This window comes from Gopherus flavomarginatus, chromosome 6, assembly GCF_025201925.1.
Source record: "Gopherus flavomarginatus isolate rGopFla2 chromosome 6, rGopFla2.mat.asm, whole genome shotgun sequence".
Lineage (NCBI taxonomy): Eukaryota > Metazoa > Chordata > Testudines > Testudinidae > Gopherus > Gopherus flavomarginatus.
This window is the reverse complement of record NC_066622.1, coordinates 88707909-88852087: the sequence shown is the minus strand read 5'-3', so window position 1 is coordinate 88852087 and position 144179 is coordinate 88707909.

Sequence of the window (144179 nt, the reverse complement as noted above, 5' to 3'; positions counted from 1 at the left end):
TGCCACGCACCGATGAGCTATTGGAGAAGTTGGGACGTGCCCAGTTCATCTCTACAATAGACTTAACCAAGGGGTACTGGCAAGTACCGCTAGATGAACCTGCCAAGGAGAGGTCAGCATTCGTCACCCATGCGGGGGTGTATGAATTCAATGTCCTTCCTTTCGGCCTTCGAAATGCACCCGCCACCTTCCAGAGGCTGGTAGATGGTCTACTAGCTGGACTGGGAGAATTTGCAGTTGCCTACCTCGATGATGTGGCCATTTTTTCAGACTCCTGGCCCGAACACCTACTACACCTGGAAAAGGTCTTTGAGCGCATCAGGCAGGCCGGACTAACTGTTAAGGCCAAAAAGTGTCAAATAGGCCAAAACAGAGTGACTTACCTGGGGCACCAGGTGGGTCGAGAAACCATAAACCCCCTACAGGCCAAGGTGGATGCTATCCAGAAGTGGCCTGTCCCAAAGTCACAGAAACAGGTCCAATCCTTCTTAGGCTTGGCCGGATACTGCAGGTGATTTGTACCACACTACAGCCAAATCGCTGCCCCACTGACCGACCTGACCAAAAAGACCCAGCCAAATGCAGTTAAGTGGACTGATGAGTGTCAAAAGGCCTTTACCCAACTTAAGGCAACGCTCATGTCTGACCCTGTGCTCAGGGCCCCGGACTTTGACAAGCCATTCCTAGTAACCACGGATGCATCTGAGCGTGGTATAGGAGCAGTGCTCATGCAGGAAGCAACAGATCACAACTTCCATCCTGTCGTGTTTCTCAGCAAGAAACTGTCTGAGAGGGAAAGTCACTGGTCAGTCAGTGAAAAGGAATGCTATGCCATTGTGTACGCCCTGGAAAAGCTACGCCCATATGTTTGGGGACGGCGGTTCCAACTACAAACTGACCATGCTGCACTAAAGTGGCTTCATACTGCCAAGGGGAACAACAAAAAACTTCTTCGTTGGAGTTTAGCTCTCCAAGATTTTGATTTTGAAATTCAGCACATCACAGGAGCTTCTAACAAAGTTGCTGATGCACTCTCCCGTCAGAGTTTCCCAGAATTCAGTAGTTAAAAAGTATTCTTAAAATGTAGAAGTCTGTTAGTTATATACTTAGGGGTATATGTAAAGGTGCATGTGTTGTATTAATCTGTTTATTTTCAAGTTCTAGAAGGAAATCGCCGCCAGTGAGCTTCCCCACTGTCTGCAATTTGGGGGGCGTGTCATAAACAGATAGCTAAGGGTTAATGTCTCTTTCACCTGAAGCACCTGACCAGAGGACCAATCAGGAAACCGGATTTTTTCAACTCTGGGTGGAGGGAAGTTTGTGTCTAAGTCTTTGTTTTCCGTCTGCCTGCTTTCTCTGAGCTTTGGAGAAGTAGTTGTGCTTTCTAATCTTCTGTTTCTAAGTGTAAGGACAAAGAGATCAGATAGTAAGTTATATGGTTTCTTTTCTTTGGTATTTGCATGAATATATGTGCTGGAGTGCTTTGATTTGTATTCTTTTTGAATAAGGCTGTTTATTCAATATTCTTTTAAGCAATTGACCCTGTATTTCGTCACCTTAATACAGAGAGACCATTTGTATGTATTTTTCCTTTCTTTTTTATATAAAGCTTTCTTTTAAGACCTGTTGAAGTTTTCTTTACTGGGAAATTTCAGGGAAATTGAGTCTGTACTCACCAGGGAATTGGTGGGAGGAAGAAATCAGAGGGGAGATCTGTGTGTGTTGGATTTGCTAGCCTGATTTTGCATTCCCTCTGGGTGAAGAGGAAAGTACTTTTGTTTCCAGGACTGGGAACAGAGAGGGGGAGTCACTCTGTGTAGTTTCACAGAGCTTGTGTCTGTGTATCTCTCCAGGAGCACCTGGAGGGGGGAAGGGAAAAAGGATTATTTCCCTTTGTGGTGAGACTCAAGGGATTTGGGTCTTGGGGTCCCCAGGGAAGGTTTTTCAGGGGGACCAGAGTGCCCCAAAACACTCTAATTTTTTGGGTGGTGGCAGCAAGTACCAGGTCCAAGCTGGTAACTAAGCTTGGAGGTTTTCATGCTAATCCCCATATTTTGGACACTAAGGTCCAAATCTGGCTTGCCCTAAGGAATTTGTTACTCGCATTTCAATTTTATTTAGTTACTAGCTCAGAAATATTTAATTACTGTTTAATTATAAGAGCAGTCCTCTTGCTAGGATCTGCTCATTTTAGGAACCCCTTAGCCTCCACTGCTAGCTGTCTATTATTAAGGCTTTGACACTGTAATCTAATCCATGCAGAAACAGTCCTATTGATTTCAGTGAGGGGTCATGCAGGCAGGCCACGTGGGCTCAGCGTGCATGGATCAGATTGTAGGAATGATTACTTAAGGCCTGGTCTAATGCTTGTTTGAAGTCCACAGAAAGATTCCTATTAGGATGACACACACATGCTTGGTCAGTGAGTTTAACAGCAGTAATGTAATGATTTCAAGAATCTTGCCCTCAGCCGAAGGTTCTGTAAGGGGGCGGTCCTAGCAGTCTTTATAGAACCTGCTGCTCCTATCCAACCTCCTCGGCTCTGTTCCATCCACAACCACAACTCCTACTTTTTTTTTTCTCCCATCTCCTGTTCCCTCTGCTCCTACCTGTCTCCTCCCCACCCTGGCTCCTACACCTACACCCATGCCCTGATCCTGAAAACTCTTATGCATATGTATAACTCTGTTCACTTGACTTGTCCTACTGAGACATTTGCAGAATCAAGGTCTTGATTCTTCCTTACAAATCAGTTTCTGTCTATCCCTAATCATTTTTGTTCCATTTCTCTGAACTCTTTCTAGTTATTTACTCCTTTCTAGTAATGAGGAAGTCAGACCTGGGCAATTTTTCAGAGTCAAGCGGACAGATGCTATCCCAGATCTCTGTGTGATGTCATGCTACTGCCTATAAGAGGTCAGAATCATATTGGCCACTTTTGCTGCCAAATTACATTACAAACTCATGTCTACTGCTCTGTCACCATTCTGTTTTACCACTACTACTATGGCTGAGTGAAAATCAGAATTTCCATCCTGTGGGAAATTCTGGTATTTCAACATTTGTTTGTGTCCCAAACTGGGATAGAAGGTCAAAAATACCAAATTTTCCCACAACAAGAAGTTCTGGAAAATTTTGATTTGGAAATGTAATATTTTGTTTTTGACATTTTTGATCAAAATGCAACTTTGACATACCAAAATCACAATGTTTCATTTTGAGTCAGCTCAGCACTAAACTAAAGCTGCATCTGCCTATGATGCCTTGGTGAATCACAGGAGTTGCAGTTTGGATGCCTCCTGCCCCATTCATCATTATAGGCCAAGCTCCCTGGTTGCTATACGTTTGCTGTGATGCATCCACAGTCACGGTCAGCCTGGTCAGAGAGGAAACAGCAATGCATCATGGAAGATGTAGCCTGGCCAAGAAGCCCAGCTTATAGGAGGAAAGGGGGGTGGGGGGAAGAGACATGAACTACACTTTCCATGAGGTACCACAGAAACATAGGCAGATGTGATTCAAAGTCAAAATGACTCAAAAAAACCAAAACATTTCAATTCATTTGAACATGTAGAAAACTGGATTTTGTGGAAATTCCATTTTCTATGGAAATCATTTTGATGGGAAAATCCTGATGTCTCTAATTTTCACTTTCCCGGATTTCTTTCTCCTACTGAATGTTTTTTATGTTTTGGATGATCTTTCCCAGCATTTGTCTACATTTTACCAGGTTGAATATGATCCTTTATTTCTGATCTCACTGGTGTTTTCCAACATCTTCCATTTTAAAAGTTGTATAAAATCTCTCAAGATGTGTGTGATGGTCTCCTTCAGATAATTCTTGAAAGTGTTTAAGTAAAGACTGTCCTCAGAAATTGCTGTGATACCCCCACTGGATACTATCATTCACTTTAGTATTTTGGTATGTCTTATTACTAAAGGTATTATCCTGCACTGTAATTATTATTATTTGCATTCCAGTAGTGCCTATGAACCCCAGTCAGGGACCAGGACCCCACTGTGCTAAGCGCTACACAGATCCAACAAAAGACAATCTGTGATAGGGTGTTTACCGCACACTTGCCCTGAACGTGAGAAGGGGGCTAATTAACCCAACAGGCCACAGCTGTTGGCTAAGTAATCTCCTGAGTGAGGGGGCCCAGCTGAGGGAGAATGAGCTGGGCTGGATTTATAAAGCCAGGAAACTGGAAGCAGAGTGGGCTGTTGGGAAAGTCTTCATTCCCCCCCTGGGACAAGGGAGGTGTTTTAGGGCTATAGCAATAGGAGCCTACAGTCTCTCCCTGGAAAGAGGGAGTGGTAAAGTTGGCAAACCGGGGTGGGGATTGCCAGATGGTAAGGAAAGGACTCAGGGAAATGCAGTAATGTCTAGGAGCGAACAGACCTTGACTTCTGGCTAGAAGGTCCCTGAGCTGGAACGTGGAGTAGAGGTTGGGCCCAGGTTCCCCTGCCAGTCACTGAGGGAGTGGCACCATGATGGGAGGACTGCCCAAGATTGATGGAGGAACCTTTTGGTACCCCAGAAAGGGAAAATGTGAATAATGATCTGGCCGGGGGGCTGTCACAAAGCGGCGGCAGCGGCAGCTCATGGAGTGAGAGAAGGGCTACAGAGTGTGAGAGATTAAGTGCTGCCATGAGAAGGGACGTTGACATCACAAAGCTAATTCCCAGAATAGCCATCCTAGATGTGAGTAGAGCACCCATCACATGGTCCATGCCCCTCAAAGAACTTACAATCTAAACAGACAAGACAGATGAAAGGGGTGGAAGAGGATAAGAGGAATGATGCTGAGGTGAAGACTGAAGGGATGGGAAATGTGAAGCGGAGGGTTGAAACCAACAGCCAATCAGTACTGGGAAGAGAACGTCAAGTCAAAAACAAACTGTTTTCTGAATGTCCAAGGGTCACTGCTTTGGTTCTGTCATAACATTTTTTCCCAGATTTGGACCTTAGCGTCCAAAATATGCATGAAAACCTTCAAGCTTAGTTACCAGCTTGGACCTGGTATCGCTGCCACCAGCTAAGAATTATACAGAGCCTCGCTCACTGTGGTCTCCCCAAAATCTTCCCTGGGGGACCCCAAGACTCAGATTCCTTGAGTCTCACAACAAAGGGGAATAAACCATTTCCCTTGCCCCTCCTCCCCTCCAGGTGTTCCCTCCCTGGGTTCCTGGAGAGAGATACAGAAGCAAGCTCCGTGAATCTAAACAGAGGGATTTCACCCTCCCTGTTTCAAATCCTTGAAACACAAGCACCGAGAGAGCTAACCTCTCTCCCCCCTCACCCAGAGGGTATGCAAAGTCAGGTTTAGTAAATCTAACACAGAGATTTTCCCCCTGACTTCTTCCTCCCACCAATTCCCTGGTGAGCTGCAGACTCAATTCCCTGGAGTCCCCACTAAAGAAAAACTCCAACAGGTCTTAAAAAGAAAGCTTTATATAAAAAGAGTGAAAAAGGACATAATATATAGTCTCTGTATTAAGGTGACAATATACAGGGTCAATTGCTTAAAGGGAAAAAATGAATAAACAGCCTTATCCAAAAAGAATACAATTTAAAACACTCCAGCAACTACACACATGTAAATACAAAAGAAAAACAATATAAACCTATTGTCTTACTATCCTTATACTTACAACTTGGAAACAGAAGATTAGAAAGCCCGGAGATAGAAAAATCACTCTCAGAGCCGAGAGGGTCATACCCAAGACAAAGGGCAAAGAACTCACACCCAAAAACTTCCATCCACCCAGATTTGAAAAAGTCTTGTTTCCCGATTGGTCCTCTGGTCAGGTGTTTGGTTCCCTCTGTTAACCCTTTACAGGTAAAAGAACATTAACCCTTAGCTATCTGTTTATGACAGGCTCCTTCTGCAGCTGCCAGCCAGGGATACTAGTTGGCAGCTCTTTTACAGAGCTGAGAGCACAGGTGTGTACTTTGTGTGATTCACCCCCCTCCATGACACTTGCCCTTTTTGTGGCACGAGGGAGGCCCTTGTGCACATTTACATAGAGTCTACCAGGTTGCAGCCCCTTTTATGTCTTCTCCAGAACCTTCTCCATAGGTTTTTCCCTCCTCACCCCACCTGTGACCCCACAAAGATATGAGACCGCATCCTCAACCTCCTCCTGGCATTGGCTATCCCCTATACTAGGAGGAGGATGCTGGATGTGTACGGTCCTTCAACCAATGTCTGTTGTGTACATAGCCAAACTGATTTGAATCAATTTTCAATGAAGGTTTCATAAGACACGCTATCCAATGCTTTACTAAAATCCAATTATATTTAATTTGCAACAATTCTGGTGGTGAAATGAATGAACACCAATAATGCAGACCATGTTTCTTCCAATATCTCTTTTTTCCAAGCACCTTGAAGTGGCATGAGTGCAAAGAATGAGTTACTGGTTGAGGTTTCTGCTTCAGCTAATCCTGTGTTTGGGTTTGATAAATGTAATGGTGCTGAGATATTGGTCATTATTATTTGTTTAGTTACCAGCAGCCTGAAAAATAGCTTCATGAACCAAATCTTAACTGTGCTAAAATTATCGATGAGGAGGGGATTATTGCTTTTTAAAACTATATTATAGCAGCAATTTTTTTACTTTTTTTTTAAATTAGCAGATGTAAGTTCAGCCATGAAGCTGGGCTGCAAAAAAAAAAAAAATTCCTCCTTGACAACCAATGCCCAGTTATCTCCCCCTTTCCTCTCTCTGCCTGAGTGGGAGGCCAGGTACAATGGATTTTAGTCAGTATTTAATTCTGTTGAGAACCCGGTTGGGGACAACAATGTGAGATGTGAAGTTGCTGCACATTTTCCACCTGGGCACGCTGTGCTTAATGGTAAGATCTGAACTTTAAGAGTTTCTAATTAAGATCTAAAATCAGATATAATGCTTAGGAATATTAAGGAGATGCTCAGCTGGAATAAGCAAGGCAAGCAGAAAGCTTTCTAAGAAATCCTCAAGACTGAGTGGCTTTTGGTGAAAACTGAAGCTTGCTCATTTTGCTGTAGAGTAGATCTAAATAGGTCAGATTCATAATTGATAGTGCGTCTATGCTCACTGAAGCTCCTTTTTCAGCTAGATTTAAGGCCCTTGCTATTAGGGATGTAGCAGCTACTGCTAACTCTGTTTATCATGTTCCAATCTGAGATCTGCAGGGCCTCATGAAGCTCCTCCCTGGAGCTCATTTTATACATTTTTACCAAGTATTGTCTCAATGTGACTCCAAATCAGATTGGCTGTTCATTCAAGAGAGTGGTGTTTCCATCAATTTTCAATTAATAGCACTCTTCACTCCTTGTACTGAGGATAGGCTTGCTAGCTAGTCTCACACAGTGGAAATTTGCAGTAGCGTGTCATGATGGAGAAAATGAGTGCTTGCCAAAATACTTTCTGGCTTCCAAATGCATTACCATCTCAGGCACATGCTGATCTGGTCCTCCTCCCTCTCATAGACTCATAGACTTTAAGGTCAGAAGGGACCATTGTGATCATCTAGTCTGACCTCCTGCACAATGCAGGCCACACAAACTCACCCATCCACTTCTATAACAAACCCCTAACCTATGTCTGAGTTACTGAAGTCCTCAGATTGTGGTTTGAAGACCTCAAGCTGCAGAGAATCCTCCAGCAAGTGACCCATGCTGCAGAGGAAGGTGAAAAACCTCCAGGGCTTCTCCTTAGCAGATTTAAAGGTTATGCCTTGAATTCTAGAGCAGTGGTTCTCAACCAGAAGTCAGGGGCCCCTGGGGCCATGAGCAGGTTTCAGAGGGGACCACCAAGCAGGACCAGCATTTGGGCCCCAGTGAGTCTGAGTAGAAAGTTGAAGCCCCACCGCGTGGGACTGAAGCCCAGGGCCCTGAGTCCTGCTACCCAAGTGTAAGTCTGAGTAATGTAGCTTGGGGAGGGGCTGTGGAATGGGTACCGGCAATTGCCCTGCATGCTACCCCCTGATGCCAGTCCTGGCTTTTATATGCAGAAAACCAGTTATTGTGGCACAGGTGGGACATGGAGACTTTAGAGCATGTTGGGGGCAGGGGGGAGGCTCAGAAAGAAAAAGGTTGAGAACCCCTGTTATAGAGGATATGATGTGTGGGGGCTTTTATATGCTTAGTTCTATAATGTTGGAAGAGAGAGAGGAATGTGCATGCTCTCAAGAGCTAGCTGCTTTGAAATGGGTGATTATGGCTGTGTGGCAAGGAATATGATCTCACTGTGGGGCTCTACAGAGGAGATGTGTTCATGGAACTAATGTTACTTTGGTAAGTAACCCTTTGGTATCATACCTTTCATAACAAGGAATAACCTAACTTTTAGTTCCAAAGTTTCCTACATTCAACACAAGTTTGGTGTCTCCTCACTAATAGCTGCAAATTATTTACCAAAAAAAACAACGTTGGTTATTTACACTAAAGGAAGCAAGCCCATATCAGTTTAATTTTCCAATGTGAGTAATTCTGTGTTCCCCTCATTTTGGGTCTTTGTCACATGCTGCATTCCTGATTTGGACCTTGGCAGGTGGGAATGTGTGCTTTGTATTAGCTGTCTCCTATGTATTTTGTTAATAGCTCGCTATTGTCCTAATATGTTGTTTAAAAAGCATGCAAATAGAGAACCAATTTTTGATTGAACAGGTGTCTGGTATGAGAATTTTAATACTAAACAATTAAGCATAATTAAAGGTGGTTGTTCCCATTTTAGGAATAGTAGGCATTTTAGTGATTTAAATATACTCTGAAAATAATTACTTTGTTGTTTGTTTTTCTAGTGTGTGTTGGTGTTATGGGAGTGATAATAGGCTGCCTCATTATAGGACTTAACACTTTCCATTATGGAAAATATACTGGCCTTTCTTTGAGAAGTTCTATGCTTCCATAGTTTGCAGCTGTCCAGGAGGCACTGAGATACCTTTTGCTGTCCCCTTGAAAAACAATTTGTATCTCTAAATATATACTGTGTGTATTGGGGGACGGAAGGGAAATACAGGGTAATTTTTTTTAAGTGCCTAGGTGACCTAAACCTCCTGTCTTAAATCTCACTGAAAGTCAATGGGATAATGCTTCCAAATCACTTCAGTGTTTTGGGAATATTACCTATAATTTTGTGGAAAGGGAATGATGAAGAGAATTTGAGCAATTGCAAGCAGGGGAATGGTTAAAGGAAAACACGTAACCCTGCTCTGTGGCATGAGGATGTTACAACCAGTAATCTCTGGAATGTAAGGGAAGTTCAGTCTGTTCCTCACATGTCTCAGGCCCTGGCTGTGCTGCAGGAGTGCTGCAGGTCAGACACTTGCTCTGGCAGTGGCCTCTAGGTGGCAGGACCCTTCCTTCTTCCCAGCATCACCTCTACCCTGTCAAGGTTACAATCCCCCTCCAGTCTGGCCTGCAAGGTGCATTGGCTGGGGGCATCTTTCTACGCTGGGCCTACTGCACAGGGTCCCCCTCGCTCTCCCCAGCTGCTCACCGAATGTGGCTCTGGACTTCTCCAGCCTCAGCTCCAATTCCACTCTGCCTCCAGCTCCCTGGGCTGCTGTTCTGATTGCTACAGGTCTGCTTTGTGGGCTGCTTCTGTGACTCTGCTCCCAGCACAGACCTACTTCCTGAGCTGCTTTTCTGGATCTGGTACAGCTCTTCTCCCCAGCTCAGCTTGGGGCCCCTGCTTTCTCCTTAGCTTGGCCCTACTCTCTCTCACCCAGCTAGTTCCAGCTCACACAGAGGATGGGACCAACCTGACTCTCTGATTAGCCTGCTCGTCCTGTCAATCAGGCTGACCTAGAGCATTGGCCTCTTCCCAGAGGAATCAGGGGGCCTGGGGCAAAGCAATGTCGGGGGCCCCTTCCATAAAAAAATTTGCAATAGTATACAATATTATATTCTTGTGGGGGCCCCTGTGGAGCCCGGGGCAAATTGTGCCACTTGCTCCCTCCACGGGTGGCCCTGGGGAAAAATAACCTTCCGCATCTGAGCACAAACCCAGTTTTGAGAGAGCTTCTTTACAAGGTATCAGCATCAGCTAGTGCTAAAAGGCACTAAAGCTCATTAAAAAGGTTGGACAAATATTTTCCGTCAAAACTTTTCATGGATCGAAAACTAGGGTGTTTTTTTAAAAAGCAGAAAAAAATCACGGACAATGTCTGCTTTCCTTCAAAATTTATTGTGTTTTTTTTTAATTGAAAAGCTGAAATTAGTCTGCCAAAACCTGAATATGGTTTGAGGTTTCAGAAGTGTGTGGCCAAATATTTGCTGCCTGCTGTGTTTGATTGTTCAAAGAAACAATAAAAACATTCTGCTTAAAAAAATCCAAAACTTTTGAACCACCTCAGCTTGTGACCAAATGCCTGAGCCCATCCAGTCAGAGATTTTTCCAGGTTTCTGATACTCTGCTGGCTTCCTTGACTCATATCTGTCTCCATAACTTTGGGTTCATTTAGGTTAGAACATAAGAACAGCCATACTGAGTCAAACCAAAGGTCCATTCAGCCCAGTATCCTGTCTACCGACAATGGCCAATGCCAAGTGCCCCAGAGGGAGTGAACCTAACAGGTAATGATCAAGTGATCTTTCTCCTGCCATCCATCTCCACCCTCTGACAAACAGAGGCTAGAGACACCATTACTTACCTATCCTGGCTAATAGCCATAAATGGACTTAACCTCCATGCATTTATCTGTTTCCTAGAGACTGGCTCCATGGGGTCCCTCACAAACTGGAGATGGTTACTGTGGGTTTGTCTTTAATATAACTTGTTTGTCTTTAGTACATACTCTACGAACTGAGCATTTGAGCTTGATCCAGAATCTGGGATGATCCTATGTTGTGAAAACTGAAATGCTCAAAATAGCACATGCATATGAATGGAAACTGGGTGCTAAAATTAAATTAACCCAGGGGTTCTCAAACTGAGGGTTGGGACCCCTCAGGGGGTCACGAGGTTATTACTGGGGGTCGCGAGCTGTCAGCCTCCACCTCAAACCCCGCTTTGCCTCCAGCATTTATAATAGTGTTAAATAAATTAAAAACACTTTTTTATATATGAGGGGGGTCACACTCAGAAGTTTGCTATGTGAAAGGGGTTACCAGTATAAAAATTTGAGAATCACTGAATTAACCCCTCTGAAGTCTCAGGGAATTCAGGAATTGGTAGGGTTGGGAAGGAGGTAGGTGGTGTAGGATATTGGTCTTCTCATGTGATCCCACCCCCAGTGGCTAATTTTAAATGAAGCTACCCTCCCCTAACATGAATCTACCTATAGCACTGAAATTAAATATAGACTATAGTTTGGCATTTGAGAAGTGAAAGGGATAGTAGCCCTAATGGAAAAGCTAACAGCTTGGCTCTTCTGCAAGCCTCAAACTTCTGAATAAGCTTTAGAGTAGGGAAGGCTGTGCCTCCCAAACAGCCTGGTCCTGCCCCCTATCCGACCCCTACCCATTTCCTGCCCCCCAACTGCCCACCGCCCCCTCAGAATTCCCAACCCATCCTGCTCCTTGTCCCTTCACTGTCCCCCAGAAACCCCCCGAACTACCACCCTGGGCCCCCCCGGTTCCCTGACTGCCCCAACCCCTATCTACCACCCCCCACTGAGTCCTGACAGACCCCCGGAATGCCCACAATCCAACCCACCTGTTCCCTGTCCCCTGACCGCCCCCCCAACCTCTGCCCCCTCCCTGTCCCCTGAATGTCCCCGGGACTCCCTGCCCCTTATCCAACCCCTCCAGCCCCTTACCCCTGGCTCCTCTCTCACCCAGAGCCTCAGCGCATCCAGGAGCATCCCTGGACAGCTGCAGAGTGGCTTCGGCAGGGCTTGAGGTCCTTCCTGCTCAGAGCCGTGTGGTAAGGGGGCGGGGCTGCAAGCACTAGGCTGAGTGGAGGGAGCTCAGGCACCTCTGGAGCTCACAGCCCTGCCCCCTTACCACACGGCTCTGAGCGGGGAGGAGCTCAGGCCCCTCTGGAGCCATGCTGCAGCTGTTCAGGGACGCTCCTGGATGCGCTGAGGCTCTGAGAGAGGGGTGGAGGTGGGGTTAGGTGGGGGCCAGGGAGGGAGCCTCAGCCATTCTTGTGGGGGCCTCTGAGGAGCCTGGGGCAAATTGCCCCACTTGGGCAGCCCTGATTGTTCGTGGGGACTGTCAATCTCAGGGTCCTGACTTCCCATTGACCCTTCCCCTTCTTTTGGTGCTGGGAACTAGCCAACCAAAACACCCCACTGAGTTTTAGTAAGGGAATCTTACACAATGGTAGAGTGATCATCAAGATTGTCCTTTGCTTTTTTAGAACTGGGGTGTGTGTTTGACTACATCTGTTGAGGTGGACAATCAGCTGTCTCACTTCCTGTTGCTTGGACATGAGAAGGGGCAAAGTTCTTGCCCCCGTAGGCATGCACATTTTAAACTGTATTATTTTTTATTTATGGATTAAGTGCAGTAGGATAAGCAGAGCTGTCAGAGAATGGCTTCTGTAATTAACACAATTTTGCAAGAGCTGGCAGCTCCCACCACCTTTCAGCCAGGGCAAACTTGGATCACAGCTGGAGCGAGCCCGCTAATTAAATCTTGTTGGGGGAGAAGGGAGCAGCCAAGCTGTTTACACTCATGGGTTCCTGTAAAAGGCCTCATAATTAATGAGGGGAGGGTCAAAAAATCTTGAATCCTGTCAATTTTGTCTCCATTCTGCAGTAAGTTTCACACTGCAGAGCATGCAATTTTTCCTTTCACAAACTCTTCAGTGCCTAAGTCTTCATTCTATACTCCTATGAAAGGCTGGGAGGATTTTTGGCTCTGATCCTCTTACTCTCTCACAGGGTAAAACTTGGATTTTTCTTTTGCAGGAGCAATCTTAATTCTGGCATTTCCTAATGTTTGAGTGCTTGACTGTGCAACGTTAAAATTCCTTGAACAAAGGTTTTTGGGGCTTTTTTTTTTTTAAGCAAATATGTGGAGCAAAATCCATCATGTGGAGGCATATTGATACTCACATGCTTTATCAGCAGGGCTGGAACCTTCAAGTACACTGCACAGACCTCCGTCACGTGAGTTAAAGGTGTAACAGATAGAGTATGCTGTAATCTTGTATATGGGCCAGAAATAGAGAAGGAAAGGAGATGCATTTTGCCAGTGATTTTTATAGATGTGTGAGAGAGGTTCACAGTTCTGGGAACCTCAGCAAACTGTCTCACAGGTTTTCCTCCTCCCTACACTTCAGAATATCCACCAAATCAGTTCTGCTGTTTCTGAGAATAAGGCTAGGGAAAATATGTAATTTTTCCCATGTTAAATTCTGGTGACTTTTTTCTTTCAGAAAGTCAAATGCCCCTATGCTTTGGAGCAGGGACGTGAAACTTGGCAGGGATGGCTATTTTATAAGCCTTTGAAAAACTCCACTCATGGCCTGAATATTAGCAATAAGAATAAGGGAGTGTGTGGTTGTGGGTTTTTTTTCCTTTTTTCATCTCTCCTACTGCCCAGCTGCATTAGCTCATAAAATAACTCCAAGTCTTGAATTCCTCCACTTGTTAATACCGGTGGTGATTCTGAGAGACTGATATTTCTGGAAGTATATCTAGCTATGTGACCTTTGATGCTGTCTCCCTTCTTGTCCTCCCCAAACTTCCTGGAACTTGTTTGAAGATTGCAAAGTTTAGATGTGCCCAGAATATAACCATGCATTCAGACATTCATGAATTTGGGGAAAGTTTGCATCCTATCTTGCTGTGAACTTTGTGGTTCATAGCCCATCTCTTCTTTGAAGGTAGATCTGCCTTTAGTCCACATACCTATGTGAATAAATAAGGCATCACTTTTCCATGCTCTACATGCAAGTTTCACCTGCTAACCAGAATCCCATCCTGATTCTATGTTTGCAGTCCTGTCAGCACTAAAATTAATGGCAGAAATTGAATTCACTAACTGCTCTGCTCTGCTCCCTACTTGGAAAGTCTCACTATCGCTTGACTTCCTGGTCTGGGTGGGAAAATGCAAGGCCACAAAGCTTTGGATGCAAATGATTGCATAAAGAGTTCCAGCAAGGCATAGGTGGCTGAGGATGTATGTATGCAAAAATAAGACGACTTCACATCTGGAAGAGGGCCCTTCTGGTATAGGCCCACGAACACTAGCACTACCTCTGCGACCAATCAAACATCATACAATCACTAACAATAGTGGGTTCTTTTTGCTAGATTCATTGCTATTTGTTTAGTAGTGCATTAACAAAAGGATGGATGAAGAGGTGGTCATAGGGGGAACTTTGCTAGCTACCGTCAGATATGCTATGTCTAGACTATTACAACAGGATGTGATGAGTCTGCCTACCTGCATGCCTACAACTGAGATTTTTCTCTGTATGCTTATGAAGGAATGAGTGGGGTTTGACAGGACCAAGAGGGCTCCAAGAGGAGCCCCTCCTACAGAGAACAGTATAAGCATTAATGGGAATGTAGCATTTCCTTTTATTACATCATTCAGTACAGTCCCTTACCTTTTAGTCACCTGTAGGACCATCTCTCCTAGGACTGCTATGTTGTGATTTACTCGGAATTGGCTTCCTTTCTATATCACACCCTGCTTACACTATTCCCTTTATAAAATAAATCAAGAAGCAAAAAAAGTTCCCACACGCGTAAGGGTCTATAAATGCAGCGCACTAGATCTTAGTGTTAATACAGCATGTGGAGTCACTACTGCAGCTTTCTTCCAGTCCTTTGACATTTATGCAAGTAACAGGCAGTCACAGAACCGAGTACTGTGCAGTATACGTGGTTTGATCCTATTGTGACCCACTCAGAAGACTGTGAACTGGATGATTCTCTGTTTCTTTTCTTCTGACTTAACTTTTAGAAGCAAGGCTATCCAGATGATTAATGTCCTGAAGCAGGAGTTTAAAGAAAAAGAGGATTAATCTTTAATTAGACCAAGAAAATAACTGAGCTGAATAAAAGGAGAGTGGAGAGAATCCAGGAAAGCAGAAGTTAGAACACAGACATCACAAGAAGTGTCTGAATGCTCCAATTGCCAAGATAACAAGCTTGTTGAAATGAGATGTCACCTTTCTGGAATTCAGACATATTGACTGAGAAAAAGCCTCTGTGCTTCTTGCTGACCCTGTACAGAAGGACCACGAGATCTAGGCCAAGATATGAATTGCTCAGCTTTTGTCTTCGTTAACTGACAGTAACATTCTGAGGATATATCCTGTCTTAGCAGCTGTACTGGCAGTTTCATAGAGAGAACAAGTGCAGAAATGCATGGTACAATGAGTGACAAGTTGGAAAGAATAAATCAGTCTGGCTTTGTTCAGCACCCCTGCGATGCAAAGGGTACAAGAACTTTGGAGGGATCAGTGACTTTTTGTCTGGGTCTGGGAAGCCTTTTTTTATGTCAGCTTGGGAAAGAATTGCTTTAGCCAAGCAGGAAGAGAAGAGACTCCAACCTATCTGTGACAGGGTTCCCGGGGGTGTAACCTGAACTGCGGGACTTCTGATCCCTCTGTCCCATCAACTTGGAGTATTCCTCTCGCTCTGTGATATTGTTGCTATGGTACAAACCTCTAACAGGTGCAGCACTTTACATAGACATTCACAGGCAGGGACACACTGAACTCCATGAATGCTTTCCCCAGCTGCTCATGAACCAACAATAGAGAGACTTCAGCCAATTCTGCCCCAGCTCCTAGTCTTGCACCCTACAGCTGTACTATCTTGTGCTGGTCAGAAGCCTGACCCATGTAAGTTCATTACCCAGGCTGCCCCTCCCTCAATATGAAGAGGACACACACTAGTCTTTGTAAACTGAGCTGAGATTTCCCAAGCACTTCAGCCAAAACATACTGTTTTAGGTAAAATATAAAACAGATTTATTAACTACAGAAAGATAAATTTTAAGTGATTATAAGTAGCAAGTGTAGAGATCAGAGTTTGTTACTTAAGAAACAAAAATAAACTTGCAGTCTGAGTTCTAGAAACTAAATAAGATTTGAATTAAGCAGTGTCTGACCCTGACAGCTGGTATTTCCTTAACACACAGGCTGTGACTCTTTTCTAGCCTGGGACCACCCTCCTCAGTTTAAAGTCTTTGTCCTTCAGATGTGTTTCCAAGTGTTGAGTTGTTGGAGAGTCAGGCCAAGTCATGATATCATTTCCCTCTTTTATGGCTTCGTCCAGTTTGCTGGAAAGATCTTTTGATGTGGGGATCAGGCAGCCTCCATTGTCTATGTATTTTCTCTGAGAAGTCTTTAGGGATGGCCCTTCGGAGTGGATTCCCTTTAATGGGCCATCAGCACATCTGGCTACTTCATTATTGTACCTGAATGGCTGATTGTGGGGGTTCCCAACCTCACAACATATTTCAATAACACACAGCAAAATCTCATAACTTCACATACAATTCAACAGGATATTAGTGTTCAACAGATTGAGACTTTTAAAATACCTCACAACAGATCATTATATGACCGGGGTGAGTATGGGGGTTCCACAGTTTGAGGTAGAGAGTGCCACACTGTCCTACTGTGGCCAGCATTGAGCTGCTCTCCGTAAGAGCCAATCTTTGCTGCTGTTCTCCCGCTCCTGCAACCCCTGCACACTATTTACAGCTCCGGTTGGACAGAGACTCAAGAACGTTAGCAGGTAGTTTTCAAAGCCTTTTACACGGGCTTTAACCCCTCAGTTCCTGCTGACTGTGCAATAGGAGCCATACAGCTAAATCCTTAACTTGACAATCTTAACATGTCAGGGCAAGTTAATTTCCAGGTGTGGGTTCCTGTAGGATTATCCCAGCTCAGAGCAGGGTCAAACTTTGGCAGCGTGTTGATCACCTTGACCTTGTCTCCACTGAGCCTTTTTTTTTTGAACTGTTTTACTATTGTAGTTTAGTTGCTGTTCCAATGATGGTAGCAATGCTGGAGCGAAAGCGTTATGCAATCAGTGGAATTGTAGTGGTAGTACTGCAATGGTAAGAGATTTTCAGGAAAATCTCAGTGTAGACACAGCCACAGCAATTTCACAGTAAAGTGCTGGACCAACAGATCCTGGCCTTGTCTCTGTTTTTGTTTAAAGGAACTTCCTCACCACACCCACACTTTTTTGCCTGTTCACCATAATTACTCAGCTAGATACATTATGTAGAAGGGCCTCTCTGAGTGATTGCTCTGCACCCACAGGGGGAGAGAGTCCACATTTAAACCGCATTGTTCCCTCTCTGTTTGCATATGTAGAAATGAGAGTGTGCATCTACATTATGTTTTTCCCTTAGAAACCCTGCAGGATTTTCCATCAGATTGTCAGAAGTTCAGTTGATTTGTCCCAATCTCTCCTTGAATGCCCTAAATGTGAGAGGATTTTCCAGCCATAGCCTCCCCATATTTTATCCCTGCCTCTTCTGATAAGCTATAGTCCCCTCTTTTAAGCACAAGTGTTTTATCTGGGTCTGTACTATAAAATACTCCACCATAAAACAAATTGAATTAATTATAGCCAGCATCCTAATTTCACTTCCATTGCCTTGAATACAATGACATTTTAATAAAATGACTGCAACAAATATATTAAAAGGGTCTCAACGTTTTACATTCTGTATTAATTTTACAGCAATTGAGAATGGGTCTTGTGATACAGGAGGGCCAGGGAGCAGTGGGAGAGTGGTAGAGAGAAGGTACTATATAATCAAACAGGATCTGTTGTACTGCTTAGTGCCAATATGGGGGGAAGTAGTAGAACAGCTCTTGCTGTCATAGACGTATGCAAGGGCCATATTAGAATTAGCTCATAGTCATTTGTTTGGGGGACATTTAGGAGCAGATAACACCCAGGATAGAGTCCTAAGGAGGTACTACTAGCTGGGAGTATGGGCAGAAGTCCAGCGCTATGGCACCTACTGCCAAGTGCCAGCTGCATAGCCCCCGACCTCAGTTAAGGGCCCTGTTGCCCTTGCCTGCCCTTAAAGTCCCTTTTGAAAGGGTAGCCATGGCTCTAGTGGGCCCACTAGGAAGAACGGCCTGGGGCCACCAAAGCATACTAGTCATCTTGTACTACGCTACACAGTACCCCGAAGCCATTCCTTTAACTTCCCTGAGACCAATATGCCAGCACTCCCAGAATCCACCAAAGCTGTGGTCTGGATGCTGTTCATCTTTACCAGCCTGGTGTACTCATGTGGGGCCGTCATAACTCCCACCAGGCTGATTAGGCCACATTGGTCCCTAGCATTCCCTAGATTGCATTGCATGGGCTCCTCCCTGTTGGGGCACTGGGCTGCTATATGCCCCAACTCCCCACACACTTTGGTTTGCTGTTATGAAAGGGAGGCTCCCTCCCCCAGTGTCTAAGGACCAAGGGTAACCCTACCCAAGGGGGAAGAGGGTAAGAAACCCACAGGAGTGTGGAGTAAACCCACTCCTCCCCCACTTCCCTCCTCTACCACCTTCCCGGGCCACTAGTGGGGCCCTTGGTGCCCCAAGAGAAGGGGCAAGAGGTGGCATCTAAACCCCACGCCAAGAAAAGCATGGGACCCACCATACCAACATTGGCCATTTTGTCACAGTCTTCTATTTTAAAAAAATATTTTATGAATTAATTTAGCCACCCTCTGATTTCATTCCATTTTCCAGTCACCTTATGAATCAAGTGCTTTCTTTTTTCTCCTCCAAATTCAATACGTTTCTATTGCTTTCAATGTTATTCCTTACATATGAGTTTGGACTGAGGTGAAAGAGCTGCCCAGCAAAGCTGTATTTGAAAGGAGAGTGGCGGAGTTCAACTTCCTCAGAGGAGCCTAGAAGGTTTCCAACACCAGAGGAGATGAGGATGATCCCTAGTCATATGATCAAAATACTCCACCATAAGGCCCAGCTTTTCCTGTGGGCTTTGTACTCTGGTAGGGCTGAAGGATGTACAAGTAGTCACACAGGGAAGGAGAAAGGAAACATTGAAATAACCATAACAATGAGAAATATAATGAAAACACAAAGTCCAGCCATGCAAACAATGGTGGGTATCTGAGTGGGAGATGAGAATTCTGTTGGTAATCTCAGTTTGAGCCTTATTTTGTACAAGTGCCTCCACTGGACACTTTGTGAACACCTGGAGAGAACAGTGTTTTTTAACACGGGCAGCTAGAATTTTCCAGGGTTGCTGCACAATTAGCTGCTTGATTTTTCTCTATCAAGTTGTTAGAGTGGTACAGGACAAAGCAGTATGCACACATAAATAAATAAATTAAATAAATTAAACAAACACATGATGCTGCGGTTGTGTAGTGGTTACAATGTGTGGGACAGTTTGACATGGCATTTGGCACTACATAAACCAATCTCCAGTGTCTATTAATCTAATTCCTGCGATGGTTTTCATGTTCATTTCTCAGCCATTCCTAGCAATGCCAGTGCCAGTGTGCTTTGGTTATGGTCTTTGACAGTTTTTTCTAACTTTAGGCCACAGACATGCATGCTCTTCATATGCAGTATATATTTAACTTTATACTCTTAACAGCCAGTGATAACATAAAGCTCTACCAAAATGTAATTTGGAGTCCATGGCTTTATCTGTAAGATGGGCAGTTAATAGCAATTAATGCTCTGTCATATTTCCCCTCTCCGCTGATCTTTTTTTCCTTTTCTGTCGTGAGTGGATTAACTTGAGCCCCCACTGAGTGAACAGGATTGTTCTTCCCCCAAAAGTCTGCTCTTCTACCAATACTAAAATCTCCCCTGACCTTTGCCATCATGCCACTAGCTATCAAGTGGCTAGTTACATTTGTTTCTTTTCCATTGTAATGGTTGGGGACACCGGGGGAGTCCAGGTGGATAATTCCCTGTTCTGTTTTTTAAAAAAATCTTTCAGTATGTACACTTGTGTCCAGTTAGAATTTCCAACTATACAAGAAGTTAAGACCTTAGGTAACTTCTGTGTGACCTGGAGAGATTTCTGCCACAAAATGACTTCCAGGATGAATGGCAGAGGCTCTGCTTATGTCAGAAGAATAATCTCTTTAGAGAGGAGGCTATGCTGGTTTGTAGCAAAGGGCTAAACTCAGACCTACTGTAAACTGGGATAATGTGACTGTACTGTGTAGCTGCACCTGAATGTACAAGGTTAGAATTTGGCCCATTATGTCTTTGTGTGAGGAATGCAAATGACATAGATGATTTCACTGGTGCTTCATAGCTCTGAATACTTTAATTAATGGAGTATTTGAACATAAATTTCCTGATTGGAATGCCTCTTTTAAGATTCTTGTCTCTTTGGCTTGCTAGAGAATTGTATGCATTTTGACTTATATATACAGTAAGTAAAGTTTGGTCTCATTCAGTGACCAGTTTAACTTGCCAAAGTGTGTTGCTTTGTGATGTGTTGGGTCCTGCAATCTTGTTTAAAATATAAGTGAACTATAGCAAGATTATACAGTATCTATTTCAGAGGATTCTTTCCACATCTCTGTTGTCAGGTAATTAACAGAATCTGCACAGAATGTATTTATTAACTAAAGTCAATCACGTCATTCTACAGGGAGTAAATTGTTTGCCACAGGCAACAGGGAAAAATTCCTTCCTGTCTATGACGTTGTACACAGTTCTCTAAGATATCAGGTGTTGGCCAGTGTCCGAGTTAGAATATTGGGCTTGATGTTCAAATGGTCCAGTCTGGTATGGCAATTTGACTCAAGTTACAGGCTGCAACCATGGTCACTGAAGGGGCTATCGTGAGAATGCTCAGTCAGGGCAAACTTCAAAGAATAGGGCAGCAGATCCCCAAAATTGATGGTTTATTCATATAATCAGATTTACTAAGCCAGTGACAAAACACTTTCTATAATACCTAACTGGTAACTAAGAAGCCCAAAATACAGTTCCCTTTAAGCAATTTTGCCTTTGGCTCCCACCCAGACAGCCAAGTCTATATAGTGAAGGTTATTTAAAACCTTATTGATCATATACCTGTATAAAGTTCTACCAGTCCCAAGAGTTTGGGCACGTTATCCACCAGGTCAATGAATACTTCAGATCTTACCCAAATACACGTTTACTGCCAGTTCTTATTAACCAAATCTAAGATTTATTTTTTAAAAAAGAATGAGTTACTATAATTAAATTACCATTACACATTCAGATATGAATACAGTTCTTAGGTCAGTTTCATAGCAGAGATGGTGAGACTGCTGATTTGTAAAACTCCTTCCAAAATCAGTACAATATGCTATAGCCTATTAGGCAATACATGTGTAAAGTTTGTTCAAATTCTTCCATGAGAATTTTCAGGGATAATCTAGGGTAGACCTGGAGACCTCAGTCTTATGACTTGAACTTACCCTGACAAAGTTTAAGCAGATCTGAGGCAGTAAGGATATAGTTCCTTTATAATCCCAAAGTCCCTTTATAGTTGAAGTTCAGCTGATAAACCCCTTGGCATGAAGAATAGGTGATATACATTGTTGCTTTCAAGTAGATCTCTATTTCCTAGGCATACACCAATAACTAGTTGCATTGATTGATTCACATGGTTCATAGGTACTTTACTACAAACTTCAAAGAGAAATAAAGACAATGATATTATTACACCACAACTTTCATCTAAATGTTAATGTCCCCTTTTGATTTCTGAATCAATAGAATATAATAATGAAACATTTACAGACAGGAACTGAAGTTTAGCATCTATAAGATAATCAGATCACTGTTGAACTTCTAATAAGATATAGGTAAACACAGACAAATACAATTAGTATCTACTTCTGATTCTCTAACAATACAAGTTTACATTTCAAGAGCTCTAGTCTATTTATCATATCTTTGTTAGCGATCTACAAGGAATAACCCTGTTTACTATTTCAGTGCTTTTCTAATATGTCCTTAAAGGTAGGGGTGTGTGTGTGTTTTTTTAAGTTCAACCAGACTGCAGATTGCTTAACCCTTGCTGGCTCAGCATCACACAGACACTGTAAACACTTCCCACCTGTGAAAGACACTCACTGATTTGTCATTGGATTTCTATGCCCAGCTGGATTCAGTGCTGGCTGACTTTAGGTATCACTTACCAGTCACTTGTGAAATACAATGTTATTAGAAATTAGTCCTAAAATAATTAGTATATTTAGAGCTCTTCATATTCTGAGATTTCAAACAATTTATTTAAGGTGAGTATATAATTATGCCCATTTCTTAGATAAAGAAATGGAGAAGAACAGAGATGAAGTGATGTCCAAGGTCACATGGAAAGTTAGTAGCAGAGCTTGGAATAAAACTCAGGTCTTTTGACTCCGTTATGACCCTTGCTTACTGGAGTGTAGAACACTGCAAACTTGTCACCATCTTTTTTCAAATTATAGGGAAGGATTTTTTGACGAGTGGCAAGAAAGCAGATAGGAAATAGCAGGTTTTAAGACCATTTGACCTGAAGCCAGATTTCTTAGAGAGAAAAGTAAATGCTTTGTTGTATCTGTTGTGTCAGTTGAAGGCTTTATTGCAGTATTTGAATTGGGGGTATTCACCACATAGAAGACATGCAGTGTTTCATAACAAGATGCCTGACTAATGCTAAAGCATATCAGATTGACACAGAAAACTTCCATTTCCAATGCTCTCAAATAACACTGGTCTACAATTTTTGAGAAGTCGTCTGCTTCAGAGATAAAATGTGCTATTTATTATGTATTTTGATGTGCTGAATTCAAATATGACAATTGAAACAACTGATTGGCTACTGTTTCTAAGATATTTAAGTTTTTACATTTTATGTCTATGCATATTGTGTAGATAGTAGAGTTTTAATCACAAATTGTAAACCTAGGTCTTTTCATGTGTTTATGATTGCTTTACATGATAATATTTCACCTGTCCTGTTTATGTAACACTTTAAAAATCAGCAAAAGGGTTCTATAAATAAAATTTATTATGAAACAAAAGGCAAAAAACTGTTATGTACATAGTTTAGTCCTATTCAGTGTCTACTCGGCGCTCCTTGGCTTGTCTCTTGTATTCATTAAATGGAGCATCTCTTGTCACTGTCCAGCAATAGTCTGCAAGCATTGATGGGCTCCATTTGCCCTGATAGCCTGCCAGGAGATTCCACTGCTGTAGTCTGGAGCCCAACAGTTCTGCCTTACTCTTGGGTAGTTCCAAATCCCTGACAAGGTCATTCAGTTCACCTTGTGTTATGAGGTGTGGTTCAGAGGAGGAGGATGGGAGAAAATGTGGGTCCTGTGACATTGATGGTTCAGGACCAGAAGTTTCATCCTCTTCCTCTTCCTCGTCTGACTCAAGTGAGAATGATTGTGGTGCATCAGGAACCGGCAGTCCTTCTCCGTGGGGTACTAGGCATATAGCTGATGGAATGTATCAAAGTTTGAATCAGGACTCACAATTTGTCACTCTGTTTATTAGCGCAGCGCTCCACCAATAACATTCAGAATATGTGAGTGGCCATGCAAGGCCCAAACAGTCTTATTTATACAGATAAAAGAGCGGGAATTAGACAAAGGGACAAAGAAATCAAAACAGTAAAACTTCACCTGGGGCACAGCATGCATATCCTATTTCCTTACTAACTGTTATCGATCTAAGGCTAATGCTTCACCAATTGCCCTTAAACGGTGCAATTGTTCTATGTTAATGTCTGTATTCCTGACACCTGGTTGCAACATTCCAACAACTTTGCTTAGAGGTACAGACAACATTTCTTTAATCCTTTCTATTTTTACTATATAATTCATTCTACTTTCACAATCCCTCCTTTTGGTCAGGCGTACGCCATGACCAACCCTTACTGAGTTCCACAAATTAACTGTTCCTTATCTTTTAGTTCATCAGCGATATTTAAAATTATCATATTAGCACTCTGTTTTGGGGCAGTCATCTGGGTGACACAATTCTGGATACAACAGGAGATTAACTGAAAGCATACAAAAATCACTAAGATTCCAAACAGGATAGTTAGGGCTCCCTGAAACAACCAGTTTCCTATGCCAGAGAAATTGAACAGGTTTCTTAGACACTTCCATAAATAACTCAGCTTTTCATGAGGAAGATATGCGATTTGTTCTAAGTGGCTAGCGTGATCTATTACCTCATTGGTATTGTCAGGTATAAACACACAACATTGTTTTCCAGTGAGAGCACAGGTCCCCCCTTTGGCCACCAGCACTATGTCCAATGCCTGACGGTTCTGGAGGGCCACCTGTCCGATTGCCCCTGTTTCTTTGGCCAGGGCTCTTAAACTTTTTCTGTTTTTATTTGCCATTATTTTAACTACTGATTGTAACCTTAGGTGCCTTTTTGCCTGGTGTATTGCTCCCCCAAGTGGGATAAAGGAACTGCCAATAGCCTCTTCCCAGGTGTCATTACTGTTCCATATTATGTTAAATGGACAAGTTCCTCCAGTGAGGTCTGGGGAATTGAGTGGGATAGCCAGGACAGGAACACCAGTTTGAGTGGGCTGGGATGTGGCTGCAGACCCAGCATTTACAAATAATAAGGGTCTGAGCTATCTACACTTGCTGCTGGATAAAAGAATTGCCATTGTGGACTCCCCAGACCTTAAGACACCAGCAACCGAAGAACAGGCACCACCAGAGGCACATGTTGGAGGCAGGGCCCTTCTGGTTCTGACAACCTCAACTGAGGGAACTGCAGTTACAGTTTTATGTCCACCAGGCAGCAGGCGCTAGGCTCACTACTGCTTTTTCTTGGGCCTTGCTTTATGTAGTCATCTGCTTCTGGCAACCCTTACGAGAGCGTAGATTGTAAGGTATTGCAGGCTGTTCCTCTATGTCTTCTGGAGTCAAAAAATTGACTCTGCATGGTCCTGAGGTGGTGGTTGGTTCACTGGGGGTGGTGCATTCTTACACTGCGAAGCATGTATCCACTCTGAGTTGCCAGACAGTTTAACAGCCGTCCCTTGACTCTGGCTATAACAATGGCCTTCACACCTTATTTTTTCCTGATGCATACATTCCTCATTCACACAAATAGATTGAGAATACAAACAGTAGTATTTTATATCGAACAAAAAAACATTGCAAATTAAACCTTGCTAAGTTTTACAATTGATAACTAAGACAATGTACATTGAGACCCAGGCCTTTAATGTTTCTCTAATTTACTTAACATAGACACAATAGAGAATCCTGTCTCTTACTACCTAAATCTTAAAACAAAGAGTTAGAGGGGGCCCAATTTGTAATGCATACGGGAAAACAGAATCTTATAGTCCCAGGGGGTCATTTCTTTCTGCTATTTAAAAAAAGTGGCGAGCAGGATGAAATCAAATTATACTTTAATTCTTATGGGACATTATAAAATCCTGCTCCTACATATCCCCCTTTTGACACTATGATTATTAATCGCCAGTGTCACTTCTTATTTAGTTCATGTAATAGAAAATACTGGGAGGTGATTTGGGCCTGTGGCTTTAGCTTTGCACACATTTGTTTTATCCACCAGAACATTTTAAACATTTTAATTACACACATACAATTTGAAACCAAAAACACAATTAGGGATAGTAACATTAGTATGCCAGTAGTTGTGGGAAACCATCCAGAAAATATGTTATACCAATGGTAAACGGTTATGTTTTTCTGTAGTGGCAATTCTTAACATGTCCCCATTTGTGTGTATAATATGAATGGTCCAGTTTTCCACATTTTTTTTTTTTTTTGGAACTATGTTACCTTTTTACCTTTTAACAGATGATTGGTAACTGTTTGCCATTTAATGCCAAGCTTGATAGAGAACTTAGCTAAATCAGTTCTTACAGTAAGCTGAGACTTTCTTTTGTTGTTGTTGTTGTTGTGGCAAATAGTAAATGTGAGTATTGGTAAACACAGTACTTATATTATATTTACATTTGTTTTCTGATGGGTTGCTAACACTTTTTAAACACTTTTTTTTAAGAATTAACACATACACATAGCCCATTATACAGTACTTTGGATTATCTGAAAGACAAAAATAACATTTTTCTACCCCTTTTGGGGTGGCATTGATTATTACTTAAAAGATTTCTTTTTTTTACAAATACCCTTGCTGATTGCAGGCAAAACAGAGGAATTACCCCCATATTTTCTTGTGTTTTTTTTTTTTATAGGCAGGCCAGGTTTTAATGGCTTTTACTTTTTAAGGGTTATGCGGAAATTATTTCACTGTTTAGTTATTAAATTTATGAGGTGGTGTACCTTAAGTTTTTTTTTTTATATAGCAGACCAAGTTTGTAATGTTTTTCCGGCTATGTTAAGCTTTAAGTTTATTTACAGGTAATAGCTGAGAAGCATCATTACCATATTACTTTAAAGGATTTTTTTAAAAATCATACACACTACAAGTTGTTACAGGGGTACTTACTAACATTAAAGTTATTTTAATGTTTAATATTAACAGTAACAGTAGCATTAAATTTATTAAAGGTATTTTGTTATACCATGCCTTTTATGTAGGCAATTTGTTTGTTTGCTGACCAGGTATGTTTTTTATTTGCAGCTTTTTTTGTGCTGGCAGTTTTTACCTTTTTTTATTAGTTAGGTAATTTGCATCAGCACAGGCTAGGCTTTTGGATTTAAAGCCATCAGCAGAGCTCAGAGACTCTCTGTCTTAACATACAGGGATCTGAAAAAGAAAACACAGCCTATTGCGGCTCTTTTTGGAGCCCTAATAGGATTTTAATTTAGCAGCACGTTTTATTTGCATTTTTTTTTACCCCTTTCTACAATATAGGCACATGTCCGAGGGAAAATGCACATTTCTTCCATACTGTAACTTTTTAAAAACATTAGCCATATCAATTTTTACATAAGGTGTAACTGTTTTTTTTGTTCTTACAGAGTTTTTATGTATTCTTATTAAAGTGACAGTTTGATTACACAGAGCCATTTTAAGGCTCAGGGTTTTTAACATTGCTTCTTTTTGTTTTGTGCACCTTACCTCTGCTGTTGCTTCAGAGGGTCACTGTTAATTTTTTATTCTTTCATTACAGCTTTTATCTGCTATTGTTACAAAACAAACAAACAAACAAAAAGACTTTAGAATCTTTTCCTATTTTTCTGATTTTGACTGCCCTATTGCAGCCATGACTTGGTCTTTATTTAAAAACATTTTAATTTTTGTAAACAACCAAGTTACCCCTTAAGGGTTAAATGCTAAATCCCAAAGCCAAACAACACTAATTACCTGTGTCTTGCAAAAAGGTCTGTCAGTTTTGCAACTTTGAATTAAAGAGTCAAATGAATTTGTAGTGGCATTAAAAACAAAAACAAAATCAATTTATCTTACCCCTACAAAACAGGAATTTTACAAACCAGATATGCTGGTTTAGATTCTTAGAACTTTACATATTTTCACAGACAAATAGATACATACTTTTTTTTCCTTAACATTTCTTTACACTGCTTTGTTTTTACATAGCTGTATATATATTTGGATCATTTACAGGCATTCTTCTGGAAAAGGGCCCATTTTTCCTTCAGAATGTCTGCAAAGAAACCAAGAATTTTCTTTTTAACATGGTCCTTTTTAACATTTTTTACAAAGTTTAACTGCTTAATTTTTTTCAGCCTCTGTAGAGTTAACTTTTCACTCTTTTCCCTTAAATCACTTGTTTATGTCCCAAAATGACATCTTTATTACCTTAGATTTTACCATTTTAAGTATTGTTCCAGGGGTTCATGCCTGCACTTACTGCTTTTCTTACTCCTGACACTATTTTTTTAGGGCTTTCAACCTGTTTCTTTATCTGTTGCTTGCCTGCTTGTCTGGGCCCGATCCTGCTTTTTCCAATGAACCGTTTGTGAGTGATATTGTGGTCATTTTACAATTTAGAAAGAAATGTTCAAGGAAAGGGACCAGGAAGGGTGGGGGCTAGTTGAGGAGCCCACCCTCTTTGCTGAATTGGTAGTGGAACACTAAAGAATCAGTTTTTAAGGCAGACAACAAAGGGGAACAGAACAAGGGGCTTTTTGGTCATTTTTATAATGAGATGGGAGTATGAAGGGGGTTGGATCGATCCGGGGTTTGGAGAACAGGGTAAAGAGGAGCGCTCGGTTTAGTGGTGGGAGAGGAGGCTTTTAATAAAGCTTTTAACTTATTATTTGAATAATTGAGAGAGGTCAGTTTTGATTTTGTCCAACTATGATTTGCCTCTTGCCACCACTGCATGAAACAATTAACCTCTCCTTTAGCCAATTTAGTTTTAGGTTGGCCGAGTTTGTCCTTTAAGACGTCCACTCAGTCTTTGTTCCAAGATTTTAACAGTGGCCACTGAGTTTTGGGATCCCCCTGAGTTAGCCTAGACCATTTTTCCAGAAATTTACCGGAGTCTGGACCCTTTTTACAGGAGTCCGTACCCATCCTAAATACATAAAATGAGCCGGCATTCATTTAGGGAACGGTCCCGACTTAGACGTCTGGTTACCAGTACAGGAGGACTTTCACACACCAATCACACAAGCAGCGATGCCTGCTGCAACACACGAAAGGAACCGACAGGCTACTGCCTCAATTGCCCTTGCTTTCACACCAGGGGTTTTACCCAAAGTGCGGTGCGGCTGCAATTGTGCAGATTCCATTCACTCAGACCACAGGGACAGGAACCCCTTGGTTGGCCGATCCCCAGACAGAGACGGCACCCAGACTGAAACACTCCACAAGAGGACAGATAGACACAGAGACAGGACAGTCCTCAGTCCGGACAAAACACAGAAATAATTACCTGACCAGATTTCTGATGTCAGATCCTGGGATCCCTACCAGAACACAGTGGGAACCAACAGGTTCGATGGCGTAGACTTCACTGTGGTTGTGCGCCTTTCCGCCCTAGTGGAGGACCGCTCAGGCCAAATGCCCAAGTGCCGGCTGCCACGGTCATCCTACAAAAACAGTCAGGAATTACACAGCCCCAGTGAAGATGGTTGCCATCTAGGTGGAACCCCCAAATTATCAAAGTTTGAATCAGGACTCACAATTTGTCAGACCACTCTGTTTATTAGCGCAGCGCTCCACCAATAACATTCAGAATATGTGAGAGGCCATGCAAGGCCCAAACAGTCTTATTTATACAGATAAAAGAGCGGGAATTAGGCAAAGGGACAAAGAAATCAAAACAGTAAAACTTCACCTGGGGCACAGCATGCATATCCTATTTCCTTACTAACTGTTATCGATCTAAGGCTAATGCTTCACCAATTGCCCTTAAACGGTGCAATTGTTCTATGTTAATGTCTGTATTCCTAACACCTGGTTGCAACATTCCAACAACTTTGCTTAGAGGTACAGACAACATTTCTTTAATCCTTTCTGTTTTTACTATATAATTCATTCTACTTTCACAATTGTTTGGATAATGCACAGTCCACTTTTTCTTCTTTGACACACCTTTCCCAACTGGAGGCACCATGCAGAAGTAACAATTGCTGGTATGATCTGTTGGCTCTCTCCAAATCATTGGCACTGCAAAAGGCATAGAATTCCTTTTCCTGTTCAACCACTGGCCAAGATTTGTTGCACAAGTGTTGCAGCATATGTGTGGGGCCCACCTCTTGTCCTGATCTCCAATTTTGCAGCCAAAATAAAGGTGATAGGCTTTCTTAACCATAGTGGTTATACTGCGCTTTTGTGATGCAAAAGGCACTTCACCACAAACATAGCAGAAGTTATCTGCACTGTTCACACAAGTACGAGGCATCTCTGCTCACTTTGGCTAAACAGAAATGTGTCCCTTTGCAAAATCAAACACTGACAAATAAGAGAGCACGACACTGTATGATTTCTAGAGCTGATATAGGGCAATTTGTTCAGCAGAGTGATGTAAGCTTCAATATGATTGCATCATCCATGACTTCTAGGAATAACAGATGCAATTCCTATCATGTATGACACAATACCAGCTTCAGATTGCATCATTCATTGTTTTGCCAAAAAAGCAAGTACTGTCCAAACCCAATCATAGATTTATTCACAGATCCAGTCAAGGATGTATTTTAGTCATTTCTGGTTTAAATTGAGATCCCTTCACTTTATAACTCACTTATCCTCCGCCATTCCCAAGTCAAGGGTCGTATATAGTGACCCAATAGCATATCTTGAAAACTAGAGCCAGTCAACAATTTTAAGCATCATTTTCGTTCTCAGTGACCCAGAATTAGTAAAGTTGGACTACATTTATTTCAGAAGCATTTTGTCTGTAGAGCAGTGTAATCCCCTTAAGAGCAACACATGCATTGAAGACCAGGCCTTCCATATCCCCTTTCAGTAATAACTCCTGATTTATGAGTCTCCCATGGAAGTGTGGGTGTGGAGGGGAGGGGAGATTCAGAACTGACTAGAGTTGAGCATCCAATTGAGTAAGGAGGTCAGGGCATCAATTCAAGAATTAATCACACAAGTGCTCTGAATAACTAGCAATATCAATTTGCTTTCCTCACGAGTTGTCTATTTTTATTCTTCTGACCCTTTTGACTCCATTATCCAGCCCTGCTGAGAGGAGGGGTACAGCATGTAATAATTTGCCTTTGGTTGCTTACTTGGGTGGCTAGAGATATGGATGGGACTGGCACTCTTCCAGTCCTGGGGAACATCTATGACAATATTATTAGCTGCTGCAGCTGCTGCATTAGTGGGACTGAGTCAAAGCTGAGAGCAGCTCAGTAATTCTGCCCAGCCCCAGCAAGCGAAGAGGAGGAGGACCCAAGGATCTGGTAGAGCAGCTATGTGAGTGTCTGGCAGTGGAGCTCATCAGTACTGTAATATGTTATTGCACAATAAGGGTATGTAGAATATCACTTTAGTGACATATAGACTGCTTTAATATGTTAAGTTTGTGTTCTGTGACTTCACTTAGCATGAAACAGTTTTCACAATCATTGTCTGGTATTTTGACTGTAGGTTTAATACATTTCCATTGTAGGTTACACTTGACAGGCAGAGTGCCTTTGTGCCACCAGGATGGAGATCTCCTACTGATAATGCTATTGTAGACACTCACCTTCTCCCTCTCTAGCAGATGGTGCTATGGAGAAAAAGGGGTTATTGCTTTCTGGTGGGAGGACATTTGCTGGAATGTTTCAGAGCTTTAGTTGACTGTTCAGAAGAGATAGTGAACCCCTTATTGTGCTGTATGCTTAAAAACAAGACACAAAGCCCAATAAATTCTGGCATTCTGGTCCAACCCAGATGATTTACACATTGACACTCCCTTCAGTATCTGAATAATTGAAACAGTTACCAAGCTGGTAGTACGTCCATTCTCCATGGCACATCCAGACTTTTGGGGCCTTTACTTAGGAGAACACACTTCTGGAAACTTCCATTTGACCTTTCACTAGCCCAAGTTCCTTGGTAAACATGTGGAATTATGCAGCTTCCACTTTCCAATCTGGGCTACATTAACAATTCTCTGAGTAATCCTGCAGCTTTGGGAGATCACCTCATCTTTCTTGTCCTCTGATCATCTCAAACAGGATTAGGGAAGACTGTGGAGAGGTGACATTTAAAAAACTGCCTCATAAATGAAGGTCTGTACAGAAAGCCATTCTCAGTTGATCGGATTTCATTTCCTGCCTTTTGGGTGCAAGAGTAGGGAGTGGAGTGGAGGTAATGGTGTTGGTGAATACTTAAAAATGAAGCACAGTTTGTGTGGAGATCAGTTGTTGTTAAACAAAAAAGGGCAGTAGGACTTGATTGACCGCTTCTAATATCTTACAAGCCTCAGAGGTTATTCACTTTGTATTGGTTGCTAAGACATCGCCTCTGAGCTGAGCAGGGATTTTTTTCTTTTTGTTTTAGGGTACTTATTTATTATCTAAGTAACAAAGCTTGTGCTAACAGCTTATATACAATGACTCTAGCAGTGTCGTAAGGGCTATTGATTACTCTGCTCTTGTATGTGTTAATGTGGCAAGGAGTTCATTTTGGGCAGCGCATACCCATGCGTTTGCATATTTTCTTCCTTGAAGTTCTGCTTATTTAACTGTGGTCAAGTCAATGTGATTTTTCAGGAGAATGGAGATAATATACTAGTGAAGTCCTTTTCTTCAGCTAATAATTATACCTGAGGATATCTGCAGTGCTCTCACCATCATAGCAGAAGCTAGACATTGGCAAGGGTTTATTCACACACACATTTTGTACCAACTTAACTAAGGTGGTAGCAAAACTGTTTTAGCTAAAATGGTTCAACCCCCATTGGTCTGGACACAGTTATACTGTATAGAGGTGTGTGATAGAGTGTCTACCTTATGCAGGTGAACAAAGTGTTAACAGGCATATGAGTGCTTACTTGGCCCACCTTGCTGCACCTGGATGATATGGCAGGCTTGATTTGTTATAAGACCCAGCTAGGCTTTCATAAAAGAAGGAAGTAAAAGCTATGGGGGAGGGCACAGAAGGGGGACAGAAAAACCCAGAAGAGGAGGTAGGGAGTTCTCCTTCTCTGGGAAGGACCTGAGGGAGGTTGATTGCAGAAAGCCATAGGGATGGAATTAATTCCTGCGGTAGGGCCTGATAAGGGAGGAAAGAGGGACAGTTCTGACAGGTCGGCGGTCCAGCAGAGAAAGGAGGAGCTGGGAGGGCCTAGGGAGAAGCCTGGAAACCAGAGGAGAGGCTGTGTTCAGCCCAGGCTGCACTGAAGCAGTACAAGGGGCTCAGAGTTAGAAAGTGAGCCAGGGAAACACCAGCACATCTAAAGAATCAGTTCTAGCTGCTTAATACAGGGTCCCTGGGCCAGAGGCTAGAGCAGAGGGTGAGCCTAAGTTCATCAGCATAAGCTTTCTGTGTAAAAAGCGGGGGTAGGGGGGGAGTAGCTTTACAGTATCTAGTGTTCATATTGGCTGCATTTCCTCGTAGAACTGGCCTACAAGTATGAACCCAAAGTAATCACTGTCCAAGATTTTTTAAGGTAAACATAGAGCTTGCTGTCACTGAGGTCAGTGGCAAAACTCCCAGTTGCTTCAGGGGGAACAGAATAGGGCCCATTGAAAGTGGTTCTTTGTAAAAGACCCATGATTGCATTTGTTTTGAAATCTACCCATGTTCGTGTGTTATCCAAACTAATTACACGTTAGTGTTTCCTGAGCATTTGGAAAAATGTTTATCATATTCTTGAGATGCGCCGCCCTGCTGACAATAGTTAGATTCAGATACACACTAACTTTAATGAAAGCTGGTTGTGTTTTGTTACCTCTTCCAAGAAAACAACTATAGCACCTGGTGGGAGCAGGATCAAGCCCTATGCTTCCTATAAACATCTTGGCAAGCCTAACTACTTTGTATGTGGAGGCTAGTTCTACATTGATGTGTATAGAGGTGCAGCAGGAAAAAAAAGGATTTTGCCTGGATAACAGACCATGGAGAAATGTTTGATGAATGTAGGGTCACCAATGAGCACAGATTAATCAGATATATAAATACCTCAAGTCTACTGTGAAGCATGAGGCTGAAGCTAATAATCTTTGAACCACCTGAGAAATGAAGAGGTCTCTGTGTAACATCAATCTATAAGAGACACTTGTAATTACAGAGGAATCTTCTAAAGCATGTTGATAAGGACCCAATTAGCACATAAAGTGAACAATTAAATTAAAGATCTATACTACATACAGGAAATAAACGTATTACTTATAAACAAATATATTTTTATAAAAGAGTAACAAAGTTAGTTAATGAATTTGACCTGTAATAATAACACTTTGCACTTTGATGACTCTGCTCATTAGTGGAAAGTAGCTAACTCTAGCAGTGTTTCTGGCCAGGATGCTGTGCCACAAGCATAAGCCACAGAGTATGGGGTTCCTTTGCAAATTGCAGTGCAGGTGCATGGCCCCTCTAGCAGCCCCCTAACATTGCTCCAAGCTTTACAGAGTTCTTTCAGTCCCTCCTCCTGTAGCAAATCAGGCTCCTGGTCCTTAATCATCTTTATTGCCAATCTCTGAATTGAGTTTATCAGCAATGGGATATTCATGTGTACGGGGAGACTTTGGCAAACCAGTAAAGTGGCTGAAACCACTATGGCTTATTGTTAAAGGCAGCCTAGTCAGCAATCTGTAAATTGGCCATTCAGCAGTCTCAACTTGACCAAGGCAGGAGAGGAGGGAGTTTTGGTGCCTCAGAAAGGGCAGCTTGACCCCGCGTCCTTCCTGATAAGAATTGTGTCAAAGTTATAGTCACTCAGGCTAGTAGCAAACTCCCTCCACAAAGCAGTTCCTCCTCTGCTCCCTCCTTGGCTCCACCTGCAGCAGGCTTTTCAACAGCAGCAGTAAACCATCCAGGGGAGGCCCCATAAGTGGTAGAAAAGGTGGGGCCTTGCACTCCCTTCTGGGGATCGAAGCTGATACATGCATTTTAAAAGAGCAAGATATGCCCCAGGAATGTCTATTGGGGTCTCAAGTCTGCAAACCCTGGAAAACTCCACACCTGGTTAATCAATATTCAGACGGAGCCTCTTGCTTGCCCATTGGAACTGCTTGCTTAACAAGTTTTCTTTAAGGGACATGACATTCTATTACTAATGTATAAATAAGGGGAAAAGTTTGAGGTAGTTGAACTCTTTTTGGACTCTCCTTCTGGATACATCTCGCAGTCCCCACCAGCAAACGGAAGATTTGGCAACTGGAAGCCTGCCGCTGTGTCACTCGAGAGCCACACTCAGCTTTGGTAATTATCAAAGGTTGGAGGTGTTTTATTAACCTGTTGCAGACGTGTGTAAGTGCTTGAGACTAAGTAAAGTTTAGCTTTAAGTAAAAGCATTTTTGTGTTGTCCTGTTTGTGCCAACCATCTATCTGGCAGACGGCTGTGTCTCCCCTGAGTATTTCCTGACACCACCTCGCACAGAGTAAAAGTTAGCAAGAGCTTTGGGTTGAAAGAACCCTTGGAAACACATGAAATGGGAAGGCTCTATGATTGCTGCTGTCCTGGATGCAAGCCACAGTCCCATCCGAATGGAAGAGGTTAAAATATTCAATATTTTCAAATCTGACAAAACTTGGAAAAAAAATAAGCAGCAAGTCTTTAAATATCTGTCTATGTCTACACTGCAGTTAGGTACTCCTGGCTGGCCTGTTCCAGCTTACGGGGCTTGGGCTAAGAGGCTGTTTGATTGAAGTGTAGATGTTTGGGCTTGGGCTGGGCTCTAGGACTCTGCGAAGTGGTAGTGTCCCAGAGTTTGGGATGCAGCCTGAGTTTGAACATCTATACTGCAATTAAATATCCCCTTAGCCCAAGTTAGCTGGCACGGCCCCCTCTTAAGGTGTCTAATTACAGTGTAGACATAACTTTACTGGTGCATCCAATGCTCTGCTGTGGGAGTTCTCCCTGTGTGTGCAGCTTTTGGTGTGGGGACTCAACTGGCATACAAGACATAAACCATCATTTTATTCCTATTCCAGTTACTAATTCCCAGTTTAAACACAAATTGCACACCATTGCCAGCTGATGTGAGTATTTTTCGCTTCCAATCTATTAGCAAAATGATATAATGTCCAAGTTCTAAAATACAGTACCTGCTGGAGTTTGTAAACTTGTGTTAATAGCTAAAACCCAAGCTTCTAAAGCTTTCTTTCTGTTTTGTAGCTGTTAGAAATAGAAACAAGGTCCCCAGCTTTTAAATCAAATGGATTGCCAGGAAGTTAAAGGAATGGAACTCCACCAGAGAGGTCCTTTGGGGCCATCTCCCTGTCCCAAGTCAGGATAAAGGAGGAGGGTTGGGCGTGGGGCTAGCAACTCCACCCCGTAAAAAATCAACCTGCTACAAAAACGCCAACAATAGAGAGAACAGAGACTTTTACCCTGGAAAAAGAAGGGTCTTCAATTCGAAGATGCATAACGCTGGGTGGTAAAAGCCGTGAGGAAGCCACTAAGCCAATTACCCTTCTTGCAACCAGGAGGATTACCATAGGCACATGGAACGTGAGGACCATGTACGAGTCAGGAAAGACGGCACAGGTTGCAGCAGAGATGAGGAGCAACAATCTGACCCTATTAGGCATTAGCGAGACAAGATGGACGCAAGCGGGGCAGAGACGACTGTTGACAGGAGAGTTGTTGCTGTATTCAGGACATGAAGAGAGCGATGCACCCCACACACAGGGAGTGGGCTTCATGTTGTCCAAGCAGGCACACAGAGCACTGATTGGTTGGGAGGCACATGGTCCCAGAATCATCACAGCATCCTTCAGAACTAAAATGAAGAGGATTAAGATGAATGTTGTTCAGTGCTACGCTCCAACTAATGACAGTGAAGAAGACAAAGATTATTTTTACAACAGACTCCAGAAAATATTAGAGATTCTCCCAGACAAAGACGTCATCATCCTTATGAGAGACTTTAATGCCAAAATTGGACCTGACAACACAGGATACGAACAAGTCATGGGGACCCACGCTCTGGGAGAGATGAGTGAGAATGGAGAGAGATTTGTGGATTTGTGTGCAATTAACAACCTGGTCATAGGAGGTAGCATCTTTCCTCACAAGCGGATCCATAAGAGTACCTGGGTATCACCAGCAGGCACGACCGAAAATCAGATCGATCATGTCTGCATTAGCAAGAAGTTTAGAAGATCCTTGCAGGACGTTAGAGTTAGAAGAGGGGCAGACACGGTGTCCGACCATCACTTAGTGGTGGCCAGATTGAAGCTGAAGCTGAAAAAGAACTGGATAGACACGTCAGACAGAAGAGTGAAGTACAACGTCAGCCTTCTGAAGGACCATAAGACCAAGGAAGATTTTGGACTGAGGCTGAAGAAAAAGTTTTCAGTATTACAGGATCGGTCTGAGGAAGAGGAAGACAGTGTACTAAACAGATGGCAGAAAGTGAGAGAGACACTTAGGTCAGTATGCCAGGAAGTGCTTGGAATTAATAAACACCAGCAGAAATGGATCACAGCAGAGACCTTGATCAAGACAGAAGACAGAAAGAAGAAGAAGGCAGCAGTCAACAACAGCAGGACTGGAGCAGCAAAGGCCAAAGCTCCAAAAGAGTATGCTGAAGCCCACAGAGCAGTGAAGAGGAATATCAGGAAGGACAAGAGAGAGTATGTGGATGAACTGGCAGCAGAAGTGGAGCAGGCAGCATACAGCGGTAATATGAAGCAGCTGTATGATACTACTAAGCGACTGTCTGGAAAGTTCAGCAAGCCAGAATGTCCCGTTAAAGACAAGCAGGTAAAGTCTAAAACATGAATAGAACAACAGATGAACAGATGGGCGGAGCACTTTAAGGAACTCCTGAACAGACCAGCACCACCAAATCCACCAGATATCAACTCAGCTAACGAGAACCTCCCAATTAATTGCGATAAACCAACCAGAGACAAGATCAGAAAAGCCATCACCATGATGAAGAATAGGAAGGCGGCTGGACCTGATGACATCCCAGCAGAGGCCCTGAAAGCAGCCCTGGATGCTTCAGTGGAAATGCTGTACCCCCTCTTTGAGAAGATATGGGAAGAAGAAGTGATTCCGGTAGATTGGAAAGAGGGATATCTCATCAAAATCCCCAAGAAAGGAGACCTTAGCAATTGTGCCAATTATAGAGGAATCACACTTCTGTCGGTGCCAGGGAAGGTCTTCAACTGAGTCCTCTTAGAGAGAATGAAGGATGCCGTCGATCCACAGCTACGAGATGAACAGGCAGGTTTCCGGCAGAACAGATCATGCACGGACCAGATAGCAACGCTTCGCATCATAGTCGAGCAGTCTATAGAGTGGATCTCCTCGTTGTACATCAATTTTGTTGACTATGAGAAAGTGTTCGATAGTGCGGATCGAGAGACCCTTTGGAAGCTCCTTCGGCACTACGGCATCCCAGCAAAGGTGGTCAACTTGATCAAGAACTCATATGAAGGTATACACTGTAGAGTGATTCATGGAGGGCAGCTTACTAATAGCTTCCAGGTGCAAACTGGAGTCAGGCAAGGATGCTTGTTATCACCACTTCTTTCTTCTCGTCATCGATTGGATTATGAAGACATCCACCTACGAGCATAGGAATGGAATCCAGTGGACGTTGTGGACCCAGCTTGATGACCTGGACTTTGCTGATGACCTTGCACTCCTTTCGCACAGTAAACAGCAGATGCAAGAGAAGATCAATGTAGTGGCAGCCACGTCATCACAGGTTGGCCTCAACATTCACAAGGACAAGACCAATATCCTTAGGATTAACTCCACTAGCCATGACCCAGTCACACTGAATGGAAACCCCCTGGAAGAAGTGCAGTCCTTCACCTACCTAGGTAGCATCATCGACCAGCAGGGTGGCACAGATGCAGACATCAAAGTAAGGATTGGTAAGGCAAGAGCAGCCTTCTTACAGCTCAAGAACATCTGGAGCTCTAGAGAGCTGTCTTTGGCAATAAAAATTCGACTGTTCAACTCCAATGTGAAATCAGTCCTATTGTATGGAGCTGAAACCTGGAGGTCAACCAAAACAACCACCAGGAAGATCCAGACCTTCATAAATAGCTGCCTCAGAAGGATTCTCCAGATCCGCTGGCCAGACACCATCAGTAACATCCACCTCTTGGAGAGGACCTGTCAACTCCCAGCAGAGGAAGAAATCAGAAGGAGAAGGTGGGGCTGGATAGGACATACATTACGCAAGCAGCCAACTAACATCACCAGACAGGCATTACTGTGGAACCCTCAAGGCAAGCGGAAAAGAGGCCATCCAAGAAACACCTGGTGACGTGACCTTCAGGCTGATAGCAAAAAAATGGGCTATACCTGGAACCAGTTAGAACGAATGGCCCAGGATAGAGGACTCTGGAGATCTGTTGTTGGCGGCCCATACCCCCATTGGGATGACAGGCATGAGTGTGTGAGTGAGTGAGTAAAGGAATGGCCCTACTAGCGCTTGTACTGTGCTATCCAGTCTTGATTACACAGAGGATTGAATGGATAGCGGCCCTGGAGGAGGGTTCCCTGGTTGGTCATCCTCATTTGCCTATACACACTCACAATCAGAATAACAGGCTTCTCTTAAATGCTTAAACATGAAATATTTTGAGACATTTTATATTTTTCTGCATGGATGGGTGAGGCAGGAAACGTAAATTATTCTGTCACTGAAACAAGTATATAGAGCAAGAGTCTGTGGATTGCCTGAACAAAAGCTTGTTTCTCATCACCAGTTGCTTCAATAGTCTGTGTTTTGATTGCTGACAGCATTCAGAAGTGGTTTTTGTTTTCAAGTAATTTCTGTTTGTTTGGGAACTTGGAGGGTTTGTTTAGTCCTTACAAAAATGAGGTTCCAAGAGCACTAGCTGGAGGTAGGCATTGTCCACATAATACATACTGACACTTCCTTGTTCTAACAATGCACTTCCATCCTGACCTGCATTGCCCTCTACTATACTATTTCTGCCTCTCTTGAGCACAGAGCTAGATGAATTATGCCCCATGGTGTAGCAATTCTGTGCTGTGAACTAGTCTTATTTGTTACATTCTGTGTCAAAATCATCAAACTCATCTGACTTGTGGCCTGAACTACATTTAATTTTCAGAAGAGCTGATCAAAAATTCAAAATTTGAAAATTTTTGACTTAATTTAGAATTTTGAGAGTAAAGAAGAGCAAAATTTCTGACACTTTCCAAACCTCAAACACTTTTACCTGTTAGCTGATCCAAACTTTTAGATTTATAAATTTAAAATTTTAGAATGTCAGAAAAAAATCAGATTTAAATATTAATGCACTCTTCATTCATGCTTTGAGACTTAAGATTAGAGAAGAGTGAAAAAAGGGGGGGCATTTCCCCCCTTTCTTCATCTTACTCTAGTAATCAGTATTCAGTATTTTCCTAATGTTTTTAAATGACTCATTACATTCTTCAAAAACAGTTTTTCCCTTTCCGGTGTTCTACTGTTGCCCTACCACTGTAGTTATATACAACCCATATTGCATTCACTTCTGGTAATCTAAATAGTAGGCTTTAGATCTATTGTGATGTGGCTGCAGGAACTGGGAATGAGGAAGGGTGGCTTTGAGTACCTCTACACAGCAAAAAAAAAAGGCGCATGGCAGCAAGTCTCAGAGCCCTAGTCAACTGAGTGAGGCTCGCACGGTGGGGCTAAGAATAGCAGAGTAGATGTTCAGGCCTGGGCTCTGAGACTCTCCCCACTTGCCAAGACCCTTTCCTTTCATTGGGTTCCAGAGCCTGAGTCTCTTTTCCCATATATCTTTCTACTGAAATCAGCTGGGGGAGCTTTTGTATCAGCCTTATGATTTGAACTGTCAGGAGTGGGAAGCAAGGTAGTGTCTGTATGTAGATTGGGGACATAGGAGAAGGAATAGCTCTGGAAACATGCTTGCCCTTTGGTTCAACAAAGCTTGAATTTGCTGACCTTCAGGTCATGTTTAAAACTTTTTTATCTGTTTACTCTGGCCTTTGCTTGAAGAAGACTGGGGACTGAGTTTCACAATTATTTTTGAGGATTTTTTTAAGGTTGATTTTATAGCAATTAAAAATGAATCACATGAACCCTGAGGCTATGATACAAGCCTGCAGGGGAAATGCATCCTTGATTTTGGAGCTCATTCACAGTTGAAGATTGTTCACATTCTTTCTGACATTCTTTCTGTCTACTTCCTTGTCAGCCAGCTCCCCATCTCCAGTCTTAGCCTCCCCTTTCTCCTTGACTCTCCAGTGTGAAAACAGGAGCTGAGCATTAGGTTTCTGATTATGATTCTATTTACATTTATATTGTCCTTTTTTAAAAATTGAGTTCTCTCCTTCACTTCCTCCAAGCCACTGATTCACTTTCTGTCCTCAAATCTGCCATCATTTGCCTCTCCTCTATAGGCCTATAATTATCTGGGTTTTTTGGAAGGCATTTAGGATGCTGTGTATGAAGAACGTTGCATTGTATTTTTTTTTAATTCTCTTGACTGTCTTGCTGCTTAGCCCAAGTTATCACCTTGCCAAAGACATAACAATTATACAAGGATCCATCCTCTGACTACTTCCTGTCGTCTTTCATTATAGCCAGGATAATAGGTTAAACCTTCCACCAAATGCCCTTTTCTTTTCTCACCACACCCTTCTTACCTTCCTCTGTTTGTATAAGATTGGTGAAGTATAGAGAATGTTTAATTAAGTTTAATTGCATGACAGCTTAAAAGTGGAAAGGTAATTACTCATTTAATTATTGTGCTGCTTGGTGCTTAAAGTGTGTATATAATTGCTCTTTTTATAAGGACACTCGACTTTGCAAGCTTGCATGAAATTACAATCTCATACCTGTTCCCCCTGCTTTAAGTGAAACTTAGCAAGTAAGATCTAGAAAGAAAAGAGAAACCTGTCCTAAAGTCTGCTAGTACATTATCTGAGGCCTGTCAGTTCCTTAGCTTCCCCTGACTTTGAGGTGCCTGTATTTTAAAGTGGGGGACTTTCCTGCTGGGAAGAACTTTAAAATTAATCATATATAACCAATTACCTTTCACATGTTTTTCATAAATTAATATTTGTAGAGTACATTGCGATCCTGGGATTAAAGTCATCATAGAAGTGTAAATAATTTCACATGCTGCCTTTTTTAATTACATTAACAGGGCCAACCTGACATATGCCAGTAGGCAATTGCCTGATGCAGCCAAGGTTAAGTGACTTGTGGTTGTATGAGTGCTGACAGGAGGAGAAGGCATTTCCCAGTGTGCCTAGAGCTATCAGAGGTAGTGGTCTTTAAACAAGCATGTTCTCCTTCACAGTATATCTTCTTTTCTTTCTTCTTGCAAGTGAGCCTGTCTTGCTGAATTTTTGACAATGCAGTATTTTGCAGAGCAGAGAGCCCTGGTGTCCTAAAGACAGGAGTGCGATTTCCTGCAGGACCCAACATAAGGAGAAGCTGAGATGTGAAGGAGAAATCTCGCTGTTCAAACACAAATCTTTGTAGTAACAGCAAGGGGAATTGAGACAATAGCAGACTTGGTAGAATTACTTTTTTGTGTAACTGTTTGCTATTTAAAGTGTTCCCTGGTGTGTAGGTCTATCCCTCTTCAAAGATTAGGAAGATGAAAAAGATTTCCCTAACTCCCCCATGTTTACTGTAAAATTAATTCATGTATTGATGTGTTCTCTAGGATTTCTTATGAAAGGAGAGGATGGGGGTGTGTAGAAGAGTATCTAAAGTTAAGAACCAAATGTTGCTTTTATTTGGAATCTTTCATGTGACACCACTGATCTGAACTAACCATGAACATGTACTGCGTATATCTATAGGCCCTCTGGATATTTTTGTGACAGATGCACTCAGGCATTAAGATTATTTTTTTGTAAAATGGAGAGAATGATTCTTTGACTTAATTTAATATGGTGAGATAAGATCTTAAGCTAAAATTGGCACATTTTCCTTCTTGCATAGCCATTTTACAGCTACAAATGAGAGAAAACACACATTTGTTTCCTCATAGCCTGCAAGGGTTAGCTAAACTTAATAGATTTTTACACAGTCTCATCTGAAAGTGGAATATATAGCTGATGGCTGTGTATTGCACAGTGGAAGTGCGTACTTAAAAATGGTTGTGCATAAGACCCATAGTGGTTTGGAGAGGTAGGTGGGAGAAATCAAACAGGAATCTTGAAAAAAAAAACTGGTTTTGGTGGGTGATGAAAAGTTTTGAAATGTCTTTGCATGGTTGGGAACACTGAACAAGACACTGTTTGACATTACCTTAAAAGCCAAGCACAGGACCTGTTTCCTTAGGATTTGTGACATGCTGATCTTAAATATATTCAGTATTTTCTGAATCAGACTGGGCTTTCCTGCTATGTAGGATGTTCAGCTCTTGGGGATTTGGCAAGAATGAATAGGGAGAAAAAACAATCTGGCAATGGTACTTTAAAAAAAAAAAAAAAAGAAAAACTGAACATGCTTTCTTACATTTTTGCCATGGAGGTGTGTGCACTGACAATGTAGAAACAATTTTCATCATTTCCACAGAAGCAAATTCCTTCTTTGGAAATACTATGCAGCATTAGTGAAAGTCCCAGGCACTCTCAGCAGTAGTTAACAGGTTTTCATCAGACTTCTTATAAATGGATTCATCAAAAAATAAGAGGATGGAATGTGGGGAAGGAAGATGTTAGGGGGAAATGATGCAGTATATATTGGAACTTTATTAATAGATATGAAGCAAAACTGAAACTCCAAGTACAGTGTAGTAATTAAATTCCGTTGACTATGAGACAGAAAACATGAAATCCGAGGTCTGGCTCTCTAATGAAAAGGGATTAAACTTGTGCCATTACACACACTGTATATATGATTTCTCAGAGCTGGATTAGCATTGTCATTTTCTGTTTTACTTCCGCTCTGACTGACTGTACTATCTTTTGGTTGCTGATTCCCTGATATTTCCATTGTACAACTGGTAAACCATTTGTTTGTGTTTATCCCATATACATGAGAAAACTGAAAACAAATAATTTTCTCCTGAAGAGATTGAGCCTAAACTAGGGAAGAGAAACTGATGTACTCAGTTAATATCTACTCACACATTTCTATCTCAGATGCTGTTCACAGCCCTAGACATGAATCTTACATAGCAGGAAAGCCCAGTCTGATCTGCATCACTTTAAGATCAGCATGTCACAAGTTCTAAGGAGACTACTGTCCAGGTACTCAGCCTCTAGATCCAAGTCCTAGCTTTGCAGCTTTAACTCATCTCTGAATATATAATACTGTATATATATCTTGTGCAACTCTCTTTGAACAGCACTGTCTCACTAACACTACCTGCAGCGACTGAGGAGCATGAATACCAGCCTCCAGGCAGACTGTTGAGAAGCAGAACACAACCCCCAAATTGGCTGTGAATTCTGTTCTTAGATTTCACCAACCAATTAACAAGTGTAAACTCCTCAGGCACTGTAACAGCCTAAACATGGAGTCACAGACAGAGCAGGGTACCCAGCGGGTCTATCTTGCTACCCAGAGTGAGCATACCTTTGTGATAGAGAGTCCCTTACACAAATATTCAAGTTACTCCCAGTTCCAAGGAACCAATCACTTACCCCAGGCACCATAGAGATCAATAGCACCATAAATATCACAGCAAAGATGCTTGTAACCAATCCTATAATAAACTATATAAAGATTTATTAAATGGGAAAAGTAAATAAGAGTTATTTACAAGGTTAAAGAAGATAAAATATATAAACAAATGAGTTACAATCTTAAATTTCAAAGAGCAATAGAAGCTTCTATAATAAGCAAGCTCTAGAGGTTCCTTAGGGCTAACCCAGGCTAAGCAGCTGGGGATCTCTTGCTTATGCCTAAAATCTTGCCCCCAAGAATCCAAGCAGTATAGAGATCATCAGTTCCTTCTATCTGGGGTTTTTAATCCCTCTTCTACCATGTGCTCTGAACTGCAAGCTTGGCTCATAGGAGGAGTCCACCTGCATGACTCATCTTCATGGGGGGAAGGGCAGAACAACCAATGTCTTTTGTCCTCTTTACCATCCCACAGTAGTTCATCTAGTGTTGATTTACCTTTCATGTTGGGGAAGACATAACACCTTCTGTTGGAAATCAGCACTTTGCAATAATTAATGTCTATCTCCTAGCTGATGATTTACCTAGTTAGAGGGGGCCACAATACAGCCACTCAAATAATACCTTACAATATGGGACTCAGAGGTTACAAGTAAGCCTACGTTTATGTCACAGAGGTTGGAAGTCACAGAATCTGCTTCAGTCCCAGGGGTTGCGGGACTGCAGCTGGCAGTCAGCGGGGCCCCAGCAGGGTTCCAGTGACAGGCGACAGCAGCAACAGGCAGCAGCATCTTCAGGGGCCCCCCTGCAAGGTTCCAGCCACAGGCGACAGAACTCCTGAGAGGGCCTTCCTCAGGGTTCCAACGACGGACGACAGCCTTGCACGGGGAAGGAAGGGGGGAAGATGCCTTGAGTGAGTTGCTGGGGGTGTCCCATTTTCTCTTTGAGAAACATGGTTACCCTACAGCTCCCAGTCATCAAGGGCGGATGGGTCCCCCCTGCAGCTTCCAGCTGCCGTGGGCAGAGGGGGAACCCGCAGCTCCCAGCCACTATGCTGGTGGGAGAAATCATGGAGTCGCAGCAGGAAAAGTCAGACAGGTTGCGGCTTCTGTGAATTTTTGGTTATTGCCCATGACCTGTCCATGGCTTTTACTAAAAATAACCATGAGAAAATCTTAGCATTAGTTATAAGTTAAATTAATTAATGTGTAACACCGACAGATCCTGGTCATCAGCGAGCGAGTTCGAAGCGGGGACCGCTGGAACTTAGTGCATGAGCTTCTACTGCATGAGCTAAAAGCCACATGGCTATTAAGCAGACTCATTAATCTTTCTCTCTAAGTGGTCTCGGTGCCACTAGATTGGATAGAACACCACACTCAGAAGGTGCGCAGGTTACACATGCAGCAATTGACAAGCATTCAATAAAGTTTAAACACTAAACATATTCTTATTATTCAAATTCCTGTTTTAAAGGTATTAACACACAGCTGAGCCAGACTGATTGTCAGCATTCAGTTGAAACATGGGGACTTTGGCATGAGCTGGCACCTGTTTTGCCAGGACCACACTAACCACCTGAAGAAGTGCTCCTGGCCAGAATTTCCACCATTAAAGAACTGCATATGATTGGAAATTCTCTCTTGAGGTGGAAGAGTTCTCTGCGATCCCTCAATTTCCTCCACTCCTTTTTTTATTACTACTACTAACTTAAACTTCTGTATTGTAATACCATCTCAAAGGATCACAGTGAACTTTACTAATTATATATAGGTATGATATCACACACCTTTGAAATGCAGAACACAGATCAATCAGTATTGGCACTTCCCTCTTGTCTGTCTAGGATATTTATTCTGTGACCAAGTGACGTTCTTTCTAGACTTTTGAGCTGCTCTCGTCATTCTCCGGAAGATCTACTCCTGCAGAAAGTTCTCTCTCTTGAAGTGCTGCTGCATAAAATGAAGTGGAAATGCAGGAAGATTTTGCTTTTGATAGATCCATGCAGAGCACTTGGACACAACAGCAATGAGGGCTGGATAAGTAGCTAGATACATAGAACCTCCAGATTATGGTGCTAAAGCAGTTCTAGGAATCAACCGGAAGCTTTCACGGGGTGGATGTCATCTGTGATTTCACAGTGGAACCAGCTAATCTGTGTTACAAAGTGATAGAAACTTAACTGTGTGTCATGCTGCTGACACTGCTGAAAGCGTGAGATGTGGGGGTAGTGCAACCATCTCTCCTGTCTTCTTTGTTTGGCTGTCTAATTCTCATAAGATTCCACCTGCTCCTCCTGTCTATGAAGGTCAAGGAAAGATGGCTTCCCCTTTGATTCCATTCAACACAAAGCTAGGTTGGGTGGGCTATGCTAAGCATTACCATTGATTTATTCCAGTGTTTTCCAAAGTTTGCAATGTTGTTGTTATCTTACTTCTCTGCCCAGGAAGGATAAGAAGGAAGTGAAGCTGGAAGAAAAAAAAAACAAACGCTTGCACACAATCTGTTACTAAATATTTTATGTTTAGCTGGAAATATCTTTATTAAACTAATGTTCCATCCTTGCACTGATTTGTGGGGGAGATTCTCCTTCCACTGTCAGAATTACTGAAGCTGTATCTCTCCATAGAGCATGAGCTTCATTAGCATGGAGATTTAGTAAAATACAATACAGTGAAATCTTATTATGCTGCCATAAAAATAGGTATGCTATATATGTTCCCAAGTTCAAATTCTGGCTAGAACACGTTAATCTGCTGTAATGATCTAGCCAGGAGCTTGCTTGTAGCAGATGTAGAAACTACAGACATTTTTTCCTAAGGGTATGAGAGAACTACAGACCTTAATCATGTAGTCACACAGTGTCAAATACATTTACTGTGGACACTCTCTCTTCTCGTCCCAAAGTGGGTGAAATATCTAGAAATATTGCAGATGTTGAGATTCTGCTGTGATATGGGAAGCCTGTAAAGAGTCAGTCAGGGCTTTGTCCTTTTTTCAGTAGCTAATCTACTGGAAACTAGTTTGAATCAAATGCATTGTCAAGTTGTAGGGGGTTTCAAAACCAATTTTCTTTTTATTTGGTGCGTGGTGCTTCCTAGGTATTCAAAAGAGAGGACTCTCCATTACAGCACTTTCACCTGTGCTAGAATAGCTCTAGACTGGATGGAGTTCACAGGGTTTTTTTTCTCTCCCCTCGTTCTCTTGTTTTGTCCAGTAGCTCACATAAACACATGCACAAGTATTGCTATATGTTAGCTACTGCAATAGCTCACCAATTCTGATGGCCGTATGCTGTTGTGAGTTTGAGATCATGTTATGATGTGACATTGCATTATATTATGTGATAGCACATGGACAAAGGAATGTGGACAGAGGAATACATATATCTGAAAGGAGTCCATGTTCCTAAGCAGGGCCATAACCAATCATACAAAGGTGTTTGTATGAAGCAGTATAGAAGAGCACTCCTAACCACCCTCTCCACCCACACCCTAATATAGTGTGCCAGTTAGTGATAGGGAACTCACAGGGACTTTTTGTTTTTCTGTACAGTATTCAGGTCTCCCCTCCCCACAGGAGAGGGAGAAAGCCTGCTGCCTTTGCTCTCCTTGTCTGCACGCCAGAGAAGAGCGGGAGCTAGTAAGGGGACAGGCCTTCCAGTGGGAGAAAGGAGGTAGATGAGATTTCACAATGCCCCTCCTCCCCCAGACTACCACAGGAGGGAACTGTATTCCATTACCCTCCCCCTTTAAATCTTCAGGCCGCCATTGCAAGAACTCACCTCTCCCTAGAAGGGTAGAATGTATTCCATCTGGCCTTTACCATGGCCACATTAGCAGCAGGGGTGCTGGGACAGTTTTTATAGTGGGGATGCTGAGAGCCATTGACCTAAACTATAAACCCTGTATATAATGGAATCCACTTAAAGCCCAGGTGTGTGGCAGCATCCCCAGAACCCTAGTTGGCAGCACCTATGGTTAGCAAAGCTACCCCCTGAGGTCAGTATCAGGATTTGCTGTGAAAGAAATGCAGGTAGCACCCTTTTGCTGGCACACATGCAATGCAGCAGGTAATCCCAGAAATATCCTCTCATCAGGTCAGTCAGAGAAGTACCATAGGTTTCTGAAGGCAAACGTACAGAAGGCCTTTTGATTCCTAGAGCAGTCTTAACTAAATAGAGTGTGTCCACTCTACAAGATACCCTATATAAGCTTCAAGTTCATAAATGGAAAAAGATAATGACAAATTATGTTTAAAATATTTATTGTGGCCTATGGCCATGTCACATCTTTCGTTACAAACCTCGCTCGTAACCTGTAATACCCCCTGCTAGTCCAGGATTAAACCTCTTCTGACCACAAAGTATTGCATGTCAAATGATCAGGTGTCTTGTGCTGTTAAAATAAATCTACACTAAAATGTTATTGACAGTTCTACATTTAAAAAAAAGTGTGTCAAACTGAAATGTCTGTCCCTAGTTACACTCGAAAATTGATCCATTGCTAATATCCTAACAATAATTAAGTCTTATGTCTCTCTTATCTGTAGGTCTCAAAACACTTTACAAAAGAAGCTTATGTATCATTATCCCAATTGTACAGCTGAGGCAGCTGTGACTTGCCCAAGATCAGACAGCTTGTCAGTAGTAGCAAAGCCAGGAACAGAACCAGGTCTCTTGACTCCCAGTATAGTAGGACACGTTACTGATTGTGTGCAGCCGTGCCCAGGCATGAGTGCTGGCGAAGTTCGTGTAGTCAGGAAAACCCATTACGTGTTACAGACAGGATGGGTTGCTCTTGTCTAAGCTAGCAGTTAACCCTTTTCCAACAACATAGCTGATAACTATTGACAGTATAAATAGTAGTAGTAGCTGCGATAGCACAGGTAGCAGTGCACAGTTTTGTTGTGCCAAGTATGTATCCACAGGGTTCAGGTGGGCTTGTACTCAGCACAGCTAAGCCATGATTCTGCTCCAGTGCTGCAGTCACACTAGGATTTATACTTGTTGTAGCTCTCATTGAGCTGAGCCAAGTATGCGTATATGAGGTGGGAATCAAACTCCCTCACCCATAGTGTAGCCATAGTCCATATTCAAGGAGCAGAGGTGGGAGACCCATCAACTGAGCAGTTTGGGAGACATCCCTTTTATCTCCTCTGTGAATGTGTCTATTCACCTGCAAATGCTGGTAAATGTCTGAAATATGAAAAAAAATATTGCAGTAGAGCAGCCAGCATCTCTTTTGAGTACAAAAGTCTCTAAAAAGTCTTGCTGGCTGATGTTCTCACTTCTCTGTGTCAGCCTCACAAACCCATATGAATGTATCTGTGCCTCCGAATCAGAGATGATGAAATTCTAGTCTCTTCCCACAGGCAAAGGCTCCATTTGAGCCATCTGCAGTACACAGTACTCCCACAATAAAAGTATATTGATTATGTTTCTATGTATTATTTACAGAAATATTGCCTTCACTTTCCTTACTGCAATCACCTGAGGTTCCATTTATTCAGCACCTATTTTCCTTAAGATATTTGGTTCAAATGAAGTGTCTTTTCTCTTTGAGCCTGACTGCAGAAGAAATAATTTTGTTTTTCTGGTATCATTGGTGCTTCATCTTGAGGAAGGGGAGATATGGAACAGGGATTTGTTTCTGGAGTCTGCTGACCAGAATCACTATTATAGTTCTATTTCATCTGAAAATTCTCATGACTAGATACGGTCTAGGAATGGCACATTAAGAACTTCTCCCTCAACCAGGATATGGCCATGAAAAATACCGCTCCTAGTATTTATGTGACCCAGAACTTCTTACTGATCCTACATGGGCACAACAGTCAGAAGACAGGAGGGGGAAAATGATGGTGACTATGTAGTAAGATACATAGAGCAGGACAGGTGTAGTAGTGGTCACTGAGTAGATTCAGGTTTATTTCCCATTTGCTCATATATTTGCTTTGCGCACAATTGTAGTCCACTAATTTGAGTTGACGAGGCCTAGAATTGTGTAAAAATGGGTTCATCTGAAATGTATGTAAATTGGTGTGATCTTATTAGCTATAGATGTCTGGGAATAGTCGAAAGGGTAAACATAGTTCCAATGTAGTAGTGAACACCTGCCATCTAATTAAGTCTGCTTATTAAATCAGGGTGGGGTTAACTTTGCCTTTATCTGGAAGCAAAGCAGTTCCAGAACTACTGAGGTGACTTGCATGCGGATTTCTAAAATGGTCAGCCTGTTTTGATCTCTAAAGCTCTTTGGGGTTCCTCCCATGTTAAATGACAGTTAACCATTTTTGTTTAGCAAATCCAAGTGACTCGTGATTCTGCTGTGCATAAGGCTGTCACTGATTCTCTCTCTGCCACCAGTTGAGAGCGTCTCAGCAACTTCTCCAGCCAATTATGCTGTGGCTTAGAAGTTCTCAAGGGAGTCCTAATTTATTCTCATCCTCTGAAAGATTACTGGCTGCAGGGAGGAACCCTGCAGGAAAGCAAGGTTAAGAAGGGAGAGGAAGTTATCATGAGAGCTCCTTCACAGTTGTGAAGTGGACCAGGCCAGGCCATTGGTGGGAGATGTCTCTGTAGAATGGACTGGGGGAAGAAGGTGAGGGAAAGCAGGGATTTCAAAGGGCAAGTACTATTAAAGCGCTTGGCTTGCAGCTAGTAAACAGGAAAATGCCAGGGTGATATTTCTGATGTGAAGGTCTTTGCAGATTAGCAGTAATTAAAACTGAGCTAATCCTCTCTGTGTGTTTTTCTCCCTCTCTGTCCATATATCTACCCCTTAGTGTAAAAAATCAAATAAAGTTAGTACCATTTTTTTTTTTTTAGAACCAACTTTCTAAACCCCATTAGGATAGGGACAGAGCTCATACCAATCAACTCTCAGCAGCTTTTTGTTTGAGTGTATGGGGTTCCCTCTGCATATTGTGCCATTTCTTTTCCACAACATTTTATTTTTATAAATGAGCAATTTACATATAGTGAAACAATGTTTGTTTTTTAAAAAGCCTGTGCAATTCCTTAGTTTGGTAATACAGACATACACCATAGGGACTAAAGGCTAAGGAAGTTTGGGAAAAAAATGTTTAAAACTTTCTCTTTACATGTAGTTTGTTTTGTATATTTTTCCTCACTCTTATTTTATTTTTTTATCAATGGAGCTAAAAACAAAAGCTTTGTTATTAGTAAGGTCTGTTTTTTTTTGCACAGTGCATGCATGCAGTTGCATACGTGAAATGTGTTCAGTTGCACAGCTACTGTATGCATTGAAAACAATAGTGTATGAACCTCTTTCATTTACACTTTCATTTATTCAAACTTCCTGCATGCACATGAGCCATTGCCATAATTGTTTATACAATTATGACCTAAACTATATAGAAACCAGACCATTAGGGTGCATCTGTTCCTGAAGATGTTTTCTGATATACATGACTACTAGTGACAAAGCAAGAACTCCATCAATAGACTGTAGAAATCTCTAACCATTCACAAGAGGACTGTAACCCAAGCAAACCTATTGGCATATCATCACATATGAATATGCTTTAGCACCATCTAGCAGTCTTCTAAGGTAACTCCCTTTATAACTAAACAAAAAGTCTGGTTTTCCGACAATTGTCTCTAAAATGTTAAAAGAAAATAAATACCAAAAAAAAAAAAAAAAATTGCCACGATGGTTTATTCAGAACAGCCCATTTTACATACATTCCCTGAAGTGGCAGCAGATTTGTAAACAAAGGGTTGCAATTTGTGAGCTGGGAGTGAAAACTGAACTTCATAAAACATATGCAGCTCTTGAGCTGTGCAAAGTGCTTTGGGGATATTTTTTGGTGACATCCTATCACTTATATTTTTATCTTGTAATGTGCTGGCCACAACGTCTCTGTGGACAGTTCATATTGTCAGCATTTTCCTACCTTGCTGTTATGGCAGCTCAGATTTGAGGTTTTAATTTTGTAACTCAAAGTTGCACATATACAGTAGAAATAATCCAGGATTACATTCTAAATCCCCAACTCTAACAGCTAGCACAAGTGTGTAAATATTGTCAAATGAGACAATCAGATCTCATTCATTTCCCGTGCCCATTGGTGCAAATTGGACAGTTAGTCTGTCTATGAATGATGTTGATAAGTGATGATGTCATGACACACAAGGTCAAGAATCCTAACATTTTTTCCCAACAACTATTGAACTATCTTGCTACCTTTCTCTTGACTATATTGTATGCAACAAAAATAAAGTGCCTCTGGAGGGCATCACCAATGCTTGTAATGCTGTGACATGGATCTTGGAGCATGTAGTGTGCCTTGTGTGTACCATAGGATTTATATTCTCCTTCACTTGTGAAGCTGCTACTCACTTATTTGCATTGAAACCGGCTCTCCATGTATGCATCATTAGTATGCAGAGCAGATGTCAGCCCCATTACAGTGAAATTATCCAGAGAAAAGGATAAATAATTTTCAGTGGGTTGACTTTATGCAGCTTTCTTCTTCAAATCACAAAATAAGAAATGTAGAAATCATTGTAGGTGACACATAGGATATGAAATGAAATCTAACACAAATAAATAGTATGGAGACATTTGAGTTTATCACAGCATATATAGGGCTTCGGGGATCCCCGTTATTCCCACTGCATGCAGTACAGTCAAGCAAAGGGTAGAAAGATAATTCAATAGTAGTTAGGATAAAATGTTAGGATATAAATGTTATAAATATTAGGCTGCAAGACAGGCAGCGTTTTTACACTATCTGTAATTGCTTTTCAGGCAAGAGATAAACATGATGAAAGAAATCATAAAGCCAAAAAGCAGTCAAGTAGTATCAGACCAGGAAAAAAAGTTGTAAACATTATTTCATCATAACTAATAATAACTGAATTTGTAGTATTTTTTAAAAACACATATCAGGAGGATTGTAACTCTTGGTTTCTCCAACTTATTTCCAAACAGAAAATTCAAGAGCTCAGCAGTTGACCTTCTTGTGAGAGTTTAAATCACTGAGCCCTTATCAGTACTAAGTAGAATAATTTTCCCTTTCAGCAGATTTATCCTGCCATTGCATTTGAATTCAGCAAAAATCATTAGTGCAGTGTCACTTTCCTCAGAGTTAGTAACCATTGTACATCTTCTCTCTCTCATCTGTGGTCTCAGAAAGGCCCATGACAGCACACTCTGGACCAAGTCACCATAAAATGTAATATTATTGGTTCACAGTAGACTTTAACCTGACTGGTCAGCAGCAATGGTGTCCTAAGGCCTGTATGTCCATCTAAGACCTTAGCTTTCCTAGAGTCCTAACTAGAGTGACCAGATACCGTGGTTAACTTTGTCCTAGATTTGAATAGTTGAATAGGGTGATCAGATGATATGGCTACTATGTTCCAATTTTGGGTTGTATACTGACCAATTTATATGTGTGGTAAATAGAACTGACTTTCTTTTTAGAGAAGAACTAGTAGTCCAGGATACCAAGATTGGGCTGGTGTAGTCTTCTCCCTCATTCCGGTCAGCATCTTTTGATTCTCATTGGGATTGCCTGCTCAGAGTAAAATCATCCAGAAATGTATGTTTTGGATAAAAGTAAGAGGTGGAACATTCTGTTTATCTGTAGTCAATTAATAGGTTTGTAGCTTGGAACATCAGGCAACTGGTATCTAAAAATATTTGAGTGTCCCTGTTGGAGTGGGGAATTTCATTTTCTTGTAAGCTTTTGGGGAATAGGTATGTAAGCAGAGTCAGGATAAGCTCTACCCTGACATCTGGTGGAAAGAATGTGAGAGAGTGTATTTGCATAGGCACGCCCACCCTATCCCAGACTGCCAAGCTGTGGGACTGCTTGGTGACAAATTGCTCACCCTCAGTTGGGTGGTACTGGCTAGACATGGGACATGGGTTCCAAAACCCAGAGAACTGAGAGAGGCTGGGGACAGGTATTTGTGCCTGGTGGTGCAGTCTCCTTGTGGAGCCAGAAGCACCAGTTGCACCCCCTCCTCTCTCCACTGTGGAATGTCAGAGTTGTTTTTTTATTCCCTTAAGAATTTAATTACAGGTTACTGAACTGAAATCACTTTGGGCTAATGGTGCACTAGCACTGGGGCTCCCCTACTATGAGCTGGAATCACTAAGAGCTGAAAATCACTAAAGAGCTAAAATCACTGAGCTGAGAGCACTGAGTACTGTGCTAACTAGTGGGGAGCCCAAAGCTATACTGTGGAACAGAGCTGCTGGCGGAGTGGAGCAGTTTGTGGGGACGGCTGGAGCGGATCACGGGACAGCTGGTGGCAGCGGAGCGACTGGCAGAGTGGAGTAGCTGTGAGTGGCCCGCAGAGCTGAGCAGTTTGCAGGGACAACTGGAGCAGCTCACAGGACAGCTGGTGGAGCAGAGCAGCTGGCGGAGCGGGCAGTTTCTGAGAACGGCTGGAGCAGCAGAGTGGAGCGGCTGGTAAAGCGGAGCAGTTCGTGGAGAAGGCGGGAGCAGAATCCACGGAGAGGCAGGGCAGTTGGCCCCGGATCACGTAAGGTGCCCCTTTCTACCAGGCTGGGGGGGGAGACCTGCAGATAGACTCTTGAACTTTGGGCTGCACTGACCCAGGACAGAGACTTTTGGGACTGTGGGTGATTTGGGGGTTGCTGGACTCAAGAGCCCAGGAAAGAGGACACAGCCCAATTTCCTGGGGTGGGTCTTTGCTCACGGTTTGGTCTATGAACTCTAGTAGAGGTGTTTTTCCCAATTTAGTGTTTGTTGTTTATCTCATGTATTAAATCTTTTCTGCTACACCGAGACTCTGTGCTTGCGAGAGGGGAAGCATTGCCTCTTTGAGGCGCCTAGGGGTGTGTGTAAGATTTTCCCAGGTCACTGGGTGGGGGCTCGAGCTGGTTTGGCATTGGGTTATTGAAACGGAACCTCTGGATACTGAACCCGGCCCTTGTTCCTGCCAACTTAGAGGGGCAGAAGGGTTACAGGTATAGTTGCATCTGACAAGGGAAATTGGTTGCACGTGTGCTTTCTCTGTTTTTGGAAGGAAATTCATAATAGATGTCTCTTCGTCTTTTCCTCAGAAGTTAATTATTGTAGCTCTTGGGTATGCTGAAGATAGGTTCTAGGGAGTCTAGCTATGTGGGAGTGACGGTTTGATAATCAATTTCTCTTGCATTTGAAGCCTCCATACTTTTTGGAATATGTTGTAAAATGGTTAACCAGATACTCAATATGCCAGATCCCTGTAATTACCTGAATGGGATGCATGGGGTAAATGGGGATTCTTTTAGTGAAAAGGTTGACAAGCGGCACTGCAAAGTATGAGGCTCAATAGTAGGTATTCATAAATTCGAAGCTGGAAAGGGCCATTATGATCATGTAGTCTGACCTCCTGTATAAAGGAAGCCAGAGGACTTCTCAAAAATAATTCCTAGAGTATATATTTTAGAAAAACATCAAGTATTCACAGAAATATTTGTGTGCTTATTCCGGATGGTGCTGTATGTATATGTACATACACACATTATTTGTATATGTAACTCCTCCCACAAGGTCTGGCTCAAACTTCCTCTTGGAATGGCTTCACTCTCCTCGCATGGGTTGGGTTGGGTCGGGCTTCTTTTTCTGATGCCTGGTGACTCCTCACTGTATCCAAGAAGACACAAGAAGTGCTTTCCTTTGGGAAAACAAATATTGCTACCAACAGGCAAGGAATATAAAGCCTAGTACTCAATAAACAGCCAAGTACATCAACAAGAACTGTTGACAGAATAACAGAATGACAAACCCAAAAGTAACAGTATAACAAAGGGAAATTTGATGGGGAACAGGAAAATAAAATCTGGGGAAGGAAAGGGTTAGTGTTAACTAGTAAATACTGTACATTAACAAATCAACTAATTCCCGCCTTCCAACACTCACAACTCTTCCCAATCCCCAAGACCCTGCGGGGCACCTTCCTAGATGGCATCCTGAGCTTGAGTCCTGAGATGAGTGCTGCAGCACTGTGAATGTTGGCCTGCTTACACCCAAAGGATTCCCTTACTGTGTCTTAGCCCCTTTGTGGGGCAGAGTCTTCTCCTCACTCTCCTATTGGGCTCCCTGGCATGGAGTCCTGTGGAGGTCTCGGCTGACTTTTGGAAGCCAACACTGATTCAGATTTCTATTACTATGGATGCTGGTCTCTGTGGGGCTGGAGCACACAGTAGTTCAGACTCCCATTGCAGATCACCCCATACAGATGCTGCCCTGTTGGTCACAGCAGGAGTTTTTAAGTCATTTTTTCCACATCCCTGACTCCAAACATGCTGGCTTCAAAGGTGCTGGTAGCCATTACAGTTGTAGTCCCTTGGCCAGGATCCCCTAGGAGCTCTGCCTGGCACTCCAGGAGCTGGCAAATTCCAAGTGGGAGTTGCATACAATATGAACACATATTAGTGTGTATAATTATGTTGTATCATATTGATAGAGCGGAACAAGGCAACAGACTGAAATTTTCCAAACCTTTGTCTTAACATGTTCTTCAAAAAGGAAGGAAATATTCTAGCTGCAGTGACTTTAAACTCAATTTTTGAAAAAAAGCTTTTAGTGGCACAGTGTGTCCAGGCTATTGAACTGCTAAATGAAGCTAATCTGATCTAATGAGGCCCTTGGTTACAAACGGATGGAACTGTTGGGCTCTATGTATCATCACTGTAAATTGCCAGTCTTTGAGATAATTTTAATAAAACAAACCTCAGCTCATTACTACACTAATACTGTTTTTCTCTCTGTAGCAATGCTTTAAAAGGGAATAGTCTAGCAGTTACAAATGGAAGAAAGTAGGCTAGCTCCATAAGGGCATTGTGATGAGGTGTATGGACCTACTGAGAAGTTGGCAGGAAGGGACTATAAGAGAGACCATATCTGCCTGCTGTAAGTGCAAGGATTTGCAGGGTGGAAGAACTAGGTCAGCTGTGATGAATTATTGCCTGTTCACATGGTGAGAGGGATGGTCTGGGGAAGTTGTAGGAGAGTAGACTGGAAACAATGTTCACCGTCCTTTAGTTATATAGCTGGAGCTGAGAGGAGATGCAACAACATGAAGATGTTCCTGCATTGAGCCACACGGAAGACCTTTGCTTTGGTCTTGGCTCAGGGGAGCTCTGTTGTATTTGTTCCAGACGAGGCAAGACATTCTTTATTATCAAATTTCTCTGTTACAATAAAGCCTATTGGAAAAGTGTTTAAACTCCACATACGTGGAAAATCCTTGCTTCTTCCTAGAAGCCTGTCACACGCCTTTCTAAAATGGCTGAGTTAGAAATATCCAGGTTTAGCTGGGCCCTCCTTAGCAATACTGTAACACAAATAATAAGTAAGAATAGAAATTGGCATCTGAACTGAATGAAAGAATAGACATATGAAAGAAAGAGCTAATTAAGATAAAATCTTCCTTTTGCAACCATTTGGACTGCTTACAGGAAACAACCCCTCAATGAATTTTTTGCCCATATCTCCTTTCAAAGAACCTGTCAAATTCATACTTTCCAGGTTAAAAACCCCACCACTGTGGTGGAGGGATCTGGGGAGTTGTAACACTGTGGTTCTTGTTAGTGAGAAGACAGAGAGTGCTACCTCTTTGACATTCTTTTCCTTCTTTACCCTGACTTCACAAGTGTGTATCTTCAGGAACTGTATGGATGCTGGGGTTCATGTGTTGAGGGGTTGGTGAGGAGGGGAGCTTGAGGGAGTGGCTGCTCTTGGTAGCTGTGACACTGTACCCCATATTCTTCTCAGATGAATGCATCAGGTTATTTACATATACAGATATAAGAAATATAACTATCCCCAGTTCTCCACTTCCCACTAATAACAAAGCTAAGGAAATTGAACAGACAGTGAAGGTCAGAGGAAGATTATACAGGTATATGTGACTCAGTGTAGCTGCTTGTAACTGGAGCAACAGTCAGTGAATGGAGGGATTCATACTACTAAGTGTCCGGATGATATAGATTGGCCCCTCACAATGAGGTGTAACCCCAACTTGGCCTGGAATTTCTGGCTCTATCTTGCTAGTACTTCTGTGCCAAGTTCCTGGCCTTGCTACATTGTTAAAATATGCTATATACATGGCTAGCTGTCTCTAGAGTGCATTTGTAATAACTCGTTCAGTGAAAAGGAAAGGAAAGCCACTGACCTAAAATCCCAATGATAACGTCAACAGGCTAGGTAATTGCCATCATTACACATGCATTAAACACACAGATAAACATGCACAATTGCATGCAATAGGAAGATAAGTGCATACATTGGAGCAGAACCGTTCAAGCACTGTCAGGAGAAAACAGAAACATTCTTTACAGGGCCAGTGGCTTTCTATGAAAGCCTTCTTTTTTTCAGATAGCACATTAACAAGATCAGATTTAGGGGGAAAAAAGAAAAGAGGTGGGATATGGGGAGTTATATTTTTCAGCACTGACTGAGAATTCACATTTAAAATAAACAAAGACAGGCATAAGTGGTGACCTATTGCTTGAAGATTCTCTGAAGGATTATACCTGTTATGGCTTAGTGCTCAGGGAACAGATAATGGGAGCCAAGTAGAAAATGTTGTGATAGCAAACAGATAACGAGTGAGTTAATTATTGCAAAGAATGGTTTTTATTAATTCACACAGTGAATTCTAAAACAGAATCAAAAACGGGTAGTGCATATAATGCCCAATATATATGGTGAAGTGCCGTTTCATCATCTGCTGAACAGAGGTTATAGGATCTACCAGGGATCTTTAGAACAGTTGCTGTGCAATTGCACAGATGGTTTGGGAAGTTACCACCTGAACAGGTGCAAGTTCAATCTGAGCCCCCCCCCCCCAAAATACATAGACTCCAATAATGTCTGATTGCTGTCAGTGCAGTGTGATCAACAGTCCAATTGAAGGGAAATAACGTTAGAAGTTTACAAAGCCCAGCCTATCAGGGGTACAGTCATCTGAAACACTTATTAAAGAACTAGTGTAGTGTATGGGAATGGTCAAAGTGTTACCTCCGATGGCAGTGATATAGGAGTGCTTGAGGAGATTTTGTCTTTCTCTTCTTGTATGAGTCTTACTGCATCCAGAAAGATTTCTGTGTTTGTATTCAGTTTTGCATCATTCACTAGTTTCTTTTACCTGGCAAAATCTAGCAGCTTCTTCTGCACTTTTGCTTTGCTAATTAACCGTGGAAACTCAGCATGCCTTGAGTTTTCTTGGGGTATGTCCACTACTGGCCGGATCGGTGGGCAGCGATCGATCCAGCGGAGATCGATTTATTGCATCTAGTCTAGTCCCCGAGCGCTCTCCTGTCAACTCCTATACTCCAGCATGGCGAGAGGCGCAGACAGACTCGACAGGGGAGTGGCAGCAGTCGACTCACTGTGGTGAAGACACCACGGTAAGTCGATCTAAGTAAAGTCGTAAAGTTGCGTAACTTAAATCGATTCCCCCTCCCTCCAATGTAGATCTTAATTTTGCATGTTTAAAAAACATACCGCCTCTACTTTCTCCTGCATTCTAACAGATTTTGTCTGTTCTAGTTTATTGAAGGTTATAACTGCATAACACCAGGGCTGCCTTCACCAAGTTTGTTCTGAAAACTGGAATCAGTGATTAACTTAGTTTCTCTTTTCCTATTGTTTTTCATAGATTTATAGATTTTTAAGGCCAGAAGGGACCATTATGATCTAGTCTGACCAACTGCATAACACAGACCAGTAATTTCTGTATCAAGCCCACAACTTTAGAGTTATAGCACATTTTTTTTAGACAGACTTTTGATTACACTGATTTTAATCATATCAAATGCAAGACATTTTTTGTTACGTAGAGTGGAGCACTTTTAGGCATGGTACCAGTAATCTACCTAATCTGTTTGAATATTAATGTAGGAATGGCTGTGACTGAGGAGGAGAAAAGAGTAAGAATAGGCATAGGACTCACTTCAGCAAAGCAATTAATCATGTGAATAACTTTAAGCACAAGCACATAGGAAGTGCCATGGAAGTCAACCAGTGCCACAAGTTGCACACACTACGCAGTGCCACAAGTTGCACACACGCTTAAGTGCTTTGCTGAATCAGGGCGATAGTGATTGAATCATAGTCTTAAGCACTCAGATCAGACCAATGATGTCAGGTAAAGTTTGTAGTATGGTACATTTGCTGTAAGGTACCTGTGAAGAGTTTTAAGAAAACTATTCCCTGTAACTGCTTTTTTGAATCTGACAATCAGAGTGGTTAAAATCATACATTCAACATGTATCTATATGAGAAACATCTTTTTAAAGGTTAAGATAGATGCCCAGAAAAGAATAAGCTGAGGGGAGAACAGTGTTATTAAAGGAAATAACACTATTATATCAGGACCTCACATGTTCTCCTATGTATATTAGCAAAAATCTTCAAGGCAAAATTGGGCTATAGCAGACTCAGTTCCTAGGAAAAGATAGATGCTCCATTCTCTGGGGGTGGGGCGCGTGAGCCCTCTAGGCAGTTCTGGAAGGAGGCAGGCTTAACAAAAAGTAGAATTGGTCTGGGATGCTGTAATCCTTTGGATTCCGCTTTGTAGCTGATAGTTCCTTGAATTTAGTTTGTTTGCCTTAATTTTTGGTAGCAATTAAATGGGACACTTAAGAGATTATCTGTTTGAAATGTTTATTCTGTATTATTTTTTTCTGTTGTATCTTAAAACAAGAGAGGTATTTACTTATCTAATTTGGACTCAGCTGGACATTGGGGAAATGCTGAAATGTAGTGTTCTTAATGAGTTAGGTTATTTACCTGTCTTCAAGTCTGGATGAAGATAAGAGAATAATGAAATTAACTGTTGAGGTGCTGTTGTGATAATGAGGGGGCACTGGGTCAGCAGGGGACCATGCCACAGAAAAGTTGGTGGAACCGCCAGATATCAATAGGCTCGTGAGCAAGTTCCATTGAAGAAAAGCCCATTGATTATGTGGTAGAAACCCCATGTTCACTGTAGAAATGTATGTACAAGAACCAGTTCCGCTCACTTGATAAAAAGTCAATTTTGACTCCATTCACTAAAATAACAAGCCTAGGAAAGCAGAATCTTAGTTCCTATGGAACTGCCCAGCATGATGGCCATTGCTGGGAGTGAGTGTACGTTTATGCCATATCAAAAGTGCTACAGGAATACACAGTGGTGTCTATGCTGTCTCTAGTCTTTGTATTATCAGACCTAAGGCTGTTTTTATGACCATCTCTCCTGCAGATATTTTGTAAATATCTCTGGTTGATAGGTACATACAAAGTGTTTGCCTGAGAATTGATTCCTAATTGCTGTCTGTGTTGATTCAGTTTCTATGGCAATAAGGAGAGAACTATCATAAGAGTCAGTGCAACAATTACAGGAAATCCAACTTGATCCTTTAAGCATTCAGATATTCTATTTGTTCCTATATCACTTAAGAATGAGAGGCTTACCAAGACTAATATGTATTTGTTATGCACAAATGGATTGCAAGAGCTAGGAAAAGACAACATAACCTACCATTTTTTTCTTTACATCTCATTTGAAAGAGCTATGTGATTACTATTAATCCTTTTTCTGTTCTTCCCCAAATATATGCTTTAATGATTTATTCTATTATATTTTCTTGAACAATAGCACTGACAACCCAGCCCTCATGAGCAAGCCAACAGAAACCAGTGGCATGGATATCATGGGTCTGACCTGGTGATAATCTAGTGGGACTGGGTCCAAAAGACCTATTGCTATTGAAGTCAATGGTAAAACTCCCTCTGACTTCAAAGAGAGAAGGCTCCAAAGTGAGTAATTATTATATATAAAAAGAGGCTTTTGTGCAAAGGAGCAATGTGCTTGGGAAATGTAGCATCAGCAAGAATAGGAATAATTTCCTTTTCTTGTAGGAAATGATTGTGTGAAAGTGGTCTCTGTCCTTGTATAATTAAACATTTTCCCCCTCGATGTGCTAATATAAAAAGGATGATCAATCCAGCAGGATGGCTGGCAGAGGAATAGGCAATGGGAAATAATATTGTTTATTGTGTTTTAGATTAGTTAGGCTTTCACAAAGAGAGTGTTTCTACATGTGAACAAAACTCCCTCTCCCTCTCCCTCATGGGATAGATATGAGAAATTACCTGCTCAGGTTTTAATTCTGAGCTTGAATTTATGAAATAGTAACCACTGCTTTGTTAAACATAGCATTTGCCAGGCTGACCAGCAAAATAGGAGGGCTTGTGGGCTCTCAGAAGAATTTGGAGAAAGGAGAAAATTCACTGGCTTCAGCTTTTTCTATTGTTTACATATTTATTCATTTGGTGACTCTCCAGAAAAACAGCTGGCATGAGAAATTGTACAAGCTGCTCTCTTTAAATGGCTGCTCAGGGCTTTTCTTTCTTCTGTTCCCCCCTCCCCGTCCTATTATAAATTAGGACTTTTTGGGGGACAGTGAGGAAGTCAAGACATTTTGCTTCCTTTGTATTTATTTAAATTCTCTCTGTATGTCTGCTAGCAGCCTGAAATTTAAAAGTATTTAATTTCATTAACTTTCCTCATTTCAGGTCCGATTCTGCTCCTAGTGAGGTTTACTGAAATATGTCATTGATTTTAGTGGTCACAAAGATCAATGATTTGTTTATTCACACTTGCTTAATTATTCAGCTAAGATTGTCTTGCCACCAATGACAGTATGCTGGTTCTTGATCCTCACTATGGAAGATAGTTTCTGTCTGGTCACTGGCTGAAAGATTCATCAGTGATAGTAATAAATGGTCTGATTCCTCTCAGTTACAGCAGAGTGATTAGGGATAATTCCACTGAAGTTGGTGGCCTCATATTGTATTCCATTTGGTTGGCAAGGAAGCAAGAACAGGATTCCTTCCTGGGTTAATCAGTGTAAATTCTTCGATTGGCTGGAGGTTGCTAAAAGATGAAAGGCTGAGCACTCATTTGTTACATATGGCCCCTTTAGGCCTAGGGACAGGGGAAGCTCTAGACATTTCACCGCCCCAAGCATGGAGGGTCCGCTGGTCCCGAGGCTTCGGCGGACCTCCCACAGGTGTGCCTGCGGGAGGTCCGCTGAAGCCGCAGGACCAGCGGACCCTCTGCAGGCAAGCCACATAAGGCACCCTGCCTGCCGCCGTAGCGGCGACTGGCAGAGGGCCCCCTGTGGCTTGCCGCCCCAAGCACGCGCTTGGAGTGCTGGTGCCTGGAGCCGCCCCAGGCTGGGGAGCAAGAGAACGAAACTGGAACTCACAAACTATTTTCTTCATTGCCCTGCACCTTGTGCGGTCATTTACATCAGTGCAAAATAGCATAAAGTATTTATTGACCATTCTGCTTTGGTCAATGGGACTTAAGCATGTGCTTAATATTAAAGTATACGCTTAGGTGCTTTCCTAGACACCACAGCAATGGATAAGGCTGCTTCACAAAAAAGTCATTCAATTCAGCTTATTTTTTCTTTTCCCTTCCCTTCTGGTGTTTCGTGCTATTTGCATTTTAATTTGTATTGAAAAGCAGCTTTCCTACCACCTGTCCTTTAAATATATATATATAAATAAATAAAGTGTAGTCTTTAGTTGATGTCTCTCTTTTTTTTATTCATTGGTTAATTTCATCAGCAAGGCTGGCGACATGTTAAGAGAGTTTCTTGTTAGAAGTAGAAATGTTGAACTGGTTATTTTCCATTTGGATCTCATTCTGGTGCACATCAACACTTCCATGACTGCAAGGGTAATTATTTCTTTGTTTGCCAGGAACATTAAAATTGTAATGGTTTCTATAGATAATGTGCTTAAACTACTTAAAAATAAATTGCACTATGGGTCATCACAGCTGGCTTTTCTACTGGAGTTATTTTAAGTAATAGCAGTATACAGCAATTAATCCTTTGTGTTTTAGGAGGTACATCGTATTCCCAATCCAATGGATACTTAAAACAATTTAGGGGCCTGAGATGAACAATGTCAGGATTCATTTCTGAAATGTCTCCTTGTACTGCTATGATCTTTGATAATAACTCCTCTTTGAATGCTGTATTGGATTTCTTGGACTGAGCCTCCAGCATTATGCTGATACAACACTTGTTTCTCCTTCCTTTTGAAAAATGTGTGGGTGAATTTAGTGCTTAGGAAAATGAAGCAGTGCTGGCTAGGGCTAGGCTATTAGTGTGGGCAGTTGCTGGGTAAGCTTCTCGAACACACAGCTCTTCCAGGGTACCTGAATTCTGGCCTATATCAGGCATGGTGGACTAGTCTTAGGCTTCCACATAGCTGTGCCCATGTACCTTAGTTCTGCCATGCAGAACTAATTGCTGTTCTAGGTCTGGACTGCCCCTTGTGCTGAAATCTCCGGTATATTTCTTTTTGATGTTGAATAAATACCCATTTGGAAAAATGTGAGATGTGACCAACCAAACTTATTTTTCTTTTAAGTAAAATGTGTATTTGAAAGGTGAAAGCTTTGCATTGGCTAGTGCATTAGCTTGTACCACCAATCCCAACTTGGAAAAAATTCAAGAATATTGAAATGATGATTGGAAAGGCTTCTAGACAGACAGAGATTCCAGAGTGCAATAGGAAAATGTGTCCATCGCTGTTATAGACTCTGATCCAAAGTCCACTGAAGTCAATGGAAACACTTCCACATTGAACTTTATAGAAGTGTATATAATATTTGTTTTCCTTCCTGGAACTGGAAAATATGCAGTTACCATGGGAAGCATTGCAGAGTCGTAAGAAATCTTACCAAACCTAATCTGTGAGAATCTAGGCCTGTTGACTAGTTACAAAATGTTGTTAGACTGAATTATAAAAATGCTTTAAACCAAAACTTAAATTTAACTGAGAATTATCATACTTAGTACAATTAAAAACGTTGTTATCCACTTCTTTTGTTTCTTAATATCACATTGTGGCGCAAGAAGCCCGTAAACAGATCACTGCACTAGTCCCTCAAAAATATCAGAAACTTGGCAGTTTTCTGTCTGTGTTCAGATTGCCGGATGCAAATACAGGGATAATCTCTCAATTTTTGTTACTTATTTATTCTAAATCACTACCTGCACTGGAAACTGGACATCCCCATTTGGCTTTTATTTTTTCAGAACAAATTTATTAGAGAGAGAGAATGAGTGGTTCCTAAATTTGGGCATTAAGTCATGTTAAGAAACAATAATATGACTGGAGTTTGTTTATCTATCCTCTGCAGCTCTGTGTGATGTTGTGACTACATATACCCTAGACTCTGGTCACCTTAGAGTTCAGGATTGTGTGTGCAGAGACAGCTGTTGTCCTTGTTAAAATGAAAGCAATAAGCTTAATAAACAGAGTGTGTTGAAAAGAAAGGGAGCTGCTCTTGATACACTGGGCTTACAATGGTACAAGTTTATTTCACCCTCTACATCCAGATACTCTATAAAGCTCTCCAGTGAAGTACATTGCATTCTGAAGATGCTTTGAGCACTGATGTAGGATTAGGGTTTCGTGCATGAAATCTTTCTGCCTCTTCAAACCAAGCTAAATATTAGTAGAAACTTATTTTGGATCTGAGACTCCAGTGGGCCGGAGTATAAACCATGGGCTAAGAGCTAGGGGAATCTTCCAGCTACATCTGTTTTTTTTTTTCAAGACTTGTAATCCCACGGGATAAACAAAATTCTGTTTGTAGATCAGATATATTTTGTGCCTGACTGCATCAGTGGTTCATAGAATGAACTTGATTGGAGATTTTACTACATTTTTAATGTCATTTTCTAAGTGAAGATTCTTTTTCATTTCATAGGATCATTTGTATTGTATGATTAAATAATGTAAATACCGGCCTTTGTTTAAATCTTTAGTTATCTGTGAGACACTGGTCTTGGATGCTATCAATAATACTTTGGAAAATGCACTTGAATCTTAAAAAGCAACTGACATCTCATGGGGAATCTTCAGAAGTATTATTTTCTAGAAGCAGTTCTGCTGCTAAGGATAGAGATTTCTTCTGTTTTTCTCTTTTGTTCTATATTGCCTAAATATAATATCTTTGCTTAGAAGTTCATATATTGAGCTCATTTACTGTTGTTCCTCCCCCACTCTTTTAAGTCATAAGCTTCTATTTATGATGATGCCATATTGCAATTCCAAAAAACAGGCTCTTATGGTCTTGATGTAGAAAATAGACAGAGCAAATGTTCTTCCCATTTCTTAAGAGAAAGAGTCCATCTTCATGTAAATCTCATGAAGAAATGAAAGGAGGGAAATACGTAAATGTCATATAGTTATTGATATTCAGAACAACTTGTACATAGGGGGCTAGATTTAATCCACTCTGCTGAAAATAAGTGCAAATCCTGGATGTCTCTCAAGTGGCTGAAAGTCCACTTGCTGTGCCAGTTCAACACAACTATATAAGAGGGCTCAGAGCAGCACCCCAAAAGTAGTCAGTGCGAGCTATGGAGTGGCTGTGGTAAGGAGATGTACATATCTTTTGGCAGACTCTGGTATATGCAGTGGCCACTACATTTTTCCTCTCCTGTTGGACCACTCATGAGGGTAGCAGTGAATTGACCTGTGGGAGTTCTGTGCACCAGACTATTGCAGGAAGATGCTCTTCTCTGTGCCAGGTCCTATCTGTACCAGCAGGGATGAACTCAGACTAGAATGCCCTTCAAAACTTTCCAAGGGCATCAGCTGCTCTTTGCCTTACCAGAGGAAAGCCTGCAGAGATTACAGCAATATAAAAGGAAAGAATGCCCAAATACAGAGCTCCTCAGCATAGCTGATGCTGCACTGGACAGTAGAATTTGGCATTGACCTTGGTTACTTGAACTTCGGTGACATCAACAGTGGGAGAGGTCAGTTGAACTATGAAGTGTGCATGCTTCTTCCGAGTGGCCTTAGATGTGTGTGCTGCATCCATGACTGTACAAGGGGAAAACACTATTTGGAGGGATGAAAAATATTCACTGAGAATAGTAGGGATGGGTGAAGATGGAAAAGCCTTTACCTTTCTGGACTGATATAATCCCTGTCAGTAGTCTTCTTCTGCCTTGCCCTTGGTCATTTACAGTTAGGAAGGAAAGATGGGGGTTGGGAGACAGAGACCTGTTGTCTAATATCGGAAATATTCTTCCACCTTCTGAAATTATATGGTCAGGAAGCAGCCTTGTAATTGTTAACATGCAGTGGCTTTGCAAGTGCTTGAACACGGCAGTAGAATCAAAGTCAGAATAAATTTGAAGTTACGATTTGAACAGTGGTGGCCAAGTAATACCACCATTGAACACTACTGCAACCCCAAGTGTTCAAAATTAATGAATCAGGCCCCCCAAATCATTTATTTATAGCGAGAAAGAGTGTGTTCTTTAATTTTTGGCCTGGTTTCTGACTCATTTTGACCATGTTTGCAAAGCAGTAGTAAATTCCCCTCCCCTGATAATGCTGACACTGAATCGTCTGCTGCAATGGAAGTGCAGTTTCATTTATACACTGACATTATGGCTGTTAAAGTGTTATTTGAAGGAAGGGCTCTCCCAGTAGTTTGGTTTTTTTATTATTTTATTTTTAATGCAGCAAAATGTTTTGCTCTACAGGGCAGATGTAGGTAAAGAAAAGACTATGAACATCTTTCTCTCTCTCCAGACAAGAAAGGCTAGATTTATCATACGACTGGGGTGCCTGGGAAAAGGTGCCAAAAAGTGCCCAAATCAAGCAGTGAAAAAGTGTTTAGCTTTCAGATAGTGCATTTTTCTTCTTTCAGCCTGATGGGCAGTGGTCAGGCTCCTCTTGCTGGCCTTTGAGAAAAGCAGAGACTAGAGTAAAGTAGAGGGGCAGACCAATAATGCAAAAGATAGTGATAAAAGAGCTAACCGAGTTCTAGTTCTAATTTTGGGTCTGCTGTTGACAATACAGCAGTTTACAAATATCTTGAACAAATATTGCTGTAGATGTAAAGTACATTAAACAAGCTGGAATAAAGGCTTCTCTGTCAGGATTGATTTTTTTCTTCTTCTGTAAATGATATTCCCAACTTTGTAATAATTTTCCTTCTATCTTGCAATGATTTCCCCCCTTCCCCACTATATACTTTGATGAATCAGTGAAACATTTTTGTCTGACTGCCTCAGTGTGGTGTTATACTACTGGCAGAATGAGGCTCTTTTATTTTAATTATGGACAGGCATAGCAGAAATATATACTAACTAATCTCTCTAGGTTATTAGCAGTTAATGAAGAAAATGCAGCTAACTTCATAACCTAGTCAGCCTGGCTATTGAAGAACAATAGTTGTTAACCCTGTCAACTTTTCTGATGTCTGTCCTGCAAGACCAGGCTGCAGAACAGAAAAGCCATAGGGAACGCATATAGTTAAATGATCAAATACATTTGTGAGTTCTGTATCCCTAGGTGTCAAACTGATTCTATATTGTGGAGTCAGCATTATGAATTTTCACCATGTGGTGATGCTGCATCATGACAATGTGGTCCTTTTAACCTCTGTGTTAACTATAGCAGCCCTGTTACAATGAACTGTCCATGAGCCTAACCAACAAAAACAGGCAGTCCACTAAAGGCCACATTCCAGATTTGGCTGTGCAAAATGAGATCCAATGAATGTCAACGTGAACTGTATTTTCACATGCAAAAGCAGAATTTTGGCCTTAATTAGTTAGACTGAACATGGTAACCAGACACCCCAGGAAAGCATGAGAAGTTGTTAGCAGAAAGCCATAAGTGTTAATGACAGCCACCCAGAAAAGACGTACCAAACTTTAAAGGTCAAATAGTTATGATATGAGCTAAACCTAAAGCATGTTTGAACTTTAAAAAAGTTCAGCTGATTTTTTTTTCACCACTCTGTATATCTGTGTCTTCCTGAAATGGAAACAGAAGAGAAGAAATATTAGGTCAGCCAAAGCAAGGAGATAGTTGAAATCTTGTAAGAGAGTCTCAGCTCAAAATATTGCATGACTTAGGAGCTTCAACAAGATGGGGCATTGCTAAAGGCCCATTTTATTCTGGTGGCTCATCATTTTCTGGTTATTTGCATTGAAATTGCTTGCTCTCCAAAGGTCTGGTGCTTTTTGTTCCGTGCAATACTCAAAATGCCAAATTCTAAAGGGTCTGCATCATATTGACCATTTCTTTGAGGAGAGATAGTAAGTACTGATAGAAATACATGTCCTTGCAAGAACTGTTAGGAGAGTGCTCTATGTCTGAATATATATAAAGTTAATAAAAAATGCTAATATTGCTCAAGATATGCAGCATTGTTTATGAGTTTTGTAGGACCAACACAATTGGTTTGTCACCATGCCTTGCCAATTTCTTCTTTTATGAGACTCTTTACATCAATTCCTAACCAGAGCTCTTTTTAGACATGGAAATGCCTATGGAAAATACATGGGTTGCATTTTACTTGCCTATTGCATCTTAAAAGCAACAAACAGATGAACATCTGTGAAAACAGCATGGATTTTGTTTTCAGCCGACAAAGAGACAGGTTTAATTTTTTTGGTCTGATGGGCTAATGCTTCATTATAAACTACAGTGAGTGTGATTTTCATCCTGATTCAAATAAAGCCAAAAGTGTTGTATAAGGTAAAACTTACCCTTTTTTTCCCTGGGGTTTAGTTTTACTGGTAACTCAAATTATAACAGACTGGAATCCTCAGCTAATGTTAAATCGTTATAGCTCCATTGACTTCAGTGATGCTATGTTGATTTTACAATAGCCGAGGACCGAGCCCAATGAGCCTTTTCTTCCCTGGGTGCTACTTGAGCCTGAGGTAACCCTGGAAAATAGGAGAATGTCTCTCTTGCCGTGAGATCTGGGCAAAACTGTCAATGGTGTTATTGTGCTAGGAGATACAGCTCTGTGAGACTCTGTTTTTATTTTCTTGTTTATTTTGCTCTAATTAAACACAAATTATTTGTACACCATTTTCTGGTTTGTTTTGATGAGATATACCAACTTCTCACACTTCCAAATAAAAAAACAAGTGTGCCATAGTATTTAAAACACCATGCTGGGGTATTCCTTTTGGTGTGACAGCCTTATGCTGTTCCTGTATGGATACCAGAACTACTATGTTTTGCTTTACCTTTCTCTGATCCATACCCAGTACTACAATAAATAACAATAGTACCTAGCTCTTTCATCCATAGCTATCAAAAATAAAAAGGAGTAAGTGTTGTTGTCTGCATTTTATCGGGGGTTGGGGAACCAGAGATGAATTGGGTTGCTGAAGATTACACAACAGTCAGGAACAGTACCCAGATGTCCTGAGTCTCAGGCCAATGTACTACCCACTAGATCATACTGGAGACGATAACATTGTTACAGGTGGGGCTGGCTTTCTATTGTTAATGGGAGCCCAGAAGTACCTCAATGTGACAGCAGGACTGAATCCTTTCCCAATAAAGTTTAATACTTCGAAAATCAGTTAATGGGACAGATATAGTGAGGTGACCCAGGTTAGAAAATGTAAAGTGTGGGACAGAAAGAGTGCTAAGTTGATGATGATTTTATATATATAATTAGCCACTTTCCATTCATTTGTTTATGTTTATATATATATAAAAAAACTTATATTGAGCAAAGGGAAGGTTGAAGATTAGATATTGTTTAGCTTTAAGGATGCTGGTCCAAATGCCCGTTGTTGGGCGGCAGACAGCTTGAGCAAGCTTGGAATAGCTGACAAGATACATAAATAAAAAAAAGCTCTGTATTTTCAATAATTCAGTTTAAAACTCTGGTGAAGGATTATATTTCTTTAAAATCTTTTGAAGATGTGTTGGCAGCCTCACATAAGAGAGATCCTTGAGATTCTTCAAGGGGTTCAAACAAGGAAGATGGCTTTCATCTCCTTTCATGCTGAACTGGAGTCATGCAAACACTAAAAAAAAAGACTTAAACTTTACAGAAAAGGACTCTGTTGATATAATAAAACACACAGTGCTGGATAAGGTAGTTGTCCTCCTTCCCCACTTACCCTCCATGCCCTACAGAGCCGCAATAGAATAAAATGGGATCTGAGCGTATAGCCCTTGAAAAATGTGTTCCAATAAAGGCTATGGATGTGCAAAGCCATGAGGACCCTTGTAAAAACTGGGTTTAGTTTGGGTCAGAGGGATGGGCAAGGGTTGGGTTGGTGACTGTTTCTGCTGAGCACATTCAACTGTTGTACATACAGGGGAATCCATCAGGTAATAAAGCACCCTCCCACCAACTGGATGTTACGCTGGCTGCCAGAGTGGAACAGTGAGCAAAGCAGGGGCAGGAGAGAGGAAGCTTCAGAAAAAGAATAGAACAGCAGCAAGGAAAATGACCTGGGAGAGAGAGAGAGAGTGTAAACACCCTGCAGGGCTGGACCCTGGGACCATGGGGCTTCTGTGCTGCTGCCACTGCATCGTCGCTGGTGGCTTAGACTGGGCTCCTACAGTGGGGCTGGGCTCAGTAGGAAGTACAGCCCAGCAGAACGTGAGTGGTGGCCCCTTACAGACCACTGATTGGCTGGTTCCAATAGTTATACCAGGAAGCCATGATTGGAAACTTGCTGAGCAAAACTGCAGACCACATGCATGTTTCCACCTCGTGATAGACCTTATACTCCAGCTTCTGACCCTGGTTTATTTTTGGCTTTGCTCTTTGATTGCTGTCTATAATCTGGTGCCTCACCCTGATCTCCTGGTAACCTAATCCTGCCGGCCTCCTGATGCCTGACTCTTGGTTTGCCCTGACTCCCAACTCCTGCTTTGACCAATAGGTCTGACTCCTCTTGTGACAGGCTGGGGAGTGCATGGTGAACAAAATCTGTTTGTGTGAGCCTGACTGCACTGTATTTCCTGCCAGTGTGCATTTAGTTCTGCACCTGTCCGTGTAGGTTGTACATTTATATATACAAGTGGTTTAGGATAAATTATTAAACTTGTGTTTGCTGTCTGTCTTTTCATACGTGCCCCAAATGGGCTTATCACCACAGATATATATCATATAGGTCAGTGTCTTCCACTGGGCACATCTCATCAGTAGATGAGGAGAATGAGTGAGCTTGGTCTCCAAATATTTCAGAAGTAAAACACGGCTGCTGTCCTTCAAGGAATTTTAACAGGCACCCTCATTAGACTGAAAGTATTGCTGACCTATACCTACCTTTTGATGGATCATCCCCATTACCACAGCCAATGATAAACTGTTTCAGTTGCACAACCTGTTTGAGGGTGGCCTCAGACTGCAGTTATGAATCTCATTAGATTTCTTTTTCCTTGCTGTAAGTCCACCTCCCTTTCTTAATCTCTGTCTTATATTTATAAATCAATTCCTGTCATAGGAGTGCTTTGTGCAACACTTTCAAAAAAAATAATTGTGTGGCTGCATTAATCAAAGCAATACAGCACTGAAGGAAACGTCAGGCCTAATAGCTTGTCTAGAGGCAGTGATCAGTGACAGAAAAGCTGCTTTCAGCTAATTTGCATGGGTTTGGTGACACTAATTAAGAGTCTTGGTACCTTTTTTAGAATGTGATAAAAGGAAGAGGGGGGAAAAAGGCAACATGATCAGAGCTGCTGTCACAGCAGGCCCAGGGTGCTTGGCATGATCTAAGCCTTCTGGCCTATAAGGCAAATGACCTGTTTTTGGCTAGCTGGCCACATTATGCCCAGCCAATCAAATTAGACAGACCTCTTCGATTCTCTCAAGGAATTTTCTCTCAGCTGACCACAGAAAGGCAATAAGGGGAAAGGGCTGCCAGCAGGTCCTACATTGAAACAGCTGGGCCACTCCACCATGATAGCAGCTGAAACTGGTTTCAGGACTGTGGGCCTAATCCATAACCCACTGAAGTGAATAAAGCTCTTTCATTTACTTCACTTGACTTTGGATCTGGTCCTATAAATGTAGTTGTCACTGAGAAAACTGCCCTTTGCCCCCAGTGAGAACTAATCTTAACACCATACAGAGCTAACACCAGCTGGCAAGGTTGCAGGCAGTGAAAGTTGGCATTTTGTGTATGGGGAAGAGGATGATTGGGACTGTAGGTGGAAGATTTGCATGTAGGTAGGAGATACACATTGATGCTATGCCACCAGGATTGCCATCTTGTCCTGGAACTAAGCCAGATCATATCTGAGGCAGCAGCCAAAAGAATTGCTTTCAGTTCTCTTCCCAGCATTAACCCACTTTACTAGCTTGATAGGAAATACCCATAATGCATTACAAACAGAGACCAGAACCAGCTTTTATAGTTTGTGATAGGTATGTTTACTCAGTAATGTGTGGACTTTCCAGGTTGCTATAAATATCAGAACTGAGTACAGCTTCTATGTGTGAGGTGCTAACTTTTCTCCCTCTACCTATCCCCAATGATCCCTCCACAGAGGGAGCTCACTGAGCAATAGCAAGACAATTAAGCAGGATTTGCTGAACTCAGGCCTGGTCTACACTGGCTGGGGGGAATCAATCTAAGATATGCAACTTCAGCTACGAGAATAGTGTAGCTGAAGTTGACATATCTTAGATCGACTTAGGCTGACTTAGTTCATGTCCTCGTGGAGCGGGATCGATGGCCACCCCTCCCCCCTCGACTCCGCTTCCACCTCTCGCCCTGGTGGAGTTCCAGAGTCGATGGGGAGCATGTTCGGGAATCGATGTATCATTCTAGATGAGATGCGATACATGGATCCCCGATAGATCGATCACTACCTGCCAATTTGGTGGGTAGTGTAGACATATCCTCAGTGACAAAAATCATGAGCTGTTGTGTTTTGAATTCAGTTAGCTGCTGGGGAAGCCACTCTGCTGAGTGATTTATCCATCTATTCTCACATCCATTATTTAGAGTCATAAAGCTTAATGGCAGAAGGCACCACTGGATCCTTTAGCCTGACCTCCTGTATATAACAAGCCACCAACACCACCGAGCACCCACATATTAAACCCAACAACTGAAATTAGACCAAAGTATCACAGCCCACAGGAGACTAGACTACATGCCACAGACAGAGACTAGGAGGGGCTGAGGTGCGCCAGTGCCCAAGCCCCTGCCACTGCAATGATTGTGAGATATGCCTTGATAATCCTGGCAAGTGACCAGCTTCCATACACTGCAGAAGAAGGCAGCCCACCCTCATCCCAAGATCACTGCCAATCTGATCTGTGGAAAATTCCTTCCCAAATTCACGTATGGGGATCAGGTAGACCCTGAGCATGTGAGCAAGAACCAGCCTTCCAAGCACCTGAGAGAGAACACTAGGTAGCATCTCAGAGGTCTGGCCATCCCTGTCCAGTGCCTCATTTCCAGCAAAAGCCATTTCTAATGCTTCAGAGGAAGCAGATTGCCCCACTCTTCCCAGAATTGGAGAGGGGGTTAGGAATCCCTTACTGAGCTCTGCATGTGACTGGCTGAAAAGAGATGAGATGTCTACACACTCATGTGCTGCTGATTCTTCAAGATATTACTTCTATTGTGAGAAGGAGAGAGAGGCACCTGGGAATCATCCAGACAGTGGTAATCACCATACTGCATCATGGATGGAATTACTTTGGACAGAGTGCTATGCACTGATACAATATCTCAAGAGTCCAGATTAGGAGGAAAAATCAAGAAAAGTAGGAAGAGACTTGAATGTGAACTTAAAAAAGCTGTCACAATTAGGGAAGTACTTGGAAAAGTTAATAGCGAGGAATTGTTTGTGCTGATTTTGTCCTCCTTCAAATCCCTTCCTAACTCACCTTTGCTGTGATGCCTGCAAACATTTGACATGATTCAGCTGCTGGTGTGCTGTGACTATGGCTTATTAAGCTGTTCATGTATCAGAGGAGTAGCTGTGTTAGTCTGGATCTGTAAAATGTAACAAAGAGTCCTGTGGCACCTTAAAGACTAACAGATGTGTTGGAGCACGAGCTTTTGTGGGTGAATACCCACTTCATCAGACGCATGTAAGCTGTTCATAATCATCTCATTGTTAACTTGTATTCTCCCTAATGCCCTCAGTTTGGTGTATCTGCTTGGTGTCTCATCTTATAGTAGACTGTAAGCTCCTTGAGGCAGGGACATTATGGATTGTCTAGTGACTAGCACAATGAAGCTGAGGCCTTGGTGCTACTTTAGGATGGATAATAATAAAGAATGGTATAGGATTAAAAAACTAGGGGCTATATAAAAATGAGAAACTTGAAGAAAATTGGAAACTTGGTTCAAACTATTTTGTGCAAAAGAGAATATACATGAGGAATAAATTGCTGGGTCTGGTGACAGAAATCAAGGATCTAAATTAGTTTGTTCTGTGTATTATCTTAGGGAGAAACATGAGGTCTAACCCCCCATGAAAGTTGGATTTTTCTGATTCTAGTATTTATATTCAGTATAGAATTAATGCAGCCTGCCTTGCTAGAATTGCCTCTGAATTCTGTACAGTCAGAATACATGGAGCCTATTTGCGCATTTCTTGTTCAAATGCAGTCCAACTTGAATTTAGAGTTAGGTAAAAGTTTTGCAAACAATTTTGTTTTTTACAAAAGGGCCCATTTTTAAAGCTGGAAAAAGTGTTGCAAAATGGAAAAAAATCTTTTTAAAAAAATTGAGATTTTTTCCACCACATGTAATCTCTAAGGAAAAACTTTGCTATTAGGAAAACTGCAAAAAATGATTCACATGGATGTGAGTATTCTTTTATTTACATTTCAAGCTGATATTTCAAGATAGATCCCATGGAATTGTTTTTGGTTTCCTGATTGGCTGTTGTCACCCGCAATATGGTCAGAAGGGTAACCAAAGTAATTTTAAATCATTTTCTCAGAAGTGACAGCATCAGGTAATTGCAGTGGTGTGAGTGAGAGAGAACATACAAATTCTTCTATTTCCTTTCCCCTTCTGAAAAGTTTTTTTCTGTGTTTTATAGGTACTGTAACGCTGCTTGGGATCTCTCAAAATACAAAATTTCTCACCATCTCCCAGTAACTGTTGTACTTCCAATCTCAAAGCACTTCCTTGACTTTGGAGACAAGGGGCTGAGAATAATTGTTAGCTACATGACTTGGAAAGAGCAAAAAGAGATAGGAAAGTAGAAGTGGATAGGAGCTACGGTGGGTAGGGCGCTGAAGAATAAAGACAAGGAGGTTATATTTGATGTGGAAGACTAGAGGAAGCCAGTGAAAGGATTTGAACTTCAGGCAGGATGTGGTCAGAACAATGGGCAACATGGATTAACTTTATAATGGTAAAGGTCAAAGACAGTTCACCATATAAATCTACTGAGCCTGTCTTCCCATGCAGTTCACATCTGTGTCATGTTTATACAGCTTACACAACACTAACTTGGATCATACTGTACATTTAATAAAGAAATGTGAACATAGCTACAACTTTCATGAGCATTTCTAAGGTCATATTAACCACTACGAGGAGAATTCAGTTGCTTTCCTGAATGCATCCAATGCTCCTTGTGATAGGGTGCTGAGTGAGAAGCACTTAATCAGCCCCTGCCACTTCAGCCCCAATCAAGGGGAATGGATTGGGGCCAGTTGGATAGCCCTGTGTCTGCCTGGTAACGGGCAGCACCTGCCAGCCTCATTAGCCAGGGGTATAAAAGCTGGGAGGAAGCCAGAGAGAAAGGAGGAAGGGGGGGAAAGAGAGAGGCCAGGTACAGAGGGAGCCAAGAGCTTTTTGGTCTGTTGCTGGTGTGAAAGTAGAATGAATTAAAATGTAAAAATAAGAATGGATTAAAGAAATGTTGTATGTACCTTTAAGCAGAAATAAGAAATGTTGAAATACAGGTGCCAGGAAAAGAAACATTAGGCATAAACAAGGGTGCTAATGGCGAAACGTTAACAGAGGATCGGTAATAGTTAGTAAGGAAATAAGATATGCATGTCTAGCCCAGGTAAACTTATCAGATTCTGCTTCCTTTGTTATCTTGTTAAGTGCTCGCCCTTTTATATGTATAAATAAGATAATGTGAGCACCATGCAAGGCACAAACTATCTGGGTGTTATTAGCAGAGCGCTGTGCTAATAAAACAGAGTGGTCTGACAAACTGTGAGTCCTGAGTCTAACTTTGACAATTTGGAGGTTCCACTGAGATGGCAACCATCTTCACTGGGGCCGTGTGATTCCTGACCATTTTTGTAGGATGACCGTGGCAGCCGGCACCTGGGCATTTGGCCCGACCGCGGTCCTCCACTAGAGCGGAAAGGCGCACAGCCACAGTGAGGTCTACGCCATCGAACCTGTTGGTTCCCACTGTGTTCTGGTAGGGATCCCGGGATCTGACATCAGGAATCTGGTCAGGTAATTATTTCTGTGTTTTGTCCGGACTGAGGACTGTCCTGTCTCTGTGTCTATCAGTCCTCTTGTTGAGTATTTGAGTCTGGGTGCCGTCTCCATCTGGGGATAGGCCGACCAAGGGGTTCCTGTCCCTGTGGTCTGAGTGAGTGGAATCTGCACAATCGCAGCTGCACCGCACTTTGGGTAAAACTCCTGGTGTGAAAGCAAGGGCGGTTGAGGCAGTAGCCTGTGGGCTCCTTTTGTGTGTTGCACTGGGCATCGCTCTGACGAACCCGAATTTCCTTCTTGTGTGATTGGTGTGTGAAGTCCTCCTGTATGGGTAACCATACGTCTAAGTCGGGACCGTTCCCTAAATAAATGCCGGCTCATTTTATGTATTTAGGATGGGTCCGGACTCCTGTAAAAAGAGTCCAGACTCCGGTAAATTTCTGGAAAAATGGTCTAGGCTAACTCAGGGGGATCCCAAAACTCAGTGGCCACTGTTAAAATCTTGGAACAAAGACTGAGTGGACGTCTTAAAGGACAAACTCAGCCAACCTAAAACTAAATTGGCTAAAGGAGAGGTTAATTGTTTCATGCAGTGGTGGCAAGAGGCAAATCATAGGTGGACAAAATCAAAACTCGCCTCTCAATTATTCAAATAATAAGTTAAAAGCTTTATTAAAAGCCTCCTCTCCCACCACCAGACTGAGCGCTCCCCTTTATCCCGTTCTCCAAACCCCGGATCGATCCAACCCCCTTCATACTCCCATCTCATTGTAAAAAGGACAAAAAGCCCCTTGTTCTGTTCCCCTTTGTCGTCTGCCTCAGAAACTGATTCTTTAGTGTTCCACTACCAATTCAGCAAGGCGCGGGGGAGGGGAGCTCCTCAACTAGCCCTCACCCTCATCCTGGTCCCATTCCTTGAACATTTCTTTCAAAATTGTGAAATGACCACAATATCACTCGCAAACGGTTCATTGGAAAAAGCAGGATCGGGGCCCAGGCAAGAAACAGATAAAGAAACAGGTTGAAAGCCCTAAGGGAATAGTGTCAGGAGTAAGAAAAGGAGTAAATGCAGGCATGAACCCCTGGTGAAATCTGAGGTGTTAAAGGTGTCATTCTGGGATATAAACAAGTGATTTAAGGAAAGAGAGTGAAAAGTTAACTCTACAGAGGCTGGAGAGAATTAAGCAGTTAAACTTTGTGAAAATTTGTGTAAAAAAGGACCATGTTAAAGAGAGAGAATTCTTGGTTTCTTTGCAGCCATTCTGAAGGGAAAATGGGCCCTTTTCCAGAAGAATGTATGTAAAAACAAAGCAGTGTAAAAAAAATGTTAAGGAAAAGAAAATTGTATGTATCTATTTGTCTGTGAAAATATGTAAAGTTCTAAATCTAAACCAGCACATCTGGTTTGTAAAACTCCTGTTTTGTAGGTGTAAGAAATTGATTTTGTTTTTAATGCCACTAAAAATTCATTTGACTCTTTAATTCAAAGTTGCAAAACTGACAGACCTTTTTGCAAGACACAGGCAATTAGTGCTGTTTTGCTTTGGGATAGCATTTAACCCCTAAGGGGTAACTTGATTCTTTACAAAAATTAAAATGTTTTTAAATAAAGACCAAGTCATGGCTGCAATAAGGCAGTCAAAATCAGGAGAATAGGTAGAGATTCTGGAGTCTTTTTGTTTGTTTGGTTTGTTTTTTTGTAACAATAGCAGATAAGAGCTGTAATGAAAGAATAAGAAATTTAACAGTGACCCTCTGAAGCAACAGCAGAGGTGAGGTGCACAAAACAAAAAGAAGCTATGTTAAAAACACAGCCTTAAAATGGCTCTGTGTAATCAGACTGTCACTTTCATAAGAGTACATGAAAACTCTGTAAGAACAAAAGAAACAGTTACACCTTATGTAAAAATTAATATGGCTAATGTTTTTAAAAAGTGATAGTATAGAAAGAATGTGCATTTTCCCTAGGACATGTGCAGTGTATATTGTAGAAAGGGGTAAAAAAAAAAAAGCAAATGAAACGTGCTGCTGAATTAAAATCCTATTAGAGCTCCAAAAAGAGCCACAATAGGCTGTGTTTTCTTTTTCAGATCCCTGTGTGTTAAGACAGAGTCTCTGAGCTCTGCTAATGGCTTTGAATCCAAAAGCCAAGCCTGTGTTGATGCAAATTATTTAACTGATAAAGAAAGGTGAGAACTGCCAGCACAAAAGAAGCTGCAAATAAAGAACATACCTGGTCAGCAAACAAATTGCCTACATAAAAGGCATGGTATAACAAGATACCTTTAATAGATTTGATGCTAATGTTACTGTTAATAGTAAACATTAAAATAACTTTAATGTTAGTAAGTACCCCTGTAACAACTTGTAGTGTGTATGATTTTTGGAAAAATCCTTTAAAGTAATATGGTAATGATGCTTCTCAGCTGTTACCTGTGAATAAACTTAAAGCTTAACACAGCAGGAAAAACACTACAAAATTGGTCTGCTATATAAGAGGAAAAACTTGAGGTACACCACCTCATGAATTTAATAACAAAACAGTGGAATAATTTCCGCATAACCCTTAAAAAGTAGAACCCATTAAAACCTTGCCTGCCTATAGGGAAAAAAAACCACAAGAAAATATGGGGGTAATTTCCTCTGTTTTGCCTGCATCAGCAAGGGCATTTGTAAAAGAAAGGAATCTTTTAAGTAATAATCTATGCCACCCCGAAAGGGGTAGAAAAATGTTATTTTTGTCTTTCAGATAATCCAAAGTACTGTATAATGGGCTATGTGTACGTGTTAATTCTTGGGGAAAAGTGTTTAAAAAGTGTTAGCAACCCACCAGAAGACAAATGTAAATGTAATGTAAGTACTGTGTTTACCAATGATCACATTTACTATTTGCCACAACAACAAAAGAGTCTCAGCTTACTGTAAGCACTGATTTAGCTGAGTTCTCTCTCAGTCTTGGCATTGAATGGCAAACAGTTACCAATCATCTGTTAAAAGGTAAAAAGGTAACAGTTCCTCAAAAAAAAAAAAAGTGGAAAACTGGACTATTCATATTATACATGCAAATGGGGACATGTTAAGAATTGCCACTGCAGAAAAACATAACAGCTTATCATTGGTATAACATTTTTTGGATGGTCTCCCACAACTACTGGCATACTAATGTTACTACCCCTAATTGTTTTTGCTTTTAAATTGTATGTGTTTAATTGAAATGTTTAAAATGTGCTGGTGGATAAAACAAATGTATGTAAAGCTAAAGCCACAGGCCCAAATCACCTCCCAGTATTTTCTATTACGTGGACTAAATAAGAAGTGACACTGGCGATTAATAATCTTAGTGTCAAAAGGGGGATATGTAGGAGCAGGATTTTATAATGTCCCATAAGAATTAAAGTATAATTTGATTTCATCCTGCTAGCCACCTTTTTGTAAATAGCAGAAATAAATGACCCCCTGGGACTATAAGATTCTGTTTTCCCATATGCATTACAAATTGGGCCCTCTCTAACTCTTTGTTTTAAGATTTAGGTAGTAAGAGACAGGATTCTCTATTGTGACTATGTTAGGTAAATTAGAGAAACATTGAAGGCCTGGGTCTCAATGTAAATTGTCTTGGTTATCAATTGTAAAACTTGCAAGGTTTAATTTGCAATGCTTTTTTGCTTGATATAAAATACTACTGTTTGTATTCTCAATCTATTTGTGTGAATGAGGAATGTATGCATCAGGAAAAGATAAAGGTGTGAAGGCCATTGTTATAGCCAGAGACAAGGAAGAAGTAGTAAAGAGACTTAAAGAACATCAAAGAATCACCAGGCACTGCTTACTACCCAGACGGCTGTTAAACTGTCTGGCATCTCAGAGTGGATACATGCTTTGCCGTGTAAAAATGCACCACCCCCAGTGAACCAATCATCACCTCAGGACCACACAGAGTCAATTGTGACTCCAGAAGAAGACGTAGAGGAACAGCCTGCAATACCTTACAATCTACGTTCTCCTAAGGGTTGCCAGAAGCAGACGACTACATAAAGCAAGGCCCAAGAAGAAGCAGCAGTGAGCCTAGCTCCTGCTGCCTGGTGGACATAAAACTGTGACTGTAGTTCCCTCAGTTGAGATAGTCAGAACCAGAAGGGCCCTGCCTCCAACATGCACCTCTGGTGGTGCCTGTTCCTCAGCTGTTGGTGTCTTAAGGTCTGGGGAATCCACAAGGACAATTCTTTTATCCAGCAGCAAGTGTGGATAGCTCAGATCCTTAATATTTCTAAATGCTAGGTCTGCAGCCACATCCCAGCCCACTCTCAAACTGGTGTTCCTGTCCTGGCTACCCATTCAGTTCCCCAGACCTCACTGGAGGACCTTGTCTGTTTAATACAATATGGAACAGTAATGACACCTGGGAAGAGGCTATTGGCAGTTCCTTTATCCCACTTGGGGGAGCAAAACACCAGGCAAAAAGGCTTCTAAGGTTACAATCAGTAGTTAAAATAATGGCAAATAAAACCAGAGAAAGTTTAAGAGCCCTGGCCAAAGAAACAGGGGCGATCCGACAGGTGGCCCTCCAGAACCGTCAGGCATTGGACATAGTGCTGGCAGCTAAAGGAGGGACCTATGCTCTCACTGGAAAACAATGTTGTGTGTTTATACAATATCAATGAGGTAATAGATCGCTATAGCCACTTAGAACAAATCGCATATCTTCCCCATGTAGAGCCAAGTTCTTTATGGAAGTGGCTAAGTAACCTGTTCAATTTCTCTGGCATAGGGCACCGTGAAACAACCAGTTTCCTAACTATCCTGTTTGGAATCTTAGTGATTTTTGTATGTCTTCAGTTAATCTCCTGTTGCATCCAAAATGGTGTAAGACATGCCACACAGATAGCTGCCCCAAACCAGAGTGCTAATATGATGATATTAAATATCACTGATGAAGAAATAAAGAATGATTGATTTGTGGAACCAGTAAAATTTTGGTCATGGTGTGAGCTTGACCAAAAGGAGGGATTGTGAAAGTAGAATGAATTAAATTGTAAAAATAAGAATGGATTAAAGAAATGTATGTACCTTTAAGCAGAAATAAGAAATGTTGAAATACAGATGCCAGGAAAAGAAACATTAGCACCCTTGTTTATGCCTAACGGCAAAACATTAACAGAGGATCCGTAATAGTAAGGAAATAAGATATGCATGTCTAGCCCAGGTAAACTTATCAGATTCTGCTTCCTTTGTTATCTTGTTAAGTGCTCGCCCTTTTATCTGTATAAATAAGATAATGTGAGCACCATGCAAGGCACAAACTATCTGGGTGTTATTAGCAGAGCGCTGTGCTAATAAAACAGAGTGGTCTGACAAACTGTGAGTCCTGAGTCTATCTTTGACACTGGCCAGGCTTGCACTTGGCAAAGTTGGCTGAGAAACTTGTATATAGGTGGAAAGTGGTGGCGGGAAAACAACTGTAAATAAAAAAAAACACTGGTGTTGCATCAAGCTGAGGCATTCCTGACTGATTGGAGAGGGCCACAGGGGCTGAAACCAGAGGGGCCCAGCATGCACCTTGCTACACTCCTCCTCTGATCCTCTTGTCTGTGATGTTCTGCCAGCAGAAATTTCTCACATCCAATTTGAGACCACTTTTAATATTGTCTCTTCAGACTGTTAGTTCAAAAGTCGTAATTCTGTGCTTAGAGGTTTATATAACCAGATTTGTGCTCAGTGAGGAACTAGGAAGAAGGTTCAGAAGTGCTTTCTATTGTCTCATTCCTAAGAAACTCCATTCCAATTATAAAATGGAAGGGTGTTGTGCATTACCCTTAGTAACATACAACTGAGTGGATACTGGAGGCATTTAATTGCTCCTTATACAAGCAGCGCTTTTAAATCCATTAGAAAGAATTTCAGTTACCAGAACACACACACGCTCCTTCCTCTTCTCAATTTACTTTGGAGAGTAACCTTAACATTACACGCTGAAGTTAACAGTCTCCTTATTCAACGTGCCAAAAGACTTTCTGGAAATTGCTGTATGTCACAGAACAGAAGGAACTATGGGGGCTAGGAACTGCAGTCAGTAGTCTAGTGTCCTAAAAGGGAGCTATTAAATGGCTGTGCCAGATATTGTGAGCTACCACCTTTTCTGCAGTGTGTAACTTCTGGAAGGTAAAAGCCTTTGTGGTTTTGCCAATTGACTCCATCTTTAACGTGGATTATGCAGTAAGGTGAACCATGCCAGGTTTTCTGCCAAGAGTTAGGCAGCAGGACTTTCCACTAGAAGAACTGGTGTTTTCTGATGGAATAATGTTCCAGACTAGCTCTAGTTGGTTGCAATATTTGCATTAGGGAACACACATTGGCTCCAGCTAAAGTGGAGCCATCTGTTATACTTTCCTTCCAGTATGAGCAAGACAGTTCAAACTTCAAAAAATCATTAGTCCAGCTCCCTGAAATCATGAGATTGGCTTAAAAATCATGAGGTATTTTAAAAATGATGGGTTCTTTTTCTTTACCTTCTGGCTTTTGAGCCTTTAGGGTATTTGCTCCATGTTTTCAAGCTTTTCTCTGCAACCATGAGGACTAGAATCTTTAAAGAAAGCTGAGATTCTCATGTAATAGCATGATTCCAACAGCTTTAGGGAAAACATGACAAATTTGCGAGAATCATGATAAAATTACAAGAGTTAGCAATATTGGGAAGATGCGAGGATGACATCTGCACTAGTTCATTTGCTCCTATTAACATCAATTCACGCTGTAGTGTGTCTCCTTTTTTTCGCATGTGTTCCATTTCAGGGTCTCAATAGTATCTTCTGTGTGAGGTATCCCATGAGGCATTTGTGCATGTATTGTCCAGTATTTTTCAGCAGATAAGCAACATCTACCTGCTAGTGTGGGTGATTTATTATTATGGACCCTTGAATCATCTATAGACAATTACAGAGGTGGTTGAAGCAGCTTGGTCTGCTAATCAGATGTTCCTTATTGCATCTCCAATTGTCCCCTTCGAATTTTTCCAATTTTCACCAAAATCAGTAAGTAGTGTTCTGCCTGCTGACCCGCTGAAATAGAAAGGAAAGAAGGAAGGAGAAAAGGGAAAGGAAAAAACGTATGGGTATCGGGGAGTGAAGGGGAGAATGGGGGCAAGAAACAGAGTCCCTGGCATGCAGGGCTCAATAGGGCAACCTGGCATAGGAGAAAAAGCATGGGGTAAAGGGATGACACATACCACCCCAGGTATACAGAGGGAGATGGGGTCACATAGGACCTCTAGTGGAGGCTGGGGAGAGAAATGTTGAGTGAAATTTCTCTTCACTCAGCCAATTATTTGCAGTTAGTATTGTCCTAGGAGACTTTTAAACTAAAGGCTCTATAGCCTGTTATCAATTCTTTGAACCATCCAGTCCCTCTGTGTTGCTTCTTCCTTAACTCTCTTCTCTTTAACCTTTTATTTTGATGAACAATCTATAGTGTGTTGTTTGGGAGTGGGTTTGTTATTTTGTTTTTGCTTTGGATAAATTGGACTGTTACTGGAACTGGAGGAAAACAGGATTAAATTGAGCAGAATAAATCCAGCCTATAAAACTATAAGAATTGCTGAAAATGCTTTCAGATGAAATGTCCTCCCTTTTCTGCTTCATTCTGAACCATCACTGTAAGGAAGAAAAATACTGACTTAACAGTGCTGTTTGTGGTGTTTCTTTTTTCATGAAAATATTTGCCCTTGAAATTTTTGTGTTAGAGACTATGTATTTAAAGACAAATCAGGTATCATGGGTCATCTGGAGCTCACAGCGTCACCAAAGTGATAGCCTTTGAGGGAAGGGGAATGCAATTGTAGCAATCACCATACTTGCTATCTCATGTTGTATTTCATGAAGAAGTATCCAGAAGAAAGACAAGTTAATCCATTACCAGGGTCTTTTCACAGGTGGCTGGGCTGTGTTTGTGCGTGCAGCACATCATTGCAACTGAAGCTGTGATGGGGATCCTTGTGGTTCAAAGGCATTGGCTCTACTAGGTGATACAAAATGTGAACCTTCTATTGGCTTAGGCAGTAGGAGCTGTGCTAATTCATCTCCTTGAGGATTATTCAGAAATACATTTAGGTTGCCTTTTCTTTGGCCAATGGTGAGCATAGTAACTCTTGTTGAATAAGCTCATGGATGTTTAGATCATTGACAATATTACTAGAGAAGAAGAGAGTCTACTTTTAGAGGTGTGAGATTACATTCCTTCCTGACTGCTGTGGTGCAATGAAATAAATAAAGCAGACTTTAAATTAGTACCTTCCAATAAAGTTTGCAATCAAACCATTTAGTGTCAGTGTGTGCTATTAAGTGAGTTACTCTTCTCTGGGCCAAGTCGTTAGTCAAAAGTTCATGGAGGGGCAGGGGAACACAAGTTATAAGTGCAAGCAAACACCCTGTCTCTGTGCATTTAAACATGTCCATACGAAATACATATTTGTGACTATTATTTCAGATTAAGCAATACCATATTCTTTATGATTACTGTATAGATGTAGTAAATTCCAATGGAGTAGTAAAAGTTAAGCACGTGTATAATTGCTTTTGTTGAACGAGAAGCTTCTGATGACCAAAGCGGTATATGAGCTATTTCTGTGTCCATAAGGCCTGTTGCACTTCTCTATATTGTCAGTGAGTCGTTCATGACCATAAGTGCCTTTCTCAGGGCAGACAGTCAAAAACAGGGGCAGACACTCAAAACTAGCGGTATGCTCTATAATAAGATTTCACCTAGCCACTAACAAATGTGAACTCCAGGATCACTATAATAGTCTCCCCATGGAGTCACAGACCCCTTAGACACTCCAGTCTGTCTTGCCACCCAGGCAGATTGAATTTAGTGATAAATGGTTATTTACACCAAAACTCACACCATATTCAGGTTGCTTCCAGTCCCCAGACCCCTCGGTACTCATGATTTTACACCAAAGACAATCCCTGTAGCCAACCCCTTAATAAACTATCTAAAGTTTTATTAACTAGGAAAAAGAAATGAGAGATTTATTTACAAGTTAAAGCAAGCAAACCTGTACATACAAATGAGTTACCATCTAAGAATGACAGAGGTGTATTGTGTCTTTCAGAGTAGACCCAGGAGGTAACCCATGGGGATCTTTGGCTTCAGTTTAGTTTCTCTAGTCCTGTGAGAGTTCAAACTCCAAAGAGATCACAAGTCTTCACATCAACAATTTTTATTTCCCTTTTCCAGCATTCAAAGCAGTGGGCTGAGGCTTTTTGGATGTACTTCTCTATGGGTGGATGGGGCAATTAACAATGCGTTTGTCTTATAATGGCCAACTTAAATTTTGATAGTCCTCCTGAGTGTGTGTGTGTGTGTGTGTTTCCCATGCCTGGGTTCACAAGTTCAGAGCAAACACTTTCAAAGTTATAAGTAAAATTTAGATATTTTCTTATAGCATGGAATATAGACATTACAAGTAAGATTAATGCATGTAGCATCTTACAAGCATTTCATAAAGTCTAAGCACTAAAGACGTTCTTAAAAAATACTACCTCTTTTGAGTAAAACTAACATACATATGAACTAGTCTGGTCTCCAGCTATGAGTTTGTCATTCCTTAGCTAATGCCTGCAGTTTTGACAGGATCTGGCACCTGGTCTGCTAGTGTAATGCTGACAGACCCTATCGTCAGTGGGTGGGATTGAACCTGGGACCTCTGGAGCTTAGTGCATATGAACCTCTACTGCATTAGCTAAAAGCCAACTGGCTGTTAGCTAAGGCTATAGAGTAGACTCATTTTATCTCTCTTTCCAAGTGGTCTTGGTGCTACTAGATGGGACAGAACACCACACCCAGAAGGTGTGTGGGTTATACCAGCATCACACAGTGTACTATTAGTATATCATTTGTTGCATTGTAAGACTAAAGCCATTGCTCTGAATTCATCCCAGGCTAGTAGTGACCAAAAGTTACCTACTGAGTGGCCTATGATGGTCTCAGTCTAATTCCCAATTAACAGGAACCCACATTGCAACTGGTATATACTTACACTCCTCTTGGCATTTTAAACAGAGATGGGAAGGTTTGGATGAGCGCTGGAACTAATCCTATCCTTTCAACACTTGAGCTAGTCTCTTCCTGTCAAGAAGGAATGATATGCACTAGAGATGTAACCATGCAAGGAAAATTCCTCTGCCTTTGCTCATGAATCTATTCTACTGATCTTGTACAATCTTGTACCTTCCACAAGTTCTTTTTAGAGTATATTTTATGCAAATACATTGCTTTTTAGTCTGCTTTGGGATATAAAAGTATGAAAAATTTCATGTAATAAAATTTTATTTTTGTATTAGTTTCAAGTGGGTCCAAGGATCTTCTCAGTTCGTTAATTGCCTAGGAATAAAAGACATTGCTAAAGTATATTTCTGCTTCTGCTCATCTTTGTGCTCTGAGTTGTACTTATGGTCCTGAAGTAGTGCCAAATACAAGGCATAGCTTCATAATTCATAAAGGGACAGGGTTAAGATGGGGAAAACTCAAGTATTGGGAGAACATCTGTTTGCTCAGAACTGATGATTCATTTCTTGAGAATTAAATTTTCATTTTTAACTGAGACAGTTATGCATAAGGAGCACAGTTCAAACATTTTAAGGTACAGTAGTCACAATTATTAAGGTGGAAAAGATCTGGCAGTCCACCCCATGCAATATGCAAGAGCATCTTTACTGAATATTCACAAGGGCTTTACTCTATCTTGGAATATCTCCAGTGACAGAGCTTTTATAAATGGCTTTGGAAGACTATTCTCTTATCTAACTATTCCTACAGGTAAACATTGTAAGCTATTTAGATACATTTCTCATGTCAATTCTCAGTCTCCTTTCCCCCTAAATCGTACCTGTGTAATTCTCTCAGTCTTGGTTCATACTGATATGAGAATTTTTTCAAGTCCTCCTCCATTTTGCTTACCTTTCTCTGAATTTCTTGCAGTTTCTCAATGTATTTTTACACTCTGGCACCAAAAACTGGACACAGTTCTCAATGTGCATGTACTAATAACTGGAATGCCATATGGCCAGAGAGAGGGTATACTAATGCATGTTTATAATGGAATATAATCACAGAGCCAGTGTAATCTAGTGTTGCAAGGAAGTAAGTAGAATAAATAGTCATATTTGTCTCCTTAATGCACTGTATTATTCCCAAATAAATTACTCCTGCATTTTTCATTTCCAACCAGCATCACGGTTTTCTAAAATTTCTCCCCAAGTCATAGCAGGCAGCCCTTCTCCCAATGCAAGAACACAACAAGGGAAAAGATTAGATAAGCAATGTGTTATGAAAGGATCACCTGTTCCCTCCAGTAAATTAGGTTCAAAATTATGAGAACTTTTAAAAATTTTCAATCTCAACAACAGTGTCTAACAAAAATCTGAGCCAACAGACCCCATAGGGATTGGTGACAGCATTTTATAGTGAAGTCAGACCAGTGCTTTTAATGTTACAGTTTTACCCATGTTCATGTAGGGCCAGTTTTGTGATAGACAAGGAGTCTTGTTTCTAGACTAGAGGGTAGGACTGTGAATTGCTTTTCTTTTTGCTCTCATCTGTCAAAAAAGAGGGAGAGACTAGATGGTGACTAACTGCCCTAATGAATTCAAAAGCATGTTTACCAAGGAATGCTGCTACATGGCTGGTGATCACTTGGGTGTGAAAAACGTCAGTAGTGCAGTAAGATCATCACTGATCATTATCAACCCAGACCACCTTAAGAATCTAGCTAGAGATCGATCAGGGTGGTCCTCTATCTACAAGGAGGTGACATGCTTTTGGGATTTGCTATAATGACGATGTCCTACCCTCTGGTCCAGTTTCCATAGGGAGAATTTAACTAGTCATCTGTCAACCCCTCTCATCCCATTGCTGATTTGGCTAGCCTATGAGTTGCCAGGTCTGAGCAAGTGCTTTCAGAAGTGCAGGATCCCAGGCAGTCACTTACACTGGGCAGAGTTAAGGCTGATCCTGGCTCAATGCACCCATTTTTAATTAGTGTTATTTTAACAACAAAAATAATTTAATGAGCCTCATGTCTCAATCAAGGTTTATGAATAACTGCCTGTGCTAACACTGCCTTCCATAATAAATATCATTTCAAGAAAAGGGCCTCTATTTTCTTTATTGCTAATAACTGCTTGAGTATAAATTGCAGATAAAATCAGAAAGGTGACTAAAAATAAAATAGCACTTTCTTCCAGATCAGGCCAATGCTTCCGTGTATTCGAAATCATGTCTGATTATTTTAGTGACAAAAATAAGTTTAACACTTTTTACTCCAGTAAGCATTGCAGAGTCAGCACAGCTCTGAAAGAGTGAGTTGGCTTCTGTTCCGCCTTGCATATTATTAGCTGAATGGTTAACTCTACTCCCCAATATTTATTGCTGTTGTTGATGCAGACATCTGAAAGAATGCAGTTTGACCCAACACATCTTGGAGTTGTCAGGGCTGGCAGTTAGGAAAATCATCTTTTTACCTGTGAACTGAGCAAATTTGTTCTGGAAGGCACTGGGGGATAATAAGCACGCTATTGTTTTTACAGAGTCACCTTTGAGACACTAGTCATATTTTAATTTCAACCAGAGCCTTGTGTGTGTAGTCGACAAAGTCAGAGTTTCAGGGTAACTATACCTGTGTTCCCCTTCCATGGGCCATCAAGGGCATCCACTTTTAAGCTTCTGGCTTCCAGACATCACCTCTGCTAGGTGGAGCTCTGACCACCTGACTGGGAAATTAAGGTTGCACAGTTCCCTACCTACATTATGATATCCCCAGCGAGCCAGACTGCCTATAAGGTCAGTTACTACACTTTGCTTTTCCCTCCAGAGGCTCTGACCAATGTATTGCAGACAGTTATAAGTTACCTCACAGCTCTTTCTAAGCACCTACATTACTTTTAAGGTGAAAGCATTACAGAGAAAACATCATAAAACAATAAAAGAACCTGTACACATGCTAAAAAGCTCACCAGAGGTCACCTCCAACTGTATGGCTCTGGTGGGTGTCAGTCCTTCAAAACCCACAACTGTGGTTACAAGTTCATAGCTGTCTCAGAACCAGAATCCTAGCTGGGCAGGTAAGCCATTTCTTTACACAGCTTGGGCAGGTGATTCCCAGCCTATGGGAACAAGAAATCAGCAGACTATAACCTAGTCCTCAAGGCATAGTTTCAAAAAAGGCTGGGGTTTTGCATAAGCAGAAGTGGAGAATTTTCATTAATCTCTCCCTAGGTATTCCCCAGGAAATCCCTTTCATACCTATTGTCCCCAAAGTCCATTTTTGTTTGGCATATTTTTAGTATTGTCCTTTAGACTTCCACATCTCATATCTCCTCTCCCCCCCATCAAGGTATTATTCCCACTTTGAACTTTAGCATCCAAAAGGTGGGGACCTGCATGTACCCTCCTAAGCTTAATTCCTAGCTTAGATCTGATAACGCTGCCACCAACCAAAAATATAGAGTTTTGGTACACTTTCTGTCCCCTAAAAACCTTCGCTGGGGAACCCAAGACTCAGATCCCTTGGGTCTTAAAACAGAGAGAAATAAACCATTCCCTCTCCCAGACTTTCCCTGAGAGATACACTGATCCAAACTCCTTGGATCCTAAAACAGAGAGGAATTAACCTTCCCCCCCCTTCTCTCTCCCCACCACTCCCTGGTGAGTTCAGACCCAATCCCGTGGAGTTTTACACAAGGAAAATAATCAATCAGGCTCTGAAAAAAGAAAGCTTTTAATTAAAGAAAAAAAATAAAAAATTATCTCTGTAAAATCAAGATGGAAAATGTTTACAGGGTCTTCAGCTTACATAGACTAGAGGGATTCCCTCCCCCCTAGCCTAAGATACAAGTTACAGCAAACAGAGGTAAAATATACTTCCAGCAAAATACACATTTGCAAATAAAGAAAACAAACAAAAGTCTAATCCACCTTCTAGCTAGTACTTATGATTTTGAACATGAGAGACTATTTCAGAAAGATTGGAGAAGTCTGGTTGCATGTCTGGCCCCTCTTTACTCAAGAGAGAACAAGGAACAACCGAAAAAGCACAAACAAAGACTTCCCTCCACCAAGATTTGAAAGTATCTTGTCCCCCGATTGGTCCTTTGGTCAGGTGTCAGCCAGGTTCACTGAGCTTGTTAACCCTTTACAGGTAAAAGAGACATTAACCCTTAACTATCTGTTTATGACACGCCCCCCAAATCTCAGACAGTGTGGAACCCCCCTAGAGAGGTTACATGCAGTCCTGGCCCACAATAATACATAAACTTAATACTATATGATTTGTCAAGGGTATTGCAGGAAATTGCCATATCTGTCACAGGCAGCACTTCATATTTCAGTAAAAGTGGTGGTTGCCTTTCATCAGTAAACTTGACTCAAAATTCCAAGTACTGAAGTTCTAATGAAGCCAGAGACTACATAAGCAAAACAATCTATATTTATTTATTCCTAGGAGAGAGAGAGAGAGAGAATAAAAATAGCATTCTGCTCTCCCTCCCAGATATTATAGTGCTAGATGGAATGGTAGCAATTCTTCTAAAGTTTACATTTCATTCCAAAGGACTTTCCTGGTTGGCAAATAAGAATAAATCAGGCAATGGCTGGAAGTTCTCATATACAACCTGCAGAAATGTTTCGAGCCCTTATGCATTTCAAGGTCCTTCATCTGCAATTCTAATGAGTTGCATTACTTGTGAATTATTTCTTCTTAAAATTGTGCCTCTGCCAATATTTCAATGGCAACATTGTATTCTAGTGTGTCAAGGAGACTGTGGAAGTGTGAAATAACTGAACATACCTGCATTTTGTTTAAAATCTTGCATAACAACAATGGAGCAAGGAGTTGCTTTAGCCCTTTTATATAATACAGTTCCGGACTACTGCTGAAACTAATTTCCAGAAATATTCTGTGAGTTACAAATGTGCAGACATGTTTTTATGACCTAATATTTGTCTTCTTCGGCACTGACGGTAAAATTAAAGTTTTTTTTTCTTTTTGAATATGGCAATGGTAATTTCATTTATTAAAAAAAAAGTCAGTTTGTTACTTAAGATATGCACTGCAGGTAGATTTCCCCCTAGAGCTTTGCTGATATATTTCAGGCCTGGCCTGCATCGTATATGCTGTTCAACTATTAGACAAAGGAATCTCTAACTCAGTTTTTAGAAGTGATTAGTGATTTTGGATGTCTCAATATTTGGGTGCCCGGTTTTTGGAGGTTGAGTGCTCAGCACTTTCAGAAAATCAGGCCCTTGCAAGGTGTCCTAAATGGGGCAGCATAAGAACATACCTTTTGGATGCAACAAAAATGGAAACACCTCAAATTTGCTAAATTCAGTTTACCTGTGACCTAAAACAGTATTTAAATTCCAGAGTATTAACTTGGTAGGAGTAAACTGAATCTTTTATATGCAACATATAATTAACCAGTGGGACTTACTGAGGCTTAAGAACATGTAGTAGGTTAAAATAGAGAATAATTAACCAGTGGAACTTACTGAGGCTTAAGAACATGTAGTAGGTTAAAATAGAGAATGATTAGACATTTCTATGGATTATGAGAACATACTCAGTTACATTAGACAGGATTATTATTATATTGAGAGGCTATAACCCCTTGTGCTTCTGGTCAAAAACCAATCTCTTAACTGACAGGAATTAGAAACTTCCCTTATGAGAAGGTTCTCATAATTGTCCACTGTAGAGTTTCTTGCAACTTCTACTGAAGTATTAGGTATTAGTCTCAGTGTGAGACAAGATCCTGGACTAGACGGAGTACAGGTCTGATCTGGTATGGCAATTATGATGTCCCTATGAATCAATACCAACGTGAACCTTTGTCCAGCACTTGGACTAATCTTGAATTCCTTTTGAGGATTAAACAAAATGAGAATAGCCTTTAGAAAAAAAAATGTATTTGCTGGCCTCTGAACACTTCGGTGTTCTATGTGTTTGAAAGTGGAAAAAAATACAACAAAAACAAACTATTTTGGGGGTTTTCTAATGTAAGTCCAAGAGGTTCTGAACATGGTGTGAGACAGCTACTTCTTGTGGCATTCCAAGCCTGATACCTTGACCAAAAATGTTTAGATAATCTCCAGATCAACCTGTGAATTTCTGAGTGTTTTATCCAACCTCAGCCAAACCATTAGTCACAACAACTAACCCAGTACTCACAATGCCACCTGCCTCCCTGCATCAGGAAGAACCTGGCACTGTGAAAAATTAATAAGCTCCTTAATTAGCATCAGTAAAAGTGGTAATAACTGTAATTTAAAAAGAAAAGAAAAACTTTAATTTAATTAAAAAGAAAATCTGTAATTTAAAAAGTTTGACCAGATAACGTGTAAACATTTCTGTGGGTAATCAGGTTCCCCCAGCAAAAAGTAAGTATTAATTTAGTAGCCTGTCACCTACATGCATACAGTCACTGATGATGATATAATTTATTGATTTCTAGCCCCATAGTTTGTTGCCTAATGTATCGCTGGTGGACTTGCATCGAGAAGTTCTGTCCTTCACCAGTCTATATTTGCCATAGTCTTAATTTGTGCCAGTAACATATGCGCAGGGTTTCTCAAACAGGGGTCGCCACTTGTTTAGGGAAAGCTCCTGGCGGGCCAGGTCAGTTTGTTTACCTGCCCCATCCACAGGTCTGGCTGATCGTGGCTCCCACTGGCCGCGGATCGCTGCTCCGGGTCAATGGGAGCTGCTGGAAGTGGCACGGGCCGAGGGACTTGCTGGCCACCACTTCCAGCAGCTCCCATTGGCCTGCAGCAGCAATCCACGGCCAGTGGAAGCCGCGATCGGCCAGACCTGTGGACAAGACAGGTAAACACACTGGCCTGGCCCGCCAGGGGCTTTCCCTACACAAGCGGTGACCCCTGTTTGAGAAACCCTGGACTAGCGAGAGTGTTACCTTACTGAAGATGCTGGGCATCTTCCAAAATTATGTTTCTCCCAGTTTTTATCTCATTCTTGCTCAGAGTACTAATTTTATTTTTGCTTTTATTCTTATTGTTAAAGGATAATGAAGCACAAACCTGTTGTTCAGAAAGTCATCAATGAATAAGTGCAGCTAAAGATCTGTGTTGATTTATTTACCCCATCACTAAGGTTGCCTAGGTATCAGTGAAGCTCCTAAATATTTAAAAATAAAAATGAAGATTGGGGTTTCCAAAGGCACCTAAAGAGCTTAGGTGCCAAACTTCCACTGAAATTCAGGGAGTGGAGAGCTTACTTCCCTTATTCATATTAGAAAATCTCAGCAAGATAACATCACCATTCTTCCAACCCTAATTCAAGAACTACCAGGGGTTTTCTGAATCTTTGTCTTTTCTTCAGAATGACTCTTCTTTCCACTACACTGGTCTGTGGATAACTAATGCAAATTGTCTTCCATGCAAGAGACCGCTGGTTAATATTGCCACTTAGTACAAACAAGCCTGCAATAATGAATACAATACATACTGTGATAAACTCAGGACAGACAGCTGCAAGGGAGGGGTAGGAATCAGTCCCAGAGGGTTAAAAGGCCCTCCTCCTTATCAACTGAGAGGCAACCACAGGTCAATCAGGTTCAGCTGAGAAAGGGTTACCAAGGTAGCAATTAGAATCAGCTGAAGGGGAGCTACCTGAGGGTAATTAGGATCAGCTGATTCCAACTTAGGGCTGCCTGAGACCTTTTTAAACCCTTCCCTGGGAGGAAGGAGGAGGCAGAGAAGGAGCCTTGCTGCCAGGAGTGTTAGTGCAGCAAGCCTCACCAGGAGGAGAGACAGTACTCTCTCCCACAAGGGAGTAAAAATACTCTAAACAGGACTGGTGGAGATAGGGGTAGCAGATTTCCCCTGTGTCCCAAGGGGGACCACATTACCCAAGCCTCTCTCACCAGGGCTAAAAGCAGCAGAGGCTGGAGAGACTGAGAAGGTGCTTTGCCACAATACACAGCTCTCTGTAATTGCTAGATTTCATAACTACAATAATTTATCCCTTACAGAACTGTACTATGGTTGTTCTGTATCCTACTAATTAACATGTTAGATTTTTTAAATTACTAGAATTATCAATAATTGTGTATATTATATCTATTTTATTATTTAATATAGTGAGAGTGGGGGGAAATAACCTGTTGTAAATCAAGGGAAAGCCACCTCTTGGTGTTTCAAAAGGACACTGTTGGTCAAATGATTAAGTATTGGATACCTGTAACTCTCAATGACTTCAGCTGGAATTGTAGATGTTCAGTAATCAGCCCTATATCTTCAGATAATTAGCCCCTGCAAATTTTTTCATCTCAAATTTTCCCATAACTATTATATTCCAATTTCTTATATCAAAATATTACAAGGCTAATTCCTCTGTCCCCCACCCCCAAAAGTAGCACGCAAACAAACATCTACTTATCATAAAGAAAACAGTAATCCTCCACCCTCTCCCAGTATGTTAAAGGAAATAATTCTGACCATGATGAGTGAGCTGATTCCATTAAAATAAGAACATTCATTCCCCACTAAGTCTTGATTAAAGTCCTGGTTAATGTTTTAGTTTTCTTGTTATCTAATTTCCTCATCTATGTGAATCTTGATTTTGGACAAGTCTATAAGTGGAAGTTCAAAAATGTCAAGAAAAGAGTCTTTACCTGCAATATTTCTGGTCCAGCGTAAGTAGAACTGGAGAGAATTTTTTTTCCCCACAGAAAGCTTTGTGTTTTCATCAAAACCCTGAAAACTGGGTGTTGGTTTTTGACAATCAAAAACATTTGCCCAAAAAACAAATTTATTTTCAGCTAAAAGGGTTTTTTTGGTCCAAAATAAAAAAAGGTCAAGGAAAACAGACACTCTCCATGAAAAAATTTGTTTAGCTGAAAACCTAATTTTCTTTTGAAAAAGAGTTTTGACAGAAAATTGCTGCACTTCCCTGCAGGAAGTACTGACTCTCTCACGAGAGCTTGTTCTTTTGAAATGACCAATGACCAATCACACCCTAGAAGGTTGGCTAACTTTTTTATTAAACATCAGAACTTTTGATTCTTAAATCAAACTGGACCTTTATCCTTTTGGGATTTCTTCATGACTTAAAAATAGAAAACCATTGGATTAAAGGGTAATTCAATATTTTGTAATTGGTTGCTAATGGAAGGAGGTAAGATTCACAAACCTCTGAGACCAAATTAATCCATGGTGGAACTCTGCTGATGATAGTCATTTTAATTTTTCATTCTTTGAAAATCAGATGAATTTGGTGCACAGAATAGGGAAAAGGATTACCAATATGCAAAAAACTTTTTGCATATGGAAATAGCAACATTTATAAGTTAATACAATGGTTTGAAATCCATTTGAGGGCTTCAGGAGTCATAGAATGCATTTTTGCTATGCCTCTTGGAAATGTAATTATGGGGTGTTTGTTCACAATATGTTTGATGGTTTGGAGGTCTGCACTTTTGCACTATGGTGAATTCTTGATTCTCTATTTGTGCATCAAGCACAGTCATCTTCCATGTAACATCCTAATATGGTTGATGGTTGTCCAGCGTCTTCAGCAGAGCAAAAAAACCAGGCAGTTCTATGGTGGGGTCATCTATAAGGAGCTTGTTGTTTACATCAGAGCCTGTCCATTGCATCTGTCAGGTGTCTTCTCGGTTGAAGTTGGATGACAGCAGAGCTTCTCCAGCCAACCAGAATGGCCAGCAGGATTTCTGGTGAATGCAAGGTTGGAGAACAGAACAGGAGCTTTTGGTTAGTGAGAGCTTTCTTGTACTTGTGCAAGGTAGCCATCTCTTGCTGGATGGTTGAAGGAAGGACATTTGTGAGGACTGGAAGCTAAGACAGTGGGCTCAGCTTCAGGGCACCTGTTACAAGTCTCATAGCTGCATTTATCTGGGTATTGACAAGTACCATGTACAGGCAGCTTCTCCAAACAGGTGTGCAGTACTCAGCCATGGAATAAATTAAATTTAGCTTTGCCATTCATAGCATTCGATCATAACAACCCCTGTTAGAACCTGCTAGCTTTTGGATGATATTAATGAAATTCTTTGTTTTATGGTGTGTCTGTTTCAGGTGATATTGATAGGAAAGGCAGCAACTGAGAGTCACCTCTAGGTAGCAGGGACTAGGAGTGTGGGTGATTGCCTTGCTACAGAAGTTTATGTTCAGCATTCTCTCAGCTTCAGAACTGCTGAGATGGAAAACTGATGACACTGTTTTTGATAGATTGGGTTTGAGATGCCAGTACCTAAAGTAATTTTCCATTTTTTTTTTAGCATTAATGGTGTCTTCCACTTCCTTGAGTGTTACAGCTTGTGTCATTAATGCCAGGTTGTCAGCATAAATTAACTTGCAGCATGTCATTTTTGTCATATCACTTATATATAAGTTCAGTTATACTTCCTGATTCCCTCCTGTTTATTTTGCCCCAGTATCTGAAAGGCCAACCAGGGTAAATTGTTCCTTGAGTTTTCTAGCTGTCCACAGTGGTAGGGTGCTCACCTTAACTTCCCTTTTTGTAAAACGGATTCATGAAAGCTTTTTCATTTCTGCCCCATCACTTGCTCTTCAAAGGGTAACAATCTCCTTGAAACTACTCTAGCCCCTACTAACCCCTTCTTTGCACACATTCACGCCTGGACCTTCCTCCTTGTTAATGACCCTGCTTGCCTTACATCTCACACTTCAGGCCTGTTATGACTTTTAGAATTTTATGCTTTTGGCTGCTGTTGATTGCAAAACATAAATACGCATCTTTTGATTTTTGCCTTCACTCAGCATCCTTCAGAAATACTATCCAGCTGCCTACTATGGGCTACAAGATGAATTATTTAGTCTCCTTTTGACTTTGATTGCAAATACAACATGTTCTCCACTGTTTCCTGTGTTTCACAACAAAGCTAATAGTGATTTAAAGAAATCTCTTAAAGGGAACAATATTTTATTTTAAGCACACTAGCCTCTTCCCATCAGACTACGCTATATAAACTTGGGAAATACTTACCATATATGACTAACTTTTTAGGATTTTGTGCATGTTAAAACTGACAGCTCCTCTGGCATGTGTTCCTCAATTTTAAAGCATGGATCGTGGCTAGAATGGCCACCTCTTCTTTGAACCATATACACTTATGTTATTTGGCATGTTCTATGGAAGGGGAGTGTAGAAGATTGGGGGTAAGACATATGATTAATGAAGTGCTCCTACAATTATACTAGCTGATGACACCATTTCAGGGTCTTCAAAAAGGATGCATTGGACACAAATAGAAGCCGTATTGTGAAAATTTTAACGTATTGCTTAGTTTTTTTAATTCTGAATTTTGCAGTATGTTTCAGTAAAACATTTTTAAATCTCTCTCTCTCTCACCCTTAGTTAATACTTTCTAGTTCCCTACAACAGTCCAATGTGTGTGAAGGATTCTGTAGCCTGTGACAGTATTTCTCTCTATCGTATTGAGTTAATTTAAAAAATGCAAAAAACTTTGGCTGAATTTGACTTTCCAATTGAAAAACTGCAAAGACAGAGGGTTATTTTCAGCTGGGAAAAGCTTTCCAACATGATGTGCTGCTCACAGAGCAAATGGTGATCAGATTATTCACAGATTAGCTGTGAAATCAGGTTTTTTGCAGGTGTCTGTATAACCAGGGAAACTACTCAAGCTTCCTCTAACTACTGTGAATTCTGTGAAGTACTCTTGAGATTTTTTTTTTCCCCCCAATATCAGTCTCAGTTTAGGGATCTGAAACTTTTGGCAGATGCTGGCATGTACATGCTGTCAGTGCATTGTATTGCTATCACACAATCCATTTAATGAGTTGATAGTCTCCCTTCCATCCAGCTGTTCCCCAAGAGTTCATATTGTGGGGGAAATGGGGGAGTGCTGGAACTCAATATTTAAAGTAGGGTAGTGGGATCCAGTACATGAATTTTATATATATTTATGTGGTCCTCCTCATGGTAGTATCAGGTCTCTAAACAATTGCTAATGAATGTTATCCTCACAGCACCTCTCTGAGGTAGGGAAGTACATTCCCATTGTGTAGATGGGAGACCAAGGGATGGTAGAAAGTGATTTGCTCGAGGCCACGCAGGAAGTCTGTGGCTGAGTTGGGAACTGGACCCAGCTCTCCTGAATCCCAGTCCAGTGCCCTCTTCATCTATTCTTCTTACCCTTTCTCACTGGCTCAGTAATTTACTGAAGGTGTCCTAAGTTACAAATAAAATGGGGCACGTACAATAGGAGGTGCACAGAGGCCAACCGTTCTGGTTGCAGTGTAAATATAGATGATGCAAATGTTTAAAATAATGAAATATACTTCTGAATACTCATTCAAGGAGCTGCTTAGCAGCTTAAACTTGCAGAAAAAGTCCTTCAAGTAGTACTAGACTTATTCTATATTACTGGGAGGGGAGGGAGGAAACAACCTATTCTTCTGTTGTCATTTAGATTCCACCAATGAAACATTTTGGAATTTATTAGCAGTTGACTAACTCTCTTGCATCTATTACAGAAAGTCAGGTCGGTGGATGACATTAACAAATTAACAGCATCATTTGTTGAATGCCGATTGTGTTATTCATGTATCTTCTTTTTACATGAATCAGTTGAGATAGACAGTCCTGTTGCATCTCTTTCTCTGAGGTCTGGAAGCCTCTCTCAACAGAGCATGGCAGACTATGGTAGATATGGGAATTCCTTACAATATCTTGGGGAGATTTTACGTATTAAGTTTATGTATGATTATGGACCAGGGATTGCATATAAATCCACAGAGGAGGGTAACCACAGACCCTCCAGGAACTGAGATCAGTGCAGCATGATTAGGCAAATTTACTCAGGTTATAACATCTCCTGAGAGATACTACCACCTGGTGAGGCTCACCTGTACTAGTTCAAAGTGAATGCTCCAGAGATTGACAGACAAGAAAGGGCTTTTGGATAAAAAGCCTGGGTTTAAACTGATTCTAGGGCTTCTTTCTGATCTGGCAAATGGACAGGACCTTCTGTTCAAGGGGTGGCGGGAAGGGGATGGAGTGGGGGTTAGGGGGAGATGACCAAATTCTTAGGGAAGGGTTGAAAGGACTGACATTGATCAGAGCTCTTGTGGATGAGGGAGGAGGTGGGCTCTGGCAAGCTTATTAGCTTGTGTGCAGGTTCTTTTATTGTTTTAATATTCTTGTAATGTTTTTAGTTTAAGAATAAATGTGCTTGTTTAAAATGAGCTGTGTGGTAACTTAACTGTGGGCAATTATGCAGTGTACTGTTTCAGAAGAGAAAGCAAAAGAGACTTGTTTAGACAATCTGTCTTGATGGGGGAATTCACAGTGTAGGCAGGGAACTGTGCAGCCTGTAGAAACTCTGATCAGGGAGAGAGAGATGGGTCTCTTCCCAAGACAGGGGATAGCTGGGAGTCAGAAGCCTAAGAATGGGTACCCTTGCTAGACCACAAGGGGGAACACAGAGTCAGTTGCCCTGAACTGTGACACTTCCACTGCTCAGATAGCTTTCATGCTGTATGTTGGACAGCTCCAGATGCTCCTGAAGAGTATATTAGTGATATCCCAGCCTATCTGTGACCTGAACTTTGAAAACATAGTTTGAATTTTTCTGAACTCTCTCTCTTCTCAGCGAGTATTGAAAGTGACTAAAAAATGTCTAAAATGCAAAAAAGGGGCATTTGGAAAGGTCTGTTGTATGTTTGAATGTAACTCTTGTCACCATAGCAGCTTCTTTCAGAAACCAATTCAGAATTGTCCTCCTTGTTCTGATGAACTACTTCATCCTGCTTCTCAAACTACATTCCCAAATACATTCTTATCTGTTTCTTCTATATGGCCACTTCACTGGCTCTGTAGTTAGGAGTTGTTTCTTCACTTGTACTTCCTTATCTGCCCAGAAAAAATCTTTCCCTCCTTTGTCCATCCAGTGAATTTTGTTTTTCAAATCTTACCCTAACTTTGAGTATTTAGAAAAATTCAGGAGACTTAAGCCTTCTGATTTAACACCAGGGTTTATGCAAACCATGTAGAGCCAGTAACAAACAAACAAACAATTTTTTAAAGGAACTTAGGCTACGTCTTCACTACCCACCATATCGGTGGGTAGCAATCGATTTCTTGGGGATTGATATATCGCGTCTCATCTAGACGCGATATATCGATCCCCGAATGCGCTCCTGTCGACTCCGGAACTCCATCTGAGCGAGCGGCGGTAGTGGATCGACAGGGGGAGCTGCAGACATCGATCCCGTGCCATGAGGATGGTAGGTAATTTGATCTAAGATACTTACGCAACTTCAGCTACGTGAATAACATAGCTGAAGTCGCGTATCTTAGATCGATCCCCTTCCCTAGTGTAGACCAGCCCTTAAACTCTTTTCTCTTTATAGATTGTCCAGAAAAAAAATCAATCTTTTAAAATATGTTTGATATTTGAATTTGTTTTCTGTATAATTTTAACAAGCTCTGGATTGTTTGTGAATGGTTCATTGCAGATGTTCAGTAGATTTGATATTTAGCTTTTACTAATCAACTAGGCCTAGATTTTCAAAGATTTCAGCAACTACAAATGGTGCTAGATTTCAGAAGAGCTCAGCTCTCATTTAGGCTTCAAAATAATGGGCCAGATCTTCAAAGGAGTTTGGGACAGTGGGTGCTGAGGATTTTTGAAAATTTGCTGAAGTGCCTAAATGGGTGCTCAGGTCTTTTAAAAATCTGACTCTGTGTGTGTGTGTGTGTGTGTGTGTGTGTGTGTGTGTGTGTGTGTGTGTGTGTGTGCGCGCGCGCGCACGCGCTGTTGAAAATCTGGTCCCTAATTCACATGGCATTATTTCTGTTCTGCAGCTGGACATAACTAACCTTTATAAGCCTATTCCACTTCCTCCCCAAATGAATTTTGTCTGATTACAAAACAAATTTTATTTCTTGATTTTTATGAATTTCTAGACCTGAAACACTCTTTACATGGGCTTTGACATGAATGAAACATGATATATATGATTGTTCACAGATGGTGAATGTTATAATGGCTATTAACGGGTCAAATAAAAATCCAGTTTCTCAATATTTAACAAGCTCTAATTCAACCACCACTTAATTTCTCAAAATAGGGCTAATGTGAGTCTTAATTAGTATATAAGTTTTGTTCTGGACCTTTGCATAGGGGTGAATTTCACCCTGAGAGTGTAGAAGCAAAAACTTAACAGAAATCTCTCTCTCTATGACCGTCTGTAGAAGGGTGGGACCGGGGCTCAACCCTCCCTGAGGGCGGAGGGGAGCCACACCAGCTCACCACATTCTGTTGGCCAGGGTCCCACCCTTTGCTTCAGGGCTGAGCAACAATGCACAGTCACTTGGGGGCTCCGGCCTTCTGTGGCAAGGCGGCGCAACAACACACAGTTAATTAGGAGCTCAGGCCTTCTGCTGCAAGGCTGAGCAACAATATACAGTCAGCTGGGCGCTCAGGCCCTTTGTCTCAGGGCTGAGCAGCAATATACAGTCACTTAGAAGCTCAGGCCTTCTACTGCAAGGCTGCAATATACGGTCTGTTGGGAGCTCAGGCCCTCTGCTGCAGGACTGAGCAACAATATACAGTTAGGTGGGGGCTCAGACCCTCTGCTGCAGGGCTGAGCAACAATATACAGTTAGGTGGGGGCTCAGACCCTCTGCTGCAGGGCTGAGCAACAATACACAGTTAATTTGGGGCTCAGCCCTAGGTTTGGACAGGGCACCAAACGCAGTGGCAAAGCTCAGGCCCTTTTGGCTCAGGGCTGAGCAAACAGTCTAGAAGCCCAGGCCCTGGGGCAGGGCGGGGCAACAAGCAGTTCAGGTGTATAAAGCCCAGGCCCTGGCTCAGGGTGGGGCAGCAAGCAACTCAGGGCTCAGGCCCTTCAGGAGGGGCTGAGCAAACAACCAGTCTGAATGACCTCCTCAGGCCAGGGGGAGGGGGAGTCTGCCACCCTTGGAAGGGTGGCAGGGGGAACGCAGGCCCTCCCACTCCACTGCATTCCAGCCCAGGACCCTAGTAGTAGCTAACGGTCAGTGGGGATCCTGACCAAAACACACTGACATAGGCTCAGGTGAATCTGCAGCCTGACTGGGATTGGCTGCCCCCCGGCTACTTCCAATCTCCCTCTCACTGGGTACCTGCCATCCGCCGGCGCCATCCGGTGGGTCCCAGACCATGGGCTCCTCAGGATACCGGGCGTTAGGAACTCCAGGCCATTCCTCTGGGTACCGGGTGTGGGGTGGCTCAGGCAGCTCCTCTCGATGCTGGGTGTCAGGAAGCTCAGGCAGCTCCTCTAGATGCCATGCATCGGGAAGCTCAGGCAGCTCCTCCGGGTACCGAGCACAGGGTAGGTCAGGCCAGCACTCCTTCGGGTACTGAGCACGGGGCAGGCTGGGCTCAGTGGGCGCTCAGGCACCAGCATCTGTCCTCTCCAGCAGCCTCCCTCCAACTGAGCGCTGGGGCCGGGCTTTTATACTTCCTATCCTGCCCCTTGACTTCTGGGGGGAGGGGACAGGTGGTGGTGGCTCTGCCCCCTGCCGCGCCTGTTCTGGCTTGTCTCTCTCAGGCGTGGCGGGGAGTGAGGCATCCTCGCTACACTGTCCTTATTGGAAAGATAGTATAATTAATTTATTTTTTTCCTAAATGCTTTACTCTCTGGTGTGCATTAACATTAAAACTTCCAGTCCTAAGATCTGCATTATTTTCCCTTTCAAATGAGTTTTCTTTCAAAACCTTCCCTTGTTACTTTAGCTATGAGTGATTCACTCTGTCTGAAGCAATTTGTAATGCCCTTCACGAAGGATACTATATCAAATTAAATGTTGTTATAAAGTATATTTTACATGCTGTAGCCGCATAAATACTGAGGCTGGGAATTCACTATAGCGTTGACTTTGAATTCCTCAGTGTGTGCTGGGCTCTGCATGGCAGGTTTACTCCCACATTGTAATTGTTTAAACAAATGTTGTTTCACGGTGTTACTAGAATGGGATTGTTTTTTTCTACAATCTATGTACCAGTAATAGGCACATCAGAAGGGCAGGTGCATAGAAATCATAGCTAATATATAACATACTCAACTTTATAAGGGTCTGTTTTTATATGGAAAAGAAAAAGTGGTCTTTAATTAGCCAGTAAATACTGTGTAGTCTCAGATTGTCATCCAGGTAAAAAGAGTTTAATCTGTCTCAAACAGATTACAAATGTAATCTCGCCGCAGTTTGGGGATTCTACCATTCCAGAAAGTATCATCGAATCATTGTAAATCTATTAAGTTGCAGTAATATTCTTAACAGTGTAACAGAAAATGGCACTGAATAACTGAAAGAGTAACCTGCTAAAAGGTGGATTCTCTGTAACTTGAAGTCTTTATCATGATCTGAGGACTTGAGTAACTCAGCCAAATAGTTATAGGCCTATTGCAGGAGTGGGTGGAGGAGGATCTGTGGCCTGCGATGGCAGGCGGTCTGACTAGATGATAATGATGGTAGCTTCTGGCCTTAAAATCTATTAATCTAAACAACAAATAGCTAAGATCTTAGTAATTACTATGACTGGCTTTTTGAACTACTATGCAAAATTCAAGTTTCCAAAAGATGATTGATGTGAATCAAATAAGATTTCAGAGCAAAAATTTACGGGAACAGATGCTTAGCTGGCATAAAGGAGGACTACAGTACATCAATTTGCACCAAGTGGGGATCTCTCCTACAGTCTTTCAATAGTAATTGGCTATCTTTGGCTTCTGGCTTTGTCTAGAGTAGACAGGCTTCAGAGACTTTATTTATTTGCCCGAGAGAAAAGAATATGAAAGAGGGCTTGCCTGCGGCTTTTAATGTTAGAAAATAGATACTAAATACTGTTCAGCTGGGTGCATCATTCCGTTCTACCATTGTAGATAGGGTCCAAAACTGTACACCTGAACTATGGCTGCTATTGTAATCCAGGTCAGCCAATTACAGCCTCTCTTACAGAAAATGTTCTTTCTTTAAATAGTATTGGAAACAATTTTGCCCTGTCTAGAGCAGCAGTCAAATCATTTTCTACCCCAGTAGATGAGTGGCCATGGGTTTTCATGGTGGAGAACAGGCCCTTTTCAAAGTACAGACAGAACCCAGATTTAAAAATAAAATCTAAACTTTGCTTCCTGAGACAAGGGGAGAGGAGTTTGTGCAAGCTGTGGAATGGTCTCTGGTTTTGGAGCTGAGCTCCTTTCAGCTTTCTTTTCTTTTTATTTGCTGTTCTGCACAGGGTAAATTTACTGAAAAGCTCAGCTGAGGCTGAGAGAAGCTTCTCTGATTTGGAAAATGCCTCTGAATAAATATCTTACTGTGAAAGAATTACACACATTTCCCCCCTAAGATCCAGTGGGCTAGGATGGGAACAATCAGTCCAGCTGCAAGTGTGTCTGGCGCCACAGCAGGATGGAATTCAGGGATTCTAGGCTTTCTTCAGACTTGTGTACAAATGTCTGGACCTGAACCAGAAAATCCACTAAGGATTGTAAGAAGTTTTGATGTCTTGCAATGTGTAGAAGATGCCCATGATAGGCACTGTCTACTGTTGGTAGACTATTTTCTGGGACCGCTTATTGCTCAGGTATAGTGAATTTGGGGAAATATAAAACTGTGGCCACGCCCTACACACAGGAATCACTTCACCCACCATTAAAATGCAGCCTCCTTTGGGGTAAAATTTGGCACCTTTTTAATAGCACACCAGCAATGCTAAAATATTGTGTAGGACAGGAATTTGAAATCCGCATATCCAATTAAGACTACAGGGAAAATCCTAGAATGTGATTACTGCTGTGGAATTCAGGCGCACAGCTATGAAAAGGTGCCTGTAGTTATTTAAGTGCAAGTGGCCATGATAATGGTTTTATAGATCATTTGAAAGATGGCACCTCCAACAACATAACTCCCCTAGCACCATATAGAAGCTTGGTTCTATACTAACCCACAGGGGAGAGTTTATATGAATCATCGATGATATTTCCCCTAGTACCTGGGTTTTCTGTTATGGTCTTCCATCTAAACACTTAAACCTGTTCTGTTTAGCTCGAAGCAGCAGAAAGTGGGATAGGTGTAAGGTAGTGCTAGTCTTTATTTCTGTTAATTTCCTTTCTTTGCTTTGTTGGTGTCACACAGGCATATTGGATCCTCATGGCCTTGCTTTATAGTCCCACACCTTCTGACTTATTAATTGCTACATTTTTTTGTAAATGTCTACAGCATCACTTTAATTCCCTACTACTTGTAAGTGTTAATGTTGTGGTAGTGCTGAGAGGCCAGGAAGTGTACAAACAAACAGTCTGCTGGCTACTGGCTTTATGCATCTAGTGTGAAGTTATCCCATTATGTTACACTGGTCTACAATTTTTGAGAAGTCATCTGCGTCAGAGATAAAATGTGATATTTATTATGTATTTTGATGTGCTGAATTCAAATATGACAATTAAAACAACTGATTGGCTACTGTTTCTAAGATATTTAAGTTTTTACATTTTATGTCTATGTATATTGTGTAGCTAGTAGATTTTAATCATAAATTGTAAACCTAGGTCTTTTCATGTGTTTACGGTTTCTTTACATGATAATATTTCACCTGTCCTGTTTATGTAACACTTTAAAAATCAGCAAAAGGGTTCTATAAATAAAATTTATTGTGAAACAAAAGGCAAAAAACTATTATGTACATAGTTCAGTCCTATTCAGTGTCTACTCGGCACTTCTTGTCTTGTCTCTTGTATTCATTAAATGGAGCATCTCTTGTCACTGTCCAGCAATAGTCTGCAAGCATTGATGGGCTCCATTTGCCCTGATAGCCTGCCAGGAGATTCCACTGCTGTAGTCTGGAGCCCAATAGCTCTGCCTTACTCTTGGGTAGTTCCAAATCCCTGACAAGGTCGTTCAGTTCACCTTGTGTTATGAGGTGTGGTTCAGAGGAGGAGGATGGGAGAAAATGTGGGTCCTGTGACATTGATGGTTCAGGACCAGAAGTTTCATCCTCTTCCTCTTCCTCGTCTGACTCAAGTGAGAATGATTCTGGTGCATCAGGAACCGGCAGTCCTTCTCCATGGGGTACTGGGCGTATAGCTGATGGAATGTTTGGATAATGCACAGTCCAATTTTTCTTCTTTGACACACCTTTCCCAACTGGAGGCACCATGCAGAAGTAACAATTGCTGGTATGATCTCTTGGCTCTCTCCAAATCATTGGCACTGCAAAAGGCATAGATTTCCTTTTCCTGTTCAACCACTGGCCAAGATTTGTTGCACAAGTGTTGCAGCATATGTGTGGGGCCCACCTCTTGTCCTGATCTCCAATTTTGCAGCCAAAATAAAAGTGATAGGCTTTCTTAACCATAGTGGTTATACTGCGCTTTTGTGATGCAAAAGTCACTTCACTACAAACATAGCAGAAGTTATCTGCACTGTTCACACAAGTACGAGGCATCTCTGCTCACTTTGGCTAAACAGAAATGTGTCCCATTGCAAAATCAAACACTGACAAATAAGAGCACGACACTGTATGATTTCTAGAGCTGATATAGGGCAATTTGTTCAGCAGAGTGATGTAAGCTTCGTTATGATTGCATCATCCATGACTTCTAGGAATAACATGATGCAATTCATATCATGTATGACGCAATACCAGCTTCAGATTGCATCATTCATTGTTTTGCCTAAAAAGCAAGTACTGTCCAAACCAAGTCATAGATTTATTCATAGATCCAGTCAAAGATGTATTTTAGTCATTTCTGGTTTAAATTGAGATCCCTTCCCTTTATAACTCACTTATCCTCCACCATTCCCAAGTCAAGGGTCGTATATACTGACCCAATAGCATATCTTGAAAACTAGAGCCAATCAACAATTTTAAGCATCATTTTCGTTCTCAGTGACCCAGAATTAGTAAAGTTGGACTACATTTATTTCAGAAACATTTTGGCTGTAGAGCAGTGTTATAGAACACATGCAAAAGCTTATGTTAATGAATTATTAAGGTTGCAAGATGAAGTGACCAAAAGTGAAGAAGTTTAAGAAAATATTTGCTCTGGCAACCTAGTCTTGTAAGTTTCTTATTCTGTGCTCATTCAGCTTCTGAACTGTTTTTCTCCCAGCTGGTTTCCTTGAGCAATGTACAAGCTCTTCTGGCTTTACCACTATGACATTCGGAAGTGCAATCCAGAGCAGTGAGGGGTTGTGTCACCATCTGCTTTGCAACCTTGGATACTTATAATGCTTTGCTACTGTAACTCGCAACCTGGGCCTTCACAAACAGCCAGATGGCATGCAAGTCATACTCTCAGTGTCTAGGGTGACCAGATAGCCATGGTAAAAAGTCAGGAATGGAGGGGCGGGGTAATTTGCACCTATATCAGAGACAGCCTGAAATATTGGGACTGTCCCTATAAAATCAGGACATCTGGTCACCTTATGAGTGTCTGAGTATAGCTGCAGCATGCCAGCACGCTCCAGTCACACACTGGTTTCCACCAGCCTTGGTTATCACTTACAGGGTTGCCCAACACACTTCCAGTACTGGATTTCCTCCCAAAAATGTGTGCGCTGTACTGTCCAGCTGTCTCTGTAATAGTTCAGGTATTGGAGGTCTATTGCCTCTGTAAAGGTCAATGTACACCAGTTTGCTACCTTAAATGGAGTTACCCACACATTTTTGTTTAAACACAACACTGGGTTAGTTTTGATTAAAGAATAAAACAAGTTTACTTAACTATAAAGAGAGAGATTTGAAATGAATAGAAATATAAGGCATTAAAGTCAGAAATGGTAACAAGAAATAAAGATGAAATGCCTTATAGTAACTAAACTTAACAAACTAACCTTGGTTCAAGGTAAACTTCTTACCACAGGTTCCCAGTAACATTGCTGACCAAATTCTCAGGTCAGGATGTGACCTCAAAGTCTAAGGAACTGGTTCCTTTGTTGTTTCAGATGAAAGAGTAAGTGAAAGAGAGAGAGAGAGAATATGTGAGTGGGGTGGTGTTTGTTAAAACGCAAATCAATCTGTTTCTTCCCCCTTTTGCTGCCAAAGAACTTAACCGGTGATGACAAATCAACTTTGATGACACTTGGCTACAGGCATCAGCTTGTCCTTTGTCTTCAAATAACAGGTTTACCCATTCTCCAGACTCGTCTGGTAAGCAAATTTCAGTCATAACTTCAGCTTATGTTCATAACTTTACATATAATGTTGCTACATGAATTTCTCCATGATATTATTGACCAGTGAGTTATTAGTTTTCAATTGATACCTCATAGGCATATTAAGTACGAAGATTATTACAATAGTGTGTAGGGTGTGAATTCAGGGGTGCATTTCCTCACAATCACATTACACAGCCTATGCATGTTGGACAAAATTCATGCCTGACCTAATTCTTCTTTTGAAGTGAGTAGAGTTTTTGAAGGAGGAATTGGACCAATGCATCAGGATTGCCATCTCTGCTCAGGAGAGGCCCAGGAATGGAATAGGACATTGTGTTCAGTCCAGATCTGTGGTGTATATATAGCTGATTAAATCAGCCCTTTGCTTATTCAACCCCGAAATAAAACAAACAGATCCATCAGAGTGAAACAATATTGGGAGAGGTAATGCAAGAGAGAGGATGAGATGCCAATTCCATGCCTTTCCAACCTCAGATGTACACTGATACCCTTTAAAAATCTGTGGACAAAGGATCACAAGTAGGTATCAACCAAATGGACATTTACCTGATCTGACAGGCACTCCCAGCCCAATGGGAAAATCTCGCTGATCGTCAAGTAAAAGGGAAACTGCATGTTATCAAATTCTCTCTCTTCAAATCTCTTTTTTATATATATACTGGACTCCTTTTTTTTTCATGTGATTTATTGAGGAATGACCTTCAAAGCACCAAGAAATTGAGGTGAAATTTCCTGATGGAACATATTTAGTGATTATATTGATTTGTAAGGTCCAGAGGTTAATGCCTGCAATACACAGCCTACTCTTTTTTTTTTTGAAAAAAAAAAGTAGATTTGGCTATTTGATTCTATTATTTGATTCCATAAAACAGCAAGGAGGCTGTGAAGAATATTTGTCTTTATTTATTGTTTCATGGCATTCACTTGGTATTATTTTTAATAGGGTGAGAATTAAGACTTAATCCCATTTGATATTTGGTAATGTTGGAATGTAAAGGAGAGACAAGGATCTGAGGGAGTCCTTCATGCTCAGCCTTCCAGAAATAGATAACCCAGGGTGGAAAAATTATTTTCTTGTCTGGTAACTCAGGAAAGTGACTGGCAAGTGTCCTGAGGTGCAGATGTCTTATAGTTTTGAAGGGAACCTCTCCTACTTTCCACCTAGACTGTGTGGTGGTTTATTGTTGCAGATGATTGCAGGGATTTTACACAGAGTAAGGAAAATCTTGAGTGTACATTTTTTCAGGAAAAAAAAAACACCAGTGACTTTTATTAGGCTTTTAATTTTTTAATTTTTTTTCTATATAACTATGAACTATTTACATGCATATACCATATATTTGAAAGATTTTTGAATGCTAGACATGTCAAGTTCTAATCTTCATCTGTGAAACCTTCAACTATTCTAAGTAGTCAAGGTTTCTGTTATGCCTATGAGACATAGTATGAAACAAGAAGAAAGTTATAGAATTGTCTAGAACATTGAAGCAGAAGAGAAATGGGTGTAGTTAGGGCATGAATTGCTTGGAATCAACTGTCATTGGCTGTTGGGCAGGGGAGGTTGAAGTTATAAATGGTTAACGGTGCTTGATATGAAAGAATCTAGAAAATTCTGGAAGGTATGTTGTTCTATATAAAAGTGATTAGCTCATCTTATTTTTATATTTTCACAGTGGCTGTTTCCCATGCTAATTGTAGCAAGTGTAAAAGCTACTGATCAATATTGCAAATTGATTAGTGTCTAGTGATTTACCAGACACCATTATATGAATCATCGTACAAAAAGTGGTAGGAAAGAGACAACTGAGTGGACTGAAATAATGAAATGGATCATTCTTCTCAAGTAAAATGTTAACACCATCTCAAGTTGCGAGGCAAGACAGAAAGGATGTGTGTGCTCCTCAGAAAGTGCAGAGACTCTCTTTCTTCAGATTCTTCAAGAGCACACTTGCCCGTGAATATTGTGTTGTCTATTAAGTGGAAGAGCAGGATGTTGATAAGTTTGGTAATCCTGCAAGTGAGACATCTCAGTGGCTGTTAGGTCAGTTTCCCTAGTTTTTCTTTGTTATTGTTTTTTTTTTTAATTTATTTACTTGAAAGTCAGTTGGGTGGTAAGAGTTACGATTTTCAAGGTAAAAAATATATAGGCCATATATTTATACAAATCAGACATTTCCCTACAATGTTTTTCAAAGCACAAGAAAACATCACAAGTTTCAGCTGTGGTTAATTTGGCCAGAATTTCCATGGAAAACATCAGTTGTTTTTGTTTTTTTGTATTGATTATTATTCAAACAACTGATACCCAATCCTTCCTTTGTGACTTAGTAGTCTTGCAGTATGGAGTAGGTTACCTTTTGTTAATATTTTAGTCCAGTTTATGCTCAGTGAAGTAAAGCTTTACTCATACAGCTATAAACTACTACTACATGGTAATTACACTCAGAATGATCCACCTTATAGAGCACTGCTAATTATAAATCCCAGGAAATTTGCAGGTAATCAATTGCTATAATCACTGTGTCACTTGCACACCTGTGATGGAAAGTATCTTCCTCTAAAAATAGAGAGAGCCCTGTTGACTCAGCAAGGTGTCTCTCTTGACAGTGGGAACTGTTTGTGCATTGTCTTCATGGATATAAAGTATGTCAAGGGTGTGAAACTTGGAAAACAGCTGGTGACTGAAATAGGCAATCAGCCCTGAGTGACTGTGTGGGCATACACAACAGAGGATGGATGTCCTGGATTCTGGCTCAATTTAAAAAAAAAAAAAGGTGTAAAACAATCCTAGATAAATGGTGCATTTTTTTTCAAAGAGCAATAAATATTAATTAGTGTTTTAGCATGTTTCTCCTCTAACAGTCTTTACCATTCCCTCCAGAGAGAGAGAAAATTGTAATGGAAGGAAAAGGATATTATGACCAAAAATTGATTTATGACAGGTTTCATTTAAGCTACTTTGGAAACTGTTGCCCTACTTCTTTCTTTTTATAAAAGAAACCTCTGTCTCAGACTCTGGTAGCCGGAGAGATGCTGAGAATTGGCATCTGAGGATGATGTTATAAGAGGGAGAAAGCAGGGGGAGTGTGAGGATGGGCACATACACCCACATGCATCTCAATCACCCTGGGGGACATGCTGTGATTTTAGCAGAAAGCTATGACAGAAAATCAATAGCTTTGAGAAGGGCTCAGGGTAAGATGACAACCTTATCTGCACTTTTTCACTCTTGCTTTTTTTCTCTCTAAAGAGACAGATTCACATGATCTGACATTTTATTTCTGTTAACTTTATGCATCTGCATAACTCAAAGGTTGGGGGATGGAGGAGGAGAGGGAAATAAGATGTCTACAGGCAGATAGAATGGGTATAGGGCATGGATGAGCCAATGGGAAGTCAGGGCCATGGGATCCCACTAATGTTCTGACCTCCCTGTAGATACTCCCCGTAGATGACTCCATCCAGTGTCCTGTAGCAGCCTTTGTTGAGTAGCTCTTCCCACACAAAATGGCTACTTCTGGCTTGGCTCTGGAGAGTCCTTCTCTAATGCAGCTTGATGAACTGCCACCCCCAGCTGCGCAGTCCCTGAAGAGTGCACCAGAGGAGCTCCCTCCTGCAGATCTCCAAGGGTGTGAGAGACTGGATGTTCTGGTAGGGTCTAGCCAAATAGTCCCACATTATGGAATTTATAGCTGCTATTGGCAAGTTTTTGCACAGCTTCAAAGGCTTAGAGAGTGATGTTCTCCTTGGTGCTTTTTAAAGCCTTTCCACCTACTTTTTGTTTAAGAGAGAAACCTGGGAAATTTCATACAAAAAGCCAATTGTATAGCTGGAAAAATAATTTGTAATCTTGTAATTAAATATATATGCACACGCAAGATACAGAGATAACAACCTTACTTTTACTATTTCCTGACTTTTGAGTGCTTAACCATGCTGCCTTAATACCGTTATAATGCAGTATGTTTGCATGCCCTGAAATTGGGGTGGAAAGATTGCCTCTTGTTTGGAACCCAGTATGAGACTGTAGGCAAGGCTCAGTTGCTCAGCTTCGTTCAGTTTGCATGGGTTCTTTGATTCTCTGGAATCTGAACTGGTAGCTGTCAAGGCTGATTCCCTATTCTGGCACTTTGAGTGCAGAAGGTGGGGCCCCACAAGGATTCTAAAAACTAATACTGGCCACTCCTGGCTTGTATCAAACTCCCAAGATTACAGCTTCTCTCTGACCTTGGATGGGTAGATGCTGCCACCACCCAAGTGCAGAACTCCACCAGCTAATTAAACAACATATGCACAAACCTCTTAAGACACAAAAATCCAATTCTGTTCTTAAAAAGGTAAATTTTATTATTAATAATAATAATAAAAAAAAGAAAATACATCTGGGAACTTAGTCATTTGCTAGATTAAAAAAAAACAGCTCCAAGGATTAAGCATCAAGAATAGCTTTCTTGAGGTCCAGCTTAAAGGTTACAAGCAAAACAAAAAGCACCTAGGGTTAGCACTGAGGAATCCACAAGCCGTGAAGAAATAAAAGGAATAAATGTAATCATGTCTTCCTAGACATTTCCTGATCTACTTACATATCTGGGGTTTTAAATTAGTAGTTCTAGTCTGATACTGATGATTTTTTTCATACCTGGCCCAAGCTTCTCACAACGTAACTGCTCTGACCCGTTCTCTGGCAGAGCAACAATAGACAGATAAAAGGGGAGGCTTGTTTCAATTTTAAAAAGTTCTAGCCTTCCCATTGGCTCTTTTGCCCAGCTGTCCATTCACTTCCTTTTACCTATGCATAGCAGTGAGACTTTTTAACCCTTTACAGGTAGAGCAATTAGAGAACAGCTACTAAGAGGGATTTTAGAGCTACTGGCTGGTGTCCATAAAAGGAGGTTACCCTCCCCTCCCTTCATTTATCACAGGAGCAGTAGCCATATTGGAAAGTAACATTGTGATTTCTAAGTTGGAGCCAGAGAAGAGACATTTTTTGAGCAAGGAGAATGGAAATTAAAATACAATATTCAAACACACAGACAACTAAAGGTAAACGTGGGAGCAGGAGGAGTATGGCAGGGGGTTGCCTAGAGATACAATTATTTTCTTCCTGCTGGTTAACAGTGGAATCCAGTCTGGGTCCCTTTTGCTGTAAAATGTGTAATATCTCACCTGCAGACAATGCTATAAACCCATGATCCCAGGAAATATATAGAGCATGATTGTGAGGAAGTACACCTGTGTGTGCATTTACACACACATTCTCGAGGTGTTGGAAGGGCAGTATGGGGGTGGAAGTGGAGTTGGTGTCAGCTTTTCATTGTCTTGATAATGTGGACATCTGTTGTGCAGCCACAGCAATGACTAGGCAGAGACTCTGGGCTCAGGGAGTGCGGATGGTGCAGGACCTCATGTCATTGCCTGAGTCAAGTTATGAAGTCAGGAGAGTTTTCCATGATAAACTATAACACTAGTGTCTATGATATAACAAGGCTAAATGATATTCCAAGCGATTTGTTACATTAGGAGATGGAATTAAGAATAGTAGCATGATAGACTAAAACTTCTGCCTGCTAAAATTAGACCAAAACAGAGGTTATGATAAAGTATCAGAGGGATAGCTGTGTTAGTCTGTATCCACAAAAACTATGAGGAGTCCAGTGGCACCTTAAGGACTAACAGATTTACTTGGGCATAAGCTTTTGTGGGTAAAAAACCCACTTCTTCAGATGCATGGAGTCCATGCAGATGACGCCATGCATCTGAAGAAGTGGTTTTTTACCCATGAAAACTTATGCCGAAATAAATCTGTTAGTCTTTAAGCTGCCAACGGACTCCTTGTTGTTATGATAGTGTTTTTCTTGCTCAGATTTCTATTTGGTTTCTCCCCCCTTAGCTCTCATCTCTCTCTCTTCCTCTCTCTCATAGCTTCTGCTGCCCCTTGTATTCACATAGGCTTGGCCAATTAAGGATTCAAAAAACTTGCTGTACGATTTATTCTCCATGACTTTTTCCCAGCCAACACAGATTGATGTCTACATACACCTGTGCATAGAAGGCTAACAGTGTTCATGGGAGACCTACCCAGAGCAAAGACAGCTTGTCTCCAGCTATAATGAAAAAAAGTTTACGGAAACAAAATTTCATTGGGAGCTTTACCAGTTTGTGAACACAGGTGGAACTTGGACTATGATTAATTTCAAGTGCATCCAAAGTTTGTACCAAGTTTTCGCAGGGGAAAGGTGCCTGTTATCTGTGAATAATGCTCATAAGGAGGAGCTGTAAAGCTGAATCTTCAGCAGCAGCTGAGTTTCATGTGGCACAGTTGAGGCAGATTGGAGATGGGTGGGAGGATGTAGGTAGTTTTATACATTTAATCATTGAACTTTCCTTGATGCTGGCACTGGCTGGGATCTGATTTGGCCCCTGGTTCAAGTTACAGCATCCAATGGGCCATTCTGATAAACTGAGGATTGCTGGAGCACAGAAGTGCTCTGATCATGCAATCTTGTCCCTGACCACATTCACAGCACACCCTGTGTGGGAAGGTGGTGGTTTGGTGGTAGGTGGTTACATGAGCTCAACACCATCTTGGGATTCCTTTATGCAAGGGGATCCTCTAACTGGTCTGTTAAACCAGCTCTCCATGTGCTCTGAACAACCAAAATAGCACAGGCAGGCAGAACAGGGGAGGCGGGATCTGGCCCCCTCTGTGCCCTGTTAGGGTAAGTTGTTGTCTTTCCCCTCTCTCCTACATAAACTTTAATACATTGCTATTATTGAGCATTTAGTGAGGAGAAGGAAGTAAAAGTTTAGGGAATTGTAGCAAGGGGGACTTATTTTGCTGAAAGTTTTCCTCAGAGATGCCATCAGTGCAGGGTGAATCACAGTTCAGGTCAGAGACCCAACCTTAGAATCCATCAGACTTTCCCCTGTGAACTGGGAATCTAATGATTAAATGCATGGAGAAGCAGCTTGGAAATCTTTGGCTTGACTGGCACAAAAGCCCCAGGGGATCGTATTGCAGTGTTCCAGGCAGGGTGTTAGAGGTCAGGAAGCACTGTTATGAGACACTGGTCCCAGAGGACTCCAAAAGTCCTTTTGAAGACCTCTCTCTCTCTCTGTCTCTCACACATGCACATTCACTCACTCACTGTTTGAAAACACATTTGAAATGTTTTCATTATTTTAGTTAAATTTAAAGCATTATTTTGTTTTTAAAACACAAATACTTTGGTTTCCTCTTCCCTCTTCAAAGTATCTGCAACCTAGTATGTGGATTGTTCGGGCCCATGAATAAAAGCAAAAGGCTAATGGCACTGGCTAGGATCAGCCAAGCATGTGGTAAGTTTTTCCTGGACACTTGGGCTATATATTCCAGTGCTGTCCTTATGCACCCTTAATCTGAATTCCTAAAAACCCAGTGACTCCCATCACAATTCCTGCTATTTCTTGCTCATACTTTTATTTATATTGCAATGCCATTTAGACACCCTCAACTGAGATGGGGGCCCCATTGTGCTAGATGCTGTACATACATATGGTAAGAAACAATCCTTGTCCTGAACAGCTTGCAGACAGAACAGAAAAAAAAACGAAGGGCGGGAGAAAGGAAATATATCTATCAGAGCTGGGCAGGAAACAGTTTTCCTGTCCTATGAGACTTTTCAAGATTTTGAAAAAATTTCCTATTCCAAATCAGGACATAGTCAATCTCAAAAATTTTTGCAAAACCAAAAATAAAAAAAAACATTCTGATTGGGTCAGTTAACACTTTGTTTCAATAATTTTGAAGTTTCAGTTTGATTTTGATTTTTTAAAAATATTTTTCATATAAATTAACTTAAATTTCATGACAATTGAATAGAACAAAGGAATATTTTACTTATAAAATTTTGAAATGTCCCATTTGGACATTTGTAGAAACTTGTTTAATTTTTTTTTCCAAACCTGACCCCAGAAAAGTTTTGATCTCAACAAACCATCCTTTTCTGACAAAGAATGATTCCTTGAGAAATTCCTGACCAGCTCTAGTTATTGTCTCCTTTTAACAGAGGAGGCACAGAAAGATGAAGGGCTACATTGTCTGATCCTTATGTGGAGGAGCACTTCCTTGTGTACTGACTTCAACAGAAATATTTGGGTAGATGCTCACCAATACTACTAAGATTTTCACGGTCTAGCACTGACTGATGTGCCCAAGGTCACACAGGAAGTCAGTGCCAGTGACAAAACCAAGAACTAATTCCCGATCTCCTAAGATCCAGTCCAGAGCCTCAGCCACAAGGCCATCTTTCCACCAGCTCTGAGCTCAGATTTCTTCAGATGGTCATAACACCTCACAAATGTTTGGAATGAATTAAGTCTGGTAACAAGCTATCTGTCTTACAGAGGTCAGCATTAAGGTTTTAATTTGAGCATGATTCCCAGGAACTGGGTGCGTGCATTGTGGGTGGCTGTATGCTTGAAGTGCAAGGGAGTTTGTTGTGCAGCTGCAGTGTCTGAGTCTGTCAGCCTATTATGATGTCTGGGTGGTAACGTATATGAACTGAAGCTAACATGGGTATTAAGGGTTTAACTGTTGATTTTCCTGATTTATAATGACTGCGTTAATAGCAGCCTTAACTTAAGATCACAAAAGTTTTGTTCTTGTTTGAATTGTATTGCATATATGCAGCCAGAGCCACATCACTGCAGTCCCTACTGACTCCACTGGCTCCAGGTTCCTTGAAGAATACCGTTCAGGAGATGCCTAATGGTTTTCAATGTTCTTTGCTCACACTATGCTCATTTGGGCATCAATACTGAGAGTAGGCAGATCCCAGATGGATGTGGCTATCCCATTACTTTGGTTTGCTCATTAAGGACTCACAGGAAGTACTCCTGGAGATCTCTTCTGTTCCATTACAGGCATGGAGGCTTCCAAGGAGATAACTTCAGTCCACTTATGCCAGATTAATCAGTTGCTTTAGTCAACTGCTCAACTGCAGTTTTATAGGAGTGCACTGTCTTTGCTAATTTAATATCCGCTTTCTCAGTGGAGCCATGGATTTCCTGTCAAACAGGGCATTTTATATTCAGCATGAACTCTCCTTTCTTATGGAGGATTCACAAATTTTACTGCACAATACAGAACCTTTACAAGCTTGTCACAGTTTTATGCCTTAACCAGTGTGATATGAATGAAATACTTTTTAGAAGACTGAAATTACAGATTGCTGTATTACAGGGGTTCTCAAACTGAGGGTTGGGACCCCTCGGGGGGTCAAGAGGTTATTACATGGTGGGGTCGTGAGCTGTCAGCCTCCACTCCAATCCCCACTTTGCCTCCAGCATTTATAATGCTGTTAAATATATAAAAAAGTGTTTTTAATTTATGGGGGGGGGGGTCGCACTCAGAGGCTTGCTATGTGAAAGGGGTCACCAGTACAAAAGTTTGAGAACCACTGCTATTTATCATCTTGAGGAAACAGAAGATCCCAACCAGCCATGCAGAACTAACTGAAAAAGGGACTATTAAGATTTTTTGGTTTGCCGACAAAGTTTTGATTGTACTCATCTTATCTAGTCTGTACTCAATGCTATATATGTGGGTGGCTGTTAGCCCCCTTTCTCCTCCCCCACCCCAAAAAAATGATTGAGTACAACCTCTGTAACTGAATATATTATGAAATGTTCCACTTGATACTGGATTACATCATGACTGAAAATGCTTTGCTTTAGAACTCTACAAAGCAAAGGCAAGTCATTCTACTGCAAGAAATTTACCAAAGGTCACTTTGTCTGTCTCAGCAAATGACTAACAAATATCAACCACCTCCCCACAATGAGAGAGAACCTATAAGGCTTAAAAATCCTGCACTCTAAAGCAGAACTCCCTCCCATAGATGTCAAGGGAAGCTTTGGCCGCAAGTTTTGTCCTACAGTTTGCAAAGATTTTCTAGCAATAACAACGTGATATATAACCCAATTATAATTAACTTTTTTATAAATAGAGATGATTGAAAAAAATTAGATGAAACAGTTTTTCACTGAAAATGCTGTTTTGTCAAAATCAAAATGTTTCATGGGAACATATTGACTTTCACAAAGTTTTTTTTTGTTTTTTGTTTTTTTAATGGAAAGTTTTCAGAACAATTTGAAATAGAAATGGAGTCATTTGTTTAGATGTTCCTGTTTTATTTTGACTTTTATTACATTGGATTATGAAATATTAATGTTAATAGTCATATAGTGCCTCAATTATTAAAAATAAACATTTTAACATGGTCATTTCAATATTTCCAACTTCACTTTTTCAGAATTTCCATTTTGTTAAAATGTCAAGATTTTGATTTTTCCTTCTGATTCTGTACAAAGGTAAATTTTGAAAAATCGGAATTTCCCATGGGACAGAAATTCTATTTTCTGACCAACTTCAATTAAAAGTATTTTCTACAGCATGGAAATATTTGAAAAAAAATCTGTGTTGCTTGCACCAGTTCAGCTGAGCCCACAGTTAGCAGTGAGGGAAGCTCCAATTTAAACAGCTCATTGCGTGCAGATACTATTTTCAACTCTGTGTCACATAATCTAGCTTGGTTGAAGTCTAGTCAACACAGTGCTGATCACTATATTGACAGCTGGTGGCCCATCTTCGCTAGGGCTCCCAGTGTTGTTAACACCAGTTCACCGGAACCAGAGCCAATAGTGGGAAGGTCATAGTGAAAATCTGTTCATAGTTCCAGTCCATTTCAATGGACTACTATACTTCTCTATTTTTATTTTATTATTATTACTATTGTGGTAGTGCCCAGGTTCCTCAGTCAAGAATCATAACCCCACTATGCTGGACACACACAGGAAAAAGACTGGTCCAAGAGCTTACAATACGTAATAGATTTATTTCTTCATTACCTGTAATGAACTGTTGCCGTAGTGTTAGCAGACTCCTACATGCCCCGTCCACATTTGGGATGGGGCCCAGGTTGTTATAGGCCCATGGGCAAGTCTGCGTAGCCCCTTTGGGTCTCAGAGTAATGTGGCCTAACAGACAAAGTCAGTCTGCCTGCCCTCTCGACCAGAGTTGTGCAGCCTAGTGGCCAGAGTCAGTAGAGCGGCCCTTGCAATCCGGGTTGTGCAGCCTAGTGGCCAGAGTCAGTAGAGCAGCCCTTGAAATTGGTGCTATGCAGCTTAGTGGCCAGAGTCAGTAGAGCGGCCCTTGCAATCAGGGCTATGTGGTCTAGGGGCTGAGTTTTGCCTGATTTGGGTTTCATTACAAAAGTTTTGCACAGCTTTAATGACAGTCTGTGGGTTAACTGAGCAAATATGGGGTAGTAATCGCAATCTAATTTTCTTTTATTTTCAGGTTTTTTATCCCGGGTTGGGATAGTTTTTAATTTCTCTTTTTTACTCCAGGTCAAGTGATGTATTAGCTAAGTATGTGAAATCCTTTCCTCTGCTTCTGGGATACCATATTTGCTCTAGTGTTTATGGTCTACCACACTCTGGTAGCTGTAGCATGCCAAAGATGTGTAAAGCCCTAGTACTGCTGTAGCTGATGGAGAATTTTGTTTAGCTTAACTGGTTAGAGCTACATTTTTAGGGAAAGACATGCGTTCTGACCTCTGCTGAAAACCATGAAGTCCATGAGAAAATGATATAGAGGATAGATGATGACTATGAAGCTCAAATAGTCGCAGAATGTTTGTTGATTCCAAGTAATAGAATCTTGAGTTCTCATTCTGAGCTGCTGCTGATCTACAGGATTTTCATGTGTGTCTTTTTCCATTTTTTGCAGCTAGATAGTATTTTGTTTATGATTCACATGTTTGTTTCACAAAAGGACAAACATGATATAATGTTTGCCATCCTGACTCAGGGTGGGCAAGTGCTAATAAACCGGATTATGAAAGGCATCTAAGGAAAATAGAAGTCTAATTTAAGGGTCACTGCCATTGCACTAGAAATGGACACTACTAAGGTAAACATCAGCATGTTACTAGTGGATCTGCAAAACCTTAGTTGCTAGTCAATTTACAAGTTAAACTTGCATTGTTAAAATTCTCTGTAGCTCTATTAATTATAAGGAGGTGAAAGAGATCTGTGCTTCGGTAAAGGTGCAACTGCATTAAAAAGCAGTATTGTCACTTCTTGAAATCAGTAAGATTTCACTGAGCAAACCACAATAATGCAATACATCCACTTCAGCCACCCTTTTTCAGCTGTCATTCTGCTCCACATCCACATGCAGCTCTCTAGCAACCACTGCAAGTGCGCTGTTCTCTGGATACCTCTACCACAGTGAACAGCCTGAAGCAGTGACGTGTGGGAAATTTGGAAAGGGGTATTGGGAACCAAGACAATTTTAGAAGGGGAGGCTCAGTTGTCTGAGGCCACGTCCAGACTACCCGCCGTATCGGCGGGTTAAAATCGATTGCTCGGGGATCGATATATCGCGTCTAATCTAGATGCGATATATCGATCCCCGAGCGCGCTTATATCGATTCCAGAACTCCAGCAACCCCAACGGAGTTCCGAAATCGACAGGGAGAGCCGCGAACATCGATCCCGCACGGTGTGGATGGGGGAGTAATCCGATCTTAGATATTCGACTTCAGCTACGTTATTCACGTAGCTGAAGTTGCGTATCTAAGATCGATTTCCCCCCCCTAGTGTGTACCAGCCCTGAAACTCCCTGGGAAGCACAGCTATTTCTGCACTGTAGTCTCAAAACAGAGGTCAGGCTGAATGGGCTGACATTGTTCTTTGCTAACAGAGACATTTCTACCGGAGAACCTGAAAGTTAATTGCCAACCTTCTGTCCAGCCTCCACCCCTGGTGATCTCTCTCTTTCTCTTTCTTTTCCTTTTCCTTGCTGCTGATTAATTAAATTACTGTAGGGTTGAATGAGCATTGATGAGTCCTTTTCTTAACCAGATTTAGCAATTTTTATGGGAGGAAAAGTATTATTTTACGTGTATCAAAAATGGCATAGTGGATTTCTTCAAATATAATAAAATAGTCACCTTTGGGAAGAGACAAAACATACAACCTTTTATCTGAATAGGACATGTTTCCTTAAAGATAAAGTTATGCTCAAGGGGAAAGGGAGAATTGTAATGGAAACCATTTTGCAACAATAGCTTTCACAAGCCAAGCAAAACTATAATAAGAGCATTCCCAGAAGCTGGCTAAAGTAGCTGAGGAAAGCTCAGGGAAAGGAAGGGGATAAAACTCAAATGGTGAACGGATAGATCAAAGAAGCTGTAAACAGGACACAGAAAATTTCCTCTTTGAATTATTGGATCAAATCTGGCAGGCAGTGGGGCATTGGTCCCAACCTCTGTCAGAGCTGTTCATGGCAAATGTTCCTTTTCTGGCACAAGTCATGATGTTTATGTGACAGCTTCTGAATGTTACCGTATCATGACACTGCTCCTGGAAGCATGAAATCTAGCTCTACTCTGAAAAATCACTGAAAGAATGGGATTATGGGTCCATATTTATTGCCAGTTTCCTAAAGTGCATGTGCTAAAGCAGGGGCACACTTCCGGGTAGCCTCAGATTTAGCGTGCAAATCCTTGCCTTGTGCACCCACAGTAGGGCACTGCCAGGGTGCAAACTGACATGCACAGACGTGATCATGGACAGTAGTGAGAACATACTTTTGAAAATTTGGCCTTCAGAGGTTTGAGCACTAAATATGGTGACTAGAATCAAGTAAAAAGATGATTTTTCTAACTGTCAATCCTGCCAAGCGAACCTGGATTATGAGAATGAAGATAAATTCATGCTGATCTACTGTGGGTAGTTAACATTCTACAGGCCAAATTCTGGTCTCAGTTACACTTGGGCAACCTTGTTACAGAGAATGGGTTTATGCAAGTGTAACAGAGACCAGACTTTGGCCCTACAGGTGGAATTTAGTTAACAGTTCTGCTGATAATGCATGAGCCAGGATAGATTCCTGTTGTGCTGGCTCCACAAACAACTGAAAGCATTAACTAAAGTGAGCAGATCTGATTTGAATATACATGGGAACAAGCTTTAATGAATAAGGAGGAGTCATTTCTGCATATACTTTCATAGCAGCACTGCACTTTAGGCAGGTAGAGTGCTACAGACATTACAGTACTGCTGTCGCAGGCAGAGCTGTCTTCTGATCTCCTTAATTATTAACACCATATGTGTGTGCAGATGCGGGCAGATGAAAATATGATGGCAAAAGGTCTCCTTACTGATCTATATCAGTAATACATTCATCCCAAGGGGCATGTGGGCAACTGTTGCACAGCAATCTTAACTTCGATTGTAATCTTGTTAATAGCTTTGGTTTATTTAAGCAGTTATAACTTCAACCTCTAAAATACAAGAGGGAGAGAGAAAATAGAGCAAGGGGTGTCTGAGGTAGAATGCCAAGGATGGTAAGGCACCCACACCAATGGCAATGGAGGTGTAGGGAGGCACTGGAAAGATCTCCCTGCAAGGAATTTTGAGTAATAGGATCAGCATGTGACTGAGAACAGAGAGTGAATTCCCAGGAACCAAACAATAAAGCAAAACCAAGAAGTTCATTTCTACTTTAAGCCTTGGAATAGCACATTAAACCCAAGAAGGAGGATATGAATGTTTCTCACTACTGTATTTTGTCAGCTGTTGTGCAGTCAACTGGAGAAGTGGGTTGTCACCACTGTTACCAACAGGACATCTCTACTTTTCCATCTGTTTGGTCTCTCATGTCTCCCCTTATGAATTACTCACTTTCACCTTTTGCAACTCACTTCATGGGACTGGGTGCTATTGTCCATGTCCTTTTGACTGAGGAGAAAGGGATGTCTTGGTTTCAGAATGCTTTACCCTTTAGGTCCCTCTCTATGAGGTGGTCTGAATACTTTTCTCCCAGAGATAAGTCTGGGTGAAACTTACAATTAATGATGGAGTGAGCTGAAATGAAAAGTTTTTGAAATTTTCAGCAAATCAAAAATAAAATAATAATAAAAAGGTCAAATGAATGTTTTGTTTCAATTTTAAGCATTTTAAAACTTTTTTAAAATAAATTTGAAGGCTATTTCAAAATGCAAATAATTTTTTCCTTCAGCACAATTTGGTGAAACCAACACAAACTCTTGAGATGTTTTGATGTTGCCAAATCTGTATTATTTGACTAAAAAAAGTTTTGGTGAAAATTTTACTTAGCCCTATTCTGCATCCTCCCTATGTTTAAATGATGGAGGTTTTGCAGGAGTTGTGTATTAATTACAAAACGACACTTAAAACAATCAGTCTGGCCCAGCCAAGAAATAGATTGTCTCTCGGGGCTGTTTGCTCAATGATCACGTGCTTCTTCGTGAATGCTTGTAGCTGTTAATAATAATTATAACACAGCTGGCAATGGTCACGGCATTATCCACAACCTAGAACTCACCTGTTCATGTGACAAGATCCTGAAACTAATTTGAAGAGCTTGTGATTTGGTTTTATTTATTTGTCAGGGAAGGCGGGTAGAGTAGGGAGAAGCAGGGTGAATGTGTGATTCTGGAGTGATGAAGTATTGGGAAATCCAGTGGAACCTTTCCCTGTCAATACATGAGCATAATCTCCCAGGGGTTATAACTCAGAAGGAGCAGCCTGGTAGAAAGAGAGAGAGCTATTAAGGCTGCCTTCTTTTTCACGCTGCATTCAGTTGAAGGATTAAACATCCCCTTGATCAGCCTTGGTGTTGGCAATGACCATATGAAATCCCCAGCATATGTGGCTCTTCAGTGACTTCAGTCTTCACCCTTTGAAGTAAAGTGTGTACATTTGTGCATTCATGTAATGATTTTCTACCTGTCCTATGGCTCAGCATACGTATGGCTTAAAATAAAACTAATTGGCATGCAATCCTGTACCTGCTCACCACTATCACCAGCAAAGTGCTTTATGTTATTCTCCTACTCCAGTTGACAATTGGAGCTCTTCCAAGAAACATTCAAACAGCACATTCACATGTGACACTCCCTTGCTGGCCAAACTATGCTGGAGTGGGGAAGATAGCAGCCATAAAATAATTTTTTCTTCTTCTTTAAATAGGAAGAAGTTGAAAGGGATGAGAGAAGTCGAAATATTTGGGGAAGTAAGCAATTATCAGGAGCCTTCTGATGAAGGGAGGGGAGAATGGTGGATTGAAGAAACTAGAGCCCTCAGGGCAATTCTTACACATCCTATAAAAATATATCAGAGCAATACTGTCAGTGATATTATTCTCCAGATACCCGAGTTCTGCACTCTTAATTGAAAAGTGCCAGGGGTAGGGTGCTCACCTTGAAACTCATTATCTACCCAGAATTGTTTTTCACTTGCTACTTCTGAGAACTTTTGTTTTAAACTGAAGTAAGAATGTCAGATTGGAATTACACTTTCCTGTTGGGCTGCAAAGACTTTTTTTCTCAGGGGGAGGTAGGGAGTATAGCTAATAAGGCCTAGTTTATTTAAATTCTATATTTGAGATGTACCAATTTTACTGTGTGTCTCAGTTTGATTTTAGTCTCATATCTGTTTCTGATATTCTAGTCTGTAAGCTTTAATAATAGTTTTCATTAAAAGTTTCTGTCTATAGCTTGTCGATTTTAGTATGTGAGCCTCAACAGGCCCCAGATGAGATCAGGAGCCCCATTGTGATAGGCACTGTATAGCACATAGTGAGAGACACACAGTCCCTGACCTGAAGTGTTTTCAATCTAAATAGACAAGACAGACAAAAACTGAGAGAAAAGAACTATCATTGTTCCCACTTTACAGATGGGGAACTGACGCACAGAGAAATGGAGTGATTTATATAAGGTCATGCAGGGAGTCTGTGACAGAACCAGGAATTAAATCCATGTTTTCTGGAGTCTGCCTAGTTCTTTTACCACAAAGACTGTCTTTTCTTTTTATAGCTCTACAATACAAGATATAAGTGTGTCTGAAATATGAAAGAGTGAGCGTTTCTCTGGTTTGTTTATATTTTGGGACTAAGAATCCAGGAACTGGATTATACAAGTAAACAAAAAAGACGCTCTTCCCTGTCAGACAGTAGAGAGGCAAAGCTGAACCACAGAGAATGATGATTAATCTCAGAGTAATTCATACCAAGCCATTGCAGGGGTGGGGAGGATGAAGAGTGGAGGAGTGAGAGGGGCCAATAAACTGTTACACTTGTAAGGGCTATTTTCCTTATCTGTAGCACTCACATGTTTACACTGAGTTCAGCTCAGCAGCTTGTAAAATGAAGGTCTTTTCTCATGATTCTTCTTTGACTCTTACCCATATCTTCATTAATTCTGCAATTCAGGAGCAAGTTAACCATGTATATCTGGAAACACCCTCCCATATCACAGACAAGTATTGATTTAATTCCTTCTACAAACCATTTGCATAATTATTTTAGCCATTCTAAGCGGGAGCTGAGTGAGTACTGATTTTGCAAGGGAGTAAGTGACCCCTTGTGAGCTCTGCACCTCCCTCAACACTGACAGAAGTAGCAATGCTAATCAGTGAGCTGACTATCATGAATGGATAAGTAATTGGTTCACTCAGCCTGAAAATACTTAATGCTTCCTAAGCAGTGCAACAGTATCATGAACTACTCCCACATTTTCTTGTCTTCCCATCAGACTCACCAGGATAGAAGTCCTTGTCATTCAGTTATTTTTAGCAGAATTTTATTCTGTATAGCCCTGCAGCATAGGCACTGGACACAAGAAGGAAAGAATTTTATACAACAGCCAGTGACTTTGTCACTGTCAAAAGTAGTGGGGAGTGACTGGGACCCACATAGTGTGCCTGCACATGCTCAGGAGTGGAGATCAGAACATGCACATGTGGAAAGAGGGTCACTGAAGATCCAGGGCCTTTGCTAGTTTGGCACATTTTACTGACCACACAGTGCTCTGTAAATGATTACTGAACAGCAATGCCATTGTTTTAGGAGGTATGGATGGGAGGTTCAGGGGGACAGCGGATTCTACTGCTTCCCTCTGAGTCCGTCCTGGATAACATTTATCCATTCCAATATTTAAACAATCAATCCAAAAAAATCCAGGTTGTTTTTCCAGCTCTTCTCTATTCTGTAGTTTTGGTAGGATAATGGTGCCTGTAAATGTTCAGCAGACTTATACAAAGTGCAACATCCTGACACTGTTGTGCACTGGATTAAGGGATGCACTAGCCGGTGGTTTCTTCGTAAGGGAGCTCTACTCAGTCTGTCCAGTTCTCAAGTCTGTCAGCTTGGGTGTAAGGGACCTTGCAGCTCTTGAAGGGGCAGGGAGCTCAGGCAATCCATTGTTTGAACCCAAACATAGGGCCATCTACCCTGTAAAAGGTTAAATAGTAAAGCTCTGATCCAAAATCCATTGAACTCAATGGCAGTGTTTCCATTTGGATCAGGCTCCTAGGCTGTGTGAGCAAATCAGGGAACAAAACCAATTCCTGCATGTTCAATTACAGGTCTGAATCCAACAAATTTAGACCTGCCAGAGAGAAACCTCCAGCCTCAGTTATCCCCAGCAATCTCCAGGAAGATCACCCCATTTTTAATTTTTTTTTAACCTTTTGTGGTGTGCTGTTGCTTGTTCAGCTGAGTGAGTGAAGTTGTCTATAGGGCCAACTGTGTGAAAAACCATGGCACGTGCTCACTAAAATGTCACCATGCTTATCTGAGGTGGTTGACTGCATCGGAACTCAAAGGCAAAGCTCAATTCAAGAGGTTTTGAAATTCAGTTTTGCACAGATGTACTAAACAGCCACAATCTCCGTTAAATCTGGTTCTTGCAGCCATTTCTGCAATCAGCTGACTTTGTAAGAAAACCAGTACTCACTCAGACATCGAGGTTAAATAATCTGTCTGCATTCCTTCCAGGACCAAGGATCCTTGTTTCATATGCTCTGGAGCCAACAATGCCCTTTTCTATTTAGATTGTATATACTCGTCAACTGATGTCTGTGTGCAACTCAGCACATTATAAGAAGGGGTTGTTTTAAGCACAACAATCTGACCTTGTGATGAGATATTTAACCAAGGTCCCATTTTTTTTGCTTCTTACGAAAATTAATAACCCACAGAACTTTACACAGATTAGAAGGACAACCCATTTGTTTTTGTGTATTAGTATATATTACTTGTATAACAGTAGCACCTAAAGTCTCTTGCTGGGGTTGTGGTTCTGTTGTGCTAGTCACTGTACAGACACTTAGTGAGAAACAGTCCTTGCCATGAAGAAATTACAAACTAAACAGACAAAGGAAATGTTAACGGCATGATACAGATAGGGTACTAAGACATTGAGAGATTAAGTCACTTGCTAAAGGCCTGACATGTGGTAGAACTGTGAATTGAACCCAGATTTCCTGGTCCAGTGCCTTAAGCACAAAAACATCCTATCTCGCATAATATACAGTTACTGCACTACTAGTGTCTGACTCATTGCAGTGTAATTCATCCTGGGATACCCAGAGTATGAAATCCATTTCCCTTCTATTATGAAAACATTTCAAGAACATTTCACTTGGTGTGCCTAGACATCCTTGTGGGATGCATATAAAAAGGAGCCTGAATGAAATCCCACCTCTTTACCTAATTTCTGTAATAAAAATGGATAAGGTGTTAGCTGGCTTAATCTGCCAGAGGAAGAAAGCACAAGAACAACACTGAGCCATTTGCACACTGTGACATGTACTGTTTCCACTTGACATGAGGTAATTCCAATCATGTCCCTTTTAAACAAACAAAACCCCCAAAATAATCTGATTAACTCTAATTTGCACTGCAGGATTCTTTTTTATCAGTTTTGATTTATTTTACTTAATGTAATTAAAGAGAAGGGCTAAAAGTCTCAACTGTATAAAATCCTAAAGCAACTCAAAGGCCTTTATTATAGTAATAGACTTCTGACTGGTATTATTTTCAAATTATATAGTTTACGTCAGGGCAAGTGATATGTGAGAGGAGGCAGCAGGAAAATGGTACAGTGAAATTTATCAATACTCACCTCCCATGATGAGGAACAAACATTGTCTCAGTTTGCATGTTTTTAACTGTTCATCCCAAATTACGTAGCTTATGCACTTGGACTCATCCTATTCGAGGACTCATGATAAGCAGCTGTTTTCTGGGTGCATTCATTTCTGGATGTGAGATAATTCCATCTGAGTGAAGCTGAGGACACCATGCTCGTGTTGCCAAGCAAAACAATGGTTTCTCTCTGCCTTTTTCTGTTTTCTGTGCAGTGATTGAAGAGCAGATACAACCTTGGCCTAGTTTGTCATCTTTTGGGATTTTTCTGAGTCCCCCAAATTAACAGCTTTGTAAACTAGTTACTGTAATTGCGAATAACAACCCGACTTCAGCTAAGCCATTCTCCCCTAGTATTATTCCTCGAACCAACAAAAACATAATAATGCAAATGCAGCCCTTAAATCCTGATTCAGCAAAGAATTTAAGAACCTGTTTAACTTTCAGTATATTGTGAAGACTGCCCTTATTCAGCAAAGCACTTAAGCTATTTGCATTTGGCTGAATTGTGGCCTTATTGTGTCTAACAATAAATAAACCTCCAAACCTCAGTAGAGATGCAGTTGTGTTATATATGTGTTTGTATACCAGAGTTGTGTAAGGCTTTCACAATGAAACTGGAGCTGATCATATTTCTCAGATGAGACCTCTGCAGATTATACAAAACTTGCTTGTTTCACTATTACCATGTCCTTTGCTCCCCTACTTGTATATTTTATTCATCTGTTGTGACTTACCATAACCATGGGTAAGAGCTGTTTGGGTCAGGGGCTGCCTCTCACAATCTGTTGGAACAGTGCCGTGTGCAATGGGGTGTTGATCTTTCATTGGTGCCCTTTGAATGTAAGGCAAACTAATAAACAATAATTGTGTTTTGTTCCCCACATAAAATTCAGTTCAACGTTGTGAGCAAACATGAGCTGAGAATTGAGTGAATCTTAGCTTTATAATCTTTTCTGGATGGCTTCATAGGGATTCAGGGACAAACCATGGCCATGGAGCCAATGGGTACCAGAGCACAGGTCGTCTATGTAGTTGGCCGTACCCTTCCATAATGATCTGGGACTCGACTAGTTTAGGGGAGCTACCCTGATGGCCCTAGTTCAGCAAAACATTTCAGCATGTGTTTAAATCCTGGGATTTAAGCGGGTGCCTAAAGTTAAGTGTGTACTGAAATGATTTGTTGAACAGGGATGGACTTGCTGAACCTGGGCTTGAGTGGGAAGACCTCTTCCAAGGACCTTCACAGAGACTTCCTTCTTCAGAGCCCTGCCCACTGGTTTATTTATGGGAAGGTACAGTGTGGGCTGAGGACAGCATGATTTTGAACACTTCCCTTCTGCACTGGTAGCAGTGTCAGTGGCTTTGAGACTATAGTTTGTTTATTTAACTTTATTTCTAGCTTCCTGGGTTTTTAATTCTAGCAGCACTTAGCTGCCATAGGCACTTAATATTTTTAAAAAGAAAAAAAATAAAGCATGAAAAACTCCCTGAGGCTGTGTACAGTATACTTGCCATTAGATAACAAATGCCTTAGGCAGCCTTCATCTATTCTTATCTATATGTGAAAGTATATCCTTGCTTTCCCAGAAGTTCTCTTCATTGTTGTTAAGGGGTCACTCACCCTAATAATCTGAACCCATGCTGTCAGAAATGATATTCTAAGTGACAAAAATATATCGATACTGGCTGCTTAGGTGAAAAATCAGCCTTTGGGTGAGGATCAAGCATGATCTCAGTTTAATATTTGTCAATATGTTTCTTTTAGATATTTGTAAAGATTTAATTGACCTAAGTGACACATCATCTATCTAGAGACTCTTGGTATCTCACTTTCAGAGGGATGGACTTCATGATAATATACCAGGTATTTTCCAACTCTAACTGGTATGATTTAAGGCTTCACATGGAAGCTTTTGTAAGTTGTGCAGCGTGGCAGTCCAAAGGTTAAATGTATGCCTTTCAGTTTCTGCACAGCAGTTATCCAAGATTAGGTTCTCTCAGTGGATCTCTAGCCACTCATAAATCAGAGGGTTCTCTTACTATGATTTCTTCCCTTCTGTGTAATCTTTCCAAGCATGCAAGTGATCTCGTCTCACTGGCATAGTGAACCATGATATTTTCCCGGTAGCAACCAAAATCCTTTTCTCTTTTCTATTCTTTTATTTTGAGAGGGTGGGATATGGACTGGCATTAAACAGCAACTACCAAATCATATGTGAGAAAAATGATAAATCACTGCTAATAAGTTTACAAAATTGTTGTCATTATCCTCTCTGTTTTGATGCATGCTTGTCCCTTTTGATGAATTGTATCAGTGAGTGATTCATTCCATCAGGGTTGTTTCTTTCCTCCAAGGTACCTAGTTTCACTTCTTGGCAGACAAAGTGGAGTCATTTTTGCCTAATGTAAGATTTCTAGATGTGTGTGTGTGAGGTAAGGTGATGGGAAAATGGATAATTTGTTTAGTGAATGATCAGCATGTGTCTGCGATGCACTACATCTAATAGTGCAGGAGGAATTACACACAGTATAAATATATGTAAATCTAATGCTTGATGGTTCAGTTAGGTTTCTTACACAACCTATCTCAATATCTTGCAGCATGTGACATTCCAAAATAACTGGTTGAAATGAGTCCTAACAAGTTATTTGTGAATATTTGTTCCTTTCTTCAAATGTGTTCTGTGAGAATCATTAGGGCTGTAATGACCACATATGTGAATGGAGGTTCTTAAAGAGAATATTGCTTAATATCCATGCATGTTTTGGGGCTCAGAGTGGGTGTAGTCCACTCCTGCCTTCTTGCACTGGTTGGATATCAACACTGTGCTGTTTATTTAAGTTCCTTCCACCAGCACCGTTAGAGTTCCATGCAGCAGTGCTACTTACACTGTCACTTATATTCTTGGTCCTTCTCCCAGGGCTCAAGAGAAGAAGAGGTCTCCTTTCCTGGAGATCTCTGCTAGCCCTGCTCCTTTCTCTTGTACTTCCCTCCTGTGCCTTTCATATCAGTCTTGAGCCAATGGATTAACTGATTCTTTAGCTCACCCAAATGCCTCCCACCTGATTTAGAAAATTAACTCCAATTAGCTTTCTCCTGGGGGAACTAATTGGTGTCAGACTGATCAGAGTGCAGGCTCACCTGTTAACTCCCTGCACTCCATCACAGGGCTACAACAAAGTAAGAGCTAAAATTGATTAAAATCAAGTTTCTAATTTCCAGGTTATAGTCTGAGGTGATCCAGTGACCAAATGCTAATCTGACACCCAACTACTTGAAAACCCCTGCTTTGAGAAAGAGGTTGTGCCTAACTTGGGACCTTGAGACCTTCCTGGATGTGCTAAGGAGCTGGAGTACATAACTTTGAGGCTGGGATATACATTCCTCAAGCCTGGCATTGGAAGCATGCACCAACACCCCGTGACAACTGGTACCTGCCTAAAGGTGCCCTTACGTGGTGACCCATGAAGGGCCAGAGTTGATGAGATGCTGAACACCCTCAACTCCCATTGAAATCAGCATTCGCAGGATTGGGACCTTCTAGTTTAATTATTTCAGTTAATTAATTTCAAACTCTTTGGTCTGTCTTTGGCAGTTTGCCCATGAAATCTGCTTTTATTACAACAATTGGGCCATGGATGCTGTTAGTCTTAGAGATTAAAGAAATTGAACCATAAAGTCGGGGAAGGCAATGTCAGGAAGAACGTGAGTGCCCAGTCAAAGGTAGTGATCTTTGCAATCTACCCCAAACAGTACTGTGTAACACAACCAGCAGGATGGAATCTCAGGTCTGTCTACACAGCAAAAGCTGAAGTCCAAGCTGTGCTGTCTCCACTGCTGCTGTTACCTACCCAAGCTAGTTTGAATCTAGCTAGTGCAGGTAACAGCAGCAGTGGAGACAGCACAGCTTGGACTTCAGAGTTGAGTACATGCCCAGGGTCTGCACTGGATTTGTACTAACCATGCTGCTCTGTCTTCACTGCTATTCTTAACCATGCTTGTTGGCTTCAAGTAGCTTGGGTAGGCTAGTTTGTGCACAGCTTTTGCTGTGTAGATATCCCTGTTGTTCAACCTGTTTTTTAAAGTTAGACAAATGGGTTGATTATATCCTGAAGTCCTGAGCTAAAGTTCTCTAACCAGATTTCAGAGACTCTTGTGCATGTCTTGTCTTCCATGAATTCTATTTCTATTCTATTCTAAACACTGCTCACTTTATTACCTCATTGTCCTAGCTCAGCCTCACCCATTTTGTCTGTTTTTGTCTGTTGTATCCTGTTGTATCATGTGGATTGCAATCTCTCTGGGGCAGAGTCAGTCTTCTTTGTTATGTGCCTGTACAATGGGCCTCTGAGACTTAAGTGGGGATTGTGAGTATTAAAATAACAATCTAATCAATTCACCGCTCTAGTCTCCAACCCTTTGATGTAGTATTTGATATAGGCACAAGACTCTGTAGGTTGTCGCATCTCTCCCGTTGGAACTACCCTGGATCTGTCAACCAAAGCCATTGTGAACTGGCAAAAGAAATATGTGGTAAATACTATCTTGCACAAATGAAATAATGACTTAAAAATAGGTAGGGTCTGATGTTCTTTGATGCTAAAGCCCCTGCATACAAATTTATACCGTAATTTTCCCCACTTTAAAGATATTTTACACTGCCAAAGTGGTGTAAGGGGGCCTCAGCGTAGATAAGAATCAGCCCCATATTCTGCAAGCACCTCAATCATTTATGTGCACAAACAGATAGGAGAGGAACATGAAAACCCACTTTTGGAAAATAAAAATATTTATTATTAAAGATTTGCATGATCTGATCCTTTTGGATAGCAGCAATCTTGGAAAGGTGTCACAGCCCTAAATCTTGAAAATGTAAAAGCTACTAGACTGAAAGCTCTATCAATCCAGAAAGTGAGAGAAAGCAGATCAGCTTTCTCTGAGTAGCAAAATAGCAAACTGCTGCCTGGTGAGAAAATTGATCTGAGAGAGGCAGCAACAACAGAATTTGGAAATGCAATAAAAAAGAAGACGTGATCATAAAACACAACATAAAAACATATGTTTAATGCATTTGTTATTTTTTATTTTCCACTTAGAGTTGTGATTATGCCATGGCTAACAGCAACCCATTACACAAATCAGTGGCAGAGACAGGCTGAAATACTGTTTCAATTACCCTGCTTACAGCAGCTAACACCAGCCCCAGCTATAAATAAGTACCAGACCCTCCATTGCCTCCCAGATTAAGATTAAAGATATGGAGATAATTTAAATCTCCCACAACATATTCTCCTCTGTCTCAAGATATTTTCTGGAGCAAATTGCCTGTATCCCCCCAAAAAACAGAGGTTGTTGCTGGGAGGCTACCACTTCATAAAGCATCTGCTGATGATATTTCATAACAAGAAAATGTCAAAATAGAGGAAGAAGCAGCATTTCTCTCTTTCTCTCCATTAGATAATTCTGAACATTTCTTTCCCTCCTCCCTCCACTCATCCCTTAAAGCTCTAGAAGAAATTACTTAGTCTGGATCTATGTGTGACATGCTGTCTCCTAGAAACAGAGCTATATTGTGCAAACTTGGCCTAAGGGAGTCTTGTGCTTCAATAGTCTAATATACTTAATCTGTTTCAGTGATGATGATAACCAATACAAACATGTACCAATCTAAGTCCTCTCTCTTTTTCTTTCTTTTTTGAGTATTGCTGATGTGTCAGTTGGATGTCTCAAGAGTACAAGAACCTAAAATATACACTGAGCAGCACCCTGGAGGGCTACTGGGCCACTGAATATAACTGGGCCTAAAATAAACTCTGGGTTTCCAGGCATGCTAAGAGGGGAAGGAAATGTATGGTTTAAAGGAACTGAGAAACCAAGCATAGATGATGCCAAGCTGGATGGAAGTGCATATCTGTTAAACTGTGCAATTTTGGAAGCTCTGTTTAAAGCAATAGGTTGACTGACTAAAGTGAAAGCTTTTGTCTTTTAGTGTCCACACATACTGTGCATTACCACCTCTAGCTGTGCTGGCATTGTCTGTTTGTCAATACTAGGCATCATTAGGTATTCAAGTGCCTTACAAATTCGGAAAGGATCAAAGATCTCTGTAAGGATTCATGAACCTTAGTCAGCATGTCACTTTATTACGATGTTTACTGAGGGGACTTTTTCTTGTTGGGATTGGCAGAGCCCAGACACTTGCTATGTTGTGGATATTTCTATTGTTCTTATTGCAGTGGAGCTCCACTTATTTACACCAATTGAGAACCTGGCCTGTTATAAATTAGTACAAAAAAGTTGATGTTTTTAAAAAATAGGGATTGTGGGAAATAAATACAGGAAAAAAAGAATGAAAGAACTCCCATGAAGATATAATATTGCATCAGAATATAAGCAGAACCAAGGTAATCCAATGTGGAAGACATACAAGTATGTGTTTTCTTGATGGAGTACCACAAGCTGATATAATGGATGGGATGGTTAGAAAGGAGCAGAAGTCTGTTTCTTCCACCTTTGAGCCATGTTGCTTTGCAGAATGGCTTTTTATCTTAGGTGGTGGTGTTGATGCACCATGTTACATGCATCCTGTTTAGCGTGAAGGTGAAATTAAATCTAGTCCCCAGTGAGGGAGTGAAAGAAAAGCCACATAGACAGAATATGAAGCATTTCTGTGCAGCAGCTTCTCATACAGGCTCGAAACATTTGAGGACCTTACACAGCTCAAATCTTTGATCAAGCGAGCTCATGGCTCTGTAGTATTTGTAGAGATACCACAACTATACTCTGAGATACGAGAGATCTTGGGGAGATATACACAGATTTCTTTGAACATCAGCCACTAAAATGTCAGATGCACAGATAATTGAAACCAAGACAAATACCATTTATTCTCTAAGATAAGGTAGTCTGCTTTGAACCATAATTGTGGCTCCTGTACTGGAGAAATAAGCATGCAACATACCTCCAAATGAGGACAAAACCACCCTCCCATCTAGGTTTCTGTTTGTAACACTTTAAAAAAAGCCATTATATAGCTGCTTTGATCTTTGTTTTTAAGAGCAACTGAAAATAGAAAAGGGAATTTATTTTCAGGAATAAGTGCAATGCCACATCATGTCTGTTGTTCATAAATGCAGCCCAACTTTTGATGACAGTCTTATAAGGTGGGATCCACAAAGATACTTAGATGTCTGAGTCCTGCTTTTAGGCACCACATGCATCCACAAAATTGTTGCTCGGCTGCTGCTTAACCCTGTAGGCATCTAAACTCACTCAACACCTACATTTCTGCCTTTACACTGCACTGCATCCTCACTCTGTGTCTATCTCCCACCTACACCCCATTCACAATCTAGGGAACATAGACGTTTGGCAACTCGAAGTCATGAATGGGGTCCAATACAGTAGGCATGCTCAGAGGTTGCCTACTAGATCAGACCCCTTATGGATTCATTTCAACTTCCAGGCAAGGCCCTATAACAAGGGTGGGCCAACCATGGCCTGCAAGCTGCACCACACAGCTTGGTCCCGCTTCAGCTCCTATGTGCTCCAACTGGAGCTGCAGGGGCAGTGTCTACGGATGGGGCAGTGTGCAGAGCAACCTGGCCATGCCTCTGCATAGGAACCGGAAAAGGGACATGCCACTGCTTCCAGGAGCCTCTTGAGGTAAGCGCCGCTCGGAGTCTGCACCCCCTGAGCCTCTCCCCAGGCCTGAACCCACTGTCCCAGCCCTGATCCCCCTCCCACTCTCCAAACCCCTCGATCCCAGCTCGGAGCACCCTCCTACAACCCAAACTCCTCATCCCCAGTCCCACCCCAGAGCCCAGACCCCCTCCCGCACCCCAATCCCAATTTTGTGAGCATTCATGGCCCACCATACAATTTCTATTCCCTGGTGCGACCCTTGGGCCAAAAAGTTTGCCCATCCCTGCCCTATAAGAAGGATGTGCTCTAAGGGCTCTGGGCTCAATATGCATTAGGCACTGATCCCTTCCTGTGGAAAGAGGGCAATATTAGCTAGAATATGGTGGAATCTACCTTAGCTGACAGTCCTCACAACGGTTTGTGGTTTTACATGCTCTTAGGAAGTTCTTGGTATCTCTTGCTGGACATGAAAACTAGAATGTGATATTTCTGGTGGGGAAAACCTTGTTGCCAGGGGCCTGTTTCAAAGGCAGTGACCGAACAGCCTTGAACAGAGTCTGGCTAGTCAAGTTCTATGTGCCCCTTCTAACTCCCAAATTGCATTCAGCTCTTCTGACAATGGTGTTAGTTTAACTGAAGGAATTATGTCTGCTTTTGAAAACATTAATGGAGACAGTTGCCATGGTGGAAAGTACAGCTGCACAGAAAGCATTGAGGAGACATCAACAGAGCTCTGTAATGCTGGGCATATTTGTTTTCTTACTTTTTGTAGAACTAGGGAGAGGTTGACAGGTCTGAAATGAATTTATTTCTCTTCTACTGGGTTTTAAAGTGTGTAAGGCATGCAAACAACTGGTGAAGTTTCACATTAAATAAATGAAGATACATTTGTGTACAAAGACACTGGACACTTTCCAGCAATAACACTAAAGAGGCTAGGTGCAAAGTGCTTCTTGTTTGGCTCTCTGCATTGTGGGGTCTTGTGAAGGACTTTCTGGCAGCTGCACACATTATTTCTCTATTTAAGTGCCAATCCCTGTTTTTAATCCCCACTCCCCCAAATGCAGTATGCTCAGCATTAGAGTTAGACAAATAATCTGTAACAAGTTGTCTATATGACAAATGCAGTCTCTTTCCATGATTTTCTTGAATAATTTCATAATTATTCACCTAATTATTTCTGGTAGCTTGTTCATAGAATCATAGGGTTAGGAGGGACTACAAAGGTCATCTAGTCTAACTCCCAGCCAAGCTGCAGGATTTGTCATATCTACACCATCCAAGACAGATGGCTATCCAGCCTCCTTCTGAAAACCTCCAGTGAAGAAGCTTCTACAACATCCCTAGGCATCTGTTCCATTGTCCTACTGTTCTTACAGTTAGCAAGCTTTTCCTGAGATTTAATCTAAATCTGCTATGCTGAGTTTGAACCCACTGCCTATTGTCCTGCCCTCTGTGGCAAAAGAGAACAAATTTTCTCCATCTTTTTTTATGGCAGCCTTTCAAGTATCTGAAGACAGCTATCATATCCCTCCCCACCCCATCTCTTTTCTGAACTAAACATATCCAAGTTCCTTCAGCCTTTGCTCATATGGCTGGTGTTCCATCCCTTTGATTATTGTTGTTGCTCGCCTTTTTTGTTTGTCTTTCCAGTTTCTCTACATCCTTTCTATATATTGGTGACCAAAATTGGCCTCCAGCTGAGACCTAATCAGCATGAAGTAGAGCATTACTGTCACTTCCCATGACTTGCGTGCTGTTTATGTAACCTAAAATTGCATTTGCTTTTTTTTTTTTTTTTGCAACAGCAATTCATTGCTGACTCATGTTGAGATAGTGATCTGCCACAACTCCCAGACCCTTCCAGGAATGCTGATGCCAAGCCACTTTCCCCCCATTCTGTATTTGCACATTAGGTTTTTCTTCTGTAAATGTAGCACCTTACATTTGTCTTTGTTGATTTTCATTTTGTTGTCTATAGTCCCGTTCTCCAGTTTCTCAAGATTGCTCTGAATTTTAGCTCTAAAGTATCGCCAACCCACTCCTAGGTTTGTGTCATCTGCAAACTTGATCAGTATGCTCTCTATACCTACAGCTAGATAATTAATAAAGATATTAAACATCACTGGACCTAGAACAAATCCTCGTGGAACGCCACTTGAGACCTCCCTCCAAACAACATCATTCCTTTAATAACTATGCTTTGGTTACAGATGTTTAACCAATTATGTATCCACTTAATGATATTTCTATTGACCCTGCATTTTCCAGCTTACTTATCAGAATGTCATGTGGGACTGTGTCAAAAGCCTTGCTGAAGTCCAGGTATATTATGTCCACTGCATTCCCTTTATCCACCAAATCACTTACCCTGTCAAACAAGGAAATCAAGCTGGTTTGGCATGATTTTTTCTTGGTAAATCCATGCTGGCTGCTAGTGATTACCCCCTCAACCTCCAGATATTTGCAAATTGAATGTTTTAAACATTGCTCGAGTAGTGTCCCAGGTATTGAAGTTAGGCTGATTGGTCCATAGTTTCCCAACTCCTTTTTTCCCCTCGTTTAAAGATTGGCACAACGGTAGTCCTTTTCAGTCTTCCGGGACATCCCCTGTCATCCATGAGTTTGTAAATATTGCCAGTGGCTCTGAGATTTCTTTAGCTAATTCCTTCAGTCCCCTGGGGCGAATAGCACCCAGCCCCGCTTTCTTCAATTCATTCAAACTGGTCAGAAGATCTCTGATATGTTCTTCATGTATCCCAATTTGCATCCCTTCCCCTTCATTGTCTGTGGTAACTTCACTAGTCATCCGGTCACATATTATTTTTTGTGAGAAGTAGGCATTGAGCAGATCTGCCTTCCTATCATTTTCCATTACCAGCTCATCTTCTCCATTGAGCAGCAGACCCACACCATCCCTGATCTTTCTTTTTTTGTCTGACATATTTGAAGAACCCCTTCTTGTGATCTCCAACATTTCTTGCCAGCTGTAACTCATTCTTTGCCTTGTCTTTCATGATTTTGTCCCTACACTTCACGCTATTCCCATCTATACTTCCTGGGTGACATGCCCCTCCTTCCATTTCCTGTATGTATCGCTTTTGGTCTGTTACATAGCTAAGAAGCACCTTATACGGCCACATTGGCCTCCTGTGGTTCTTCTTATCTTCCCTCTGTGTCGGAATAGCTTGTTGTTAAGCCTCTAGTATTACATCTTTTAAGAACTGCCAGTTCATTCAATTCATGAGCAATTGAATGCAAGTGTTTGAGATTCAAGCTATTTTGATTGAATCCGTAAATCTGATAGTTTGTGTTCTCTAGCTGGATGAACAGAGCTTTTACAGTTAGTTTTTTCGGCTGTGAATACAAACTCAAAATTTGCTTTCTGTGAATATTTTCCATATTGGCTTCTAATTTTCTGAGATTGTTTCTGTTAACAAACACATTTACTATAATTACTGAGAGAAAACAGAAAATGGGTGTAAACACGACTGATATGAATTTCCTTAAAAATTCAAACGAATATTCGTAGAACTCTTGCACTATTCACTCAGCTCCACTGAGTACTATGCATCTGTTGTTCTGCTATTATGTGGAATGAATGCAGCATGCATCTGAATGCTATGTTTGATGCAAAGGAAGGAATAGAAATATGTGAAATTGCTTATCCAGTGACCGAAACAATGTCTAAATCCTATTCTGCCTCTCCCCACCTTCTTTTAATTGGGTTAGTTTTCCTGAAGTATGAAATGAGAAATACAGGTACATCCATGCCTCACTCGTATTCTAGAGGGACAGCATATCCTGAACAAGAAGACTCATCTTTCATTCAGCATATACCCTGTCTCTCTCTGCTGTGTCTCATATGCACTTCCTTTACCTCAGATTTTTAATCACTTCTTTTCCTTTCCATCCCCAACCCTGGTCAAAAAAGCAACCATGGGACCACTTTCAGATAGCACTCTTTGGAAAAGATATATGCCAGGCATGGAGTTAGGAGAATGTGTTTTCAAGGGGCATCGTACACTCTGATTCTCATCAGACAGTAATTTTGTTCTAAGGCCCTGATTGACCACATTGAGACTCAAGCATGTGCTTAAGGGCTGGATGGAGCCCTAAAACTTCCAGTCTGCACAGTTAGTTCTGGAAATGCTGTTCTTTGCAATGCTTAACTTTTTGTACCATTACCAAAGACCCATCCATTTACTTCTCCAGTAGTTCTCCCTTCCTCACAAATATCATATAGCTCCTGTTCCACTCCATAACTAAAATCAGTGGTTCTTAACCAGGGGTCCAGCCCCCCTGGGGGGCTGTGAGCAGGTTTCAGGGGGTCCACCAAGCAGGGTAAGCATTAGACTCACTGGGACTCAGAGTAGAAATCCACCACTTGGGGCTGAAGTTGAAACCTCTGCAATGTAGCTTCGCGGGGGTACCTGAGACATGGGGCCTCAGGCAATTGCCCTGCTTGCTACTCCCTAATGCCAGCCTTGGCTTTTATATGCAGAAAAACAGTTATTGTGACACAGGTGGGCCATAGAGTTTTTATAGCATGTCGGAGCAGGACCTCAGAAAGAAAAAGGTTCAGAACCCCTGACGAAAATAACAGTATTTTTATTTTAAATTTAATTATGTTCTGGCAGGCTCCTTCCCTGTTCTAATTAATTACATGATAGCTCTAAAGGTCATTTCTTTGGCTGAAATAACTAGTTCCTGGTATTGCTAACACCAGGAAAACAAGGGCACCTATATTTTAGCTGCTTTTCAACCTGACTTTTGGCTGACACCTTTTCATATAGCACAGAGTACAAACTGTTCTACCATTGCATGCCCTGTAATTCTTTCACTTCTGACAGCACAAGGGCTATATTCCAATTCTGCTGTGATGTCATTATTTCCATTATGATGATTTCCTCATGATCAGTGAAAGTTTTTTTACTATTAGGGGCACAATAGTAATGGATTGAAGGCGTGGCTACCTGACACCAATCAAATCTGTTAGGTGTGATTAGCTACTTGTCATCTCCCACACTAACAGTCATGCGAAGATTGGGTCAGACAATAGCATGCTTAATTACAGGAGTAAAGGAGAATGAACTGTCTAAGCAACCCAGCCAAGAAGACCTGCCAGAAAAGAGGGTGCGGGATGGGTTAGCTCATGAAAATGCATTGCTGCTGTTGCACGAGATTTTCATAGGTAGCATGAAACCACAGTGATTAGTAGCTTAGAAATACCTCCAGCAGGTTAGAATAGAATAGAAGAGAAGAGTGGGAAGGAAGGATTTGTTTAGGGCAGATGAAAGAGGAGGTTGTGGTGGTTCAGGGGGTTTGGATATTAATGAAAATCTTCAAAGAAGCACCTGAATTCAGAGATGATTTTCAAATTCTGAACAGAATTTCCTGCTCACTGATCCCTATCAGAAAAATGTAAGCTGGTTTGGGTTCTGTGCCAATGGAATTTCTGCTTCCAGTGTGCACACGTTATACATAATTTAGAATGCACCAAATGAAATATACAACAGATATGTGTAATATATAATTATCTAGTCAAGATTTTTTTTTAAAAGAGAGATCAAAGAGAGATTCATGAACTAAGGGTTTTATTTTTTTTAACTGTGGGAAGAGATTCGACAAAATGGTTGATTCCAGTACAGAGTTATGGCAATCTTCTTGTGGATAAATGTATCTGTAAATGAGAACAAAGGCTGCCTGTGTTCTTGTAGGTAAATGGGAGCAAAACCATTCCTTCTTCTGCCAATAGAGCTATGATTGGACAGCTGGAAAGAATTTGAAAAACAAGCATGGATATCCACTTCATATTATTGTGAAGGGAGAGAAGATACAAAGTGCAGTGCTTATGTGGGAATTCCTTTGTCAGACGATGTCAAAACTAACAAGAAGCAAAACACTGAATTTTCCTTTGGGTTTGGGCTTCAGCAACTGTAGCTAGCTGCAAAGGAATTGCTGCAGTGAAGCGTCTCACTTATCTGTTAAGATGGAACAGCTTCAGGAAGTAACAATAGCTTTCATTTCCATGGAAATCTTCCCAAGAGCTTATAGCAAGGTCGGCTTCCTATGGCTCTGTTCCCAAGTAACTGACATTGGGAGAACCCTCAAAACTCCCAAGGATGAATAGCTCATTAGTTAGATTCAGATGTTAATTTCATTTAAGGAGTTTACCCTTTAGATCCCCAGATGCATGTATCATGGTTTTTGCCCTCTGTTCTCCCAGTTCCTGGCCTTCCTGATGCTACCCTTTATTTGTGCTTGAATTTAGGCTGACTCTTATGGGTTTGGGAAGAAACCAAGCCCAAGCTGGCTTTAGGTGGCTTCTATTCCTTTCTGGAGAGTAATGTCTGAGTTAATGTGCTACAATCGATTACATACTTTTTAGTCATATGTTATTGTGAAATTCATCCTACATGTGGAGGGCTGGGGTAAGACCCTTTGCATCACTTAAGACTAGGGATCTACCAAATTCAAAGTCCATTTTGGTCAATTTCATGGTCATAGGATTTTAAAAATAGTAAATTTCACATTTTCTGATATTTAAATCTGAAATTTCACAGTGTTGTAACCATGGGGATCCTGACCAAAATGAGGTTCTGTTGCTACAAGGCTATTGTAGAGGGATTGTTGCAGTATTGCTACCCTTACTTCTGCGCTGTTGCCTTCAGAGCTGGATGCCCAGCCAGCAGCTGACCTCTGGCCACTCATCTCTGAAGGCAGCCGCACTGAAGTAGTGGCGGCAATTCCATATAATACCACCCTCACTTCTGCTCTGCTGCTGGCAGCAGTGCTGACTTCAGAGGTGGGGTCCCTGCCAGCAGCTGCATTGCTTCCTGCAGCCAAGCGAGGTTCCCAGAGGTGGGTCTGACCCGGCCCAGGAAGTGGCCTGTGCAGGAGAGAGGAAGTCCCGTCCCTCTCCAGCCCAGGACTAGCAGCAGGAGCCTGGTGCACAGTAGGAGCTCCCCACTGGGGCACTCCCACCTGGGGGGCTCCCAGCCCTGCCCCTCCCTGGCCCCAGTGCTAGGGAGTTAAAGGGGCTTTG